The sequence below is a fragment of the Palaemon carinicauda genome, chromosome 23 (genome assembly GCF_036898095.1).
Source record: "Palaemon carinicauda isolate YSFRI2023 chromosome 23, ASM3689809v2, whole genome shotgun sequence".
NCBI lineage: Eukaryota > Metazoa > Arthropoda > Malacostraca > Decapoda > Palaemonidae > Palaemon > Palaemon carinicauda.
Window position 1 is genome coordinate 98,946,170 of NC_090747.1, and position 125,000 is coordinate 99,071,169.

At 38.3% G+C, this 125,000-nt stretch overlaps 7 protein-coding genes across 7 annotated transcripts in view; 5 read left to right on the top strand and 2 right to left on the bottom strand.

Moving 5' to 3' along the window:
* Nucleotides 1-24,840: 24,840 nt before the first annotated feature.
* Nucleotides 24,841-62,351, bottom strand: Acat1 (Acetyl-CoA acetyltransferase 1). Its single transcript, XM_068347290.1, has 12 exons — nt 62,254-62,351; nt 59,840-59,931; nt 52,101-52,197; nt 51,567-51,674; nt 42,539-42,694; nt 42,236-42,350; nt 34,027-34,202; nt 33,391-33,579; nt 32,646-32,803; nt 31,362-31,478; nt 27,256-27,337; nt 24,841-25,064 (listed from the first exon to the last, which is right to left on the bottom strand). Exons 1-12 carry the CDS (start codon nt 62,275-62,277, stop codon nt 24,876-24,878), a joined length of 1,503 nt encoding a protein of 500 aa, XP_068203391.1. The 5' UTR covers nt 62,278-62,351; the 3' UTR covers nt 24,841-24,875.
* A 17,134-nt stretch (nt 62,352-79,485) lies between these two features.
* On the bottom strand, nt 79,486-82,840 carry LOC137617696 (putative uncharacterized protein DDB_G0286901). Its single transcript, XM_068347695.1, has 4 exons — nt 82,835-82,840; nt 82,246-82,323; nt 81,991-82,124; nt 79,486-81,273 (listed from the first exon to the last, which is right to left on the bottom strand). The coding sequence occupies exons 1-4, from the start codon at nt 82,838-82,840 to the stop codon at nt 79,611-79,613; spliced, it is 1,881 nt and encodes a 626-aa protein (XP_068203796.1). The 3' UTR covers nt 79,486-79,610.
* A 3,545-nt stretch (nt 82,841-86,385) lies between these two features.
* On the top strand, nt 86,386-90,417 carry LOC137617697 (putative uncharacterized protein DDB_G0286901). The gene is made up of 4 exons (XM_068347696.1): nt 86,386-86,391; nt 87,948-88,025; nt 88,120-88,259; nt 88,530-90,417. Exons 1-4 carry the CDS (start codon nt 86,386-86,388, stop codon nt 90,283-90,285), a joined length of 1,980 nt encoding a protein of 659 aa, XP_068203797.1. The 3' UTR covers nt 90,286-90,417.
* Nucleotides 90,418-94,974: 4,557 nt separating this feature from the next.
* LOC137617293 (uncharacterized) lies at nt 94,975-98,352 on the top strand. Its single transcript, XM_068347292.1, has 4 exons — nt 94,975-95,055; nt 96,350-96,427; nt 96,542-96,675; nt 96,872-98,352. The coding sequence occupies exons 1-4, from the start codon at nt 95,050-95,052 to the stop codon at nt 98,217-98,219; spliced, it is 1,566 nt and encodes a 521-aa protein (XP_068203393.1). The 5' UTR covers nt 94,975-95,049; the 3' UTR covers nt 98,220-98,352.
* Nucleotides 98,353-103,382: 5,030 nt separating this feature from the next.
* Nucleotides 103,383-106,689, top strand: LOC137617292 (uncharacterized). Its single transcript, XM_068347291.1, has 4 exons — nt 103,383-103,450; nt 104,677-104,754; nt 104,880-105,013; nt 105,211-106,689. The coding sequence occupies exons 1-4, from the start codon at nt 103,445-103,447 to the stop codon at nt 106,556-106,558; spliced, it is 1,566 nt and encodes a 521-aa protein (XP_068203392.1). The 5' UTR covers nt 103,383-103,444; the 3' UTR covers nt 106,559-106,689.
* Nucleotides 106,690-113,881: 7,192 nt separating this feature from the next.
* Nucleotides 113,882-117,063, top strand: LOC137617294 (uncharacterized). Its single transcript, XM_068347293.1, has 4 exons — nt 113,882-113,945; nt 115,106-115,183; nt 115,309-115,442; nt 115,640-117,063. The coding sequence occupies exons 1-4, from the start codon at nt 113,940-113,942 to the stop codon at nt 116,928-116,930; spliced, it is 1,509 nt and encodes a 502-aa protein (XP_068203394.1). The 5' UTR covers nt 113,882-113,939; the 3' UTR covers nt 116,931-117,063.
* A 4,789-nt stretch (nt 117,064-121,852) lies between these two features.
* The window catches only part of LOC137617700 (hornerin-like), a 13,188-nt gene continuing 10,040 nt past the window's right edge, over nt 121,853-125,000 (top strand). The window contains exons 1-4 of the mRNA XM_068347697.1: nt 121,853-121,922; nt 123,098-123,175; nt 123,302-123,435; nt 123,633-124,986. Coding sequence (XP_068203798.1) covers nt 121,917-121,922; nt 123,098-123,175; nt 123,302-123,435; nt 123,633-124,986 — 1,572 coding nt within the window. The 5' untranslated portion in view covers nt 121,853-121,916. The remainder of the gene's footprint in view (nt 121,923-123,097; nt 123,176-123,301; nt 123,436-123,632; nt 124,987-125,000) is intronic.

Consider the following 125,000-nt stretch of genomic DNA (forward strand, 5'->3'; position numbering starts at 1 on the left):
ATTATTATTATTATTATTATTAGCCAAGCTACAACCCTAGTTGGAAAAGCAGGATGCTATAAGTCCTATTATTATTATTATTATTATTATTATTATTATTATTATTATTATTATTATTATCCAAGCTACAACCCTAGTTGGAAAAGCTGGATCCTATAAGTCCTGTTATTATTACTACTACTACTACTACTACTACTACTAGCCAATCTACAACCTTAGTTGGAAAAGCAGAATGCTATAAGTCCTATTATTATTATTATTATTATTATTATTATTATTATTACTTGCTAAACTACTGCAAGGATGCTTTAAGTCCAAGGGCTCAAACAGGGACAAATAGCCCAGTGAGGAAACGAAATAAGAAATTAGAATAGTGTAATATCAATCAAGATAACTCTAACCCAAGTCACTGAAAGATCATGGTACAGATATAATTTTTATTATTAATATTATTTTTATTAGCCAAGTTAAAACCTTGTTTTAAAAGCAGGATGCTATAAGCCCAAGGGCTCCAACAGGGAAAAAATAGCCCAGTGAGAAAAGGGAGTAATGAACTAAATAAACCATATAAGTGATGAGCAATTTGAATAAACTTTTTTGTATATTTACTTGAGTTTATGAGCATATGGAGTTGGTGAGTATTTGAGCAGCGTGAAATCCTATTGAGTTGGTGAGTCATTAAGTAAACCTCTGGATAAATAGACTGAAATTTACTTGTTTACTTACTGCATATATGGACCATGTGAGTGTGTGTGTTTGTGTATGTATGTATATATGTATGTATGTATGTGTATGTGTGTATATATGCACACATACTTAAGAGAGTAAGGCGGTTTCGTAAAGAGCCATATATATATATATATATATATATATATATATATATATATATATATATATATATATATATATATATATATATATATATATATATATATAATGTATGTATATGTGTACAGAGAGAGAGAGAGAGAGAGAGAGAGAGAGAGAGAGAGAGAGAGAGAGAGAGAGAGAGAGAAAGTGGCAAATGTAATTGTTAAATACTTTATTATGCTCATGAGTAATTATATTATATAATTTAATAGGCTTTTAAATATAATACGATGCAACCCATTTTTATACATATTAAATCGCGAGTCCAAATTTATCCAATGCAATATTTCCCGTAGATTTATTTGTAGCATCCTGCTTTTCCAACTAGGGTTGTAGCTTAGCATTTAATAATAATATTAATGATAATAATAATAATAAATATCTCAGCTCCTCCTTGATTTGTTTTGGACATTTCTTTTCATTAGTGATTAATAAATGTGGTTAATTCCACTATCATTATACTCTATGAAGAATCAGGGATGCTGGCCACTTCTCTTTGATTTTCCTCTCAGTTGAAACCATTGTAGATGAAGTATTTAAAGATTGCTAGAATAGCATCCTGGCTAGTGGACTAGCTTCCTGGCTAGTTGACTAGCCTCCTGTCTAGTTGACTAGCTTCCTGGCTAGTTAACAAGCTTCCTGGCTAGTTGACTAGCCTCCTGGCTAGGTGACTAGCCCCCTGGCTAGTTGACCAGCCTTCTGGCTAGTTGACTAGCTTCCTGGCTAGTTGACAAACTTACTGGCTAATTGACCAGCCTTCTGGCTATTGTACTAGCCTCCTGGCTATTGTACTAGCTTCCTGGCTAGTTAACAAGCTTCCTGGCTAGTTGACTAGCCTCCTGGCTAGGTGACTAGCCCCCTGGCTAGTTGACCAGCCTTCTGGCTAGTTGACTAGCTTCCTGGCTAGTTGAAGCCTAGCCTCCTGGCTAGTTGAAGCCTAGCCTCCTGGCTAGTTGACTAGCCTAGCCTCCTGGCTAGTTGAAGCCTAGCCTCCTGGCTAGTTGAAGCCTAGCCTAGCCTCCTGGCTGGTTGACTAGCCTAGCCTCCTGGCTAGTTGATTAGCCTTCTGGCTAGTTAACTAACTTCCTGGCTAGTTCACTAGCTTCCTGGCTAGTTGATCAGCCTCCTGGCTAGTTGACCAGCCTCCTGGCTAGTTGACCAGCCTCCTGGCTAGTTAACTAGCTTCCTGGCTAGTTGACCAGCCTCCTGGCTAGTTAACTAGCTTCCTGGCTAGTTAACTAGCTTCCTGGCTAGTTGACCAGCCTCCTGGCTAGTTGACCAGCCTCCTGGCTAGTTGACTAGCTTCCTGGCTAGTTGACCAGCCTCCTGGCTAGTTGACCAGCCTCCTGGCTAGTTGACCAGCCTCCTGGCTAGTTGACTAGCTTCCTGGCTAGTTGACCAGCCTCCTGGCTAGTTGACCAGCCTCCTGGCTAGTTTACTAGCTTCCTGGATACTTGACTAGCCTCCTAGATAGTGGACCAGCCTCCTGACTAGTTGACTAGCCTCCTGGTTACTTGACTAGCCTCCTGGCTACTTGAATAGCCTCCTGGCTAGTCGACCAGCCTCCTGGCTAGTCAACCAGTCTCCTGGCTAGTCGACCAGCCTCCTGGCTTGTTGACTAGCTGGCTAGTACAGTGGTAACGTGTTCGCCTAGCATCCGCATGGCAACAGATCGATCCCAGCCCTGAAATGTGAGTTGAAGCTGTTTACTGAGGAGGCCATTTTTGTGGTTGGACACCAGAGTAGGGGATTAGGCTTACCTGGCTGACGTTCTGGTGAGCATCTACTCTGATGAAACTGGAACTAAAACTAGACTCCTTTAACCTTTAAAATACAAAATTGTTTTACATTGTGTTTTAAATTTTGCAAAGTTGTTTTTGTGATATGAATTGTACAAAATAGTTTTAAATTGTTATAAATTATACAAAATCGTTTTACATTGTGTTATAAATAATACAAAATCATTCTACATTGTGTTAGGAATTATGCATAATGGTTTTACATCTAATTTTCCCAATTCCCTTAAGGAATAAAAACAATTGTAATTCCCTTATTATAGGAATGAAATCACCTCTCCAAATATTCCCTTTATCTTTTAAAATGCCTCGCAATAAGTATTCTTTGAACTGCAACTCGACCTTTTGTACGCAAAAGCAAATCTCGTGGGATTGCACTAGCATCTCTCCCCTGGTCTTCATATTGACGGAATCCAGTCTCTGAATAATTCATGGAGAAGAAGCATGGCTTGCGGGTTAGGGGTAGAACCCTCAAATGTATAGCTGTTGCATTGCATTGCATTGCATGAAATCAGTCTGCAGTTTATTTCATTGGTGAAAATTTCCTTGACTAATGTTAGTTCACCAAACTTTCGACTGGGCTCCACGAATCTCTTGAAGAGTTGGAAGACCCAGGCCTACATGGCTGAGGACTATGAAGCGTAGTTCACCAAACATTCAACTGGGCTCCTTGAGGCTGTAGAAGAGTTGGGAGACCCAGGCCTACATGGCTGAGGTCTATGAAGCGTAGTTCACCAAACTTTTAACTGGGCTCCACAAGGCACTAGAAGAATTAAAAGACCCAGGCCTACATGGCTGAGGAGTATGAAGCGTAGTTCACCAAACTTTTAACTGGGCTCCTCAAGGCTCTAGAAGAGTAGGAAGACCCCAGCCTACATGGCTGAGGACTATGAATTGTAGTTCACCAAACTTTCAACTGGGCTCCTCGAGGCTCTTGGAGAGTAGGAAGACCCAGGTCTACATGGCTGAGGACTAAAGAGTCTAGTTCACCAAACTTTTAACTGGGCTCCTCGAGGCTCAAAAAGAGTTGGAAGACCCCAGCCCTACATGGCTGAGGACTATGAAGCATAGTTCACCAAACTTTCAGCTGGGCTCCTCGAGGCTCTAGAAGAGTAGGAAGACCCAGGCCTATATGGCTGAGGACTAAGAAACGTGGAGTAGGAGATGATGAATAGAGAAGTATTGAATTAAAATCTCAAAGATAGAGACGGGCGAAATCTAACCGAGGCCCTTTGCGTCAATAGGCGTAGGAGGAGATGATGATGATGATCTACAGGACTAGGGTTTGAGGCCAGTTCAAGCTCGATAGTTTCTTGCAGTGTCTGCAACCTCACCATCCTTGTCAGAGCATGAGTTTGAAGACCCAGGCCTACACGGCTTAGGACTATGAAACGTGGAGTAGGAGATGGTGAATGGAGAAGTATTGATTTAAAAGCTCAAGATAGAGACAGCTGTTGAAAGTATCTGTAACTATTCTCGTGTCTACACGATTCATTGGCTGCACAATGTGTAGCAATTCTTTTAGATATTATGGTTGAAGAAGGATTTTAGTTCAAAATCATTCATAAAATGATGCTGAATGGAGACAGAAAGTTTTGGCTGAAAGAGTTATTGGAATGGAAGGATCACAATATCCATAAAGTTGAAAGGTGTTGTATGCAAGAATTTTTTCCTTTCTCTGAGCTAAAATTATCAGAAAGAGCAAGCCGAGGTAGATTAATAGTGCCAAAAAATATACCAGGTAAACTAAGGAAGGCGCACAGGACATTAATCCACTACGCACCAGCATCGATAATGCAGAGACTATTTAATGTGCTGCCAGCTCATCTAAGAAACATCAGGAGTGAGCGTAGATGTGTTTAAGAATAAGCTCGATAAATACCTAAGATGCATCCCAGACCATCCAAGACTGGGAGATGAAAAATACACCGGAAGATGCATTTAGCAACTCTCTGGTGGATATACGAGGTGCCTCACACTGAGGGACCTGGGGGAACCCAAACATGAAATAAGGCAATAAGGGTATTAAGTATTAACACACTGCTCATGAGTTTTCTGTGTAAGTGCAGTCTATGAAAAAGCTGAGTATTTGATATGCAAAAGTGGTTTGTATTGATAAAATTTATTTATGCTGAACATGAACTGATGTTTTGGGAAACAAATATCAAAATGACAATATAAATTTGACTTCTTTTTATAATAATATAATTAGGTAATGTGAGAGGCTAGAGAAATTTAGCCCTTTGGTTTCATATGTATCGTAAAGAGAATGTATATGATATTGGTACGTTATGTAAAAATAGCTGACAGTATTTTAGTTTTCTTTTTACTTTAATCACTCCATTTTTTCTAAGGCCTTCAAAACAGTTTTTATTTCAATATATATAGGTATGGAGGTATTATATAATGCTTCAAATATGCACCTCAAAACTTTCCCTTTTTATGGTAAGCCCAAATTAGGTAAATTGTTACATTATGCTATTTTTAATTTACATTAAAAACTGCAATTGTATTGCCATTTTTCTAACTCATAGTTATATTAAAAACAGGAATACTGTATTGTTTTTTTTTCCTAACGTTTTCTCTGTATTCGCAGGAGGCTTCTCCCCTCCGCCCCCGCAGTTCCAAGCCCCACAGTACCAACCCTCACAGTTCCAAGCTCCGCAATACCAACAAACGCAGTTCCAAGCTCCTCTCTCTCAACCTTCCTCCATGATGATGCAACAGCAACAGTCACAACCCAGACAAATTATTGCAAATAATATTAATGCTATTAATGCACAAAGATAAGTTTAGCTTAGGTAATTTTGGGGTAGATAACAATTAATGCATCCTTTATTTGTCACTATAAAACTTTTAAGTGGGATGGAGTAAACTGTGGACATATTTTTATCATCGGCAGTAGTTGGAAGGTTTCGCGGAGGCGGAGGAGGTCTGTTTCCTCTCCGCCCCTCCGGACGACACGCGTCTGTAGAGCAAAGACAATACTAATAAGAAGATAGTCATTATTTGTTCCCTGTTGTTGTGACTGTCAGTAAATATAGTTGCTCTGCCCCCATTGTTGGAAGGTTTGATGTTTAAAAGTTCCTCTGATTAAGGAACTCTTTCTGAGAGTCTAGAAATTTCTCAAGTCAAACTTTTAAAAGGTGAATTTTGTTTGGTATGTTTCTTTCTGTCACTTACGTTTCGATTTCTGTCACTTAGGCACTTGAGTTTCAACATTTCTCAAGGACAGACAGGCATTTCAATGTTTATTCTTTCAACTAACAGTAAATTAAAAATTTAAACATGACATCATTGCCATTCGGAAGTCGTGCCGACTACCTAATCCATAGTTTGAGAAATATCAATGTTGCCAGAACCATATAGAGTATCTTGTTAAGTTATTTTGATTGCTCCACGAAATAGGGTCATGAAAGTAATCCATTTTGATATAGCTCTTTGTAGGCAGTGGCTGAGGCTTCATCTTTTAGAAGATATCAGTTTTCCAAAGAGATCAGAAAAATATTTAAACTTCCTCATACCATTTGCCTGCAAAGACTTGCCTAGACTGTTCTAATACTGTATTTAATTTGCCATAAACAAGCATTTCAAACAGGTGACGATTCCCAGTCTGGCACCTTTCCTAATTGACCTTAAACTCTTCCAGTGTTTTTCTTTAGTTCCTGCGCTGTGCCCTTCACGTTAGACCCATCCTAAGTAGTGAAGTCTGCCGTGGTAATTCACAGAGGGAAGGTTTAGGCATGACGACCGGAGAAGGGTCACGGGATTCAAAACTAACGATTGCACCACTGAATTCATAGCAAATTTCAGAATACAGTACTGTTAAATTAGAGTAGTCTATACCTCTACCTGTAGTTAGCATACGACATCCAAAGGTTTTTTTTCTTTTTTGGTTAAGTAAATTATTGATCTTAGAATATCAGAAAGGTGAATGTTATATTATGCTGGTGATTTAATGTATATATCTCAGCAATGGTCATAGGTCAAGGTATGTAAAAAATTCATAATTATATTTATTTTTTTTTCCAAAGTTAACTTTCTAAAATAATGTGGTTTTGCAATGACCTAATCAACATTCATAGTTGAAAAAAACTATGTCCAATATAGATGTTTGTGAGTTATAAGGCAACTTTTTATTTTTTTTATTTTTAAATCACTTTTATAGTGCATCAGATCTCTGCACCACACTTGGCCCTAACTATTAAGTTACCAGTTTGTGTCAAAAGTAGTCTTTTAATTTTAGCGTCTTGTCATTTTGCAGTGTTGCTTTGGCTTTGGAGAGAATAAATACTATAATGTGATGTTCAAGATGGGATTTGAACTTTTAACTTTATTGATTTGGTTCGTGAAAATAATCTCGGAGGAAAGAAATGGATGTAAGTTGAAAATATCCATTCGCTCACAGAACTACAATATTTGTATACCAACCCTAGAAGATGTCTTGGTTTGACTTTGTTGTCAATTGAGATGAATAACTAATTGTTATGTGATAACATGTATTTGAAAGGTCATGGTTATAAAGTTTCTCTCATCCTCAGCAGAATGTTAAATAAGTATTGCACATAATGTTGCATGAATGAGGCGATCTTAAAATCTTTGTAAATTGTAAAATATGGGTTTTTCTCTCATGTTTTTTGGGCGTATAGGGTCAAATTCAATTTGGGTTCAGTAATTAAAGAATAAGTACTGATCAAAGTAAATATATTCCCATATTTAATTCATTTATTTATCATTCTTTAAATGATACAATATTAGATAAACACTTGAAATTTTTTTGTATTGAAAATGTATTTTTCTACTTAAACTTTTTCTTCAAAATTCTTGGTAGTCTAATGATTAACAATTTTGTAAACAAACCATAAATATTTGACCAGGTTATTTTAAGTGTCTTGAGATAATCTAACGTTGGGAAATATTGCGAAGCATAGTTATTCAAAACAGAACAAATTTTAAAGCATTATCAGAAAAAAAACAAACCCAAGTTGGACACCTGGTTTGAGCATAACAGTGTTTCCACATTTTTTAAAATTTCTAATTAACAAATGTTGAGTTTTTTTTTATACTATTCATTTAGAGAAGCTAATTAGTTTGCTTGAAAAAATGCCACAGTGTCAGGTATGTTCATCATGTTTTGCTTTATTAAGGAACATGTCATTGCAGCCCGAATAGAAAAATTAAGTCGATTGATACTTTTTTAAGTCGATTAATAATTGTTCGCTGAAAGGGTAGGTTTAGAGGATTTGTAATGGATTGTAGACTATTTAAACATTAAAAAAATTATATCTTAAAAAGAGTAAAAAAAAAAATTCATAAATTTGTATTGTATAAGATTTTTTATTGGTCATTTATTAAATTAATATTCTGTTTCCTGAGAGATCCAGTGAGAAAAATGACCTACACTAAATTTGTACAGAAATGTGAGTAGTTTAGTGCCCTTTTTTTTCTTATGGCATATTGTAGGAAGGTAGATATGTTTATGAAAAAGTTTACAATTGTTCCAAAGGCTGTGCTATGGTTTAAAACTTTTTATTTTCGAGGAAGTGCATTTAAAATCTGTCGGTTTTAATCTTGTTACTATGTGCCGTGGCAACCTTTACTACATTAAAGTTTTAAAATTGTGAACTATAATCTGCAAGTAAGTACTGTATCTTTAAAAAAACATCTTTTAAAAGGTTATTTTAAGACTGGTAATATTTTGATGAATCCGACTGATTTCTCGAGGCTTAAGAGAAGGCAGATAGTTGAGCTGTGAGGTCGCTGAAAAGTTCCTGGTGTTTTAGAGTAAAAAGTTATCAGTAATTTATGAATTAACTTATTAAATTATTCAACTCTTACAAGTAGTCACAAAATTGACATGTGAACCAGCTAAGAATCCACCATAAGATTGCCTGTATGACTATAGTCAATTTTTTTTAGAGAAGCAGATTTGCACCAACTCGCAGGGGTGCCCTTTTAGCTTGGAAAAGTTTCCTGCTCTCTGATTGGTTAGAATTATCTTGTTCAACCAATCAGCGATCAGGAAACTTTTCCGAGCTAAATGGGCACCGCTGCGAGTCGGTGCAAATCTGCATCACTAAAAAAATATTGACAATAAAAGTTTATTTATGATTATTTGATTCCATGGTTGTCGTCTTGTCTTCTTGTATGTGTACAATAATATTTGACACTTGCTAATTTAATGTTGATAGTAAGCAAACAGTTTTCACGAAATAATGCCCAATACCAGTAGATGTATTCATGTATGTTTTAATTGCCATTTTGTATTGTATTTTGGAGGGAATGACAAGAACTCTAGTTGAAAGAATCGCAAGATTTTCACTTTCATGTTTTTAATGTTGCATCTTATTCCGAAGGCAAAATACTGACGTCAATCCATGAGAGGAGAAAAAGGATATAGGTATTATAGTAATCCCAATATAATCTATTTTTCATTAGGCTGAACATTATATCAAATGTGTTTATAATCTTAACCCTTTTACCCCCAGGCTATTTGGAAATTTCCAACCCTTAACCCCGAGGGGGTTATTTTTTCCCAGCACATTTTGCAGTATATTTTTTTTTAAATTGCTCTAAAAGCCTTAATTTTTGTCATAGAGAGGTCAGGTTGGTCTCATTCTCTTGGAAAATGCCTGAATTTTCTCAAAAAATTATCAAAAATATGAAAAAAAAAATTTTTTATAGCATTTTTTTGCAAGGACGTACCGGTACGTCCATGGGGGTAAAGGGATGGCTTTTGTGAAACGTACCAGTACGTCCTTTGGGGGTACAAGGGTTAATATCTAAACACTAAATTGCACTATTGAAAATAAGTTTAAATTAACTGGATTTTATTTTAACACTTCAGAAGGACTTGCCTTATATCTTGTAATTGAAATGACTAGAAACTCATTTTATTATGTTAGTCATTTGTTAGAAAGTAATGTGAAAGAGGAAATTTATTCATTTAGTTCCCTTTTTTATATTGTGTATTAGTAAACCTCTTAGTGTCTCAAATGTTAATGGGTGGGACTTATTGAATTTCAAGGGGAGAAATGGACATCATTGTGGGGGAATAATTTATTTATTAGCAAACCTATATTCTTCTCTCCTATGTTACTTCTATGAAATACTTTGTTAACAGTAAATAAAACAAAAAATATTTGCCATGAGGAATGAATAGGACTGAACAAGGCTTTTTTTATTTGTACAATACATAGGCATATTTATCACTAAATTATTGTAACACCACACTTCACATATTTTATATTGACAAATTGAATGTGGCTCACTCTATTATGTTGTCATAGTTTCTTTAGGTATGTTGCTGGCGTGCCAACCTTTGAAAGGCAATTTAAACCAGTTATTTATAATCAAATCTATGTTTGACTGTATAATTATACAAAATTTAAACACACATTGTGGAGGGCTGTAAAGAGGTCATTTCTCAAGTCTGTAATGAGAAAATCAAGTGTTACTGTACATTTTTTATTTGATAATTTTTTTCATATCAAGTACTGGAATTTATTCAGTATTTTGAGCACTTGGGGATTTATTCTTTTATTTATTCAAGGTAACAAATATGCTCAAATATCAATATAGTATAAACATACTATATAAATGAAGCAATGAACTGTTTGATTAAGTTAGATCATAAGGAGAAGTCAACAATTTGTTCTCTGTTTATTCCATATTCATCATAGAAAATCTGTCATTTAAATTTGAGAACTAAAAGTACCGTATTACTTATTATTTCTTAAGCTTTTACCCTTAAGAATTGAATACTGTATATGGCCTATGTATTCTGTTTCGATACAGAAGACCCTTAACTTGCAAATATTTGGATACAAACACAAATTAAACTGAAATCATAATCTCGGATATTATATCAACATTTCATAATGAAATACTGTAATGATACATTATTATAATTTAATACAGCAATATGAAATGAGTCCATTTGTTGACTTTTGCCGCTAAAAATCTGTCATGTGAGTTGGTGAGGCCTACTCAAGGCCAAAATTTAAAATTCAATTTACAAAAAGCATCTTGGAACCTATTTATTAGTTTATGAGGAGTTTCTGTAATTGGTAAATTTCAAGGAGTATAGATGAGGCAAAAATGCATTTTTCCCCGACCATTTACAAGTTTCAAAACTGTAGACAAATACAGGGAGCCTCCAGTCTATTTTTTATTATATAAAGTACATTTTTAGGGGTTAAGCACTTGTGAGAAAGTCCTCAACTTCAAACTTAATTGATTCCAAGAAATTGGTCTTAAGTCAAATTGCTTACAACTCCAATTTTTTTTTTAAATTTTGGCCTAACCTGAATCCCATGCCTATGATTTCCTGCTACCAAAGTCGACAAATATTCTGGTTTCATATGAAATAGATATCAGGTTATTACAAATCTTGTTTTTCTTACTGTATTAAATTATGTATTTCTTAGTATTTCTTTATCTTATCTTTATTATGTTCATTTGGATTTGTGTTTGTAAGTCGAACGTTTGAGAGTTGAGGACCTTGTGTATGTGAATCAACTTGTGTTTATTATTGCTTAAAAATTGTACCTTCAGTAGCTACTAAAATTACCCAAATATTTTAATTGTATATGGAAAATATAACAATGTTAACAGTTGACTTTTCCCATGAAATTATTTATGTAATATCTTTGAAAAGCAAAGAGAATGTCATGGTGTTCAAGAATGAACTTTATTGATGGTTTTATTTATGAAAGTAAATAAATTTGATAATTTGGTATTAGATTTTAGGGTTCAAATCAAACAAAAGTTTGAAAAAAAGGGTGACAACATACCAAGGTAACATTTCCTTAACTTTTACTCTATGAAATCGGTAATTTTATTTATAATTTGATATTAATTTTTCATTTTTATAACTTGGTGAAGAGTCTAGATCAATTAAGTCTTCACGCGTTTATTAATCTTATTTGTAAGGTGAAGGTAAAAAACTAATCGTTCGTTGTGGGTAGTTAAGCGGAGGCTGTTATTGTTGGCTTCCTTAAACGTACGTCGGGAGGAGTTGACAGTATTAGAATACGGAGAAGTATTCATCTCACTCGTCTAGAAGTGACGGAGTTAGGATCACTATGTCATTAGTTATCTATATTGAATTTGTAATTATGTACGTAATATATATTGTTGGCAAGGTTGAGATATTGTACAAAAGCAATGCTACAAAATATATACATATTTCACTTAAAAAGAAACTCAGGAGTAAAAAATGTCAATGCTTAGTATGAGGGCCTTAAACTGTTTGTTGTCAGTGCAGAATCAGACATCTACCTCACAGATGATTCTGTTTCAATGCAGGGTTACCTCTGGCTTTTTCTGTCTCAAATACAGTGTCACTTTGATTAGAGTCGAGTTCTAAGCCGCCAGAACGGGCTGGATGCTGAAGCTGTTACGTGAACCACTGTAAGAAATGGCTGGGTTTATGGTATGTTGTCCATACGAATATAAATTTAAGTTTGTCGATTTTATTTATTGCCAAGTTGGTTTCTAGCTTTTAATGTATTTATATCAACAGTACAAGAATCTGTTCTGATTGTCAGTCGCTGAAGTCAGGTTAAGCATTGATTGTTGACAGTTGAAGCTCTCGTATTGCTTGTATCCACCAAAAAAAAAAAAACTCTTGAGGAAGAAATGGAATATCTTCAAATATGCTGCAGTTTATTTTGTGTAAATAGATGTATGATAGGTTAAAATGATAAGAATAGAACTAAATACTAACTTACAATTTTATTTCTCACCAACTACTTCTTTGAAAGTAGTGCGTAAGAAACGTACCCCAGTTAAAGATATTCATTTTCGAATATCATCTGTACATTGTTGACAATTCACACACCTATTTGCACCTGAGATCAGTTCACTTAGACTTACACTAACACGAAGCAATCAGATTCAACTGGGAAAAACTTAAGATAAGTTATTTTTATTGTCCAAATATGTCGTCGAGGGAATCTGCTCTCTCGTGATGTAATAGCCGATTTAGGCAATTCCTTATAGAGAGAATAAAAATATAATTTTGCTCAATATTGAAATAAATTCAACAAATGAATGTAACTACCTAAATTACGATAGCATTCAGCTCTTAAGTGAATGAGCCCCAGGTAATAGGCTTGATTATCCCAATACTTCCACAGCAAAATGGTCATCTTATGAGCTAAATAAGTAAATTTGTAGTTATTGTATGTTTTAGAACGTTGTTCATGACTCATTTCTTCAACTGTGATTGAAGTTAAATGTGACATGTTGTCCAGTATTCCTCCCTGGAAGTGCTCATCTGAGTGGAATATTTGTCAACTGTGTATCATAGATTTCATTTAATTAAACATGATGTAAAATTTAAACTTCTTTTATTTTTCTAACATTTACAGTATACAGAATAAAACATTTCATTGCCTAAAATTTTTTTCAGATGAACCAGCTAGTCGCATAATACATTCATATAATGGATGCCAGTCACACTAAGGAAATGGCCCACACGCTCTTGTATCCATCAAAGCATCACTCAGAGTCTCATTGCTTCCATGCACTACAAATGACAAAGTATAGGAAGATGTGGAGAGAGGACTTAAATATGAAGATGTGGAGAGAGGACTTAAATGTGAAGAGGCGGAGAGAGGATTTAAACAAAGTAGAGAAAGGACTTAAATGCTACGAAGTGGAGAGAGGGAACTTTAACATGAAGAGGTGGAGAGAGGACCTGAACTGGGAGAGGTGGAGAGAGGAATTAAACATGAAGAGGTGGAGACAGGACTTAGGAAGAGAGGGTACTTCAGCGTAAAGAGGTGGAGAGAGTACCTGAACGTGAAGAGGTGGAGAGAGTACCTGAATGTGAAGAGGTGGAGAGAGTACCTGACGTGAAGAGGTGGAGAGAGTACCTGACGTGAAGAGGTGAAGAGAGTACCTGAACGTGAAGAGGTGAAGAGAGGACCTGAGCGTTTAGAGGTGGAGAGAGGACCTGAACGTGAAGAAGTGGTGAGAGGAACTGAACGTTAAGAGGTGGAGAGAGAAAGTGAATGTATAGAAGTGGAAATAGGACTTAAACATCAAGAAATGTAGAGAGAGGAATTAAACGGGAAGAAGTGGAGAGAGGAGCTGAACATGAAGAGGTGGAGAGAGGAGCTGAACGAAGAGGTGGAGAGAGGAGCTGAACACGAAGAGGTGGAGAGAGGAGCTGAACACGAAGAGGTGGAGAGAGGAGCTGAACACGAAGAGGTGGAGAGAGGAGCTGAACACGAAGAGGTGGAGAGAGGAGCTGAACACGAAGAGGTGGAGAGAGGAGCTGAACACGAAGAGGTGGAGAGAGGAGCTGAACACGAAGAGGTGGAGAGAGGAGCTGAACACGAAGAGGTGGAGAGAGGACCTGAACACGAAGAGGTGGAGAGAGGACCTGAACACGAAGAGGTGGAGAGAGGACCTGAACACGAAGAGGTGGAGAGAGGACCTGAACACGAAGAGGTGGAGAGAGGACTTGAAGGTGAAGAGGTGGAGAGAGGACCTTAACGTGAAGAGGTGGATCGAGAGGACCTCAACCTTAAGAGATAGAGAAAGGACCTGAACGTGGAGAGGATCGAGAGGACCTCATTGTGAAGAGAGGATCTGAATGTGAAGAGGTGTAGAGAGAGGACTTGAACGTGAAGAGGTGGAGAGAGAGGACCTCAACTTCAAGTGGCGGAGAGAGAGGACCTGAACGTGAAGAGGTGGAAAGAGAGGACCTCAACTTTAAGAGGGGGAGAGAGGACCTGAACGTGGATAGGTGGAGAGAGAGGACCGAGAGTACCTCAACGTTAAGAGGTGGAGAAAGGACTTAAGAAGAGAGGGGACTTTAACGCTAAGAGGTGGAGAGAGGACCTGAACGTGAAGAATTGGAGAGAGGACCTGAACGTGAAGAATTGGAGAGAGGACCTGAACGTGAAGAGAGGACCTGAACGTGAAGAGAGGACCTGAACGTGAAGAGAGGCCCTGAACGTGAAGAGAGGACCTGAACTGAACGTGAAGAGAGGACCTGAACTGAACATGAAGAGGTGGAGAGAGGACCTGAACATGAAGAGGTGGAGAGAGGACCTGAACATGAAGAGGTGGAGATAGGACCTGAACATGAAGAGGTGGAGATAGGACCTGAACATGAAGAGGTGGAGATAGGACCTGAACATGAAGAGGTGGAGATAGGACCTGAACATGAAGAGGTGGAGATAGGACCTGAACATGAAGAGGTGGAGAGAGGACCTGAACGTGAAGAGGTGGAGAGAGGACCTGAATGTGAAGAGGTGGAGTGAGGGTTACCAATCCTAGCGTTTGCGGCCTCGGACGCTCGCTCTAGGATTATTGCCTCCCCAGGAGGACTTCCCGCTCTTCTTGTCTCTGACAGGAGGGGGCTGCTGTTTAGACACCTTGTCTTAGCTGCCGGGGCCAGTTCCGATGTCCTAGGCTGACGAGGGTGTTGTTGTTGAGGCGCTGGAGGCTTGTAGGGTCTGGATGTAAGCGTCTTTGAAGGAGCGAATCGTGATTCAACTTTCTCCACCTCTCAGCTGTCCGTTCCCCGTCCTTGAGCGTCTTTCCAAGGATGGAAGAGTGTCTGAGCTTGCCGACATCCATGGTTGGGACTTCCGGATACTTGATTCATTCTGTAAAAATGTTGCTTGTTCATGTAAAGCCATTAATCATAAAATTCTTAAGTTATTTCAAGAGGAAGGACAAGTCCAGACACAGAAAGGAGGATCACAAGCACTGAAATCCATCAGAAAGAAGACAACTACAGAAGTCCCTCAGAAAGGAGGAACGCAAGCACAGAAATCCTACGGAAAGGAGGAAAGTTCATTAACACTAAAATCCATCTAAGAAAGAAGACAAGTATAAAAATCCTTCAGGAAGGAGGAACACATACACAGAAATCCTTCAGAAAGGAAGAATGTTTATTAGCACAAAAATCCTTCAGAATGGAGGAACTTTCACAAGTACGTATCCTTCAGAAATAAGGAATATTCAAAAGCACAGAAATCCTTCAGAAAGGAGGAACACACACAAACAAAAATTCCTTCAGAAAGGAGGAACACACAAACAAAAATTCCTTCAGAAAGGAGGAATATTCAAAAGCACAGAAATCCCTTAGAAAGGAAGATCACAAAAACAAAAATTCCTTCAGAAAGGAGGAACACAAGCACAAACCCTTCAGAAAAGATTAAGAAACACAGAAATCCTATTCTTCCAGGTAGGATGCATAAGCCTGTAAATTGGAGCATGAAATATTACCGTCTCCTTTTGCCATGTTGTAAATTAAATATATTGCAGACAAAGGGAGCTGAAAGGAGATGCACCACTCATTAGGCACATAATTGCAAAGACAATGTAGTCTTTAGTATCTTCCAGAAATACAATCCATCCCAACTGTCAGACCAAGATGGCCTCGTCAAAATAAGCATCAATGGATTTGAGTAACAGGGAAGGTGTCATGGCAGTGCCAAGTACTTGCTTGAAGGAAGACAGAATTCCAAATTGAACTGCTAAAGAAAGGTCATGAACCTTGACTTTGAGCTAAGCAAGGTCTTGCAAGATGCGAGTTAGCTCTTGGAGATTACTTGACCAAGACAACAGGAATTCATATTCATTACAGAGAGCTGATAACTTAAAGTGTGCGAGAAAAAACAAATGTATGAACTCATAGTCCTTGGTAAATAAGGTTTCATAACCCTAACAAGACAACAACGCTTCATGTCCTGACAAGAATGCCAGACCGGGAGCAACAAAGAAAGGCATAGTCGATTCACATCTCCAATGATACATCTTAGCATGTAACTCAAAGATAAAGAAAAGACCGACATCAAACTACTCACGCAAGTATGAGTCCTTCCCTGCTATGGTAAAGAGCTTGCCAGCGCTTTGAGGACAACAAGGCTGACAAAAACATCATAAATATCAGATCAAGTTGCGACTTTTGATGAGGGCTCATGAAGAAGTATACTCAAGCTTTGCAACATTAAGGCCAAATCCTAACTACAGTTCTTGAAATAGAGTAGTTTCTGCAAGAGAGACAAAACTAGTTACACAAAAGAAGGTTCAATGTGATGCTTTTTTGGATATAAGATAAGTGGAGTTGAGCTCTTCTCTCTTGATTAGGACAGTTTGATGCGACTAGGTTCTGTAGTAGGTAGGGTATATTAATATTGACTTTCTGAATAAACGAATAATGATAACTTATTGTTCTCTATAATCAATTGTAACTATAAATCTCAAATATGATTTACAAAGTACTATATACAATACATACAAAGTGACTTCCAGGATCCTAGTTTTTAGTACTAAAAATAATAGTCTAAAGTGCACATGGAAATAATTGCTAGCAACATTTCTGTAAGAAATATAGATGGCATAATAAATATTATTGAATTGAACTGAATTTTATGTTTGAGATATTTGATATGTGGGAATGGAGGCCAATGGAAAAAGTGATGACTAAAAATTAACTTACGGCATTGTTAGTTTCAGAAGTAATCTGTCTTATTTAGGCTGATCCAAAAAGAATTACTGTTTCTACCATCTTGATTCAATGTTTCTGCATTATGGAGAACATGAATATTGATCAATATTAGATCACAAACTGCTGCATGTTGATAGATGAATACAACCAAGGTAGTTTAACTTGTTCTATAATCATCAGTGACGTTTCCAGCATCTCGCTATTCATCGTTACAAAATATATGCAGATGGTCCTAATTCCACAGCCAGAATCCAATTCTCACATATGAAATTGGCCATTTGGTGGTCAAATATTTACGCTTCTCTGTATACGTATAAAGATTGAAGCACCATTAACCATTATACCAGATATCAGCATATTCACAATTTCCTTCGAGTTGTTTGTGATGATAATCAACTATGTCATTATGACTACCATCGGAGGAAGTGTTATCTGTTGCTCAAACATCTGATATCAAGACCTGGAAAAGGAAAATAATTTGTGTAAGTGCTAATAATTATATAAATGTCTAAGACATACAGTAGGTCATTTCAAAATGACTGCATCCCAACAACTTGAGTGAATTCATATAACTAAGTGATTACTCATTTGAGTTTATAAAGTGTTAAAATGCACTGTACATATAAAATAGAACAATTACAGTACTGTACTTTGATGTATATAATGCCAAATGGGAAGAATTTTAAAGATGAAAGAGGAGATTGAACTACCAGGTCTCGAAGTTATAATTCAAAGTACTTATACATACACATGATTACCAAAATACTACAGTACTGTATTTGGATTTCTTGCATTTCACAGGTACAATAATGACCTTTTAATAGTAAAATTTGTTATTTCTATACTTAACTAATGTTCATATTACCTTGTTCTATACTGTACTCGACTGATGCTCATATTGCTTGACTTACACTATTGCTACCCCCAAAGACAAAAAGGAATCCTATTTTTTTCCCTTTAAGAAGCCATGCCACTTGTCCACCAAGGAGACATCTGGTGACTAAATGCAATCCATGGTACATATAAAATGATATTTTCATATTAAAATAAATTTTTGAACATACTTACCCGGTGGATATATATACAGTATAGCTAACGTCTCTGACGTCCGGCAGAAAATTCAAAACTCGCAGGCAATCGAAGATTGGGTTGCTAGGTGTACAACTAGCGCCACCACTCGCCAGGATACTGGAACCATTCCTCAAGTCCTCAGGTCTTCTCTGCCCATAGAGTCTCTAGAGGGGCGGAAGGGAGGGAGTTTAATTACATATATCCACCCGGTAAGTATGTTCACAAATTTATTTTAATATGAAAATATCATTTTCAAACATTTAACTTAGCCGGTGGATATATATATATATAGCTGATTGACACCCTTGGTGGAGGGTAAGAGACCAGCAGTAAACATCATAGGAATATAACTCAAGAGTTTTGATAAAAACAAACTTAAGGGTTCGTACCTGATAAGGAAGCTGATTTTTATGATTCTCTGCCTCATTAGTCTGCTATCCTTATGAAGCCCAGTGATCCACTCGGGGCTGAAAGACCTCTAGGAGCTGTCATATCTGGGGTGACCACCCCTATGATAGGACTTCAACCAATACCCTTGATCTGGGCGCTCTCAAGAAACAAGTTTGACCACCCGCTAAAATCAAATGATTGGGGAAGACTGTTCCAGCCTCCACATACAACCAAAAAGACAATAGTTTCAAGAGAAGAAAAAAGGTATTTAGATTAGGGGAATGTAGTGGTAGAACCTTCACCCACTACTGCACTCGCTGCTACGAATGGTCCCAAAGTGTAGCAGTCCTTATAAAGTCTGGACATTCTTTAAATAATGTGAAGCCAACACAGATTTACTCCTCCAGTAGGTTGCGTCCATAATGCTTCGTAGGGATCGATTTTGCTTGAAAGCCACTGAAGTTGCCACAGCTCTGACTTCATGAGTTTTTACTTTCAGCAATCTAAGGTCAGTCTCACCGCAGTGAGCGTGAGCCTCTCTAATTAAGAACCTGACAAAATACGATAAGGCGTTCTTTGACATCGGTAAGGAGGGCTTCTTAACCGAACATCATAAGGCCTCAGACTCGCCTCGTAAATTTTTGGTTCTGTCTGGGTAAAATTTAAGTGCTCTCACAGGGCACAGGACTCTCTCTATCTCGTTACCAACGACATCTGACAGGTTGGGAATCTCAAAAGATTTTGGCCATGGATGGGAAGGTCGCTCATTCTTGGCCAAGAAACCAAGCTGCAAGGAGCATACTGCCTTACTAGTACAGAAGCCGACGTTCTTACTGAAGGCATGAACCTCACTAACTCTCTTCGCAGTTGCTAGACTCACTAGAAAAAGTGTCTTCAGGGTGAGATCTTTAAAAAAGGCTAAGTGCAAAGGTTCAAATTTCTCAGACATAAGAAATTTAAGGACAACATCCAGGTTCCAAGCTGGTGTCACTATCCGATGCTCTTTGGAAGTCTCGAAAGACTTGAGAAGGTCTTGAAGGTCTTTATTGTTCGAAAGGTCTATGTTCCTGTGTCTGAACACTGCAGCTAACATGCTCCTGTAACCTTTAATGGTAGAGGAAGAAAAGTTATGTTCATTCCTAAGGTGCAGCAGGAAGTCAGCGATTTGAGCTATAAAGGTATAGGACAAGGAAATAGAGGTGACTTTGCACCAATCCCTAAATACCTCCCATTTGGACTGGTAGATCCTGATGGTAGAGGATCTCCTTGCTCTGGCAATTGCTCTAGCTGCCTCCTTCGAAAACCCTCAAGCTCTAGAGTCTCTCTCGATAGTCTGAAGGCAGTTAAACGAAGTGCGTGGAGGCTTTGATGGAACCTTTTCGTGTGAGGTTGCTGGAGAAGATCCAACCGCATTGGCAGACTTCTTGGGATGTCCACCATCCATTGATGTACCTCGGTGAACCATTCTCTTGATGGCCAGAGGGGAGCAACCAACGTCAACTTGGTCCCTTTGTGAGAGGCGAACTTCTGTAGGACTTTGTAAAGGATTTTGAAGGGGGGGGGACGCATACACTTCCAGGCGAGACCAGTCCAGCAAGAACGCATCAATGTGGACCGCCTCTGGATTTGGAACTGGAGAGCAGTAAGTTGGAAACCTCTTCGTTATCGAGGTTGCGAACAGGTCTATGGACGGACGTCCCCATATCCGCCATAGTTTCTCGCACAACTCCTGATGAAGAGACCATTCTGTGGGGATGACTTGGGCTCTTCTGCTGAGGCAGTCTGCCATCACATTCCTTTCTCCCTGAATGAACCTTGTAAGTAAGGTGATGTTTCTCTCCTAAGACCAAACTAGAAGTTCCCTTGCAGTTAAGTAAAAGGACTGCGAGTGGGTTCCGCCTTATTTGGAGATGTAGGCTAACGCTGTGGTGTTGTCTGCGTTTACCTGCACTACCTTGTTTCGGATCAGTCTTTCGAAACTTTGCATGGCCAAAAGAACTGCTAGAAGCTCCTTCTGGTTGATGTGAAGCTTTACCTGGTCTTTGGTCCATAGGCCCGAGCACTCTAGTCTGTCTAGTGTTGCTCCCCACCCAGAGTACGAAGCGTCTGAGCACAACACATGGTCTGGGTTCTTGTGTGCAAGAGAGAGGCCTTCCTGAAGTCTGAGATTGACATCCTACCATTTCAGGCAAGTCTTGACCGTTTCTGGAAGTGGAATGGACACTGCTTCTAAGCCCTTCTCCTTGTCCCAATGCTGGTTGAGGTGAAACTGGAGAGGGCGAAGATCGAGTCTTCCTAGGGAAACAAACTGCTCCAGTGATGAGAGTGTTCCCAGCAGACTCATCCACATCCTTACAGAGCAAATGCTCTTTTTCCGATAAAGACGAATCTTTAAGAGAGCTTGCTCTAGTCTTGTGGGCGATGGAAAAGCCGGAAAAACTAGACTCCGTATCTCCATCCCCAAATAGAGAATAGTTTGAGATGGGGTCAGTTGAGACTTCTCCTTGTTTACTAGGAGACCCAAGTCCTTCGCTAGGGCCAAAGTCCATCTGAGATCCTTCAGACAGCGATTGAAGGACGACGCCCTGAGTAACCAGTCGTCTAGGTATAGGGAGGCTCTGGCACCTGTCGAATACAGGAAGCTCGCCACGTTCCGCATGAGCTTCGTAAACACAAGAGGAGCGGTGCTGAGACCGAAGCACAGAGCTCGAAATTGGAACACTTCCTTCCCATACACGAACCTTAGATAGTGTTGGAAGGTCAGATGGATAGGGATATGGAAGTATGCGTCTTGGAGATCTAGTGAGATCATCCAGTCGCCTTCCCTTACTGCTGCAAGAACAGATTTGGAAGTCTCTATAGTGAACTTCGATTTCAGAATGAACGCATTGAGCGCGCTCACATCCAGCACTGGTCTCCAACCTCCTGAGTTCTTTGGAACTAGGAAGAGGCGGTTGCAAAAGCCTGAAGACTGATGGTTTAAAACCTTCTCCACAACCCCCTTCTTTAACAAAAGGGACACCTGTAGGTGCAAAGCTTGTCTTCTTGCTTCCTCTTGGTATCTGGGAGGGCGATCTATCGGCTCTTGGACAAGAGGAGGTTTCTTTACAAAGGAAATTTTGTAACCCTCCTTCAACAAGAGAACAGACCATTGGTCTGCTCCTCTTCTCTCCCAAGCCTGCCAGAAGTTCTTCAATCTGGCCCCTACTGCTGTCTGAAGTTGTGGGCAGTCAGACTCTGCCACAACCTGATCTGGCTCCCCTCCTTTTACCTCGTCTTCCATCAGAGCGAGAGCTGCCTCTGTTGGAGGCTCTACCATGAAAGGGAGGAATAAACCTAGACGCAGGGGTATCCAACTTCGGTTTGTTGCTTGAAAACGACGAAGGCAACACGTTTCGAGCCGTTTTAGAAACCAGATCATGGGTGTCCTTTAAGGCAAGGGATGAAGCTATTTCCTTCACAAGATCTTGGGGAAAAAGCCAACGCGAGAATGGTGCATACAGAAGTTCCGACTTCTGACAAGGAGTAACTCCCGTAGCTAAGAAAGAGCACAATGTTTCTCTATTCTTAAGCACGCCCGCTGTAAAAAGAGCAGCAAGCTCATTGGATCCATCCCTCATGGCTTTGTCCATGCAGGACATAATCTGAACCACTGACTCATTATTAAAAGCAGACACTTTCTTGCTCAAGGCTCCCAATGACCAGTCAAGAAAGTTGAAGACTTCAAAGGCACGGAAGACACCCTTGAGCAGATGGTCAAGTTCCAAGGTAGTCCATAAAACCTTTGAGCGTCTCATGGCCAGACGACGAGGAGAGTCTACCAGGCTTGAGAAGTCCCCCTGGCCAGAGGCAGGAACTCCCAAGCCGAGAACTTCTCCTGTGTCATACCAGACGCTCGAACGAGAAACAAGTTTAGCTGGAGGGAAGGCAAAGGTTGACTTACCAAGACTTTATTTGGACTGCAACAATTCTCCCAGCAAACACAAAGCTCTCTTAGAAGACCGAGAGAGCACCAATTTAGTAAAAGAGGGAGCTGTAGCAGCCATCCCTAAGGTGAATTCTGAAGGAGGAGAGCGTGGAGCAGCAGGAACAAAATGCGAAGGAAAAACTTCCTTAAAAACAGTCATGATCTTTTTAAAATCCAAAGATTGCTGAAAAGATCTAGGTTCCTCTTCTTCTGACAAGATACTCAAAGGTACAGCTGTGCAAAGGGGATCATCCGCTTCCTCCTCAGAAAAAACTTCATCCAGAAGCTCGATGTTTTTGCGAGGTGGTGAATCAACAAGATGTCGGGATGGAATAGCTTGACAGCTTGCATCAACCTGCCGATGGGCAACAGGCAGAGGATGAAGGTCGACGTCACGTCGGGACTGCATCGACTGACATTCAACATCATGTCGAAGCTGACGCTCGGCGTCACGTTTGACAGCATGCTGAATACTAGGGGTCATGTCAGCGTGACGTGAAACTTCACGCTTGGAAGTCTGATGAGAAGAGTCACGCTTATCAGAACCGTGACGCTCCGCAAGCGAGGGTTCCTGTCGATCAGGGGCTGGACAGTAAGACTGCATTAAAGTGGACAGTTTCGACTGCATGTCCTGCAGCATGCTAAAATTAGGATCCATTACACGAGGGTCAGGACGTGACTTCGATAACGTCCGTGCCGCAACGTCAGTGATGACGACGGGAGCAGCAGCACTCACGTCACGTCTGGAACGTCCAGACGAAACTACAGAACCGTGACCCAGTAAAGGAGCCCCCGGAACAATAATACCAGACGTTATAAAGGAACGTTTGGCAGGCGTACCTTCCTCCGATGATGGTAGACGTTCTGGACTGCTCCAATGACTGCAGCCAGGACATTGACTTTGTTCTGAAGGAACCAACTTCCTCTTGAGAGGTCTGGAATCCTGACGCCAGGATTTCTTACTGACGTTAACGTCTTCAGAGGATGAGGAGAACTTAGTCTAACCTTTCCCAAGATAAGGGCGACCGTGACGAGCAACGTCAACCGCAACTCGTGAGGGGACGTCTGTTCGTGGATTAAAACCTTTCGTCGTTTGACATTCCTTCTCCCAGGGGTTGGGGAGCTTGAAAGAGGTCTAGGACTGGGTGAACAGCAAGTACAAACAGACGTACCCTCCGCAACACTGAACACATTTTTCGCACTTTTTTCACTGACACTGGCACTTTTTAACAATTTAACATCGGACATGAGCTGATTCCTATACGTAGCAAGCGATTCGACCTTGGCACCAAGTGCATGAATCGCCTTTATGTCCATCAGTGAAGGCTCGTTAGTGCTATTAGGGGGTTCAGAAACTACCACTACAGGGGAAGGAAAAGGTCCAGGGACATGGGCAGAGGAAAATTCTCGAGAATGAGAAGAGCTTCTTCTGACCCTATCTCTCTCTAACTTAGAGTGTACTTTTCATACTCAAGCCACTCTGTATCAGATAAAATTACACACTCATCAAATCGATCCCCTAACTGACATATTTTACCTTTACATTTGTTACAAATAGAGTAGGGGTCGATGGAAGCCTTTGGAAGGCGGGTATTACAGCCTTTAACACATTTCCTATACACAGGAGAAGGGTCGGCCATTATGGAATATCCAGAGAGAGATCAAACAAGCAAGGATAAAAAACAATCAAATCAAAAAGAGTTTCAAGAAAAGACGTAAGAAAAAGCAACCAAGCGAAAGCCATTAACCAAAAAACAAGTACTTCACCAAAGCTGTAGAAAACGGAAGGGTAGCGCGAGCAAAAAAATTCCAATGTTTACGCCACAGCGGCAGAGAAGAACTGAGGACTTGAGGAATGGTTCCAGTATCCTGACGAGTGGTGGCGCTAGTTGTACACCTAGCTACCCAATCTTCGATTGCCTGCGAGTTTTGAATTTTCTGCCGGATGTCAGAGACATTAGCTATATATATATCCACGGGCTAAGTTAAATGTTTAAAATAATACAATACTGTGCTGTACAATTTCATAAGTATAAAATACAGTACTGTCCTTACAATTTCATAAGTATAAAATACAGTACTGTCCTTACAATTTCATAAGTATAAAATACAGTACTGTCCTTACAATCTCATAAGTATAAAATACAGTACTGTACAAATTTATAAAAACAAAATACTTATTTTGATCAAAAATAAAAAAGTACATGACAAAAAAAAAACAAAAAAAAAAAGGTTTCAGAAGTACAAGTCTCTTGCTTTACTTACAAAAACTCTTTTGGGTATTCTCACAGCATTCTCATGTTCAAGAGCTCTTAAACTCTTCTATTTTCCTCTGCAGCAGGGATAGATCAGCTCTGTGTTTCATGAGGAACTGGCCTTCAAAGTGGAAAACTGGAATTTCATAACCGTACAGACGCAACCACCTCTCATTTTGGGGCTCTGTGATGTTGACCTTCTCCAGAGTGAACTGTCCTTTTAGTGGTTCTAAGACCTGAAAGGGGTGGTGATTATGTAAAACTTCAAGTATACAGTGAATTGATTAATTTTGTAAAGGATACTGTAATAGAAATACACTTATAACATACATATTAATGCGCTCGTAAGAGAAATACACTTTCATAACATACATATTAACCCTTTTAACCCCCAGGTTATTTGGAACTTTCCAACCCTTAACCACCAGGTGTTTTCTTTTTCAAGCAGGTTTTGCAATATATATTTTTTTTAATTGCGCTAACAGCATTAATTTTCGTCATAGAGAGGTCAGGTTGGTCTAATTATTTTGGAAAATGCCTGAAGTTTCTCACAAAATTATAAAAAATATGCAAAAAAATGTAAATAGCAGTTTTTTGCAAGGACGTACCGATACATCCATGGGGGTAAAGGGGTGAGTTTTGTGAAATGTACCAGTACGTCCATTGGGGTAAAAGGGTTAACACACTCGCATCCACACTATCTATCCTAGTCCATAACTGCACAAGTTTGGAGTGTAAACCACCACTCAATTCATACCTGCATTGAACGAGTAAACTGTAAATCGGATGAAGGTAAATGTTAGGACTCTTAAGATAAAATTTGCTCTGCCATAAATAGTTTCCAAAAGCTGTATTTCAAATACCAGGCTCAATAAAAATGTCTAAATGTGGGGGTCCCCTACTAGATTTTGTTATATAGGCTTCTGGTTGAAGACAATTTTTACATGTGCTACATTTGAAATTCAAGGTTATTTTCTTTATTTCCATGTACATGATCACTCCCGAGACCTCACTAAGCACTGTTACTATCATGAAGCTAAAGGATTACATAGCAAATTCATTTTTCTAAATTTGTAAACACAAAAATGTAACGCTAAGCATAAAAGGCAGAGAAAAAACTAACATTCATCTCAGTCCTGATCTTGAAGTGTTAGCAATACGAGATGCTACAGCGTCCTGGTTTTGAATGCTAAAGTAATTACCTATTTATAAAAAACTAAAGGCAAGTCATACATTTTTACCTGCCTTGCTGAAATCCCTACTGAAAATGTTGGGGGAGAAAATCTGAGTTGGTAAAGCCAGTTAGAAGATACAGATATGATTCAAATTGATAAAAACTTGTACTACAATTAATGGTCTTTTTTTATAAAACAAAGTTTTAAAGGGATTAAGGATAATAATCATAATCATCAAATACTTCAGCCAAATACCTTACAGAAATCTGTAAAACTTTAGAACTTTTGGTCTGTGTTCAATATTAACATTGTTACTCATCTTTTATATCAATTATTCATTACTTGTTATGTAGTTTTAGCCAATGAATCCTCTATGGATTTAGTCAGTCATGGAAAGAGAAGATGACAGAATAGGTGAGGCCCTTTGCATCAATAGGAGTATGAGATGATGATGTTATGTAGTTTGCCTATTTCCTTTTTTCTTGTTGGAGCCCTTGGGGTTATACCATCTTGCCTTTCCAACTAGGGTTGTAGCTTAGCTGGTAATAAAGTAATAATACTACTATATTCCTAAAAAAAAAATACTAGGCACTTTCTCTCTAAACTAAGAAGTGCACAATTTTATTCTTGCAATGAACCTACAAGTATTTATTATTATTATTATTATTATTATTATTATTGTTATTGTTATTACTTGCTAAGCTGCAACCCTAGTTGTTAAAGCAGGATGCTATAAGCCCAGGGGCTCAAACAAGGAAAATACAGCAGCCCAGTGAGGAAAAGAAATAAGGAAATAAATAAACTACAAGAGAAGTAATTAACAATTAAATAAAACAGTAACAATAACATAAATCTCATATATAAACTACAAAAACAAGAGGAAAATCAATAAGATAGAATAGTGTCCCCAAGTATACCCTCAAGCAAGAGAACTCTACCCCAAGACAGAGGAAGGCCATGGTACAGAGGCTATGGCACTACCCAAGACTAGAGAGTGTCCTTCTCCTAGAAGACCTGCGGACCATAGGTAAAGTCTCTCTTCTACCCTTGCCAAGAGGAAAGTGGCCACTTAACAATTACAGGGCTGTAGTTAACCCCTTGGGTGAAGAAGAATTGTTTGGTAATCTAAGTGTTGTCAGGTGTATGAGAACAGAGGAGAATATGTAAATAGGCTAAAATTAGGATGAATTCCTTTCACCTCATATATTTCCAATCAGCGATTAGAATACAAATAAAATATGAAACTACCTACCTCAAGTGCAACATCACACAGTGGACATGGATCTTTCGTGAATAGGGTCAGCTTTGGTATACTCGAAGTCTTCTCGTGCTTCCTGTTGTAAATAACTAAACTGAGCACAAACTCAACAGTTTAATGGGTGTAACAGTCATCAAGACAATATAAATTTTTAGCACATATATAAAGTAAAATATACAATGTTCCTGAAGCTTACAAACACCTACATACTTTAGCCATACAGGTTCTTGAACTTCAATGGATATTTTAGTAAGAATGCAAAACTACCAAACTGATTGAAAACAAGAGGGGCACTCAGACCTCCGCCACGGCAGCTTATTTCTTGACCTTGATCTTTTACCTTAACATATATAAATTGGCATGGATTTTCATATACTCAAATATGAACCAAGTTTGAAGTCTCTGTGACAACAATGTCCAAACTTATAGCTGATTCGTGAATTAGACATTTTACTTAACTGTGACCTTCACCTTCCAACATTTTATCATTTCCAGCTTTTTACATAACAGGTAATCCCTGCAAGTTTCATTATTCTACGATTAAAACTGTGGCCAGGAAGCTCTTCACAAACAAACACACAAACAGGGGGTAAAACATAACCTCCTTCCAACTCCATTGGCGGAGGTAAATGTCTAGTAGAAACATTAATTTTTGTCATTTCTTAAGGGTGTCCAAGTCATCCTTCATGACCTTTTCCATAGTCTATTAAGCATTCCCAAGAGTCCATGTCGTCACTTTCACTAAGAGCTATTTGCTATTTCTTCCTTTACATAGTTTGCCCAAACCCCCGTCTTTGGGATATAGATCTATTCTCCAGACTTGGAACACCACATCTTTTCCATTGCATGCAATTCAGAATCACAACATTTTGTAATAAAATTTTTTTCATTATCATCAATTTCTTACATGCATCTGTTTCCAATGTGTACAAAAACATAAGCTTCACACATGGCTTATAATCCTTTTACACTATTTACTGGTGGGTACTTTTCAAAATATCCAGCAGGTACTACCGGTAATCTTTTTCCTTATTGCCTTTTCAAAACCAGTCTCAATAGGTCACCTTGTGCAGTAATAGAAATGTTCTGCTTCCTCCAAGGTCACCTTGTTAACCATTGAAACACACTCCTCTCTCCACTCTTCACCATTGTGTTTCCTACTGGTTTTAGGCTCAAGTTCTTTCTTCCGTTTACATATCTATCATAAAGTAGATTGGGACCATCAAACTACAATTGAGACTTGCATGAAGCACGGCAGGATATTTTCTTAAATGAAATAAAAACGTGGGAGGAAATCATAGTAATGCAGCATGGGTCGAAGTTTATACATGGGGAATATTTAGTATCCAGTGCACTTTCTATGACATCACGTTATACATTTTCTCAATATACCTCACTGTACTTTCACTCAGACCATAGTCACCCCACGGCTGTATAAAACAACCCTTCCTTGCACTTATCAAGTAGCTCTACCTTCAATTCATGAGTCATCACCTTTCTCTGCTGCTGAGACAATGATGAAGCTCTCCTAGGGGCCATGGCAGGGGTTAAGAAAGAGTACTTGGAGTCTGACAGACACTAATGCGAGATTTTTACATAATGATGAATGTAGGATGATTAAAACAGTGAGCCAGAGAAATGATGTACAGAGGGAAGCAGTGTGAAGCCGAGGAGCAAAGAGGCACTGTGGTTAAAATACATCGTGCTGCCAGTAATCCTAACCAAGTGAAGGTATATGAAGAATTGGAACTAGACCTTGTAAATCTACTAATAGGTAGAAATAGCAGAAATTAAAAATCTTACTTGGGGCATAAAAGTACTGTCCAGTTTGCCTCCAAGAAATAGAAAGATATCTCAAAGACCATCACACCGTAGACCGACAGGTTCTTGAAAAGTTTCCCACTTTGTGCTACCACGGCCCAGCTGACACTATCTGGGTAATAAATAGCCTTCTTTGACATACCCAAATGGGAATGAAGTCTTGCTTTCTATGACTGACATGAGGCTTCTGTCTACCGATTTATTACAAACTTCAGGTCTTATTTGAGCTGTTTGCACTGTTATGCCATCATCATTCAACTGACAGCATATGGAATAAGTTGTACCCTTCTAGTGCGCTGATAAGCTTGCAAACACTAATCATCATCATTATATACCGGTTAAGGTAAGGAACCAGGCAAGTTAGACTTGGCGCCTGCAAGAGAAGACTTGCTGGCCTTCTGAGGTTAACAAAGGAACCTAAATAATCAAGAGCTTATAAGGATTATCACTAACAAAAATTAGCTGATTAAGTGTACTATTAAATAATGGTGCTGGCGTATCATATTCGTCATCATCCCCGTTACAAACAACTAGTCTAGTCTTCACTGGATTTCCCCATGAATTGAAATTAAGTTTCAAGTACAGTATTTGAATAAGAAACATACTTTCCCAGAGAGGAACAGTGAGGCAAAAACATTCCTCACAAGTTATTAAAATCACAGCAATGCTAACAAATTCAGAGGAAGACTTAAAACACAATAAAACCTATCACAATCCGGAAGGGGATACGTCTTACGATTACAGAGTCGACGGAAAAACTGAAAAGCAAAGAACACTTGGGGCTTCGCTTCTTACTTGTTTCGACGTTTGCGTTTACTGAAAGGATAGAAAATGGAAAGTTTTTCTAATTCTAAGGGTAAAGTCGATAAGCCCAGTTTCTGGAGAAGTAGTAATATAAACATCAGGGGAGGTTTACAGAAATAGTCTTTTCACAGGGGTTATTCCATGAATAGTCCGGACCTTAAGGGGAGCATAACATAAAAGAAATAATCACAAAAGGAAGATAAAGATATTCAAGTAATTTTCAAATGTACTGGATCATGATCACCTTTGTGCTATTTAGAGGGTTGAAACAACGAAAATAAATTAGCACGGAAAATAAAATTATCTTTAAACTACTGTAATAAGCAGAATACGTAATAGCTAACTATAACTACAAGCAGAATACATCACGGTCAATTTAATGAGCTACCATTTATACCTATAAGCACATGCAAGACTACTTATTTAAGCTACTTTGAACTTATAGTGTCTCAATTTATAACTACTTGAATTATGGTGATCAACCAACTCTATAAGCCAGATATTTAATGTACAAGCAAAGTAATTGAAATAAGTATTACTACAGGCTCTCAAACAACACAGAAATAACAGCACCAGTTAAAATATCTAAGTGATTTAGGACGAATAATGTACTGAAGAGATTCGAAAGATGTACATGATATATCGAAGTACAAAAATTTCAGAATTCTCTAGAAATACTAAGAGTGTACGACTAAATTATGCGTTTCCAATTCTTTCAAATTTTCTAAAACTTTGTACTGCATTCTAGTTTTGTAAATAAAATTAAAGCTATCACAGATAATCTATTAAAAGGAAAAAAAGCTTGATCTAGTTTAGCATTTTATCGAAGAGTAATAAATGTATTATTTTTCAAATTTATAAATGTTAATTTGTATCAAATTTACACCAGATGGAACCACGATGAGAAAATTTTTCAAAGGTCCACAAAGTTTTCTTTTTAAACATCTCAAGGTTAAATAAAGATCTGTTAGAAAAATAATTTATTTTCCAAAAGTGTCAATAAAATCTATTGCCTAAACTAAACAGAGGTTTGAAATACTCCTATGCAAATACCTGATTTGTTACAACCACAGAAAACATGATTATTTTCCTGACACATTAAAGTTCATTCATGTTTGCTGCCTATATTAATTACAATTACAGATCTATATTTTTAACCATGAAGTATCAAAGGATGCAAGTTAGTACTTAACAGTTAATTCAACCTTAAAAATTAACCATGAGGAATCTACTTCAACATTAACACCCAAGATACCACATTAAGTTTTCAATATCGCAATCTACTGCCGGAAATGTCACAGAAGTCCCCTACATTTTCAAACAGATTTGACACAACAAATCACAGTGAAATGACTAATTTAAACATAATACTACAGTACAACCTTCTAACCATTTCTTTAGGTACCTCTGCCTCTCAACATCCCAATTACTGCTCTTGTAATTATGAATAAACAAACTACGTACAGGGAACTTACAACTTTTCAATCATGATGGCCGAAGCACCACCACCTCCATTACAAATCGAAGCCACACCTTTCTCTCCTGGTTTCAAGGCATGGGCTAAGTGCACTACAATTCTTGCTCCTGACATTCTGTAAGGGAAAAATTAGAATAAAACCTCAGTATTTCATGATTTGGATAGTGAAAATAAACCTGAAAATAAAGGAATAATATATAGTTATAGTTCAACACAAAATACCACAGACCTGTGATGGAAGTGTCTAAAACCAAAGTACAGTACTGTATCAAGAAACATTCCTTATACTGTATGCCAATTCTAAAATAATTTATAGGTTGCAAAAATATTAACATTTCCTAGCAGTTCTTAAAGTTCTCATGGCCCGACACTCTGTAAGGGAAAAATAAAACTTCAGTATTTTATGATTTGGAGTGAAAATATACCCAAAAATAAAGGAATAATTTACGGTTATAGTTCAACACAAAAATACCACAGATCTGTGATGGAATAGTGTGTAAAACCAACATACTGTAACATGGAACATTCCTTAATACTGTATGCAAATTCTAAAATAATTTATAGGTTGTAAAAATATTAACATTTCCTAGCAGTTGTTAAAGTTCTCATGTCCCTCTATACCTAGATTTTCTTAGTCTATGCAAACATCTAAAATAAAATTTCCATCACAGTTTGAGCCTCAAAACAACAGCTTAACACTTACAGCCTATTGACTTCATGAATCAAAAAATGTAAAGCTCACCCAACATTAGAACTTCCTTAGTCTCGGATCAATTGTAAAGACCAGACTGTGCTATTTCTACGAAGAATTTGCCTATAATCCGGGCTATTACAAAAAACACACAATCGATTACAAAAGATGCAATTTATGTTGATGACTTCAAACCATAATCAAAGGCGAGACATGTTTTTGTAGCATCTAATAATAGGAATCAATTGCCCCTACCCAATGCTATTTTTTTTTTTTCTTGTAGGAAAACATAAGCAAAATTCTTCTTCACTCAAGGGGTTATTTCCTTTCCTCACTGGGCTATTTCTCCCTGTTGAGACCTTGAGTTTATAGCATCTTGCTTTTCCAACTAGGGTTGTAGCTTAGCTAGTAATAATAACAACAATAATAATAATCCGGTGAGCTGCTATAAGAACCTTTGGGCTTGAAGGAGTTGGAGTTAGACTTATAATATCAACAACACTGCCTTATAAAGTACCTAATGCCAGATGAAGAAAACTTCCAAGATGAATCACCTAAACTTGGGTTACTATATATACATGAAATCCTTACCCGATGGGATGTCCCAACGAAACGGCTCCTCCGTGAATGTTGACTTTTGATGGGTCCAAGTTGCACATCTTGATGTTTGCCAACACCACCACAGAAAAGGCTTCGTTCACTTCCCACATGGCGACATCCTCGGCCCTGACTCCTGTCATCTCCAGCAACTGTAAAAAGTAGTGTGTAAACAAGACTAAAAATGGAAGAAGGTATAAGCATTGCAGTGGACAAACGTTAATTTAAATTCCATTATTTGAAAAATTAAAGATGACAGTTTTATATCATGAAACAGGTGGAATATAAAAGATGACGCATATTTATATCGTGAAATGGCTGGAACCTGAAGAGGAACAAAAATAGTATGCCCCTAATCATGTATCCAACATCAAATATTTTATCAAACATTTGTCAGCTACCTTTGGAGATATCTTATTAATAATTGTATTTACTAACACATTAGTTTAATTGAATTATTACAAATATTCCCCCCCCAAAAAAATTCCATACAGTACGCAACAGAAAAATATAACACAAAGGGTTGTCTGTATATTTCCTATTAGCAAAATTTCTTTTGAAGGCCATGAGCAAATAAATTGTTAAATTTCAGTCCCTAAATAAATTTTAATGAAATAAAAAGTTGCAACGTTCCTTTATCAAATATCGTAATTTTCAACTGACTACTATAACACTGGCACATTATAAGAACAAAATAATGATGGGCAATTTACTTCACGTAAAATAAGGAAGCTCTAACCTTAGGAGTAGCTAGAGCCGGAGCGATAGGGAAGTCAATTGGGTCCGTAGCAGCATCGCAAAAACCAACAACCCGTGCGAGAGGCTTCACGCCGTGCCTTGCGGCTGCCGCAGCTGTCATCAGTACGCATGCCGCTCCTCCGTCATTGAGCGTAGAGGCATTGCCGGCAGTGACGGTTCCTCCCTCTCGCTAAAATATTGGAAGTATAAGGAGAATGCTCAAACCTTTTAGTATGTGCATATAGAATTCTCAAGATAAACAACTTCATTGAAAGGGGTATTAACTTTCTCATCTACCAATTCTGGAGCAGAACAATTTATATTTATCATGATTATAAGGTTAATTATCATACGAATGTTAATAACAACATTATTCTGCATATTCAGAAGATAAATGTACACAATATTTAAGTTGAGAGGGGAATTAATTTTCTAGACATTACCAATTCTAGAGCAAAACTACTGATATTTCATTAGGATTATAAGATAAATTATCATATGAATGTTAATATCAACAATGTACTACTATATACTGTACATAATTGAGAAAGAAAAATGTTAATATCATTCAAGTTGTCTTGGATAGACAAAAATAAAGATATCAAAGTGGGAAATGACTAATTTACCTACGCATTACCTGGAATACTGTGGCGAGCTTTTTGAACTTCTCGAAGTTAACTTTCTTGTACTCCTCATCTTCCGTAATCACGGTGTTTGGTTTTCCCCTCTTCCCGGGAATGGTCACTTCAACAATTTCATCTTTAATCGCGCCGTTTGCCCAGGCTTCTGCAGACCTCTTGTAACTTGACAGACCTAATAGGTAAAAAGAAGAACAGCTCAATAAATGCTATACTGAAAGGAAATCAATGTCTACTAAATTTCATCATCATCACTATCTCCTCCCATGCCTATTGACGCAAAGGGCCTCGGTCTGTCTACTACATTTCATCATCATCTCCTCCCAGTCCTATCGACGTAAAGGGCCTCGGTTAGATTTCGCTAGTCATCTCTATCTTGAGGTTTTAAATCAATACTTCTCCATTCATCATCTATTTCACGTTTCATAGTCGTCAGTCATATAGTCCTGGGTCTTCCAACTCTTCTAGTGCCTTGTGGAGCCAAGTTAAAAGTTTGGTGAACTAAGAATCAACGGAACTTCAAAAGATAAAACTTGTTGCAAATGCTTTCCGATGAAAAGGTCGAAATATGTTATTTTCATTAGTAAAATAAATTTTTGAATATACTTACCCGATAATCATGTAGCTGTCAACTCCGTTGCCCGACAGAATTCTACGGAAGGGATACGCCAGCGATCGCTATACAAGAGGGGGGTGTACTCACAAGCGCCACCTGTGGCCAGGTACTGCAGTACTTCTTGTTGACACCACTTCAATTTTTCCTCGGTCCACTGGTTCTATGGGGAGGAAGGGTGGGTCAATTAAATCATGATTATCGGGTAAGTATATTCAAAAATTTATTTTACTAATGAAAATAACATTTTTCAATATTAAACTTACCCGATAATCATGTAGCTGATTCACACCCAGGGAGGTGGGTGAAAACCAGTGTACATGTATATCAAGAAGCTAAGTATCCCGTATTTCATATTATCAGTTATTCAAAATAACAATGAAATTACAAGTACCTGGTAAGGAAGTCGACTTGAGCCATTACTCTGCCTTAAATAAGTTCGTCTTCCTTACTGAGCGCAGCGTTCCTCTTAGGAGGCTGAACAACTCTAAGGTGCTGAAGTATCAAGGGCTGCAACCCATACTAAAGGACCTCATCACAACCTTTAACCTCGGCGCTTCTCAAGAAAGAATTGACCACCCGCCAAATCAACAAGGATGTGGAAGGCTTCTTAGCCGACCGTACAACCCATAAAAAGTATTCAAGAGAAAGGTTAAAAGGTTATGGGATTATGGGAATGTAGTGGCTGAGCCCTCGCCTACTACTGCATTCGTTGCTACGAATGGTCCCAGGGTGTAGCAGTACTCGTAAAGAGACTGGACATCTTTGAGATAGAATGATGCGAACACTGACTTGCTTCTCCAATAGGTTGCATCCATAACACTCTGCAGAGAATGGCTCTGTTTGAAGGCCACTGAAGTAGCCACAGCTCCCACTTCATGTGTCCTTACCTTCAGCAAAGCAAGGTCTTCTTCCTTCAGATGAGAATGTGCTTCCCTAATCAGAAGCCTGAATAGTAAGAAACTGAGTTCTTAGAACTTGGAAAAGAAGGTTTCTTGATAGCACACCATAAGGCTTCTGATTGTCCTCGTAAAGGTTAAGACCTTTTTAGATAGTACCTAAGAGCTCTAACTGGGCAAAGTACTCTCTCCAGTTCATTCCCCACCAAGTTGGACAGGCTTGGGATCTCGAACGACTTAGGCCAAGGACGTGAAGGAAGCTCGTTTAGCAAAAACCGAGCTGCAAGGAACATGTAGCCGTTTCAGATGTGAAAACAATGATCCTGCTGAAGGCGTGGATCTCACTTACTCTTTTAGCTGTTGTCAAGCACACGAGGAAAAGAGTTTTTAATGTGAGGTCCTAAAAAGAGGCTGATTGGAGAGGTTCAAATCTTGATGACATAAGGAACCTTAGGACCACGTCTAGATTCCAGCCTGGAGTGGACAACCGACGTTCCTTTGAGGTCTCAAAAGACCTAGGGAGGTCCTGTAGATCTTTGTTGGTGGAAAGATCCAAGCCTCTGTGGCGGAAAACCGCTGCCAACATACTTCTGTAACCCTTGATCGTAGGAGCTGAAAGGGATCTTACTTTCCTTAGATATAACAGGAAGTCAGCAATCTGGGTTACAGTGGTACTGGTTGAGGAAACTGCATTGGTCTTGTACCAGCTACGGAAGACTTCCCCTTGAGACTGATAGATTCTGAGAGTGGATGTTCTCCTTGCTTTGGCAATCGCTCTGGCTGCCTCCTTCGAAAAGCCCCTAGCTCTTGAGAGTCTTTCGAAAGTCTGAAGGCAGTCAGACGAAGAGCGTGGAGGTTTGGGTGTACCTTCTTTACGTGAGGTAGACGTAGAAGGTTCACTCCTAGAGGAAGAGTCCTGGGAATGTCGACCAGCCATTGCAGTACCTCTAAGAACCATTCTCTCGCGGGCCAGAGCGGAGCCAACCAACGTCAGCCGTGTCCCTTTGCGAGAGGAGAACTTCTGAAGTACCCTGTTGACAATCTTGAACGGCGGGAATGCATACAGGTCGAGATGGAACCAATCCAGCAGAAAAGCATCCACGTGAACTGCTGCTGGGTCTGGAATCGGAGAACAATACAACAGGAGTCTCTAGGTTATCGAGGTAGCGAACAGATCTATGGTTGGCTGACCCCACAGGGCCCAAAGTCTGCTGCAAACATTCTTGTGAAGGGTCCACTCTGTGGGGATGACCTGACCCTTCCGGCTGAGGTGATCTGCCATGACATTCATACCGCCCTGAATGAACCTCGTTACCAGCGTGAGCTTTCGATCTTTAGACCAGATGAGGAGGTCCCTTGTGATCTAGAACAACTTCACGAAAGAGTCCCTCCCTGCTTGAAGATGTAAGCCAGGGCTGTGGTGTTGTCAGAGTCCACCTCCACCACTTTGTTAAGCTGGAGGGACTTGAAGTTTATCAAGGCCAGAAGAACCGCCAACAACTCCTTGCAATTGATGTGAAGTGTCCTTTGCTCCTGATTCCATGTTCCCGAACATTCCTGTCCGTCCAAAGTCGCACCCCAGCCCGTGTCTGATGCGTCCGAGAGGAGACGGCGGTCGGGTTTCTGAACAGCCAAAGGTAGACTTCCTTGAGAAGAAAGCTGTTCTTACACCACGCGAGAGAAGACCTCCTCTCTTCGGAAACAGGAACTGAGACCGTCTCTAGCGTCATGTCCTTTATCCAGTGAGCAGCTAGATGATACTGAAGGGGGGGAGGTGGAGTCTCCCTAACACGATGAACAGGGCCAGCGATGAAAGTGTCCCTGTTAGACTCATCCACTACCTGACTGAGCATCGGTTCCTTCTCAGCATGCTCTGGATGCATTCTAGGGCTTGGAAGATCCTTGGGGCCGACGGAAAAGCCCGAAAAGCTCGACTCTGAAGATCCATACCCAGGGAGACAATGGTCTGGGATGGGACGAGCTGAGACTCCTCAAAATTGACCAGGAGGCCCAGTTCCTTGGTCAGATCCATAGTCCATCTGAGAATCTCCAGACAGCGACGACTTGTGGGAGCTCTTAAAAGCCAGTCGTCTGACGGAGCCGGACACAAGATCATGGTACTGCTGCACAGTCTGTGAACTGTCAACCATGGGGAAGCGAGGAAGTACAGTGACAACCCGAAGCTGTCTAGACTGTCTGGGTCGTACAGACAACTCCTTATCGGGTTGCTGAGGTTGCCGCACTGCGTCACAACAAGTCACTTCTGCTGGTTGTTGAACGTCTTCCCAGTGACACACTGACTCCGTAAACAAAAAATCCTCTAACAAGGACTAAGCTTGGACTGCATGTCTTGCAACACAGCTCAAGGTCTATGGGAGCAGGTGTGGTAACAGACGGGGTTAGCGACTGAAGTGGAACCATTACCTTCCCTGGAAGCATGTTATGCTTAAATAAAAGTCCATAGGAGGCTACGCAGCTAAAGGCTCCTCTCCAAATGACAGAGTCCTCAAGGGAATATCAGGAGGAGGGAGAAAAGCACTTTCTCATCTACAGGGACCATATCCGAGAAAAGCTAAGTTCTCTCAGTGAGGGTTTCACTGGTGCAAAAGCAGCAGACTAGAAGGCAACGTTATGAAACTGCTTGACAGTCTAGTGAGTTGGCAACAACCAAAGATGTGTGACTGAGAAGCATGCGGTAAGGTATGCAGAGCATGTTGTATGCAGAGCATGCTGTATGCAGAGCATGCTGTATGTAGAGCATGCTGTAAGGTAAGCAGAGCGTGTTGCATGGCGTGTAACATTTCTCAGAAATTCCATGACCAGTGCTAGAGTGAGTAATATCGCATTACTGTCCATTGAAAGTGCACGTGCCGAGGGAATTGATTTAGACTGTTTTGTTGATGAATTTGATAGCCGGCATGATAATCGTAGAATTAAGCTGCACTAAATGTACTATAATCTACTTCACCTCAGGAAAGGGAAACTCGCCCTGTTGGCAACACTGCATTACTTCATGCATGCTTGCATGGGGTTTTAATATCAACATAATATTTACCTTACATTCATAACTCATGATTCATTTTTGTTTTGAAGATATTTTTGCCATATTTTGCGATTTTGTTAAAAATATATTGCAAGGAATACATATATATTTTTATATTAAGTAATACAAATAACCTCCATTATCATAATGTTTGTGTAGGCATACATGTATATGATTACAAATGCAAGTTATGAAAGTAATGAGGTGTTATTATTGTCATTTGTTATTTCCAAGTTGAATGGGAAGAGGCTCAAGTTGAGGAGAAAGTGGCAGATGCATGCGTTGAGGTGGCTGACTCATAGCATGAGGTTGCTGCCTCAAGAGTTGCGCTTGCTGTAAGGGTTGCGGATGCGCAGTAGCAGGTTCCTGAGGAACGAGTTGAGGTTCCTGAGGTGTGAGCTGCGAGAGTTGAGGTAGCGGCTGCGCAGAACGCAGTTCTTGTCTCGCGAGTTGAGGTTCCTGAGGTGCTAGCCTAAGGAGTTGAGGCTCTCGCCTTGAGGAGGGTTGAGGTCGCTGCAGCGAGTGCTGAGGTGGCTGCCTCATTGATGGAAGAGGTTGTCGTACCTCAAGAGATTGTTGCCTCGCTGGTGGAACCGCAAGCGGAAGCGGAGGAAGTAAGGCATAAGATTCCTGCTCCCATTGCTGAGGTTGCCTTAAGGAAGGCGGAGGTTGCTGCACACCGCTGGTAACTGGCAACTCAGTACGCGGTAAGGTATCCTGAGGAACCTCAACATCGTACGCCTGGCAGACTGGACTGCGGTGAGGCGGAGCGATCGCAGGAGGAGGTGTAACCTTCTCAGCCTGACACTCACGCATTAAGACCGCAAACTGTGACTGCATGGACTGCAGCAAAGTCATCTTGGGGTCGGCAGACGCTAAGGTCTGCTGAGGCAAAGCCTTAACAGAAGATGAGGTCTGTTGCGGCATCACCTTACCTCTCTTAGGAGGTGTGCAGTCACCTGATGACTGCGGAGAGTCAGAGCTAACCCAATGACTGCATCCGGGTTGTTGAACTCTAGAGGTCTGGACTTTACGTTTAAGAGGTCTTGAGACCTGAGTCCAGCGTTTTCTCCCCGAAATTTCTTCTGCAGACGAGTAAAATAAGGGCTCAATCGTCTGCGGGTGGGAGTGACGGTCTCTGTAAGACACGCCCGCAACCACCGAGGATACTTCTGTGCGCCGATCAAGGCCTGCCGAACCCTTTTGCCCTTCGACATTGCTTCTCCCCTGGGCTTGGGAGCTTGCAAGAGGTCCCGGACAGGGAGGACGACTGGCACGCACAGAAGTACCCTCACGCACAACACTGACACACTTTGCGCTAATCACTTATCACTTTTGATTTTCTGTTTGCACTTATTTCACTGAACTCGAAACTTTAAGTGGTTTGTACCTGAAACACGCAATTCTATCCTTCCTTAAAAGTTAGTAATTGCGAAAACAGAATTACAATGTAACAGAAAAATCTGATGAAAGATAAATAATTCAGTGGCTGGAAAGAGACTAAACACTAGATCAAATAAACTACGTTTAAAATCTCTCACCGCATAAAGCTTGAGAACAAGAATAAACTCTAGAAACGTTTACCTTCTTCCCCTAAAGAGACTAGGGAGAAGAGCAAAAACGATAACAACGTTACTCGCTTGAACGAAACGTTTATCCAGCTCTCTCTCCCTCCGTCTCTATCTCTCTCTCTCTCTCTCTCTTGACTTAGAACCTGAGAGAAGAGCCCAATCATATATACTCGTTAAAACATATTATTGTTAAAGGAAAAAAACTGAAAGATTTCCCAAATAAAAAGTTCCTTTATTAGAATTAAAACCATTAAGCTAAGAAAGAATGAACAAAACGCTATAAACGGTTTACTCTTACTGCAACGTGACACCGTGAAAATTCTCTCTCTATCGTAACGATAGAGCGCAAGTTGAACGTTCTGAACGTCAACAACTGCAGAGACAAAACAAAACGTTAGTTCAACTTTGAAACAGTACGAGACTATCAAAGAAATTCTTTCAAAAACATTAAAATAGCATAATATGTTAACAGGTAAAACCGAAATGACGGGCTCAATGTTAATTAACTTCGGTACAAGAAAAGACCGCCTACTATTAGGAAAGGTCGAATATATAAAAATTAATTTTAATAAATTTATAAACAAGGAAGTTAATCGAAGAGGCCTATAAAAGGCGGAGAGATATAAAATAAATCTATAACTTTTGTTAAGCAAAATTAAGAAAGAGAGTCTATACTCTCTTAGACACCAACACTTCCGTCTAAGGGAAGGGTCGGCCATTTAAAGGTGAAAGAGAGTTCATACTCTCTTCGTCACCATAATTAATCAAATTAATTCCAAAAGCTAGCTAAGCTAATAATAAAACTTCCTGAATAGCGAAAGCTGAAATCTTAGAGCAATACTTCACCAAAAACCGTGAACAAGACTCCAAAATTATAAGCGTATCCATGAACGTCTTGCCGGAAGCACGACAGAGGAAAAATTGAAGTGGTGTCAACAAGAAGTACTGCAGTACCTGGCCACAGGTGGCGCTTGTGAGTACACCCCCCTCTTGTATAGCGATCGCTGGCGTATCCCTTCCGTAGAATTCTGTCGGGCAACGGAGTTGACAGCTACATGATTATCGGGTAAGTTTAATATTGAAAAGTCTTTTTTCATAATTCATATGTTACTTGTTCATCTCATGTTGTTACTGATTTTAATATATTTCATAATTTCCTATCATTTTTCATTCATAATTTACGGTTATCATTGCTTCTCTATTTCTTTTCTGCACTGAGCTCTTTTCCTTGTTGGAACTCTTAGGCTTCTAGCATTCTACTTCTCCAAATGGGGTTGTAGCTTAGCTAGTGATAATATAATAATAATCTTGCGTCCGCATTTAACCAATAAAATTTATGATAGAGAATTTTGGTTTCAATGTAACAAAGTCCCAAAGAACTTAAGAATAAACAGACGTTCACTTAGTAAACTGTGTAACCACCCCCCCAAAAAAAAACATATTAAATACCTGCAGAATAAATATATAAGCCTTAAAAAGAAGAAACACTGCAAAAGCCCATCTACAATACTCAATGAGCCAGGGTTTGTCCTCCACTTGGTATCTTAACCCTTTTACCCCGAAGCTATTTGGAACTTTCCAACCCTCAACCCTCAGGCGTTTTTATTTCAAGCACATTTTGCCATATATTTTTTTTAAATTGCTCAAACAGCCTTAATTTTCGTCAAAGAGAGGTCAGGTTGGTCTCATTCTTTTGGAAAATGCCTTTAGTTTCTGATAAAGTTATAAAAAATATGCAAAAAATGTATAAAGCAGTTTTTTGCAAGGACATACTGGTATGTCCATGAGGGTAAATGGATGAGTTTTGTGAAACGTACCAGTATGTCGTTTGGGAGTTAAAGGGTTAACACATAAGAAGGGATAAGCCTGTCAATTATGTTGATTAAATTCTCTTTCAAGAGAAGAGACTCAACCCTTTTATACAATTGTGATCAATTCAATGCAGATCACTCAAATTGCCTTTCTAGCCTGCTTGAGATTTTATATAAATCTTAAATGCGTAAGATACAATAGTGACAGGCTGCTCAGTCTTAATCACAGTAATGTAAATAGAGATACAGGGAAAGAATGATAACCCCTTACCATACTCATCTTGTTCCTCTCGGGATATGCTCAATTTCTTGGCAGTGTTTTCGCCGCAGTTACCCATGTGGAATTTGTTGTAAACGTCTGTTAAACCATCAAAGACGATACCATCCTAAGATTTGTAAAAGACAAAATATTGAACAGTAGCTAGTGACAGCAGTTAATGTTCATCAACAAAAAATTAGACTTAATTACACATAATAAAAAGCAGTAAGTACAGATCTATCTGATACACGAGCTACAAATATAATTATAAAATAATAACCAATAACAGGACCCAATACTATCTAAATAGCCTACCATCAGTTGAACGCCGCCATATGGAGAATCGCCACGTTTCATGTAATACGGGACGTTTGACATACTTTCCATTCCACCGGCTACCATCACTTCCTGGGAGCCGCACATAAGGGACTGCGATGCCATCATGATGGACTTCATTCCTGAAGCGCATACCTGAGTTAAAGAGAGGACATTAGATGATGACGATAGGATCATTTGCATAATGTGACATACAAAGATGTTTGAAAAATAAGGATATACCTTATTTAAGGTGTGATTTAGTCCAAAAACCTAAAGCAACAATATAAAGTAATTTATTTCTAAGGTGGAGACAAGTTTTCAAACCCCCTATAACTTTTATGCCGCTTGGACATAATTCCAAGGGAATACATTCCATCAAAATGATGCTGATATCAAGAAAATAATAAAAAAGTAATGTCATCATTCTTGAATTAATATCTATCATTTCCATACTTATCTTTTGAAAAGTATAATGCTATTAGTTCAGAAATGCCAAAATCACCACCTCACAATAAGAATACAAATGACCGAGGGCCAATTTGGTTAAATAACAAAGAATGTTATTCAGATTATTGAAGGCGTGACAAAGTAAGGAAGGTGTTCATTATTATTTTTATTACTTGCTAAGCTACAACCCTAGTTGGAAAAGCAGGATGCTATAAGCCCAAGGGCTCCAACAAGGAAATATACTCCACTGAGGAAAGGAAATAAGGAAATATACCACAAGAAAAGTTTGAGAATAATAACATTAAAATAAATCTATCATATATAGACTATAAAAACTTCAAAATAAAAACAGGAAGAGAAATAAGATAGAGTAGTGTTCAAGTGTACCCTCAAGCCAATAATCTTATCTTTGAAGAGCAAAATGCTTAATTACACACTTCCTAGGTGGAGGGAAGGTATCCAGTTTTCTTTCTCAGCTGGTTGTATGCTATGACAGTGCTACTAAATTGTTAAAATAAACTCATGTTACTATCTTACTACCTGTTCTTCTAACAGAGCGAAAACTTTGTACACAGCCATAACTCCAGACACTTGATGTGCTCGACCTTAAAAATAAATCTCCTCAATAAGTTGGACCCCAAACCAAATTTGATTAGTTCAAGTCAAGAAAATGATCCATGAAGATAACCTTCAGAGGTTTTAGGTTGTTCCACCATTAATTTGGTAGGTCATACCACAAACATGGATTTATATGTACAGTAATTTCATGGATAAAAGCTCTGTTCTCCTAACAGAAGAGGTGAATAATAAGTGCTTATTTGTAACATCCCAAATAAACAGACTGTATCAAAGAAGCCAAAGCACCCAGAAGTCTAATGCACATGTACCTTGTTAAAGGATTTATCTAGTTTTGAAAGCATTAAGAAACTCCCAATATGACTGCCTTCTTTTCTCTATCAGAAAAGCGTAAAAAAGACCTGTAATCTTCATATCAAAAAGCTTGAAATGATATACTCAAAACCAAATAGACAATCTGTCAAGATGTAGAACAGACTTCCGAAGACACACAAGATCCTCAAATGACCTATAGGATTCAAGAGGAGTTTTATGATCCGAGAGGCTCTTCTTTGTAAGAGTACTGTATCACTAACCAGTCATCCATAATAACAGAACCAGACTGGCTAGAAAATGAAGCCAACTGGAAACTGGGACCATCATTCTTGTAAATACTTGAAGGGACCTACTACAACCGAAATAAAGGCAAGTGAATAGGTACATCTTTTGCCTGTGCATAAAAACGAAGGAACAGGTCCCTCAGAGAGGAGTGCACGGCAGCGAGAGAAAAATTTGATAGCTTTTATTTGCATTCCAAGGTTGTGAAGTTCATGCTTCTGATTAAGTACTACATAGTTGATAAGCCATTTCAGAGAATTTGTCCTCCACTAACTAGCGGTGGGGTAGTAAACCCTCGTTAAAATTCTAATGGCTCGTCATTTCAGCTACGCCGAAAGTAATACCCCTATTAAATAGCGTGGTTTGTATGTCAATTACAGAACAATTGTCCTTTGGGATTGATTTGTATAACAAGAGCAAGATTATAATGCCGCAGAGTAACGTCCCAAAGCTAAATCTTTTCTGTTGAAAAGTTGGGGATTTAGTTCTTGCACTACTAGAAAAAAAAGAATTAGACAAATATCCTTTAGGGAGGAGCCCCAATTGAGGGGGCAGGAGGAGTCCCACCAGTACTGTAATAGCATTTTAGTTTTCAGAGGTAAAATTGAGGAATGAAATAATCTCCAAGATTCTTCACTAATTACCAACATGAGTAAGAGTAATCTATGAATAAATACTATGAGATACAAAATAAGCATAAAAAACAAAGATGCTTTTACAAAGCGTTACTCTCCAGAGTAGAGCACACTTAATTATTATACTTGAAAGACAACCATATTAGATATGTTATTTTCATTAGTAAAATAAATTTTTGAATATACTTACCCGGTGATCATATAGCTGTCAGCTCTGCTGCCCGACAGAAAAACCTAAGGAACAAATACGCCAGCGATCGCTATACAGGTGGGGGTGTACATCAACAGCGCCATATGTCGAGTAGGTACTCAAGTACTCCATGTCAACACAGAACCAATTTTCTCCTCGGCCCACTGGGTCTCTATTGGGGAGGAAGGGTGGGTCCTTTAATTTATGATCACCGGGTAAGTATATTCAAAAATTTATTTTACTAATGAAAATAACATTTTTCAATATTAAACTTAGCCGGTGATCATATAGCTGATTCACACCCAGGGGGGTGGGTAGAGACCAGCATATATGTTAACATTAAGAGCTAAGTATTTGTATTTCATTTTAGCAGTTATTCAAAATAACAAACAAAATTAATAAGTACCTGGTAAGGAAGTCGACTTGAACAATTACTCTGCCTTTTAAAGTACGTCTTCCTTACTGAGCCTCGCGATCCTCATAGGATGCTGAGCGACTCCTAGGAGCTGAAGTATGAAGGGTTGCAACCCATACTAAAGGACCTCATCAAAACCTCTAATCTAGGCGCTTCTCAAGAAAAGAATTTGACCACCCGCCAAATCAACCAGGATGCGAAAGGCTTCTTAGCCTTCCGGACAACCCAAAAACAACAATAAAAAACATTTCAAGAGAAAGATTAAAAAGGTTATGGGATTAGGGGAATGTAGTGGTTGAGCCCTCACCAACTACTGCACTCGCTGCTACGAATGGTCCCAGGGTGTAGCAGTTCTCGTAAAGAGACTGGACATCTTTAAGGTAAAATGATGCGAACACTGACTTGCTTCTCCAATAGGTTGCATCCATTACACTCTGCAGAGATCTGTTTTGTTTGAAGGCCACTGAAGTTGCGACAGCTCTAACTTCATGTGTCCTTACCTTCAGCAAAGCATGGTCTTCCTCATTCAGATGGGAGTGAGCTTCTCGAATTAAAAGTCTAATATAATAAGAAACTGCATTCTTCGACATAGGTAAAGAAGGTTTCTTAATAGCGCACCATAAGGCTTCTGACTGTCCTCGTAATGGCTTAGTACGTTTCAAATAGTACTTAAGAGCTCTTACAGGGCATAGTACTCTTTCTTGTTCATTTCCAACCAAATTAGAAAGGCTTGGAATCTCGAACGATTTGGGCCAAGGACGAGAAGGAAGTTCGTTTTTGGCTAAAAAACCAAGCTGTAAGGAACATGTAGCCGTTTCAGATGTAAATCCAATGTTCCTGCTGAAGGCGTGTATCTCACTGACTCTTTTAGCAGTTGCTAAGCAGACGAGGAAAAGAGTCTTCAGAGTGAGATCTTTCAAAGAGGCTGATTGAAGAGGTTCGAACCTTGCTGACATAAGGAACCTTAGTACCACGTCTAAGTTCCAACCTGGTGTGGCCGAACGACGCTCCTTCGTGGTCTCAAAAGACTTAAGGAGGTCTTGTAGATCTTTGTTGTTGGAAAGATCTAAGCCTCTGTGACGGAAGACTGTTGCCAACATGCTTCTGTAACCCTTGATCGTGGGAGCTGAAAGAGATCTTTCCTTCCTAAGGTATAAAAGGAAGTCAGCTATCTGAGTTACAGAGGTACTGGTTGAGGATACTGATCTCGACTTGCACCAGCTTCGGAAGACTTCCCACTTCGACTGGTAGACTTTAAGAGTGGATGTCCTCCTTGCTCTAGCAATCACTCTGGCTGCCTCCTTCGAAAAGCCTCTAGCTCTTGAGAGTCTTTCGATAGTCTGAAGGCAGTCAGACGAAGAGCGTGGAGGCTTGGGTGTACCTTCTTTACATGCGGCTGACGCAGAAGGTCCACTCTTAGAGGAAGTGTTCTGGGAACGTCTACTAGCCATTGCAGTACCTCGGTGAACCATTCTCTCGCGGGCCAGAGGGGAGCAACCAACGTCAACCTTGTCACTTCGTGAGAGGCGAACTTCTGCAGTACTCTGTTGACAATCTTGAACGGGGGGAATGCATACAGGTCTAGATGGGACCAATCCAGAAGAAAGGCATCTATGTGAACTGCTGCTGGGTCCGGGATCGGTGAGCAATAAATTGGGAGCCTCTTGGTCATCGAGGTTGCAAACAGATCTATGGTAGGCTGACCCCACAGGGCCCATAGTCTGTTGCATACATTCTTGTGAAGGGTCCACTCTGTTGGGATGATTTGACCCTTCCGGCTGAGGCGGTCTGCCATGACATTCATGTTGCCTTGAATGAACCTCGTTACTAGGGATATTTTTCGATCTCTTGACCAGGTGAGGAGGTCCCTTGCGATCTCGTATAACGTCATCGAATGAGTCCCTCCTTGCTTGGAGATGTACGCCAGGGCTGTGGTGTTGTCGGAGTTCACCTCCACTACCTTGCCTAGAAGGAGGGACTTGAAGCTTCTCAAGGCCAGATGAACTGCCAGTAGCTCCTTGCAGTTGATGTGCAACGTTCTTTGATCCATATTCCACGTGCCCGAGCATTCCCGACCGTCCAATGTCGCACCCCAGCCCGTGTCTGATGAGTCCGAGAAGAGAAGGTGGTTGGGGGTCTGAACAGCCAGTGGCAGACCCTCCCTGAGGAGAATGTTGTTCTTCCACCAAGTCAGAGCAGACTTCATCTCCTCGGAAATAGGAATCGAGACCGCTTCTAGCGTCTTGTCCTTTCTCCAGTGAACATTCAGGTGAAATTGAAGGGGTCGGAGGTGGAGTCTCCCTAACGCGATGAACTGGTCCAGTGATGAAAGCGTCCCTATCAGACTCATCCACTGTCTGACTGAACATCGGTCCTTCTTCAGCATGTTCTGGATGCATCCTTGGGCTTGACTGATTCTGGGGGCCGACGGAAAAGCCCGAAAAGCTAGACTCTGAATCTCCAATCCTAGGTAGACAATAGTTTGGGATGGGACGAGTTGGGACTTTTCCATATTGACCAGGAGACCCAATTCCTTGGTCAGATCTAGAGTCCAAGTTAGATTCTCCAGACAGCGACGACTTGACGAAGCTCTTAGAAGCCAGTCGTCCAAATAGAGGGAGGCTCTGATGTCTGCTAAATGCAGGAATTTGGCAATATTCCTCATCAGTTTCGTAAAAACAAGAGGTGCCGTACTTAGGCCAAAGCACAGGGCTTGAAACTGGTAAACAACCTTCCTGAAAACGAACCTTAGAAAAGGTTGGGAAGCTGGGTGGATGGGGACGTTAAAGTAAGCGTCTTTTAGGTCTAACGAGACCATCCAGTCCTCCTTCCTGACCGATGCCAGAACAGACTTTGTCGTCTCCAAGGTGAACGTCTGCTTTGTGACAAAGACATTCAGAGCACTGACGTCTAGCACCGGCCTCCACCCTCCTGTCTTCTTGGCCACTAGGAAGAGACGGTTGTAGAAGCCCGGGGATTGATGGTCCCGGACTATGACAACCGCTTCCTTTTGCAATAAGAGAGACACTTCTTGCTGTAAGGCTAGTCTCTTGTCCTCCTCTCTGTACTTGGGAGAGAGGTCGATGGGAGTTGTTGCTAGAGGGGGATTGCGCAAGAATGGAATCCTGTACCCCTCTCTGAGTAACTTCACAGACTGTGCGTCTGCGCCCCTGTTCTCCCAGGCCTGCCAGTAGTTCTTGAGCCTGGCTCCCACTGCTGTCTGAAGAAGGAGGCAGTCAGACTCTGCCTCTAGAAGACTTGGAACCCTTCCTCCTGCTCCCACGTTGACCTTCGGCACGAGCACCTCCTCTGCTGGAGGCTCTGCCACGAAAGGGCGGAATGAACCTTGACGCTGGAGTGTCCATCCTGGGTCTAGGCACGGAGGGAGGGGTGACTTTGCGTGCGGAAGACGCAACCAGATCATGAGTGTCTTTCTGGATCAAGGAGGCGGCAATCTCTTTGATCAACTCTTCAGGGAAGAGACACTTCGAGAGCGGGGCAAACATGAGCTCCGACTTTTGACATGGGGTGACTCCAGCTGACAAGAAGGAGCAAAGGTGATCCCGCTTCTTGAGGACCCCGGACACGAAAGAAGCCGCAAGCTCACTAGAACCATCCCGGATGGCTTTGTCCATGCAGGACATAATGAGCATGGAAGTTTCCTTGTCAGAAGGAGAGGTCTTCCTGCTCAACGCTCCCAAACACCAGTCCAAGAAGTTAAATACTTCGAAAGCTCGAAAGACTCCTTTCATAAGATGGTCCATATCCAAAGGAGTCCAACAAATCTTGGAGCGTCTCATAGCCAGCCTGCAGGGAGAGTCTACAAGACTTGAGAAGTCGCCCTGGGCAGAGGCAGGAACTCCCAAGCCGAGAACTTCTCCCGTGGCATACCAGACGCTAGATCTGGAAGCAAGCTTGACAGGGGGGAACATGAAAGCTGTCTTCCCAAGCTGCTTCTTGGACTGCAACCAATCTCCCAGTACTCTTAAAGCTCTCTTGGACGAGCGAGCGAGTACGAGCTTCGTAAAGGCAGGAGCGGCTGACTGCATGCCTAAAGCGAACTCAGAGGGAGGTGAGCGAGGTGCTGCAGACACAAACTGATCAGGATATAAATCCTTGAACAGCGCAAGCACTTTCCTAAAGTCTAAGGAGGGAGGCGAAGTCTTGGGCTCATCGATGTCCGAGTGTTGGTCGTCAAGATGTGCAGCTTCGTCATCATCAGAGAGTCCATCGTCTGAATGTTGAGGAGGAAGCGGCAAAGGAGTAGGCAAACGCTGGGCGACTGAGTCCGGCAGCACGGGTGCATGCGTGGCTGCACTGGACCCAACATCATGGAAACGTTGGTCAGACTGAGAACTGGCAACCACCAAAGGTGTGTGGGAACACAAGGCGTCTACTCCTGACTGCGGCTGGGTAGCGGGAACCACAGTGGGTTGCGGAGGTTGACGCACAGCGTCAAAACACGGCAGCTTAACTCCACCCTCATGCTGTTGTGGTAACACGCGAACATCCACGGAGGGTTCCGTGCGTCTGTGAACGTCAACATGCGTCTGGCAGGGTCGACTGCGCATGGGTGGAGGTACTCTCACAGCTGCGGTGCGGGAGCAGGTAGCGTCAGCGTCTGCTGGGCGTACCACCATGGCAGGGAGTAGGCTAACGGGTGCAGCGTCAACCTTCTCCGCACGATACTCCTGCATGAACGCAGCTAACTGAGTCTGCATAGACTGGAGCCAAGACCACTTAGGATCAACAGCAGCAGGTGCGGCAACAGACGGTGTTACTGCCTGTTGCGGAACCACTTTGCCTCTCTTAGGAGGTGTGCAGTCGTCGGAAGACTGCGGCGAGTCCGAACTGACCCAGTGGCTACACCTGGGCCGTTGGACTGGCGCGGAAGGGACCTTGCGTTTAAGAGGACGTGAGACCTCGGTCCATCGTTTCTTGCGTGAAACCTCTTCCGCAGACGAGGAATGAACGGGCTCACTCGTCTTCTTGTGGGTGGGACGATCTGGGAAAGATACGTCCGAAACCACGGAGGGAACGTCTGTCCGCTGATTAAAGCCTGTCGAACCCTTTGGTCGTACGACATTGCTTCTCCCCTGGGCTTGGGAGCTTGCAAGAGGTCCCGGACTGGGAGGACGACAGGCACGAACAGACGCACCCTCATGCGTAACACTAACACTTTTCACTGCACTAACCACTTCACTTCCCACTGCACTTTTACCCTTTAACTCCTTGACGTCAGCCATGAGTAGGTTGCGGTCACTCGCCAAAGACTCGACTCTCTCACCCAGAGCCTGAATGGCACGCATATCCGCCATCGAAGGTTGTTGAGTGCTAGAAGGGGGGTCAGGAGCAACCACTACAGGGGAAGGAATAGGTTGTGGGGCATGGGGAGAGGAAAAATCAACTGAGCGAGACGAACTCCTCCTGAATCTATCTCTCTCTAGCCTACGTGCATATTTCAGGAATTCTTGAAAATCGAATTCCGAAAGCCCAACGCATTCCTCACATCGATCTTCCAATTGACAGGATTTACCCCGACAATTGGAACAAATGGTGTGTGGATCGATAGAGGCCTTCGGAAGACGCCTTGAACAGTCCCTAGCGCTACACTTCCTGTACTTGGGGACTTGAGAAGGGTCAGACATCTTGAATTAGTCAAAAGGGGGAATTCAAAATCTATCCAAGTCGTCAACAAATAAACCAAAATTCAATAAAAGAATGCAAGAAAGTATTGAAGATAACCTCTGCACAGCGAAAGCTAATAACCAGAAATGAATACTTCACCAAATAACGTGAAAATCAATCCAGAAAGCAACAGCGTATTTAGTAGGTCTTGCCGGTGGCACGACAGAGAGAAAATTGGTTCTGTGTTGACATGGAGTACTTGAGTACCTACTCGACAGATGGCGCTGTTGATGTACACCCCCACCTGTATAGCGATCGCTGGCGTATTTGTTCCTTAGGTTTTTCTGTCGGGCAGCAGAGCTGACAGCTATATGATCACCGGCTAAGTTTAATATTGAAAAATGATAATCACTCTCAGGATTGCAAATTGAAGGACAGGAAATCTCAGCATCATGATGCTTATTTTGCTCAATAAGAAGAAAAAAAAAAAACTGGTCAAATACAATAACAAACACCTAGTATTACTCCTCGACTTACTTTATTGATTGTTGTGCAAGGTGTTGATTTATCAAGGCCTGCGAAGAGAGTCGCTTGCCTTGTAGGAGCCTGACCAGCGGCTGCTTGGCATACATTTCCCATATAAACCTGTTAAAAAAAAAAAACAATTACCTTGGAATATAAATTCAATTGACACTTGTAAAGAGAGTTAGTCCTTAACTTACAAACTTAATAGGTTTTAGGAAGTTTTTTATAAGTTAAATTGTTTGAAAGTCGAATTTTATAAAATTTTGGCATAGGGTAAGGTTCATTTAACTCACATGTCTATAATTTTCAGCTGCAAAAGTTAACAAATAATCAAGTTTCATATTGCAAATATAGTCTTGCTTCCTTCATTTAATATAATAACTGTTTTATTACATTATTTCATATTGAACTTGTTTAAGGACCTTCTGACATAAAATCCATCAATTAAGAATTTCTATCATTTACAACTTAATAAATAATAACTTGATTATAAACCTCGTACTTAAGAGAATTCAGATTGTTATAAAGTTTGTTTATTTTTCTTACCTCCTGCACGGCAAGAGGATCCACTCCCGCTCGCTCAACGGCAGCTTTGATGGCTATGGACCCCAACTCTGGAGCTCGTAACGATGCCAAAGATGATCTAAGAATAATACCAAAGGGTTAGTGAATACAGTTCCTCAACTTTCAACTTAATAGGTTCTAAGCAGCTGTTTGTAAGGAAAATTTTCTTAAAATGTTATTTTCATTAGTAAAATAAATTTTTGAATATACTTACCCGATAATCATGTAGCTGTCAACTCCGTTGCCCGACAGAAATCTAAGGAGGGATACGCCAGCTATCACAATACTAGAAGGGGGTGTACTAACAGCGCCACCTGTGGCCAGGTACTCAAGTACTTCTTGTTGACACCTCCTCAATTATTCCTCGATCCCACTGGTTCTTTATGGGGAGGAAGGGAGGGTCAATTAAATCATGATTATCGGGTAAGTATATTCAAAAATTTATTTTACTAATGAAAATAACATTTTTCAATATTAAACTTACCCGATAATCATGTAGCTGATTCGCACCCAGGGGGGTGGGTGAAAACCAGTGAACAAGATTAAAGGATAGCCAAGTATCCCCAAATTTCATATAACAGTTATCTCTAATAACAAATGAAATAATAAGTACCTGGTAAGGAAGTCGAATTGAACCGTTACTCTGCCTCTTTTTTAAGTTCGTCTTCCTTACTGAGCGCAGCGTTCCTCTTGGAGGCTGAATCAACCCAAGGTGCTAAAGTATATAGGGTTGCAACCCCTACTAAAGGACCTCTACACAACCTTTAACCTAGGCGCTTCTCAAGAATGAATTGACCACCCGCCAAATCAAAAGGATGCGGAAGGCTTCTTAGCCTACCGTAACAACCATAAAAACAACAAAAAGAATTCAAGAGAAAAGTTAAAAAGGTTATGGGATTAAGGGAATGTAGTGGCTGAGCCCTCACCTACTACTGCACTCGCTGCTACGAATGGTCCCAGGGTGTAGCAGTTCTCGTAAAGAGACTGGACATCTTTCAGATAAAATGATGCAAACACTGACTTGCTCCTCCAATAGGTTGCATCCATTACACTCTGCAGAGAACGGTTTTTATTAAAGGCCATCGAAGTAGCTACGGCTCTTACTTCGTGGGTCCTTACCTTCAGCAATGCAAGGTCTTCCTCCTTTAAGTGAGAATGTGCTTCTCTAATCAGAAGCCTTATATAATACGAAAGCCCATTCTTGGACATGGGTCTCGAGGGTTTCCTGATGGCACACCATAAGGCTTCTGACTGTCCTCGGAGAGGTTTAGACCTCTTGAGATAATATTTGAGAGCTCTGACAGGGCAAAGAACTCTCTCAAGTTCGTTACCTACCATGTTGGAAAGGCTAGGTATCTCGAACGATCTAGGCCAAGGACGTGAAGGAAGTTCGTTCTTTGCTAGGAATCCAAGCTGGAAAGAACATGTAGCAGACTCGGTCGTGAAACCAATGTTCTTGCTGAAGGCATGAACCTCACTGACTCTCTTAGCTGTTGCCAGGCAAACGAGAAAAAGAGTCTTGAGGGTAAGGTCCTTGAATGAAGCTGACTGGAGAGGTTCGAACCTAGATGTCATAAGGAACCTTAAGACTACGTCTAAATTCCAGCCTGGAGTGGAAAGACGACGATCTTTAGACGTCTCAAAAGACTTAAGAATGTCTTGAAGGTCCTTGTTGGAAGACAGGTCCAAACCTCTATGGCGGAGAACTGAGGCCAACATACTCCTATATCCCTTAATCGTAGGAGCTGAAAGGGATCTCTCATTCCTAAGATGAAGCAGGAAGTCAGCTATTTGGGTCACAGAGGTATTGGTAGAGGATATTGAATTGGCTCTACACCAGCTTCGGAAGACCTCCCACTTAGACTGGTAGACCCTACGAGTGGAAACCCTTCTTGCTCTGGCAATAGCCCTGGCTGCCTCCTTCGAAAAGCCTCGAGCTCTAGCGAATCTTTCGACAGTCTGAAGGCAGTCAGTTGAAGAGCGTGGAGGTTTGGATGTAACCTGTCTACGTGAGGTTGACGTAGAAGGTCCACTCTTAGAGGTAGAGTCCTGGGGAAGTCTACTAGCCATTGTAGTACCTCTGTGAACCATTCTCTTGCAGGCCAAAGGGGAGCAACCAGCGTCAGCCGTGTCCCTTCGTGCGAGACGAATTTCTGCAGAACCTTGTTGATTATCTTGAACGGAGGGAATGCGTACAGGTCGAGATGGGACCAGTTCAGTAGAAAAGCATCCACATGAACTGCTGCAGGGTCTGGAACAGGAGAACAAAACAGAGGAAGTCTCTTGGTCATGGAGGTGGCAAACAGATCTATGGTAGGTTGACCCCACAAGGTCCAAAGTCTGTTGCACACACTCTTGTGGAGGGTCCATTCCGTGGGAATGACCTGATTCCTTCTGCTCAGACGATCTGCTGACACGTTCATATTGCCCTGGATGAACCTCGTGACTAGAGAGAGGTTTAGACTTCTTGACCAAATGAGGAGGTCCCTTGCGATCTCGTAAAGGCTCCTCGAATGGGTCCCCCCTTGCTTGGAGATGTAAGCCAAGGCTGTGGTGTTGTCCGAGTTCACCTCCACCACTTTGCCTAGCAGGAGGGACTTGAAGTTCAACAGGGCTAGATGAACTGCCAGCAGTTCCTTGCAGTTGATGTGGAGAGAACGTTGTTCCTCGTTCCACATTCCGGAGCATTCCTTTCCGTCCAAGGTTGCACCCCAGCCCGAGTCCGATGCATCTGAGAAGAGATGAAGATTGGGGGTCTGAATGGCCAAGGATAGACCCTCTCTGAGAAGGAGGTTGTGCTTCCACCACAGGAGAGTGGTCTTCATCTCTTGGTTGATAGGGATAGAGATTGCTTCCAGGGTAGAACTCTTGTCCCAATGAGCTGCAAGGTGGAATTGAAGAGGGCGGAGGTGGAGTCTGCCCAGCTCGACAAACAGGGCTAGGGACGAGAGAGTCCCTGTGAGACTCATCCACTGTCTCACTGAGCAACTGTTCCTCTTCAGCATGCTCATGATGCACTCTAGGGCTTGGCTTATCCTGGGGGCCGATGGAAAAGCCCGAAAACTCTGACTCTGAATTTCCATTCCCAGATACACGATGGATTGTGAGGGAATGAGTTGAGATTTTTCCAAATTGACTAATAGACCCAGGTCTCTGATAAGGTCTAAAGTCCAATGAAGATTCTCCAGACAACGACGACTCGAGGAGGCTCTCAACAGCCAGTCGTCTAGGTAGAGGGAGGCTCTGATGTTTGACAAGTGAAGGAATTTGGCTACATTCCTCATCAGAAGGGTAAAGACCATAGGAGCTGTGCTTAGGCCAAAACACAGGGCTTGGAATTGGTAGACGACCTTTCCGAAAACGAATCTTAGGAAAGGTTGGGAGTCTGGATGAATCGGAACGTGAAAATAAGCATCTTTCAAGTCCAATGAGACCATCCAGTCCTCCTGTCTGACCGCTGCCAAGACCGACTTGGTTGTCTCCATCGTGAACGTCAGCTTGGTGACATACTCGTTGAGAGCGCTGACGTCCAGCACAGGTCTCCAACCTCCTGTCTTCTTGGCCACAAGAAAGAGGCGGTTGTAGAAGCCCGGGGATTGATGGTCCCGGACTACAACCACAGCCTTCTTCTGCACAAGAAGCGACACCTCCTGGTGCAAAGCTAGCCTCTTGTCCTCCTCTTTGTAGTTGGGAGAGAGGTTGATGGGCGAAGTGGTCAGAGGTGGTTGAAGGAAGAATGGAATCCTGTAACCGAACCTCAGCCAACTGACAGACTGTGCGTCTGCACCTCTCATCTCCCAAGCTCGCCAGAAGGTCTTGAGTCTGGCTCCTACTGTCGTCTGGAGAATCGGAGAGTCAGTGTTTTCCTTTGGATGGCTTGGATCCTTTCCTGGACTTGCCTCTGTAAGAGTCTGGACGGGAGCTTCCTCGGCTGGGGGCTCTACCACGAAAGGGCGGTATGAATCTAGTCGCAGGGGTATCAGCCACTGGGGAGCGGTAAGTCTTAGGGGCTGAGGTGGGAGCCTTAGACTTACGAGCCGAAGAAGCTACAAGATCGTGCGTGTCCTTCTGTATCAAAGCAGCCGACAAATCTTTAATGAGCTCTTCGGGAAAAATAAACTTCGAAAGAGGAGCAAACAGAAGTTGTGAACGTTGGCAAGGGGTAATGCTGGCAGAAAGGAAAGAACACAGCTGTTCCCTTTTCTTCAAAACCCCTGATACAAACAAGGAAGCTAGCTCGCCCGATCCATCTCTGATGGCCTTATCCATACAGGACATTAACAGCATGGCAGAATCTTTGTCCGTATGGGAGGTTTTCTTGCTGAGGGCCCCCAGGCACCAGTCGAGAAAATTAAACATTTCAAAAGCTCTAAACACTCCTTTAAGCAAGTGATCCAAGTCCGAGAAGGTCCAACACACTTTTGAGCGTCTCATAGCAGATCTTCGAGGCGAGTCTACCAGACTTGAGAAGTCAGCCTGGGCAGAGGCAGGTATTCCCAAGCCTGGTGCTTCCCCTGTGGCATACCAAACGCTCGCTTTCGAAGTGAGCTTCGTTGGAGGGAACATGAAGGAAGTCTTGCCAAGAAGTTGCTTAGACTGCAGCCATTCCCCTAAGATCCTAAAAGCCCTCTTGGAGGATCTAGCTAGGACAAGCTTGGTATAGGAAGACTGAGCTTGTTGCACTCCCAGCGAAAACTCAGATGGTGGAGAGCGGGGTATAGCTGAGACAAAATGGTCTGGATAAACCTCCCTGAGAAGAACCAAGACCTAGCGAAAATCAAGAGACTGTGGAGAGGGTCTGGATTCGTCCACGTCCGAAGAGGGATCAAGGTGTGCTTCCTCATCATCCGAAATCTCAACCCCAGAATGAGGCGACGGGATCGGAAACGAATGCTGAACCGCAGAGTCAGAACGAGCAGGAACAACAACAGAGGTGGAAGGAAGAGGTGCAGCAAGTTCCTGTTCCTGTGGTATAAGTGGAGCGTGAATAGATCGAGGCTGTGTAGAACAAGGTAAAGTTCCCGCAAGCAGAGATGTCTGAGGAGCAGGATCAGGGTGCACGGGTAGAGCTTGGTGCAGCAGCTGAGCAGACTGACTCACTGGTACAACATCGTACGCCTGGCAGATGGAGCTGCGACTGGGTGCAGCGAGTGCAGGCGGGTGCAGCACAGGCTGAACCGGTGCAGGAGGTTGGTGCACCACCGGTGCAGGCGGGTGCAGCAAAGGCTGAACGGGTGCAGGAGGTTGGTGCACCACCGGTGCAGGCGGGTGCAGCACAGGCTGAACCGGTGCAGGAGGTAGGTGCACCACCGGTGCAGGCGGGTGCAGCACAGGCTGAACGGGTGCAGGAGGTTGGTGCACCACCGGTGCAGGCGGGTGCAGCACAGGCTGAACCGGTGCAGGAGATAGGTGTACCACAGGTGCAGGAGGTACAGCACTCTCAGCACGACACTCACGCATCAGGTCTGAAAGCTGAGCTTGCATGGACTGAAGCATAGACCACTTGGGATCAGCAGAGACAGTAGCAGACTGAGGCAAAGCCATAACAGTGGTTGCACCACCGGTGCAGCTCTGTTGTACCTTACTCCTCTTGGGCGGAGTACACTCGCTAGAAGACTGAGGCGAGTCAGAGCTGAGCCAACGACTGCAACCTGGCTGAGCACTCGAGGGTTGGACTCTGCGTTTAAGCGGTCTAGAGACCTGAGACCAACGTTTCATCCCCGAGGGAAGATCAGCGGACGAGCGGAAGACGGGCTCAATCGTCTGCAAGTGGGAGTGACGGTCTGTGGTAGACACGCCCGCAACCACTGAGGATGATTCTGTGCGCCTAACAAGGCCTGCCGAACCCTTATGCCCTTCGACATTGCTTCTCCCCTGGGCTTGGGAGCTTGCAAGAGGTCCCGGACTGGGAGAACGACTGGCTCGCACAGAAAAATCCCCACGCACCACACTGGCACTAACACTAGTACAAGGCACTGCACCGACACTAGCACTCGTCACAGCACTGGCACTAACTTCACCCACTGCACTCTTGGCCTTCAACTCTTTCACTTCGGCCATCAGAGACTTATGGTCACTTACCACTGACTCTACCTTATCGCCTAAAGCCTGAATAGCACGTAAAACCACTGACATATCAGGCGGAGGGCACACAGTAGGTTCGGGGGTAGCCACTACAGGGGTAGGATCAGGAAGAGGATCATGAGATGAGGAAAATAAAGAAGAGTGAGAAGAACTCCTCCTAGCTCTAATTCTCTCTAACTTAGAAGAATACTTTAAAAGTCGGACAAAATCCAATTCCGAAAGACCGGCGCATTCCTCACATCGATTTTCTAACTGACAGGGTATGTCCCTACAGTCAGAACAAGCGGTGTGAGGATCTACCGAGACCTTCGGAATACGTCTATTGCAAGACCTACAACGTCTATGGGAGGGGGCTTGCGAAATGTCAGACATTTTGTTTTCAAGAGAAGTCAAAGGGAGATCCAAAAAACAAGCAAAAATTCGTTAACCGTTAAACTGAATTAAATAAAAGCTATCTAGCTAATATCAGAAGGTTTCCAGTAATGCGACAGCCGTAAATCAAAGAGAATACATCACCAAATAAGCGAGAATAAACTCGAAGACCATGAGCGTATCCCAGAACGTCTAGCCGGAGGCACGACAGAGGAATAATTGAGGAGGTGTCAACAAGAAGTACTTGAGTACCTGGCCACAGGTGGCGCTGTTAGTACACCCCCTTCTAGTATTGTGATAGCTGGCGTATCCCTCCTTAGATTTCTGTCGGGCAACGGAGTTGACAGCTACATGATTATCGGGTAAGTTTAATATTGAAAATCTTGGCATAGGTTGAGCCTAACCTGAATTTAGCCAATGATTTCCAGCTACAAGAGTCAACAAATAGTCGGGTTTCATATGAAATAGATATCAGGTTACTACAAATTTTGTTTTGCTTACTGTGTTAAATAATATATGGTTTTATTACAGTACAGTATATCTTTATCTTTATTTTCAGTTGGATTTGTATCTTTTAGTTTGGGGCCTTCTGTAGTGAGAGAGAGAGAACTGATATCTCCATAATGATCGTGGCTTTTTACCGATTATAATATACAATAAATCATGTTCTTTTACAAAATGCCAAAACAAAAAAGTATAAATAGAGTTGACTTAAGAAATTGAGAGAAGGCAAGAACTACCTTCCTAAGATGAATGCCAACCTTTCCCTAAAATAACTTACTATTTTCCTCAAAGAGAAAATGCTAACTTTAAACTCTTATACTTCTATTGAAATTTTTTCACATACAGTACAGTACTTTTTGAAAATGCTCCAACTATTGTTTTCAATCAAGTTTTTCGTATGAAATTGCATCAGTTATTTAGCCTAAGATGTAAAAATTACAGCAATTTCTTTTAGATACAGTATGGCATTTTCTATATTACAGTGAGACCAGCATTTTCCTTAAAATTATCTAATTATTCTTTTCAATCTAGTTTTTCGTATGAAATCACATTAACTACTTAGTCTAAGATGTAAAAAATTACAGTTTCTTTTAGATACAGTATAGCCTTTTCTATAATACATGTGGGACATTTTCATTTTAGTACTTGAAATGTATATAATATCAACCTATAGATCACAAAGTCGTCATATCAATACCCTAATAAAACCTAGAATACAGAACTCGTGACAATTTGCTGTGTAACAATTATTCACTTCATACCTGAAAGATCCCATTGGGGTTCGAACTGCACTGGCGATGACAACATCGTTAAGGCCACCAACGCTGTAGTATCGCACAGACTGGCACCCCAGCTGAAATAAATTTACAGTACAGTATATACAATATACAGTAAGGACTTATGGTTAATGAAAGATAATTGTACCTTGGTATATTTTCCAATTAACCAGTGTCAGACTTTGTTAAAAAATTACTTAAGCAGTGGGTGATTCTATATGTGAAATAGGAGAGGAGTTTCAAACGGTTTACATAGGTTTTAATGATGCTGATAAGGAAGTAACACTATATTTCAATGGCGCTAATACGGAGGAACCAAGTTTTTATATCGGCGAACACTTGAGAATTCTAAATATGGAGTTTTTCTGAGTTTTTAATATATTTAGAAATGAATGAATGAATGATTTACATGAAGTTCTCTGGCATCCTGACATCGAAGGTCATATTGAGAAATGATTTCCATCAGAAATTAGTAACTATTAAACTACACAAACATTTAAGTCGAACAATAATGGCATTAAATTTTGGGGAGGTAAAAAAAAATATTAGGTCAACATAACAACAGTAGGTAAGAATGTAAACACAGTAATTTTTCTTTTTATGACTTAAGGCATCCTAAGTCATATTTGAGGTCAGGGCCTTCAGTCGGGTAGACTCCTGAGCCCTATGTTAGTGTAGGATGCAAAACTTTCCTCAGCTCGATGAGTGAAACCAGGTGACATAAGGCACGCTAGGTTACACTAAATCAGGTTAAGACATACCCATGTACTACATTAACTTTCGTATTACAATACATTTCCATTTGCCGCTGAATATAATGAGTTAAATATCCATTATCTATTGGACATGCATTTTTCATTCACCAAAATCCAAAAAGTGTATTTTAAATATCTACAAAATTATAGATTTAAAAGTAATGCCAGAGTCTCACATCAGTGATTCAAGTCCTTGAATCACGGTCAAAATTTAGCTCATTCCATCTCCACCTCGCATTACTAACAATCAAATCACCATCATGTTGAATAGTGAACCGAGTTGTAGAATCTGAGGACTTGCGCCTAGTGTCCGCATACTTTTCTTCATGCAATCAGAGGAGAGAAGATTTGGTGGCGTGATACTTGGTGTTAAGCTTCTGCAGTGTGTTTGGTTATACAGTAAATAAATAGTGAGGCTTATTGATAGCATCCCACATATTACATCAGCCAATGGAAAACGCCTTTTCATCTTTAAACTTCCATTTTGAATTAGGCCTTGGCTATGCCTAATGACGACGAGCAATCCAGGACTCATTCGCAATTTTTTCTCATTTCTAGAAGAGTTGGAAGACCAAAGCCTACATGGCTGAGGACTATAAAACGTGAAGTAAGAGATGATGAATGGAGAAGTATTGATTTAAAAGCACAAGATATTGACGACTGGCGAAATCTAACCGAGGGCATTTGTGTCAATAGGTGTAGAAGACAATGATCTGAAAAAGACATTTTGGAACCCCCGCACTATAGTTGGTGGGTGTGTCCGTCGTTCTAAAAATACCCGACATTTTTCCCAATCTTTAAACGAAAGTATCCAGAAGTCCGTTTCAAAGTAACCTTCTTAAGTGTGCAGATAACTAGGTTATCCGGACTGCCTATGGCATAAAAAAATTTGGTTCAATTTTACATTACCATAATGTTCCCAAAATGGGGGTGTGTATGATAGCGACCACCTGAATTTTTTATCATGTTTAACTTGGAAAACAGCAGTATAAAGGGGGTCGCAGGGGGGCGTTAGCCACCTCGTTAGATAAGTAGGTAAGGACACGGCTTGTAGGTTAGGATAGGGGGGGGGGAAGTTAAGATTAGCTGAAGTCCATTTTTAATCAACACGTGAGAAACTGGCCGCTGATATACAAAGGCTCCCCAAAATGTTTTTAATTGGCAAATTTCAAATAATCATTACTTCAAAATATCATATTACATTTTTTAAGCAGAAAATATTATTTTAATATGAAAATTTACTAAAAATTAAAATCCTTGCAAACTGTGTTTGTCACCAACACTTAAAGCGTATTTATGCGTATGTAAATACGCCCCAAATGAACATTCTTCTACCATAGCTATGGGCTATACGCAAGCTACATACTCAAAACTTAATACCCCGTATATTAAATACATATTGGAACAGCATAATTTAATAGCTAATTACTTAAATTATATAATTATATTCCAAAAATATATTGAAGAATATTATCTGTCGAAGCAACGTCCGAGAAATGCCGGTTTCGCCAGGCAACTCTGGGGTCTAAAACACACCGGATTTAATGAAAATGAATATTTCCTTCGCAAAAATATCACCAAATACTAATATACGATTGATTATACAACTGTCAAGACATGCAGGTGGATATTTCTCATAAATACCTTCGATATAATCCGAGAATTCATGATTGGAGATCAGCTGTGTTGTGCTCCGCCAGAAGATGCTTAATGCAGGGTTGCCAGATATGGGGATTTATCCCCTAGATTTGGAGACTTATCCCTACATTTGGGAATTTATCCTTAGGTTTGGGGATTTTGGATGACTAGTGACGATATTATCTACATGTATCTATGAAGAAGAAACAGAGATGAGTAAACCTTTATATTGTTGCAATTAGTTTATTTACAATTACGGGAAGTATAGCGAGTCATTTCTGTATTAGAAGAAAATATATTTCTGGAAATGGGGATTTTTTATCAAGAGTTTTGGGGAATTTTACACTAACCCACCTGGCAACACTGGCTTAATGGCACCTCAAACGGAACATTACTTGAAGTAATCTGCTAACAATTTATATTATTGTTTTCTTTATTTACATTTATATAAATTAATGGAAAATTAAATAATAAATCTATATATTAATATTTCATGCTAATTTTCTATATATTGATTCATAAATCGACGTATAAAATATATATTTCTTGTCACTGATATAACCCTGAGTTAGAGTTGCCAGTTTAGCCTTTTCCATGCCAAAAAAACCTCAAATTTAGCCTTTTCTAAACAAATGGTTGGCCGTTGGTAATATGAAAAAAGGCGGGTTTTAAATACTATATATTTAGCCTTTTTTCTCCTAATGGGTTGGCCTTTTAAAGCTTCTATTGATTAGAAGTTGGCCTTTTCTCATTTAGAAAACCTGGCAACTCTGCCCTGAGTGTCCGCCATTGTTGTTATTGTCAGAGTTGCCAGTTTAGCTTTTTCATGCCAAAAAAAACCTCAAATTTAGCCTTTTCTAAACAAATGGTTGGCCGTTGGTAATATGAAAAAAGGCAGGTCTTAAATAATATATATTTGGCCTTTTTTCTACTAATGAGTGGCCTTTTAAAGCGTCTATTGATTAGAAGTTAGCCTTTTCTCGTTTAGAAAACCTGGCAACTCTGCCCTGAGTGTCCGCCATTGTTGTTATTGTTAGAGTTGCCAGTTTAGCATTTTTCATGCCAAAAAACCTCAAATTTAGCCTTTTCTAAACAAATGGTTGGCCGTTGGTAATATGAAAAAAGGCGGGCTTTAAATACTATATATTTGGCCTTTTTTCTACTAATGGCTTGGCCTTTTAAAGCTTCTCTTGATTAGAAGTTGGCCTTTTCTCATTTAGAAAACCTGGCAACTCTGCCCTGAATGTCCGCCATTGTTGTTATTGTTAGCAAATATAACTTCAGGTAATGTTTCTTTTGACAAGTAAACATTGGCTTACAAGACCTTGGTCTTTTTTTTTTCTTTTTATATATTCATTAAAGTTACATAACAAACAAACTAAGGCTACATGATTATTCACGATGATTTAGGGGAAAAATCATCGTAAGAATATGCATAATTTCAATCTGAAAGAATATGCCTATTCTTCAATACAAAAGAAATTAGCTAAAATAATCATACAAGAACTGCCCTTCTGAGCCTTGATTATATAATTCGTCTTATTTAATTTTCTGTCATTTTTACCTAGTTTTTAGATTATCTGTGTATAATATACTGCAAATTGTTATTCTTTTTCACCAGCCTCACCATTGCTGTTACAGTTAAATGTAAAACGATATATATATATATATATATATATATATATATATATATATATATATATATATATATATATATATATATATATATATATATATATATATATATATATAAATATACAATACACTCATACACACACACACACACATATATATATATATACATATATATATATATATATATATATGGACAAAGAAGTCAAAGATAGAACAATAGAGAAAAAGATGGGAAGTAATAAATAAAGACGAAAAATGGTGTATAGATACTTCAGGGATAATAATAATAATAATAATAATAATAATAATAATAATAATAATAATAATAATAATAATAATAATAATAATAAAAACTAATTTTAGAGACAATTAAACGTAGAGAAACATTGAAGCATACATTAATATCAATAAAAGATGTAAATGAAGAAATGCTGTTGGACATGAACGCAATCCTGGGTCAATGGAATGAGTATTTTGATATGTTGAAAGTGTAAGATAGGAGACAGTCTGAGCTGAGTGATACAAGACTTGGGAGAGGTAGTGTATGGCTAAGAATACTTGAAGAAGTAACTGTTAAAGATGTATGGAAGGCACTTAAGATGAAGAAAGAAAAGGGAAAAGAAGTTGGTAGGATTACAAGTTAGATGCTGTAATTTGTGTGGCATGAAGTGTGGCTGACACGGATGTGTAAGGTATGTTTTAGCTGAGGATAAAGTCCAAAGAAGTTGGTAGGATTACAAGTTAGATGTTGTAATTTGTGTGGCATGAAGTGTGGCTGACACGGATGTGTAAGGTATGTTTTAGCTGAGGATAAAGTCCCAAAGGAAATAGAGAAATGAATAATGGTTCAGATGTAAATAATATATACCGATAAAGCTAACTGTAAGAATGATAGAGGTGTGGCATAAACTAGTATACCAGGTAAGGTGTACGGTATGATTTTCATTGATTAAACAGGTGAAAAACTTCTGAATGGAATGTGGAATCATTGATAACATATGATAATGTACTGGCTGGTAACAGTAACGAGAAACTGCAGACATTGGTAAGAGATTACCAGTGTTTACGAACGTGTTTTCAAGAAGAAGAATCATTAACAACACGTCAAACACCTACCATACACTGCGGTCTTTATCACTATGTTGCACGTTTGTGCTTCCTAAATAAGAAGGTCCTTTCTTTCTAATGTCTTACACAAAATCTACCAAATTTACTTACTTTCTTTCTCAGAGAGAGAGAGAGAGAGAGAGAGAGAGAGAGAGAGAGATTTCCTTGTTTAATCTTTATTTATTAATTTCCTCTCAGTTATATAATTCCTTGATTTTGTCTACAGAGAGAGAGAGAGAGAGAGAGAGAGAGAGAGAGAGAGAGAGAGGCTTCCTCGTCTTTTCTTCATTCAGCAATTTTCTCTTTCAGTTACATAATTCCCTGATTATGTCTACAGAGAGAGAGAGAGAGAGAGAGAGAGAGAGAGAGACTTCCTCGTTTAATCTTCATTTATTAATTTCCTCTCAGTTACATAATTCCCTGATTATGTCTACAGAGAGAGAGAGAGAGAGAGAGAGAGAGAGAGAGACTTCCTCGTTTAATCTTCATTTATTAATTTCCTCTCAGTTACATAATTCCCTGATTATGTCTACGAGAGAGAGAGAGAGAGAGAGAGAGAGAGAGAGAGAGAGTTAAGGCAGTCTATACTGTTACCCGAACCATGTCTTTGGTTTGGCTTCCTTTCTTAAAACTCGATTTAAGGGAAAGTACCGGATATGTTCATTCAAGTGTGACTTGAATTAGGGTCACTTCGCCTTTCCTTGATAAGAGATTACTGGAGTAGATTTTCGCATTGAGGCTTTTATTGTTGATGTTCAGTCTGCTTTGAATTTAATGACAATAAAAAGTTGTTTACATGTTTCAATTGGATTGCGAGAATGGTGTGAACAGTTGATGGATAAGCAGAGAGAAACCTTGGAATTATTCGTCTGTCTGTCTGTCTCTCTCTCTCTCTCTCTCTCTCTCTCTCTCTCTCTCTCATGATCAAGTCATAACTACAGTTTTCCGAGAACTTGGTCATTCTTTAGTTAACAATAAACTTTACACACATACACACACACACACACACACACATATATATATATACTGTATATATATATATATATATATACATACATAATATATATATATATATACATATGTATATACATTTATGTATATATATATATATATATATATTTATATATATATATATATATATACAACCGCTTCTTATTCACTGCAAGGCAAAGACCTCACAAATATCTTTATTTCATCACCACGTTGACCTCTGCCGATTGGTGATGGTGGGAGACCTTAGCCTGATCGCTCACAGCATAACAACCAAGAATGTGTAGCCCTGACTAGTACAGCTTTGCTGATCATGGGGATAAGCAAACCCTTTCACCACGTTAAGGTATATTAACTCAGTAAAGTCAAACTGAGGATTCATATAAAAATGGCTAATATGAAATCTGGTTAAAAAAAAGCTTAGACTTTAAAGGAGTGCCAAGGATTGTATCAATTTCCTTCACTTCTTCAAAATATAAAGGACCTGTGAGGTCCCTTCTGTAAGTCTTAGAGCGGAGGAAGGGGAAGAGGGGGAGGGAGAGAAAGGGGAGGTGGAGTAGGAGGGGAGAGGGAGGAGGGGGAGGAGGAGGGGGAGGTGGAGTAGGAGGGGAGGGGGAGGGGGGAGGAGGGGGAGAGGGAGGAGGAGGGGGAAGAGGAGGGGGGGGAAGAGGGGGAGGAGGGGAGGGGGAGTGGGAGGAGGGGGAGGAGGACGGGGAGGAGGGGGAGGGGAGAGGAGGGGAGAGGGAGGAGGAGAGGAGGGGGAGGAGGGGGGGAGGAGGGAGGGAGGAGGGGAAAAGGGGAGGGGGAGGATCAACTGATCGACTGTCAACAACTGATTGACTGACAGCAGCTGATCGACTGTCAAAAATTGATTGACTGACAGCAGTTGATTGTGACAACAACTGATTGACTGACAGCAGCTGATCGACTGTCAAAAATTGATTGACTGACAGCAGTTGATTGTGACAACAACTGATTGACTGACAGCAGCTGATTGTGACAACAACTGATTGACTGACAGCAGCTGATCGACTGTCAAAAATTGATTGACTGACAGCAGTTGATTGTGACAACAACTGATTGACTGACAGCAGCTGATTGTGACAACAACTGATTGACTGACAGCAGCTGATCGACTGTCAAAAATTGATTGACTGACAGCAGTTGATTGTGACAACAACTGATTGACTGACAGCAGCTGATCGACTGTCAAAAATTGATTGACTGACAGCAGCTGATCGACTGTCAAAAACCGATTGACTGACAGCAGCTGATTGTGACAACAACTGATTGACTGACAGCAGCTGATTGTGACAACAACTGATTGACTGACAGCAGCTGATTAACTGACAACTGATTGACTGACAGTAGCTTATTGACTGACACCAGCTTTCGCTTCTCTGTCAGCTACCCTTCTCTTTGGATTCAGAACAGAAGCAGACATGGCAATTCTTAAACTTTTTGAACTTACTGATTTATGCAGCTAGATTGTCTAGTTGGAAGAGCAGGATGCTATAAGCCCAAGAGCTCCAACAGGGAAAAATAGCCCAGTGAGGACAGAAAAGAATAATGGGCGTCAGTGTACCCTCAAGCAAGAGAACTCTAACCCAGAAAAGTGGAAGACCATGGTAGCTAAGCTACAACCCTACTTGGAAAACCAGGATGTTATAAGTCCAAGGGCTCCAACAGGGAAAATAGCCAAGTGAGGACAGAAAAGAATAGTGGGCGTCAGTGTACCCTCAAGCAAGAGAACTCTGACCCAGAAAAGTGGAAGACCATGGTAGCTAAGCTACAACCCTACTTGGAAAACCGGGATGTTATAAGCCCAAGAGCTCCAACAGGGAAAAATAGTCCAGTGAGGACAGGAAAGAATAGTGGGCGTCAGTATACCCTCAAGCAAGAGAACTCTGACCCAGAAAAGTGGAAGACCATGGTAGCTAAGCTACAACCCTACTTGGAAAACCAGGATGTTATAAGCCCAAGAGCTCCAACAGGGAAAAATAGTCCAGTGAGGACAGGAAAGAATAGTGGGCGTCAGTGTACCCTCAAGCAAGAGAACTCTGACCCAGAAAAGTGGAAGACCATGGTAGCTAAGCTACAACCCTACTTGGAAAACCAGGATGTTATAAGCTCAAGGACTCAAACATGGAAAAATAGCCCAGTGAGGACAGGAAAGAATAGTGGGCGTCAGTGTACCCTCAAGCAAGAGAACTCTGACCCAGAAAAGTGGAAGGCCATGGTAGCTAAGCTACAACCCTACTTGGAAAACCAGGATGCTATAAGCCCAAGGGCTCCAACAGGGAAAAATAGCCCAGTGAGGACAGGAAAGAATAGTGGGCGTCAGTGTACCCTCAAGCAAGAGAACTCTGACCCAGAAAAGTGGAAGGCCATGGTAGCTAAGCTACAACCCTACTTGGAAAACCAGGATGCTATAAGCCCAAGGACTCAAACAAGGAAAATATCCTAGTGTGAAAAGGAAATAAGGAAACGGATAGAGTAGTGTGTCCGAGTGTACACTCAGGCAAGAGAACTCTAATCCAAGACAGGGCGGTATTCATAAAGAAAAGGATATGCTTATACTTGCAAAATATGAAGGAAATCCTTCTACTTGTATTCATAAACATTTCAAGCAAAAGCTTCTACTTTTAGAGCAAAAGCATATCCTTATAATCACATAAAAGTAAATGGTTATACATAAAAAAGACCCTTTACTTCATATAAAGAGCATATGCTTCGAAAAAGCTGAGTCTGGTCAGTAGCAGACTGCAGTTCGAAGAGAAAGGTTGTTCTGTCCGATTCTCAGCATGATGGCAGATTTTGTGGATGTGAGGCATGTTAAACAATACATGCCCCGTTAACCCACACTTGATCGTGATTTCAAGATGTTATTCCGTTTTGAAGAACAAAATGTACAGTGGCTTGCGGACAGATATCTTGTCCACACCTGGACTCTCTAGGAAATATCAAGGTTAAGCCATAACTTGGTGATATGCATTTTACATTTGCTTTTGCATGTATAAACAGTTGGGAAAATACGAAGGCTGCTGTATTTAGGGATATATGTATGTACAAACAGTATATATGTAAGTATGTATGTATGTATGTATGTATATATATATATATATATATGTGTGTGTGTGTGTGTGTACAGTACATGCAAATATACTGTATTCATATAATATATAAATATAGTCTATATATATATATATATATATATATTATATATATATGTATATGTATATGTATGTATATATTATATATGTATATGTATGTATATATATATGTCTGTGTATATATATGTATATATATACATCGTATAAATATACATATATACACAGAATATTCATATACTGCAAAAGCTTATATACATGCATGTATATACACATACAGTATATAAAATATATATATATATATATATATATATATAGATTCGTACTAGAAATAGATTGTGCTAAATCCCAAACCTGAAATAATTTAGCTGAAATCAACTATTTCAATTCGGTTTGCTTTAAACCCCAATTACCCTTCGCCTTTCGTCCGGATATCTTAAAGTTTCCTTCAAACTGCAAAGATGAGCGTTTAGCGTCTTCAAAACTTTTCAACTCAAATCCATAAATCAAATCACGTAGTTTATTATTATTATTATTATTATTATTATTATTATTATTATTATTATTATTATTGTTATTATTGTTGTTGTTGTTGTTGTTGTTATAAAACAAGAATGAAAGAATTCGGAAGAAAATCTTCTCGGATTTCCAAATGGCTTCAGAAAAATAGCCATAGACTTAGCATGGAATTCTGAATGCCTCCAGAACGGAATCTCAGAGAGAGAGAGAGAGAGAGAGAGAGAGAGAGAGAGAGAGAGAGAGAACTTTCCCGAATTTCCAAAAGTCTTCAAAGGACATAGCCGTATACTTAACATGGATTTCTGAATGACTCCAGAACTGAAATTTCCAGGAGCAGTCTTGAACAACTCCTCCCCGAACTTCAAATGACTTCTGAAGACCTGATCATTTTTTCAAACGTAGCCTGCAACACCTCACCTGATCTGTATGTAGCTGGCGAAATCTAACCAAGGAATTGCGCGTCAATAGGAGTAAGAGGAAATGAGTTGGTGACTGGGAGAAGGATTTCACTTAACTCACAGAGATCGCGTTCTGGCGGAATAGGAAGCCCGGTAAGAATTATGTGTTACGTCTTCGGAACACCATCAACTACAGATGGTTTTGGTTGCTGCCGAAGTTGTCGATCATTCGTTTTATATCGTCCGACCTATAGAAAGACACGGGATCTTCCGTTGGCAGCTGAGCTTTGAAGATCATAATGTATGCGCCTTGAAGGATCCTTTGCTTGGGCCTTTGCGACGATGTCTTATTAAAGGAGACTCTTGGAAAAAGTACAAGGATTTGTATCGGTGAAAAAACGGATTGCGGGGAATGAGGATGGAGACAGAATGGTTCAACTAAACGGTGAGTGACGTGTAGTTCTTCAACAGGATTGTCCCAAAATTCGCCATTGAAGTAAGAACATATCCAGACGACATTGGTAAATATATCATGTTGCTCGTCATTTACTTTGGCATGATAGTGTATGCGGAGAAATCGATAGTATTCATCTCTTTACTCATTGCCCAGATAGGTAAAGAATAAATGCCTTCGATTTCCCTGAGGAATCTGACGAAGTGAGGACTCGTGGCACTGAAATCTCTTTTGAAATCTAGAAGGTAACTGACGAACTAATGAAAAGAGACAATGCAATCTCGAAAGAAACAGATAATCTAAAGAAAGAAGATCTTGAAAACTAGAAGACAGGAGAGAACAGAGAAGAGGAGCCTCTAATGCCAAAGGTAAGACACCTAAAAATAGAGAGCCTCTAATGCTTGAAGTAAGGTACCTCAAAATATAGATCGAAGACCCTCTAATGATAAAAGTATGGAACCTAAAAATATATGTCAAAGAACTTCTAATGCTAGAAGTGTGGGAGCTAAATAGAGAGGTCAAAGAACTTCTAATGCTAGAAGTGTGGGAGATAAAGAGAGAGGTCAAAGAACTTCTAATGCTTGAGGTGTGGGAGCTAAAAAGAGGTCAAAGAACTTCTAATGCTAGAGGTGTGGGAGCTAAAAAGAGGTCAAAGAACTTCTAATGCTAGAGGTGTGGGAGCTAAAAAGAGGTCAAAGAACTTCTAATGCTAGAGGTGTGGGAGCTAAAAAGAGGTCAAAGAACTTCTAATACTAGAGGTGTGAGAGCTAAAAAGAGGTCTGGATATCAATCTAAACATCTAGTAGGAATTCTTGACGGGTTGGGTACACTAGTAGAAAATAATCAGTCTTTCAGCGCTTTGCAATTCCGCCAATCGTACCCAGAAGCTAAATTCTTAATTGAACCTATTTGCAATCCGTTTTAAGTAATGCAATTGAATCGAAATAAACATATCAAAGCCCACGAAAGAAAAATATGAATAGATCAGTAATTTGAAACCCCCAGGCAGTTTAATGAAGCGACAGGCGACAGGTCTTCGCGAACCCGTTTTTGGGGTCTGGCGAGAAAGGGGCCGAATTAGCGCATAATACTTGAATGGATTGGCTAGATAGTCTCACACTTTCGCTATTTCTCGCCACATGCATTTGTTGCGACGTGTTTTTTTAAATAAATCTCTCGTTGGTGATATATTGGGCTGTTGTATTTTGATTTTTTAAACTGATAGAAGTTAGTATGATTTATTTAGAAGTTTTCAATGATGTTTACATACATACATACATACATACACACACACAAAGGCCTCAAACATCTTCATTCATATCTGGGGTTTGGACAATTTTCATTACCACGCAGGCTACTGTGGATTGGTGATGGTGGGAGATTATAGTCTGATCGCTCACAGCAAACCTATTTAGTATGGGTGGTTCTGACGGAGAGAGAGAGAGAGAGAGAGAGAGAGAGAGAGAGAGACCAATATATATATATATATATAGTGGGTGGCCATGATGAGAGAGAGAGAGAGAGAGAGAGAGAGAGATATGTATATATACAGTAAATATACAAATCTTCTATATATATATATATATATATACCTATCTATCTATTTATCTATCTATCTATCTATCTATCTATCTATCTATCTATCTATATATATATATATATATATATCTTTAGCTTTACAGTGACAATCGCATATACTGACTGTGCAATTTCAGAAGTTAAGAGTTCATGGTGGCTATTACAAAAAAAAAAAAATAAATAAAAAGACAATTCTATAGATAATTCTATTGGTTTGATATCCATATATATAAATTATTTATTGTAATTTTATAGATATCAAAATTTCCTAAATGTTTAATAAATTCAATAAAAATTCCAGTTTTAAATTCTGAGTCAAAATGTTATACGAACAAACACCTAAAAAGGGAGAGGAATTGATTGATTATGAATTATGTGGCGTTTCACTAACCTGGGTCACTGGCGTTGAAAGGGGGGGGGGGGGGTAGGGGGAGGGGTGGGCTTAACTGCAGATTCTTATTTTTTTACTTTCTCCTGTTATTTGATCTGTTCGGTTCCCTTGAAAAAAATAGTTTTATATTTCATCCACTTCCCGTGAAAGGCTTTTTGTAGATACAGGAGACAGATAACAAAAGGCAACAACAACAACCACTACAGCAACAACAATAACAATAACAATAACAAAAACACAACAATAACAACAATAACAACAACGACGACAACAACAACGACAACAACAACAACAACAACACCAACAACAACAATAAAAACAACAAAAACAACAACAACGACAACAACAACAACAACAACACCAACAACAACAATAAAAACAACAAAAACAACGACAACAGCAACAACAAAACAACAACAAAAACAACAGCAGCAACAAAAACAACAAAAACAAAAAAAAAACTACAACAGCAACAACAAAAACAACAACAAAAACAACAACAACAAAACAAAAAAACCATAAAAACAACAACAGCAAAAACAACAACAATAACAACAACAGCAACAAAAACCACAAAAACAGCAATAATAACAGACGTATCTAGGCCACTGCAGAACAGTGGCCTCTGACTTGTCAATTTATGTCTGGGGGTTTGGCCAGTTTTCATCACCACAATGTCCAGTGTTGTAAGGTGATGGTGAAGGGATTTTAGTCTGATCGCTCACAGCAAACCAACCTAGTATGAGTGGCCCTGACTAGTACAGCTTTGCTGATCATGGTGATACGCAAACCCTTTCATCACGTTAGGGTGTCCCCATTCAAAAAGGAATTTATATATATATATATATATATATATATACACAGTATATATATACATATATATACGTATATATATTTATATATACATATACTGTATATACAGTATATATATGCATATATATATATATATATATATACTGTATATATATGGAGATATATATATATATATATATATAAATAAATATATATATACATATATATATATATATATATATACATATTGTTACTAGCTAGACTATAACACTAGTTACATTTTTCCCCTTTGTGAAGCAGCAAACCAACCCATTCCAAAAGCCCTGGTACCAAATTCCAGCTCGGTCGAGTCTTGGGAGATATTTGGGATCGAACGCAATCAAAGAAATTAGCAGCCTGAGAGATGAAAGTTTTACAGCACGGAACCTAGTTCACAATTATCCACAACGTAGGATGTAGGCCTCGCAGCCGCATGCTTATGTGCCCAATAAAAGCTGGTAATAAATATTTATAAAACTCGTTTGGAAACGATAGTGTCTTCGTGTCATTTTGGTGCAATTTTTACGAGAACTTTCTTTCGCGAAAACAGATCAAATTTCGCGGTCTCAACGCGATGTTTAACGTGTAATACAAGACACAAGTTTAATGGCTAAGGAAGAAGAAGAAGAAGAAGTAGAGAGAGAGAGAGAGAGAGAGAGAGAGAGAGAGAGAGAGATGAAGTAATTAATTTCACAAATTTACAAAACTTGGAATGTGAGTATAAATGTGTAATAACCAAGCGCGCACACACACATACACAACACACACACACACACACACACACATATATATATATATATATATATAGAGGCCTATATATACATCATATATATATATATATAAATATATATATATATATATATATAGAGGCCTATATATACATCATATATATATATATAATATATATATATATATATATATATGATAATTTTGTAACTGAGTTGCTAAGTCACTGAAACCTCAATTTCTTGAACCCAAGTTCGATTCCTCGGCCGACCAGAAGCTATTATCTTTGAGTTGATTCCCCCTTGGGTCTCTGATCCCGAGGTAGAGAGAATCCAGATATTAGGAGTATAATATATGGTTTATATGTATATATATCTATATATACATATTTCAATAACACATATGACTTTCTTTAAGAACATGAAGGCATTAGTAGGCTTAATTTTAAGCAAAGAATTCACCATGCCTCTATAATGTTATATGAGCGCCCCTTTAGATATTCAAAAAAGAAAAATAAAGTAATAAAGAAAGGAGGCATTAGTAGGCCTACATTTAAGCACATAATTCACCCAGTCTCTATAATTTTCTATATGAATTCCCCTTTAGATATTAAAAAAAAAAAAAAAATCAATATAGACCCATACCAGACAAGAAACCTCGTGTAATGAGTAGTCGTGTGAAAAAAAAAATTACTTTCACCTAAAAAAAAACCTTCAGACAAGATTAAATTTCATATCAATATGTTTAGCAGTGACCTTCCGATTTCTATTCCAAAAGAACAAGATTATTTCATGTTTTGTCACACTCAATATTGTCGTTCACATCTATAGAATTGAAGGCGAAAACTGATTATGTAAGGCCGTGACCTACACTGTTAAAAAACCCTAAGATTTTAATCAGAAACTCTCCAAAAAATATACTGTTCTCATCCGTATTTCAGTAAAATACAGGCGACCGTAATTTTTACCCTACTTTGTTATCATCTTTTACGGTTTGGTGAATGTAATATCACTCCTTTACGTTAATATATCCGTTTTTAAAACGGCAAATGCCTGGCAACATTTATTCCAGGATTTTTACCGTTTTTTATGGCAAATTTTTAACAGATTAGATCTTTTGTTTGATTTATAGGATGTGGGACATATCTGTTTTGTCACTGTTACTGTTTTTAGAATGATATATTGTTAATTTGTTCTCATCATTTATTTATTTCCTTATTTCCTTTCCTCACTGGGCTATTTTCCCCTGTTGGAGCCCTTGGGCTTATAGCATCTTGCTTTTCCAACTAGGGTTGTAGCTTGGCTAGTAATAATAATAATAATAATAATAATAATGCCAGGTCTTGATAGGCCATTCAGAGCTGAAGTGTAACTGTGGGGAACACCCAACAGTTACATTGTGAAGGAAAAGTTAAGAAGCTGGTCAGCTAGATTGGAGAAAGTAAGGGGGGGGGGGGGGGGCAGGTCAAGCAGGAAAGAAAGTAATAGGGGACAGGTCAAGAAGAGAAATTAAGTGGGAACAGGTCAAATAGAAGAGAAAGTAAGTGGGTACAGGTCAAGAAGAGGAAGCGGGAACAGGTCCAATAGAAAGGAAAGTGGGAACAGGTTAAATAGAAAAAAAAAAGTGGGAACAGGTTAAATAGAAAAAAAAAGTGGGAACAGGCCAAGAAGAAGAGAAAGTAAGTGGGAACAGGGCAAATAGAATAGAAACTAAGTGGGAACAGGTCATAAAGAGAAAGTGGGAACAGGTCCAATAGAAAAGAAAGTGGAAACAGGTTAAATATAAACAAAAGAAAGTGGGAACAGGCCAAGAAGAAGAGAAAGTAAGTGGGAACAGAGCAAATAGAATAGAAACTAAGTGGGGACAGGTCAAGAAGAAGAGAAATTAAGTGGGAACAGGTTAAATAGAAAAAGAAGTAAGAGGGAACAGGTTAAATAGAAACAAAAGAAAGTGGGAACAGGCCAAGAAGAAGAGAAAGTAAGTGGGAACAGGGCAAATAGAATAGAAACTAAGTGGGGACAGGTCAAGAAGAAGAGAAATTAAGTGGGAACAGGTTAAATAGAAAAGAAAGTAAGTGAGAACAGGTCAAGTAAAAGAGACATTAAGTGGGAATAGATCAAATAAAAAAGAAAGTGAGAACAGGTCAAGAAGAAGAGAAGTCAAGTGGGAACAGGTTAAATAGAAAAGAAAGTAAAGGGAACAGGTTAAATAGAAAAGAAAGTAAAGGGAACAGGTTAAATAGAAAAGAAAGTGGGAACAGGTCAAGTAAGAAAGAAAATAAGTGGGGTCAGGCCAAAGAGAAATGAAAGAAAGTGGGGATAGGTCAAATAAGAGAGAAAGTAAGTGGGAATAGGTTAAAGAGAAAAGAACAGGTCTAATAGAAAAGAACAAGTCAAATAGAAACGAAAGAAAGTGGGAACAGGTCAATTAAGAAAGTAAGTGGGAACAGATCAAAGAGAAACGAAAGAAAGCGGAAACAGGTCAAGTAAGAAGAAAGTGGGGTCAGGTCAAATAGAAAAGAAAATGGAAACAGGTCAAGTAAGTAAAAGTAAGTGGGAACTGGTCAAATAGAAAAGAAAGTGGAAACAGGTCAAGTAAGTAAAAGTAAGTGGGAACAGGTCAAATGGAAAAGAAAGTGGAAACAGGTCAAGTAAGAACGAAAGTGAGTGGGAACAGGTCAAATAGAAAAGAAAGAAAGTGGGAACAGGTCAAGTAAGAACGAAAGTGAGTGGGAAAAGGTCAAATAGAAAAGAAAGAAAGTGAGAACAGGTCAAGTAAGAGAGAAAGTAAGTAGGAACAGGTCAAATAGAATAGATACTAAGTGGGAACAGGTCAAGTAAGAGAGAAAGTAAGTGGGAACAGGTCAAATGGAAAAGAAAGTAATTAAGCATACAAATGTATGCACTCACCCTATAAATACTGCTCAAAACATTAAACTTAAATCTGATTTACATAATTCACGAATTTCATAAAGAACTGAACATTATCAGTGACAAGCATTGAGTTATTTAGTTCTTAATAAACCACTGCAATATTGTTACTAGCTAAGCTACAACCCTACTTAGAAAAGCAGGATGCTATAAGCCCAAGAGCTCCAACAGGGAAAATAGCCCAGTGAGGAAAGGAAATAAGGAAATAAATAATCTACAGGATAGGTAATTAACAATTGAAATAAAATATTTCAAGAACAATACCATTAAAATAGACCTTTCATATATAAAAAACTTAAAAAAACAAGAGGAAGATAAATATGATAGTACAGTGTGCTCCAGTGTACCCTCAAGCAAGAGAACTCCACCCCAAGACAGTGGAAGGCCATGGTACAAAAGCCATGGCACTACTCAAGACTAGAGAACAATGGTTATATTTTGGAGTGTCCTTATCCTAGAAGATCTGCTTACCATAGTTAAAGAGTCTCTTCTACCCTTACCAAGAGGAAAGTGGCCACTGAACAATTACAGTGCAGTTGTTGACCTCTTGAGTGAAGAGTTCTTTCAAATTTGGACAAGTCTAAAAGAAGAATGTAATGCCCCAGTTTTACTTTTTGGGAGGTGAATGTCCTGAGACAGCTGGACCAGAATTAATTCATTGATTTGATTAAGGGGGAAACTGAATAGCTAAAAAAAGAGGTCTGTATAAATATAGAAAAATCCTAACCACAAACTCATAATGTATAAGTGAAAAGAAAAAGTCTGGAGGGCAGTGGATCATATGTCATCAGGTATATCATGTTGGACTGAGGTTTGAGAAGTTGCTGGGTGCTACTTTTACCGACTACCAAAAGCAGCAACAGCAACAAGAACAATAACAACATAGAACAATGGAAATAAAAGAACAATAACAATATAAAACAATGCAATGAAAATGATGGTAGTCAACTAAAGAGTTAAATTTTATATCCATATTGAAGTTTTGCATTTTTAGTCGGCCACAAAATTTCAGCATTTTTTGGCAGACAAGAACAATAACAACATAGAAAAATGAAAACAAGAAAAATAAAAACATAAAAATACAATAAAAATGATAGTTGTCAACTGGAGTTAAAGCTGATATCCATATTGAAGTTTTACATTTTTAGTCGGTCGAAAAATTCAGAATTTTTTGGCAGATTTGCTGAATTTTTTTCTATAATTATTAAAATATACGTAAAATTAGTTCACCAAACTTTCAAATGGGCCCCACAATACACGAGAAGAGTTGGAAGACCCAGGTCTACGTGGCTGAGGACTAAGAAGCGTGAAGTGGGAGATGAGGAGTGGAGAAGTATTGAATTAAAAGCTCAAGATAGAGACGACTGGCGAAATCTAACCGAAGCCCTTTGCGTCAACAGGCGTAGGAGGAGATGATGATATATATAAGAATAACAAAAAAAGTAGTTTCTAGTTTATTGCAGAACAAAGGCCTCAGACATGTCCCTATTCATGTTTGAGGTTTGGTCAGTCTTAATCACCACGCTGACCGCTGTGGTTTAGTGATGGTGGAAGACTTTTGTCTGAACGCTCACACCGATACACAAACCCTTTCACCACGTTAAGGTATCCCCACTCTGAAAGGGTATTTATATATATATATATATATATATATATATATATATATATATATATATATATATATATATATATATATATATATATGAGTAGCTGTTAAAGGTTTATCATAAGAAAAGAACAGCGGATAAAACGGATTTTGAGCGAAGCGAAAAATCTATTTTTGGGTGAGATAGCCATGTCGTCCTGATAGAAGGTTCCTTCAGTAGCTTCCTAAGGGTATATATGACTTAAGTTAAATTCTCTGGGAATATCACAGTAGTCATATACTGTATACCCTTAGGAAGCTACTGAAGGAACCTTCCATCAGGACGACATGGTCTGAGCCCAAAAAAAAACGTTATGTTCTTGAAAAGTAGTATGTAGAAGGCGTAGGGTGAGGAAGTGGTTTCGACAACCTGCTGATGAGTGTTTTGGGTAGGTGTAAGTTTCTGTTAATACTTTGGAAGTTTTCAGCACATGGGGGTTCATCTGCAATTAATTAGTTGAAGTAGTACAAGTAGGGCAGTGATCATAAATATCTGTACACATGGGCTAGTTTGGCCAACCTATTTAGCATGTGGTTTGCCTATTCTCTATCCCGGATTCATTTCCGAGGTTTCATGAATTTACTCTGAAAAATTTAAAGCGAAAAATTCCTACTCATTCTTTCTCTTTCAGGTTTCTGTGAGTTAACGCTAGTTATTATTATCTTATCCTTTGCTTTTCTTCCCCACCGTTATCTTTACATTAAGGGGTCGGTTGCCTGATGCACCCTCTCCAATGCCTTCTATCAAAGGCATCCTCTTCCACCAAACCTCTTCTCTCCATATCATCATTCACCTTATCTCGCCATCTAATTCTTTGCCTCCCTCTTGAGGTTCTCCACCTATCATATCCATTCATGTTACATAAACAAGTTTATTTACATCACTGCTATCTAATTAAACTTGTGGGTTAATGAGAAATATAAGAAAGATCGCTCTTTATTCAACATCAAGGTATAAATACATATACATCGTAGTTAGATCTTAAGAAATATCCTTGTTAAAAACCAATGAGATCACAGTGAAAGTAAGATACACAGACTAGAGTGACCTAATTGAACTGTCTGTCAAACTGGTTAGCGTTGTCACCCCTGGTTACTACGACAGCAACATATTTTTCATCGCTGCCATTGGAAAATTCAGAGGCGTCGAGAGAAGAATCAAAATTACCAGCAGAGGATCCTGTAGAGCTAACAGAGACTCCAGCATCAAAACGGTTGGAATCTACTTGAGTGAATTCAGAGCCACGTCTGCCAGAAACATTAGCGGAGAAGCCTTCTTGAAGCTCTGAGTTGTCATCAAGACCTTGATTCTGGAAGCTTCTCAAGGCTGTTGAGTCTTGGTTCAGGAATCTCTGTTCATTTCTCAGATCTTGGTTTTGGAAATTCCTAGAACTGCTGAACTTCCTGTTCTGATCGCTCTGGAAACCTCTAGCTGCGGAGTTTTGGAAATTGCGTTCAACGAAACCTTGGTTCTGAGATCTCTGGAAATTGTTGGAGACTTGACGCTGGGAGTCCTGGTTTCTATCTAAGTCTTGAGACTGGGAATTCTGGTCGTTACCAAATTCCTGATTTTGGAAGCTTTGTCTGCTATTAAATAATTCTTGGGAAGCTGGGTTTCTATTACGTCCACCGTTGTTCAGTCTTTGAGAATTGCGGAATTCTTGGTCCTGGGAATCCTGGTTAGTGCGGAATTCTTCGCTCTGGAGATTGGGGGAACCTCTTACCCTTTCAAAGGACTGTCCTTGAAAATCTTGGTCTTGGCTAAAGCCTTCATTTCTTGAGGAAAGGAATCCCTCGAATTCGTTGTTGCGGGAATCCTGATTCTGGAAGTTCTGAGAGCCACTGAAGCTCTGTTGTCTTTGAGCATTTTGTTCCTGGTTGAATGATTCATCTTGGAAATTCTGACCTGAATCAAATCTCTGGCTTTGGAAACCCTGAGAGCTACTGGTTCTCTGGTTCTGGGAATTTTGGATCCTAGCAAGTCCTAGGTTCTGGGTGTTTCGGCTTCGGCTTCGGCCTTCATTTTGTAACTGAGAGGTACTGAATTCAATGGGACCTGTGATCTTGGAATTTTGGTTTTTGCTGAATTCTTGATTCTGGAAGTTATTGAAGTCCTGATTTTGGTACTCCTGTTCCCTGTTGAAAGATTGACCTTGGAATGATTGATCTCTGCCCAATACTTGATCCTGGAAGTTTTGTGTGTTGCTCAGTCTTTGGGTATTTTGGTTTCTGTTGGAATTCTGACTTTGAAAATTTTGAGAGTTATCAAAACCTTGGTTTTGGAAGTTAATCTCACTGTTGAATGATTGTCTTTGAGAATCCTTGTCTTGACTGAGTTCTGCATCCTGGAAGTTTTGAGGCCTTCTGAATCCCTGGTTTTGGAAGATACGGTCACTGTTGAATCCTTGGCTTCGGGAATCCTGGAAACGTCTAAGCTCTTGGTTTTGGAAATCCTGAGTGCCCCTCAAGCCCTGGTCCAGATTCTGTAGAGAGTTCAAGCCTAGATTTTGGAAATTCTGCGAACTAAGAAATCCCGGATTTCTAGACTGGAGACTGCTCTGTAACTGTTGGGTCCTCTGGCTGCTGAAAGCCAGTCTCTGCTGTTCTGATTCTTCTCTGCTGTTCCTGTAATAAGTGTCAACCTCATCCCCAGGCTCCTCACTAACAACTGCGCGGTAGCCAGAAACGCTATCGGCAGTGTATCGTGTCACTCTGTGAAATGGTAAACATAACCTAAATCAGTCATTCACATTTTAATGAAGCTTACTGTTTATATATCTATAACAAGAATGGAAGGCGTAGTAAAGAATTCAGAGGTGATAGAAGCGTCACGACTAAGATATTGTGAGCACGTGTTGAGGTTGAATGATGGAGAGGGATTGAGATGGGCTTGGGAGGTACCTGTTAGGGGGAGAAGATCGAGAGGGAGGTAGCGAATTGGATGACGAGATAAGGTGAAGGACGATATGGAGAGAAGAGATTTGGGGGAAGAGGATGCCTTTGGTGGAAGGCATTGGATTGGGTGCATCAGGCAACTGACCCATCAATGTAGGGATAACAATGGCGGGAAAGACTATATCTATTTCATCTAGAATACAATTTCTTGTTTCAGACAAGGGTAATATTTTGATAGAGTCACACCCAGCCACTCCTGCTGCTTGCCAGTACATAGGAGCTTGATTTTTTCTTTTTTTTCACGAGCAAAGCAAGCACACGGTGGAGCAAAAACCATCAGGGACTCTATCAAAATATTACCGAAATCTAATGGTTTTTGCTCCACCGTGCGCTTGCTTCGCTCGCAAAAAAAAAGAAAAACATCAAGCTCCTATGTACTGGCAAGCGGTAATGGCTGGGTGGAACTCTACCCAAATATTACCCAGACAAAATCTAATTTATGAAGAAAGTTACAGCTATTATGGGTTCTATTACCTATAGAGTCCATTGGGTTGGAGCCACCTGTACTCTCCCTCAATGGCGCCTGATGGAGTAACTTTCACCTTGTGTTCTTTGTTGTCGCCCGTGTCGCCGGAATTGACGCCGTAGGCGTAGCTGTAAGGCGTCGGCTGGAAATTGATGGGTGGACAATAATTTAGCTGTACAATCTTTATACTGAGTTCACTCTCATATCTACTGATATCATCAGAGTTGTAAACACTACTTCATAATAGTTTTAATCTTAATTACCTGCTCTTCTTCAGAGTTAAATTGGGGAGCAGCTGCTGTGAGGGCAGCTAGACCAAATAACAGAACAAGATTTTTGATCTGTGAAAGAGATGCAGAGTTAAGAAAGCAATTCCTGATATACAGAAGTTTTTTTGCAATGAGCTCACTTGAGCATCATGTAATCTAAAAATCTAATTCAGTTGATTTTATTTACATGAATTGGTATTGTCTTTCAGTTTATGTTTAGAATATACGATGTAAAGAAGATCTGAACTTATTTAAGCTATAATTTCTGTTATCAATTCTTCAAAATCTACTAGATTCAGTTACTAGAGGACATATCAGCACAAATTTTCTAGTATTATATGTTTTAGAATCGTCATAATCATAATTTTAATATTTGAATCACTAAACGCCATGAGAATATAATTATTATACTTAAATAATTAAGAAAAAAATAATTAAAAATAATAGCAAAAATAAAATAATTCAAAATTCTGTGAGAACAAGATTCTAAATCAGAATCAATGTGAACTCTGAACCTAAGCCAGAGCCAGAAACGAACAAGTGATCCAAAATGTAAACAAACCACAAAATCTTCCCTCTTTACCTCCATGGTGAATGTCACTGGGACTCAGGATCTAACTGATGCCTTCCGCAGTCAGCCAGGTTCTTTTTATACGAAACTCGAAGGCAGGAAGAGACTTTCTCAAATTCTCAGTGGCTCTTAAAAAGTCCTTGAGATATGGGGTTCCGAAGAACCGTAGGATAGGTATTAATAGGATGACACTTAAAAGGATAAACAGGTTTGTTTTATGGGTTAGGGACGTCTCATTCATTAAGACTTGATTAACTACTTGATTGGGAGTAATTCAATCAGTATAGGAAATATTTATTTTAATGTTGCTCTTAAATATTTTATTGTTTTCGTTTCCTTTCCTCACTGAGGTATTTTCCCTGTTGGAGCCCCTGGGCTTATAGCATCCTGCTTTTCCAACTAGGGTTGTAGCTTAATAAGGGACTCAGCAACCCAGAAAGGGAAAATAGCTCAGTGAGAAAAGGAAACAAGGAAAAATAAAATATTTTAAGAAGAGCAACAACATTAAAATAAATATTCCCCATATAAACTATAAAAATTATAACAAAACAAGAAAGACAGAAATTAGATAGAATAGCGTGCCCGAGTGTACCCTCAAGCAAGAGAACTCTAACCCAAGACAGTGGAAGACCATGGTAAAGAGGCTAATAATAATAACTAAAATGTCAGAAAGATATCATTTAACATTACGTAAATGTCTTTGTCTAAACAACATTACGTTGTTAATTAGCTAGATATTTAAGTAATGTTGAATTATATCTTTCTAACATTTTAATTATTATTACTATTATTATTATTATTATTATTATTATTAAATACTAAACTACAACCCTAGTTGGAAAAGCAGAATGCTATAAGCCCAGGGGCCCCAACAGGGAAAATAGCCTAGTGAGGAAAGGAAATAAGGAAAAATAAAATATTTTAAGAATAGTAACAACATCAAAATAATTATTTTCTATATAAACTATAAAAACTTTAACAAAACAATAGGAAAAGAATCTAGATAGAACAGTGTGCCCGAGTGTACCCTCAAGCAAGAGAACTCTCTTGCTTGAGGGTACACTCGGGCACGCTATTCTACCTAATTTCTCTCTTTCTTGTTTTGTTATAATTTTTATAGTTTATATAGGAAATATTTATTTTAATGTTGTTGCTATTCTTAAAATATTTCATTTTTCCTTGTTTCCTTTCCTCACTGAGCTATTTTCCCTGCTGTGACCCCTGGGCTTATAGCATCCTGCATTTCCAACCAGGGTTGTAGCTTAGCAAGTAATAATAATAATAATAATAATAATAATAATAATAATAATAATAATAATAATAATAATAATATTATTATTATTATTATTATTTGTTAAGCTACAACCCTAGTTGGAAAAGCAGGATGCTATAAGCCCAGGGGCTCCAACAGGGAAAATAGCTCAGTGAGGAAAGGAAACGAAAAAAATAAAATATTTTAAGAGCAACATTAAAATAAATATCTCCTATAAAATCTATAAAAACTTTAACAAAACAAGAGGAAGAGAATTAAGATAGAATAGTGTGCCCGAGTGTACCCTCAAGCAAGAGAACTCTAACCCGAGACAGTGGAAGACCATGGTACAGAGGCTATGGCACTACCCAAAATTAGAGAATAATGGTTTGATTTTGGAGATAATACTAATTGTAATTTAACTCATTAATTATGTAATGTTCAATGATATCTTTCTAACATTTTAGTTTTTAATACTAATTGTAATTTATCTAATCAGACACATAATGTTTAATGCCAATGCCATTCTTGAAGGTTTGACATCATCTATGTTACTGCTTTTAATCTTAATAATCTTTATTATCGTTTTGAAATTGATAACATCTTTGTTACATTTCTAAGTTTGATAACAAATATGTTACTGGCTTAATTTTAGTAACACATTTGTTATTGTTTTTAGTTTAATTACATTATATTAATGTTTCTTTTATATTAGTAATATATGAAAAATGAAGAAATTATTAGTGCTTCAAAGAAACATCAGATTTACATAAAAAAACTCTCTACTATCATTACTTTTTTCACAATTGATTTTCATACTATTACTATTACTTGCTAAGCCCCAACCCTAGTTGGAAAAGCAGGATGCTATAAACCCAAGGGCTCCAACAGGGAAAATAACTCAATGAGGAAAGGAAAAAAGGAAAATTCAATATTATAGAAGAGTAAAAACTATAAATATCTCCTATATAATCTACAAGAACTTAACAAAACAAGAGAAAGAGAAATGAGATAGGAGAGTGTGCCCGAGTGTACCCTCAAGTAAGAGAACTCTAACCCAAGACAGTGGAAGACCATGGTACAGAGGCTATGGCACTACCCATGACTAGAGAGCAATGGTTTGATTTTGGAGTGTTCTTCTCCCAGAAGAGCTGCTTACCATAGCTAAAGTCTCTTCTACCCTTACCAAGAGGAAAGTGGCAACTGAACAATTACAGTGCAGTAACCCCTTGAGTAAAGAAGAATTATTTGGTAATCTGTGTTGACAGGTGTATGAGGACAGAGGAGAGTATGTAAAGAATAGGCCAGACTATTCGGTGTATTATTATTATTATTATTATTATTATTATTATTATTATTATTATTATTATTATTATTATTATTGCTAGCCAAGCTACAACCTTAGTTGGAAAAGCAAGATGCTATAAGCCCAAGCGCTCCAATAGGGAAAAATAGCCCAGTGAGGAAAGGAAATAAGGAAATAAATAAACGATGAGAGCAAATTAACAATAAATCATTCTAAAAACAGTTACAACGTCAAAACAGATATGTCATATATAAACTATAAAAAGATTCATGTAGGCAAAGGGAAAATGGAAGTATGTGCCTCATCCCACTGAACAATGGATAAAAGACCTGACTCGTTGTTATTATTCCAACTATGACCAGACTATGGAATGATCTTCTTAATCAGGCGATTGAATCTGTGGAACTTCAAAAGATCAAACTTCCGGTGAATGTTTTTATGTTGAATAGATTGACATGAATATATTTTTTATAATATTTATAATAAAGATGTATTTTAATGTTGTCACTCTTTTTAAAATATTTTGTTTTAATTGTTCATTACTTGTCTTGTAGTTTACTTTTTTTTATTTCCTTTCCTCACTGGGCTATTTTTCCCTGTTGGAGACCTTGGGCTTATAGCATCCTGCTCTTCCAAAACTAGGGTTGTAGCTTAGCTAGTAGTAGTAGTAGTAGTAGTAGTAGTAGTAATAACAACTACAACAACAACAACAACAATAATAATAATAATAATAATAATAATAATAATAAAAATAATAATAATAATAATAATAACTAAGCAATACTAAAGCAAAAAAAAATTTCCCAATTGCCTTTCAGCTTTTCAAAAGCTAAGTTACAACCCAGAACTGGTCGAGTTGGTAACCTCACTCCGGCAGGAAGGATTCTGAAGTCAGCGCCCTCTCAAGGGCGTCTAGAAAGCACATCTAGGGACATTAAGTCCTATAAAAGAGGTTTGTAGACTGCAGGATACATCAGTGTCTTCTCAGGTTGATCGACGAACACAATGGAGGTAAATAAAAGTGAAATATTTAATTCTGAAATAATTTTGGGTTTATATTTGTTTTTGTAAAGTGGGAGCCCATAAGGAAGGTTGATAAAAAAAAATTATATATTATTTATAAATATAAGGGTTTAAAATAGTTAACAGTGAAGGAAAGGATGAAGTAGAAGTTTCTTAAATAAAATAGAGAGTTTAAAATACGTAACAGTGAAAGAAAGGATGAAGTAGGAGGGACTATTCCACCTAGGAGAGTATCTAGTTACTTTTTTATTGGCTCGAATGAAGTACTTTGATTTAATTACTAATTGACTTCTAACATAAATAAGCTAAATAAATAAAGAGAGAAATTAAATGATAAACTCATCGCATAATTAAATTTTTTTGCTTTAAATTCAATTCAGGATTGAGTAATGGCATATAACAGCACACAAAAGATTCTACTGTTAGACGAAGGTGCAAATTAACTTAACTAAAAATAAAAGTTAAATGACGTCGTCATAAACATTAACAATCAGATAACATTATGAAATTAACAAGCAGGAATTATATCACCCTTGAAGTAAACTTTTAGACACAAAACAAATCGATACCTCACAGTTAAACTAGACAAAACAACTAGATCTGAATAGACAATAGGAGTCTTATCATTGGTAGGATCTGGGGGGGGGGCCTTTAGGAATCTATCAATGGCAGGAGCTGGGGAATCTTTAGGATTCTATCATTGGCATGGCATGAGGAATCATTAGGAATCTATTGTTGACAGGACCTGAGGAGTCTTTAGGAATCTGTCACTGGGAGAACATGAGGAGTCTTTAGGAACATATAATTGGCATGGTTTGAGGGGTTTTCAGGGATCTATCATTGGCAGGACTCAAGGGGCGTTTAGGAATCTATCATTGGCAGGACCTGAGGGGTCTTCAGGAACCCACCATTAGCATAATCTGATGAGTCTTTAAAATCCTATTATTGGCAAGATCTAGGAAGCCTTTAGGAATCTATCATTGGGAGGACCTGAGGAACCAAAACGAATCTATTAGTAGCAGGACCTGAGGAGCTATTAGGAATCAATCACTGGCTCTTCCTTGGGGAGCTTTAAGGGATCTATCATTCGCAAGAACTGAGAGGTCTTTAGAAATCTATCATTGGGAGAACATAAGGAACCCTTAGGATCACATCATCCGCAGGACATGAGTGGCATTTAGGATTCAATCACTGGAAAGAACTGGGGCCCTTTATGAATTTATCATTGGCAGGAATTGGGAGCCTTTACGAATCTATTACTTGCAGAACCTGACCAGTCATTAGAATTATATTTAATTTTCATACATTTATGAAAATCCCTAAAATAGTAATCAGATTTCTAAAAAAAATATAACAAAGCGACTTGATGAACCTAAATATTGTACTAGAATGTCTGTTCAAATTCTCATATTCATATTCCAAATTCATTTGTGAAACCATGATATCAAATATCCGATGAAGACATTTGAACTTTGAGTAGTTCTCTGAATACTGATATAAAATGAGAATATATTTCTATATTTTAAAAGCGATCTCTTTCACAGACCAACAAGATGATTTTCTTGCTTAGTGTTGTTGCTGTGGCTGTAGCGTCTCCACAGTTTGACACCAATAACCAACAGGTAAGTCATCAACGTGGCGTTTTTATGCAACCGTATTATACTTATAACAAATTCTAGGAGTGTATTTACTTAAAAGTTTTAATTTTTCTTCTCTTTTCAGCCCATACCATATAGCTTCGCTTATGGTGTGAATGCTGGAAACACAGGTGATCGTAAAGAGCACAAGGAAACTGTTTCACCGTCTGGTGTAACTGAAGGCGAATACAGGTGGCTCCAACCAAATGGGCTGTACAGGTACAGTAGAAGTATTATATATATATTTTAGATAAGTAATATTTATCGAAATTAATGCATGGGTTTGGTGAAATCAAACGCTTGCTTGGAAATAGAATATGAAACCGAGTTATCATAAATCGACCAAATTTCGGGAATAGTTGTACAGAGAAAAAGGCCTTACCCATTACACAGGTTGAAACACTAAAATAATGATTTATAATCAACCTGAATATCATTTGTCACTCTGAAAATGAAAAGACTAAAACCATTACTTTTATTCATTTATAGGGTGACTCGGTATACTGTTGACGATACATCTGGATACAAGGCAATTGTAAGTGAAGAACCTAGAGAGGACGTTGCGACATATTACACAAACAGCTTACAAGGATCTGGCTCTTCACAGGACAGCCTTAGTAACTTTGGAAGTCAGCAGTCTCTTGATAGCTTGCAGAATGGAAACCAGGGACTTGGAAGCTTCCAAAATGAAAACCAGAGACTTGGAAGCTTCCAGAATGGAAACCAGAGACTTGGAAGCTTCCAGAATGGAAACCAGAGACTTGGAAGTTTCCAGAATGAAAATCAGAGACTTGGAAGCTTCCAGAATGAAAACCAGAGACTTGGAAGCTTCCAAGGTACTGCCGGCACTTCTGGAAATGCACAGTCACTTACTAGCTTCCAGGATGGGAGCCAGAGGTCTGTGAGCGCCCATGGTGGTTTTAAAAGTCAAGGAAATCAACAGTCATTTACTGACTTCCAGGATGGGAACCAGGGATCTGTGAGCTCCCAAGGTGGTTTTGAAAGTCAAGGAAATCAACAGTCATTTGCTGACTTCCAGGATGGGAACCAGGGATCGGTGAGCTCCCAAGGTGGTTTTGAAAGTCAAGCAAATCAACAGACATTAGCTGGCTTCCAAGAGGGAAACCAACGATCTGTTAGCTCCCGAAGTGGTTTTAAAAGTCAAGGAAATCAACAGCCTTCAACGAGCTTCCAGGATGGGACCAAGAGATTTGTAAATTCCCAAGACGTTTTTAACAGTCAAGGAAATCAGCAGTCTTCAAACAACTTCCAGCCAGACAACCAAAGGTTTGGAAACCAAAGAAATTCTGCATACCAAGGATTTGTCGGTTCACAGAACCAAGTCCAGAACCTGAATCAAGGCCTTGTTAATCTCCAAAAACTAGCTTTGAATAATCCTCAGAGCATTAGAAATCAAGACTTGAAGAGCCCTCAGAATTTCCAAACCCAAGGTGTTCGTAGCTCCCAAGGATTCCAGAACACAGACATCAACAACCTCAAGAGTCCTCAAAATCCTAGACTTGGCAATTTGCAGAGCTTCCAAAGTCAAGGAGTTAATACAGAACAGAATTTACAAGGCCAATCATTCAACGGTGCTCAGCCATTCCAAAACAAAGTACTAGATGACCAACAGAACTTCCTCCAGAATCAAGAAACTAGAAGTTTTCAAAACAGTCAAAATTCTGATTTAAACAAAAATATCAATTCCCAGAACCCTGTATCTAGTTCTGAAGTCCAAGCTTTTCAAGGAAGCCAAAATCTAGGGGCTACTGGCTCTCAAAACGTCCAGAGACCAAGTTTTATCAGTCGGCAGAATATCCAAAACCGAGACTTAGGTAGAAACCAAAATGCTTTGAGCACTGGCTCTACCCTTTCTCGAGGGCTCCTTAACCAAGCTTCTGGAAGAGAGTCATCACTTGTTAATGGACAAACCATCCTAAACCAAGGTGCCGATGCCGTTCAGACTTTCCAAAATCGAGACTTCGCCGGATCTCAAAGTTTCCGCAATCAAGGATTTGTGGGTAATGTCCAATCCATTGGAGAAATCCCTGTCAGTGGGGTATCATCTAGAGGAATAATTGACAAATTCTCCCCCGCTGTCCTTGAATCTGGATCCGGATTTAGTCAGTTCTCATCCAGAGTCCCTTCTGATCCAGATAGATCTGGTTTTGATCTTAACGGATTTGATAACCCGCAGAGCATTTCTGTAGTGTTAGCCGGTAATAACCGTAAATTCGGAAACTGAATGAACTTTCTCTAGTCCTGTGTTCAGCAACCACTTCCATTTTGATCAATTAGTTTTAATTAATCTAGAATACCAGCTAAGGGAAGCATTCATTATTTCCTAGCCTGACAATGAATAAAATTCGACACACCACTATGACTTTTATTTTGATGTTCCTCTTCAAGTACTTTATATGGTTTCAGAAATAAATCTCAATGTTATATACCAATGAATTCCAATTAGTAGGAAGCTGTTAGTCAATATAGTGATGTAGCAAAAACTGCATGATGAATGATGGTAACAGACATAACAAGGTGACTAATATTAGACATATCTTTTTAAATTAGATGCCAGAAGGTGCAGCAAAGTATTGTATTCTGATTTTTTTTAGATGTAGAGGATGTGTTTACAGTACAAACCCGAGATGGATTGAACAATATACAATAATTCAATATTTTCAATGAAGATGAAGTGATTTATAAGGGAAGGAAAGAGAGTGTTGTAATTGTGTAAAAGACCATTACAAGAATATTCCAAATACGGGTTAAGTTATGCATTGTACTATTGCCATATCTCCTCTGTTTTTCTAAATATGAAGACAAACATTACCAGAGAGTAAAGATTCATAGTAATAGATCCTTTAATCTTCACTATCTTAATCCAGATTCAGTAGGGAGACACTCACAGAAGGAAGAGAAGTCAGAAGACCTACTTTGAGTTATTACAACTTTGTAAAATGACATCTTCGTTAAAGCAAAATAAGAATTAGCCAAAGATCAAAGTTCCAGAAGACAGAATGCCAGAGAGAGCTCTGGTGTGGGTGAAGAGAAGTGGATGGGGTGTAGCAAAAAAAATCTTACAAGCAAACCACGAACAGCGAAACTCGATTGAACAATTAATTCATCCATTCTATACTCTATGATCGGTGTTTTACAGTACCTTTAAGCTCGAACTATCCAGTCTAGAGAAAATTACTTTAAGGGGTAGCTAGTGTACACAGGATTTGAGTAAATTTTGGTAAAATTGGTCCTTTATTTTTTACTTGCCTTCTCAGTGGTTTAATTTTGAACGGTTACACACGAACCCACACACATGTACACATACTCACACATACATATATACACACACACACACACACACACACACACATATATATATATATATATATATATATATATATATATATATATATATATATATATATAAGTATATATATATCTAAAACAGGAAAAGGATCCCTAGAAGGGAAAGAATTGAAGGGGAATCTTGGAAAGACAGAGCTAACGATAAAAGTAGAGAAGGAGGTGAAGAAGTAAACATTCAAGTGAAAGATGGCCCAGCGCTAAAACAGAACAATGAGCTTAACTACTTGGGATCAATAATGACAGAGGAGGGAAGTACCCAGAAAGCAGTGAGACAGGGTGAAAGGAGAGTGGAGAAAACGGAAAGGTAACTGGAATCATTTTAGTCAAGAAGGTGCCATTATGACTTTAAAATTTCTAAATTAAGATCTATAAAATAGTTATGAGGCCTGAACTAGCATATGAAACTTGGGCATGAGGGATGGTTGGATGGAACCGAGATGAGGATGGTCAGATGGATTGCTGGAATATCGCTACTATAGTCACCGCAAAGATTCCGGGCAAAATAAGCCCCGCCCCCTGATGATGTCATAGCCAATCATGTTGTCTCCCCTACAGATTTCAAACAATACTAATTTATAATAATTCTATGGGAATGTGTTGTGACCACTGTTAACGAGGGAGGCGGCATGATTGGCTATGATGTTCTCAGATTTAAGAATATGGGGTATAAATAATGTTATCTATAAATCTAAGGAAGCTTGTCTGAGATACTACGGCCATTTAATAAGAATGGAAATAATTAGAAGACTGATATTGCTGACAAAGCGATAGCTTTTCTATGTCAAAGGGAAGAAGAGTTTGCAATTTACGAGGGAATAATAGAAAAATGAGAACCTTTGTCATAGCTCTCCTTAAATGAGCTACAACCCTCGTTGGAAAAGCAGGATGCTATATTCCCAAGGGCTCCAACAGGGAAAAATAACCCGGTGAGGAGAGGAAATAAGGAAATAAATAAACTACAAGAGAAGTAATGAACAATATAAAATATCTTATGAATAGTAAAAATATTAATATCTTCCATACACAAACTTTAAAAAGTAAAAAAAAACAAGAGGAAGAGAAAGAAGAGAGAAAGTGTGCCTGAGTGTGCGCACAAGTAAGAGAACTCTAATCCAAGACAGTGGAAGACCATGGTACAGAGGCTATAGCTCTACCTTAGACTAGAGAACAATGGTTTGATTTTGGAATGTCCGTCTCCTAGAAGAGCTGCTTACCATAGCTAAAGAGCCTCTTCTACCATTACCAAGAGGAAAGTACAATGAGATAGAATAATTTCAATTACTATTTTTTCATCCTCAATTTTTGGGGTACACAGGAATCTATATAAATGGCCAAGGGGTACAAAAGAACAAAAATATTAGGCAAAAAGGTTGGGAACCCATAATTTAGGGTATTCCTTCATATCAACTGAATTTGGAAGCAATGGATTCCACTGTGACTCTTCAAACTCTCAAATCTTGATGGGAGGTACATGACAAATCTATGTTCTGTGACATGGGAGTTGTGATATCATAGGAAGAGGAGTATTAACCCTTCTACCCCCAATGGACGTACTGGTACGTTTCACAAAACTCATCCCTTAACCCCAATGGACGTACTGGTACGTTTCACAAAACTCATCCCTTAACCCCCATGGACGTACTGGTACGTTTCACAAAACTCATCCCTTTACCCTCATGGACGTACTGGTACGTTTCACAAAACTTATCCCTTAACCGCCATGGACGTACCGGTACGTCCTTGCAAAAAACTGCTATTTGCATTTTTTTTTGCATATTTTTGATAACTTTATGAGAAACTTCAGGCATTTTCCGTTCCAAATAGCATTGGGGGTAAAAGGGTTATTAAGGAAAGTACATCTACCATCTTACTGGTAAGTGACATGAGACTTCTCATAGGAAATAAATTAAAAAAAAAAAAAACGTATTATGGAACATAACGGAAATTATAAAATAAATTCCCAAGATCAATGTAGTGATTATAAAACTCAGCTGAATTGAATTAAAATTTTTTAAAATGTATGATCGAACATAAATTATTATAATTTTAAAGGTAATCTATTGTGAAATTTTATCATATTAGAAAATTAAAAAGGCATTTTGGAAGCGAATCTTCCTCAAAAATTGACAAGATCAATGCAGTGATCATTAATTAAAATGAATTAATAAAAAACGAATATTATATTTTCGAACACAAAAATTATTATAATTTCAAATGTATTGTACTGAGTGATTTTATTATATCAGGAAATTAAGAATGTATTTTGGAAACGAATATCCCTCAAAATATTGGTGTTTATGTAATAAAGACATATGTCCTTTATGTATTATTTCAATAAAAGCTCGCCACGCCAATATTCAGATAGTCTTATCATAGCAGATGTATTGATGTCTAAAGTATTTTCTAATGGGTAAAGTGCATTATGCTACAAAAAATGATTAACTATTATATAATTCAATTCAGTTAAATCAGTATTTAATTTGCCATTAAGGGTTCTCTGAATTAGATGAAAAAAACAGGTTAAATTTAAATATTTGTAGTTATAATATTATAAAAAATAAGGCTACAGACAAAAGGATTAATTATTATATACTTCAATCTAGTTAAATCAGTATTTAATTTGCCATTATGGGTTCTCTGAATTAGATGAAAAACAGGTTAAATTTAAATAATTGTAGTTATAAAAGTATCTATAGTATAGCACAAATAACATATTCATAATGAACATATTTGTTATAACCGATACATAGTCCCATTCCACATACTGTGCACATACTTTAGGACCATTCGGTATGTGTATGTGTGTGTGTACATAAACAAATAAAGACAGTAAATACACCAGATTAGGAAAAGATAAAGAAATCTTTTATTATTTTGTACATGAATGTATAGAAAAAAATGTTTATAAGCACAGTAAAGATAATAAAAAACAGAAAAAAAGACAAATGCTATTCTATTTGTCTTGCATTTTATCTGATATCTCTCTCTCTCTCTCTCTCTCTCTCTCTCTCTCTCTCTCTCTCTCTCTCTCTCTCTCTCTCTCACACTAGCCTCATGTTTTACTGAAGTTTCTCCGATAATAATAAAATAACAACAACAACAACAACAACAACAACAATAATGATAATAATAATAATATTAATGATAATAATAATAACAACGACAACCACAAAATATTAAATAATAATAATAATAATAATAACAACGACAACCACAAAATATTAAATAATAATAATAATAATAATAATAATAACAGCAACATAAATAATTATAATGATTATAGCGACAATAAAAATAACAATAACAAAAACAACAACAACACCAACAACAATAATAATAATAATAATAACAACAACAATAACAACAAAAACAATAATAATAATAATAAAAAATAAATAAATAAATAATAATAATAATAACTCAATCCTATTTTTCTCCCTTTCTAAATGACTGACAGCTGATCCCATATCACAGTAACAGCCCAAGACAGGTCGAGTCAGTAATACCACTCCGGCGGGAGAGATTTCGAAGGCACAGAACACTTTCAAGGACGTCTCGAAAGTCCTGCAGGACCTATAAAAAGGATTTCATCCACTGGAAAGTCACCAGTGGCTTCTCAGGTCTGACTGCTAAGTACATCATGAAGGTAAAAAATTGGATTTTTTAAGTTTTTTGGTCAATTAATGAATGTTAGAAATGATTTTCTTTAAAAGGTGTTTGATTTTTTAGTATTTTTTTTTATATAAATAGTAATTTATTTCATTATTTATTTTTAGTGAATTTGATAATATAAATAGTTTTCGATCAGTTTATTTATTTTTTATAAATAGTGATCTATATTTATTATTTTTTTTTTTGTGAATGGGATATTTTTTTTTCAAAGTTTCCGATCAATTCAACTATCTTTTTATTTATTTATTTTTTTTTTTGTATAAATAGTAATTTATTTCATTATTTATTTTTAGTGAACTTGATATAAATAGTTTCGATCAGTCTATTTTTTATAAATAGTGATCTATATTTATTATTTTTTGTGAATGGGATATTTTTTTCATCATGAAGGTAAAAAATTGGTATTTTTTTCAATAGAGTTTTTAGTCAGTTAATGAAGGTTAGAAATGATTTTCTTTAAAAAGTGTTTGATTTGTTAGTTTTTTTTTTATAAATAGTAATTTATTTCATTTTTTATTTTTAGTGAATTTGAAATATATAAAGTTTTCGATCAGTCTATTTTTTACAAATAGTGATCTATATTTATTATTTTTTTGTGAATGGGATATTTTCTTTTAAAATTTTCGATCAATTCGATTATCTTTTTTTTATATATATATAAATGGTGATCTATATTTTTTGTTTGTGAATGTGATAATTTTTCAAAAGCTTTCTGATCAATTAGTCTTGTTTTTGTATAGTGATAATTTTAATAGTTTTAGTGAATGCGATAAGAAATTGTAAATGTTTTCGATCAATTATTATTCTTTTTGATAAAGTGATTCATTTCTTATGTATTAGGGAATATGAACACACAAAAAAGGATTTTATCATTATGTTTATTTTTTGAGGCATTGGAAGATTTTGAGAGTTTAAATTAAAAATAGATATTACGAAATTTTCATTTTTTTGATCAATTATTTTTCTTATATAAAGTCTGCTATTTCTTTTTGTTTTTAGTGAATACGGATTCACAATGATGAATTTTCAGTTTCATATATTCATTTTGAGGCATTGAATTTTTTTGAGAAATTATATGGTAAAGCAGGATGCTATAAGCCCAAGGGCTCCAACAGGGGAAAATTACCCAGTGGAGAAAGGGAATAAGGAAATAAATAAACAACAAAAGAAGTAATGAACAAAATAGAATATTTTAACGGTAACGACATTAAAAGGTGAAGGTTTATGAACAAAGCACAACTATAATATTCGATTCTTTGCTTTCGCAGACCAACATGCTGATCTTGTTCTTTGGCATTGTTGCCTGGGCGGCTGCTGCGCCTCAGTTCAATTCCGATAACCAACAGGTAATATTTACTTAATATTATTCACTAAAAACATTTATATCTGTTATTGATTTAAAAAATGTTCTGTATGGATATAGTGATACCGTATTAAAATGTTTTACCCGCTTTTCTCAGCCCATGCCGTATAGCTTCGCCTACGGTGTGAATGATGGAAGCACTGGTGATCGCAAAGAGCACAAAGAAACTGTATCTCCCTCTGGTGTGACTGAAGGCGAATACAGGTGGCTCCAGCCAAATGGATTGTACAGGTATAGTAGAGTACATGTTGTAAATCTTGCTTTGATACACCTCCTTCTCATGAATGACCATTTTAGAATTAGTGAAGAGTCAACAGAACTACTACTACTAACTTCAGACTTCATAGAATCCCTTGAGTAAATGAAAGTGAGTTAACCTTTTCTACTAATCAAAATACTAAAAGATTGATTTTCCTTTGACCTGCAGGGTGACTCGCTATACCGTCGATAGTACGTCAGGCTACCGTGCAGTCGTTAGCGAAGAACCCGGAGAGGAGGTAGGGACCTATTACAGAAACAGCCTCGAGGAATCTGAATCATCTCAAGGCAGCCTCAGTAACTTTGGAAATCAGCAATCATTTAGTAGCTTCCAGGCTGGGAACCAGAAATTTGGGGATTTCCAAGGTGCAACTACTTCTCAAGGAAACCAACAGTCATTCAACACTTTCCAAGCTGCCAACCAGAGATTCGATAACTCCCGAGACAGATTCACCAGTCAAGGAAATCAACAGTCGCTTAACAACTTCCAAGCTGGAAATCAGAGATTCGATAACTCCCGCGATAGATTCACCAGTCAAAGAAATCAACAGTCTTTTAACAGCCTCCAAGATGGAAACCAGAGATTTGGAAGCACTGGCAGTTCTGTATCTCAAGGATTCAGCGGTTCATTGAATCAAAATCAAGGCTTCGGTGCATCACAGAACCAGAATCAAGGAATAACCATCTCTCAAACACAAAGACTCAGTGATTCCCAGAGTTTCCAAAATCAGCCATTCACTGGCATCCAAACTTCCCAGAATGCAGGATTCAGTACCTCCCAGAATGCAGGAATTAGCTCCCAGAATCAGAGATTTAATGCTGGATTAAACAGGGAACAGACATTCCAAAGTCAGTCATTCAACAATGCACAAGGTTCCCAAAATAGAGGACAGGCTGGAACACAGGAATTCCAGGTTCAAGGGTTCACTCAGAATATCCAGAACCCTAGCTCAAACACAAATTTCAATTCACAAACTCAAGTATCTTTTGGATCTCAAAACAACCAAGGTCAAGGTTTCAGTAGCCGACCAAGTCTTCAAGGCCAAAATGTAAGGTTTAGCGATTCTCAAAACTTCCAGAGCCAAAACCTTAACAATCTTCAAGGTTTCCAAAATCAAGACTTCAACAGGAATCAAAACTCCCAAACCACTGGATCCTTCTCTTCTCAAAACTTCCTCAATCAAGACTCCAATAGAGATTCATCATTCGCCACCGGACAGAATTTCCAAACGCAAGCGTTTAATGATGGACAATCTTTCCAAAATCAAGATTTCACCCAGTCTCAAGTATTCCAAGGGCAAAGCTTTGGAGACAACAATCAATCTGTAGGAGGAATCACTAGCGGTGGGTTGACATCTGGATCTAACTTTAACCAATTTTCATCTGGGGCAGTTTCCAATTTGAATAACTTTGGGTCTGAATCTAACAGATTTGGCAACTCAAGGTTCCAAAGTAACATCAATGAAAAGGGTATTGCAGTAGTGTTAGCTAGAAATGTTGATGTACTCAATAACTAATTCAACTCCGGTAACATACGTACCATGAGGACAGTTTCAACGTGATCTCTTAAATTTAATATATTGGATATTCCAGATAAAGGAAGTACTTGTTACTTGCTAATTTGGTAACGAATAAAATTATACACTACTATGATTTGTTTTATATCTAATACTCCTGTGATGATATTTCTTAGATAAAAGTGGAATGAAATCTTGGTAAATTCCGCTTAAATAATGGGTTTAAGTAAATTATCATTATAAGTATTACTGCATTTTCAATGTGTATCTATATGAGAGAAGTTACTAACTTAAAAACAAGTTTCCAGACAGCAGATTGCATAATTATTCTAAAGAGTTAATATCAAATATTCACTAAACTACTCTACCTAAATATAATGGCCAATTTAAGACCAAAAGCAAGACAATAAATGTGGAATTCACTTGTTCTATACTAATCTTAGAGTTAAAATATTGGATTACAGGAAATAAACTTTAAATCTCATAGTTTCTACCAATTCTCCTCACAGAAAAAAATCAAACTTTGTAAGATAAAACAATAAAAAATAATAGAACATCTGTTAGTGATACTTATCCATTATACTTGTTTTTAATGTGATTATTCAAAAAGGAAAATAACTGGGTTTGTTCTCATGTTCTTCTGTTATCTGATGCTCATACCTTCACAACAATACTTGAGATTTTGAAAGACTGAGACACTGAGCTAATATCTCTTCTATTGTGTGATATTGAGGGGCTACAGCTATCTCAGTAAGCATCTCCAGATTAATACAGAAATACAAGTTCTTGTACGGAGTCTTCTTTCCCAACGTTATCCCTACATTAAGAGGTCCGTTTCCTGATGCGCCCTCGCCAATGCCTTACATCAACGGCATCCTCTTCCACCAAACCTCTTCTCTCCATTTCATCCTTGTACGAAGTATTGGTCTCATATTTCAAGAAGTTATTTACAGATTTTTCTTGACAGAACACAGTCAAAACCATACCATCTAATGACTAACCTGGGTCTGCACAATAAAAAATCAAGCTACAAAGCAATGTGACCTGTGTGATGAAATGTATTTTTCACAGATAAGTAAAAGTAAAGGATTTGCTAAGATATTCTAACTAAAAACACAAGCATGGCAAAATGAAAATGTGAAGGATGCCAGAGAACTTCAAATCAATCAATAAATCAATGAAAATGTGATTGAGCTGGAAAAGATGCATGAACACTATAGGAAGATACATAGCTATAGGGAAGTTCTTAACACTATGTAGCAAACAGGAAGGAGCATTCTTTAGGAATCAATGGCTACTTAATGGAAACTGTGGATGGTATCTAGTGATATCTGGGAATAAAAAAAAAATACTGACCAAAAAGTGAGGAATGCAAATTAATTCTTAAGCCTCGATCACAAACCAACATGCGTTCTGTGAATTTGTTCAGTTTATATGTTTTTAGATTGTGATGATCATAGGGTTTGAAAAAAATTTGCATCCTAGACTTGCAACTGCACTAAGGAGGGAGGCCAAAAGGTTGACATGTGAGGGACATGGGAGACGAGAATTGTTTTTGTCGTGCTATGAAATAATGGAGACGTACAGCGTTCCTACAAGTCGTACTTCTTAAGTGAGATGGAACTGCATCACACGCAGAGCAAATGGAATTACACTATACACATTTTATGAGACACGAGAAAGTACAGAGAAAGCACGTCATAAACATGTTAAGACTTCCAGGACCCTCGATTTGAACGTGCTGTCAACGCAATGTAGTGCACTTAGGGATCGACGATATATATGTGTATGTATGTATATATATATATATATATATATATATATATATATATATACATATATATATAAATATATATATAAAAAAATAAACTCAAAAACTTATCATCTATTAGTTGCTACTCTTGCTTTCCAAACTTCCAAAACATCAGTATAGTTGGTGACCGATCAAGTTTTATGTGTGTTAATTTACTCCTTTTCCTTATTCAAAAGAAAGTATTTTGAGCACCAAAGATTCTTTTATTTACCCATAAGTAAGACAGATCAACCAAATTTCTTTAACAGGTCTTAATCACTTTATCCTTAAAAAGCAACAAATTTTCTGAAAGGTGAATAATTTTCACTCTGAACTGAAACTCTTCCTTTCACATCATACATCTACATGCAATCCCCAGGAACCAGATGATAATAGTGACCTGTATAGACGTGCCCTGATCAAGATTACTAGCTAGTACAGTAGTAACACATCCACCTAGCATTCATATGTCAGCAGATTAATCCCAGCTGTTTACTGGGGAGGATTCTGCTATGATTGGACACCACAGTGGGAGCCTAGGGGTTTATGCTTGCCCGGCTAATGTTCTGGTGGGCATCTCTTCAGATGATACTTGAACTGAAATAAGATGCCTTTACTTTTACTGTGTTAAAATGAAAGAAGACATTCCAGTGTAATCTAGTGACCTTTATGGATGTGTTCAGATAAGCTCATCTTGCTATTAATGATAAGAAAATACTATCCAGTATAAACTTGAATTTTCAACTTGTTCTTTCACATTCAAACTATATTATTACTGCCTTATCATTAGACGTAGTCCAATTAGCTTATATAAAATAGCCCAAATGAATTTAAAGGACTCCATTAAGTCGCAAGTAGCTGATTTTGAATTTTGGTAGCGTAAGGCTCTTTAAGTAGCGCAATTTGGCAACCCTAGTGTTGGAGATAGAACCGTAGTACTTCCAATGTGCTCGATTAAACCCATGCACCACATGCACGGCCACCTTGTACGAGAAGCATATGGGACATAGCTCCAGAGTCCAGAATGTGTACCTCCAATGCACATTTTGTTGCGACAGTTTTCTTCTCAAAGTCTCCCCCAAACATGCCTGACAAATCAGCTGCAGTCACCTTGCATCGAGGTTACAGGTCACTTGCATTTACTAAGTTGTGGACCATTTCATACAATTTGTTGTTCACGGTCAATAGCCGCGTACAGCGTTACGTTACGAGCACTTTGCTAGCTCCAAAAATGACAAAGAGCACTTGTGTCCCCATTACATCACAGGGTGCTTTTGGGCCGTAGACCAAGAGCTGGTTGTTTCACGGCCAGTTATGAGCAAGGCTTTTGGAATATGCTAAGTACCATGTTTGATATAATTGTCGAAAAAAGAGCCTGCCAAGGAGTCAGATTTGTTCTGTGGGCAATGGAAGGAAGTCAATTGCTGTCGAATTTACTGCTTTACACTGCTTTATTGTCTATTCCTTGCTTAACGAGCAGATTAAAAGGAACCAAGCAAAATAACATTGCAGAAAACAAACCCTATTATCATTATTATTATTATTATTATTATTATTATTATTATTATTATTATTATTACTAGCCAAGTTACAACCCTAATTAGAAAAGCAAGATGCTATAAGCCCAAGGGCTCCAACAGGGAAAAATAGCCCATTGAGGAGGGGAAACAAGGAAATAAGTAAACGATAAAAGAAGTAATGAAAAAATAAAACAGAATATTTAAGAAAAAACATTAACATTAAAACACATAATTCATATACAGACTATAAAAAGACTTATGTCAGTCTGTTTAACATAAAAAACATGCTGCAAGTTTGAACTTTTGAAGTTCTACTGATTCAATTACCCGATTAGGAAGATCATTCCAAACTTAGTCACAGCTGGAACAAAACTTCTAGAATACTGTGTAGTATTGAGCCTCATGATAGAGAAGGGAATACTATTAGAATTAACTGCATGCCTAGTGTTACAAACAGGATGGAACTGTCTAGGAAAATCTGAATGTAAAGGATAGTCAGAATTATAAAAAATCTTATGCAACATGCATAATGAACTAATTGAACGATGGTGCCAAAAAGTCAAATTTCTACAAAAAATAACAATATAACAATTGGCCTCTTATCACGATACTATTGAATAAAAAAGAAAACTCTACATCAAACTCAACCACTTAACCAAGTAGGAATTGCGACTAAAAGAATAATCCCTAATGTCAGCCAACTACTTGGCAAGATGGGCTTTAACACTGGAGCCAGCACCGCTATAAAAATGGCATATCACAAGACGTTGGTTCTCTTAAGTTTTCTTCCACTTGAAACAGACATATCTATTGACAAAGAGGAAGCCAAGATAGACATTGTATACGTGTCAGTAGGATAATGAGTTTACAACAATATCCTTCGAACAACTTCAACGATTTCAACGACAAAAACTTCGACGAAGACGACTTCGACGACGATGACTTTGAGATCTTGTGACTGAATCTGCCTTGCCCCAATCGTAATTGTAAGTTGGTACATTATGTGATAGAATGATGTCCAGTTCAAATGGATGACAAGCATGAAAAATAATTACAGAAATTGGATAACCTGCTTATAAAAACACAGGCATTACACAGTAAGAGGCAGATACACAATTCTGAGGATCCTGTAGGTACAAATTCATACCTCTATACTCTGGTCAAGTCAGAATATAGTGTGTAAACCACTGTCATTAATTACTGTAAAAAATATCAGCCAGAAAGCTGCAATGATCAGACCAAGTTCCCTGATAAATTTGCTTGGTGCCAAAAATGTACACTATCACAGAAACCTTAGACTTGTATGCATTTATACATCATAAATATCATGGAAACCAACTGTCTAAAGGTAGTTGACATGTACTCAAATCACCAGTTTTTAACCTATAAATAGAAAATCTATGCCAGCAATGGAATTAAAAATTACTTTCTTGGAAAAGAATGTACTGAAAACAACGCATGACCACAATACATTTACGAATAAATCAACTTGAAAAAAGCACCAGTGTAATCCTTTACATTGTGTTTTCTACTCTCTCTCCCTCTCCCTCCCTCTCTCTCTCTCTCTCTCTCTCTCTCTCTCTCTCTCTCTCTCTCTCTCTCTCTCTCTCTCTCTCTCTCTTTGTCTATTGTTCTTTCTGGAGTATATCAGTTAATAATACTAATAAAAATAACGTAAAAACGACCACAAATCAACAAACGTTTCTTCCCCCTTTCTAAATGACTGACAACTGATCCTCTATCCCAGTAACAGTTCAAGACAGGTCGAGTCAGTAATACCACTCCGGCGGGAGAGATTTCGAAGGCACAGAAAACTTTCAAGGACGTCTGAAAAGTCCTGCAACTCCTATAAAAAGGACTTCATCCACTGGAAAGTCACCAGTGGCTTCTCAGGTCTGACGGCAAAGTACATCATGAAGGTAAAAAAAGATTCTTTTAATTTTTGATCAGTTAGTTAGCTTTTTATAAATCTTTGCAATCTTTTTTTATTTTGAAGTGAAAGGTTTGGAGAAAGTTAAATTGTAATACGTTGTTACATAGGAAAGAGATTTATTGTTTTTTTTTTATAGATTTGCACAACATTAATCCTATAATTAAATCTTAAATATTTCAGAGTATAAAATAAAAGACATTACTTGACCATACATCATCTGGTGAATATATATAAACAGAAAGATAAAGCTAAAATAATAACATTGAATATTTATATTGAAAGAGCAGTATCTATCATAGAATATTTCACTCAAGCAATCTTAGATCTAGAAGACCATTTCATGAAATCCTACTGCTGACTGACAGGCATTAAAACAAACTAGGGTGCACAAACAAACAAATAGTAATCTTTCAGTAATTATGATTTAACCTTCTCAATTTATGACTGACTTTATTAAAACAACAACAGCAAACATAATAGGATTATTTATATTAACCTTTTCAATCCTAACCTGAAATAAAAATTACCACCCAAGCACCCAGCCCATATTCTTCATGTATGATTGAGCTCAAAATATATTAGTAGGGACCATCTAAAACGTTTATTATATTACTAGTGTATGCGATCCATCAAAAATGACTGCTAAATATCTAGATAGATATGCACACACAGATTCAACACTTCCCACCCCTACCCCTTTGCTAGCTACAACCCCTCCTCTCACCTGGTATGACTACTCTCTCTTTCCCCTGCCTGAGGGATGGGGGGGGGGGGCAAGTAGTTATACGTCTGGCAATGCCGGTGAGCGTGACCACAAAGAAGTGTGTGTATATATATATATATATATATATATATATATATATATATATATATATATATATATATATATATATATATCTATATATATATATTATATATATACATATATATATATATATATGTATGTAGATATATATATATATATATATATATATATATATATATATATATATATATATATATATATATACATATATAGACACACTTGCTCTTTATTATATAGAGGAGATCAAAGACTGAATTCCTCTTCGTTGATTCATAAGTGACATATTTTGTAAAGAATTAAAGAGAGAGAAAGTTATACTTAACCATTGGATCTGAAATAAGTCATATACGAGATAAAGGGTTAATGACAAAGCACAACTATAATGTTCGACTTCTTTGCTTTCGCAGACCAACATGCTGATCTTGTTCTTTGGCCTTGTTGCCTGGGCGGCTGCTGCGCCTCAGTTCGATTCCGATAACCAACAGGTAATAATCACATAATAACGTGTACGATACTACATTCATATCTGTTATTAATTTAACAAATGTATGGCCATATTCTGGATGAAGATGGTGATAACATATTAATTTGTTACATCCGATTTCCTCAGCCCATGCCGTACAGCTTTGCCTACGGTGTGAATGATGGAAGCACTGGTGATCGCAAAGAGCACAAAGAAACTGTTTCACCCTCTGGTGTGACTGAAGGCGAATACAGGTGGCTCCAGCCAAATGGATTGTACAGGTATAGTAGAGTACATGTGGTAAATATTATTTTGAAAATATCCCCTCCTCATGAATGACCATTTTAGAATTAGTGAAGAATTAACAGAACTACTACTACTAACTTCAGATGTCTTAGAATCCCTTGAGTAAATGAAAGTGGGTTAACCTTTTCTACTAATCAAAATACTAAAAGAATGATTTTCCTTTGACCTGCAGGGTGACTCGCTATACCGTCGATAGTACGTCAGGCTACCGTGCAGTCGTTAGCGAAGAACCCGGAGAGGAGGTAGGGACCTATTACAGAAACAGCCTCGAGGGATCTGAATCTTCTCAAGGCAGCTTCAGTAACTTTGGAAATCAGCAATCATTTAGTAGCTTCCAGGCTGGGAACCAGAAATTTGGGGATTTCCAAGGTGCAACCACTTCTCAAGGAAACCAACAGTCATTTAACACTTTCCAAGCTGCCAACCAGAGATTCGATAACTCCCAAGATAGATTTAGTAGTCAAGGAAATCAACAATCGCTTAACAACTTCCAAGCTGGAAATCAGAGATTCGATAACTCCCGCGATAGATTCACCAGTCAAGGAAATCAACAGTCTTTTAACAACCTCCAAGATGGAAACCAGAGATTTGGAAGCACTGGCAGTTCTGTATCTCAAGGATTCAGCGGTTCATTGAATCAAAACCAAGGCTTCCGTGCATCACAGAACCAGAATCAAGGAATAACCATCTCTCAAACACAAAGACTCAGTGGTTCACAGAATTTCCAAAATCAGCCATTCACTGGAATCCAAACTTCCAAGAATGCAGGATTCAGTAGCTCCCAGAATGGAGGATTTAGCTCCCAGAATCAGGGATTTAATACTGGATTAAACAGGGAACAGACATTCCAGAGTCAGTCATTCAATAATGCACAGGGTTCCCAAAATAGAGGACAAGCTGGAACACAGGAATTCCAGGTTCAAGGGTTCACTCAGAATATCCAAAGCCCTAGCTCAAACACAAACTTCAATTCACAAACTCAAGTATCATTTGGATCACAAAACAACCAGGGCCAAGGTTTCAGTAGCCGACCAAGTCTCCAAAGCCAAAATATAAGGTTTAGCAATTCTGAAAACTTCCAGAACCAAAACCTTAACAATCTTCAAGGTTTCCAAAACCAAGACTTCAACAGGAATCAAAACTCCCAAACCACAGGATCCTTCTCTTCTCAAAACTTCCTCAATCAAGACTCCAACAGAGATTCATCATTCGCCACCGGACAGAATTTCCAAACGCAAGCTTTTAATGACGGACAGTCTTTCCAAAATCAAGATTTCACCCAGTCCCAAGTATTCCAAGGGCAAAGCTTTGGAGACAACAATCAATCTGTTGGAGGAATCATTAGCGGTGGGTTGACATCTGGATCTAACTTTAGCCAGTTTTCGTCTGGGGCAGTTTCCAATTTGAATAACTTTGGTTCTGAATCTAACAGATTTGGCAACTCAAGGTTCCAAAGTAACATCAATGAAAAGGGTATTGCTGTAGTGTTAGCTAGAAATGTTGATGTACTCAACAACTGATTAAACTCCAGTAACATATGTACCATGAAGCCAGTTTCAACGTGATCTCTTAAATCTAATATATTGGATATTCCAGATAAAGGAAGTACTTGTTACTTGCTTATTTGGTAACGAATAAAATTATACACTACTATGATTTGTTTTATATCTAATACTCCTGTGAAGATATTTCCTAGATAAAAGTGGAATGAAATCTTGGTAAATTCCACTTAAATAATGGGTTTAAGTAAATTATCATTATAAGTATTACTGCATTTTCAATGTGTATCTATATGAGAGAAGCTACTGACTTCAAAACAAGTTTCCAGACAGCAGATTTCATAATTATTCTAAAGAATTAATGTCAGATATTTAACAAACTATTCTATCTATATAATGGCCAATTTAAGACCAGCAGCAAGACTATGACTGTGGAATTCACTTGTTCTATACTAATCTAAGTGTAAAATATTGGATTGCAAGAAATAAGCTTTAAATCTCATTGTTTCTACCAATTCTCCTCACAGAAAAAATCAAGCTTTGTAAGATAAAACAATTAAAAATAATAGAACATCTGTTAGTGATACTTATCCATTATACTTGTTTTTAATGTGATTATTCAAAATGGAAAATAACTGGGTTTGTTCTCATGTTCTTCTGTTATCTGATGCTCATACCTTCACAACAGTACTTGAGATTTTGAAAGACTGAGACACTGAGGTAACATCTCTTCTATTATGTGATATTAAGGGGCCACACCTATCTTAACAAGCATCTCCAGATTAATACAGAATTACAAGTTCTTGTACGGAGTCTTCTCCTTCCCCACCATTATCCCTATAATAAGAGGTTCGTTACCTGATGCTCTCTCTCCAATGCCTTCTATCAAAGGCATCCTGTTCCACCAAACCTCTTCTCTCCATTTCATCCTTGTACGAAGTATTGCTCTCATATTTCAAGAAGTTATTTACAGAATTTTCTTGACAGAACACAGTCAAAACCTTACCATATAATGACTAACCTGGGTCTGCACAATAAAAAAATCAAGCTACAAAGCCAGTAATGGATTTGCCAAGATATTCTAACTAAAAACACAAGCATGGATTAAAAACTTTGAGGCAAAAGGAAAATGTGAAGGATGCCAGAGAACTTCAAATCAATCAATCAATGAAAATGTGATTGTGCTAGAAAAAGATACATGAACACTATATGAATATACATAGCAATAGGGAAGTTCTTAATACTAAGAAGCAAACAGGAAGGAGCATTCTTTAGGAATCACAGGTGACTTAATGGACCTTGTGGATGATATCTAGTGATATCTGGGGATAAAATAACTACTGACCAAAAGTGTGGAATACAAATAAATTCTTAAGCCTTGGTCACAAACCAACATGCGTTCTGTGAATTTGTTCAGTTTATATGTTTTTAGATTGTGATGATCATAGGGTTTGAAAAAAATTTGCATCCTAGACTTGCAACTGCACTAAGAAGGGAGGCCAAAAGGTTGACACGTGAGGGACATGGAAGACGAGAATTGTTTTTGTCGTGCTATGAAATTTTGGAGACGTACAGCGTTCCTACAAGTCGTACTTCCTAAGTGAGATGGAACTGCATCACACGCAGAGGAAATGGAATTACACTGTACACATTTTAAGAGACATGAGAAAGTACAGAGAAAGCGCGTACTAAACATGTTGACTTACAGGACCCTCAATTTGCACATGCTGTAATCGCAATGTAGTGCACTTAGGGATCGACGATATATATGTATGTATATATATATATATATATATATATATATATATATATATAAATAAACTCAAAAACTTATCATCTATTAGTTGCTACTCTTGCTTTCCAAACTTCCAAAACATCAGTATAGTTGTTGACCGATCAATTTCTATTTGTGTTAATTTACTCCCTTTTCTTATTCAAAAGAAAGCATTTTGAGCACCAAAGATTCTTTTATTTACCCATAAGTAAGACAGATCAACCAGATTTCTTTAACAGGTCTTGATCACTTTACCCTTAAAAAGCAACAAATTTTCTCACCGGTGAATAATTTTCACACTGAACTGAAACTCTTCCTTTCACATCATACATCTACATGCAATCCCCAGGAACCAGATGATAATAGTGACCTGTATAGATGTGCCCTGACCAAGACTACTAGCTAGTACAGTAGTAACACATTCGCCTAGCATTCATATGTCAGCAGATCAATCCCAGCTGTTTACTGGGGAGGATTCTGCTATGATTGGACACCACAGTGGGAGCCTAGGGGTTTATGCTTGCCCGGTGAACCTTCTGGTGCGCATCTTTTCAGATGATATTTGAACTGAAATAAGATGCCTTTACTTTTACTGTGTTAAAGTGAAAGAAGACATTCCAGTGTAATCTAGTGAAATGTATGGATGTGGTCAGATAAGTTATTCTTGCTATTAATGATAAGAAAATACTATCCCGTATAAACTTGAATTTTTCACTTGTTCTTTCACATTCGAATTATATTATCATTACTGGCTTAGCCTTAGAAGTAGTCCAAATTTCCTATATAGAATAGCCCAAATGAAATTTAAAAGACTCCATAAAGTCGCAAGTAGCTGATTTTGAATTTTGCTAGCGTAAGGCTATTCAAAGTAGCGCAATTTTGCAACCCTAGCGTTGGAGCTAGAACAAGTAGTATGTCCACAGTGTGTTCGATTAAACCTTGTACGAGACGCATATGAGACATGCCTGACAAAGCAGCTGCAGTCACCTTGCATCGAGGTTACAGGCCACTTGCATTTTCTAAGTTTTGGACCACTTCATGGAAATTGTTGCTCATGGTCAATAGTCACGTACAGCGTTACGTTATGAGCACTTTGCTAGCTCTAAAAATAACAAGGAGCACTTGTGTCTCCTGCACATCACAGGGTGCTTCTGGGCCATAGACCAAGAACTGGTTGATTCACAGCCAGTTATGAGCAAGGCTATTGGAATATGCTAAGTACCATGTTTGATATAATTGTCGAAAAAATAGCCTGCCAAGGAGTCAGATTTGTTCTGTGGGCAATGGAAGGAAGTCAATCGCTGTCGAATTTACTGCTTTACACTAGTCTAAGAGCTTTGTTGTCTATTCCTTGCGTTACGAGCAGATTAAAAGGAACCAAGCAAAATAACATTGCAAAAAGCATAACCTGTTATTGTTATTATTATTATTATTATTATTATTATTATTATTATTATTATTATTATTATTACTATTATTATTATTATTACTAGCCAAGTTACAACCCTAGTTAGAAAAGCAAGATGCTATAAGCCTAAGGGCTACAACAGGGAAAAATAGCCCAGTGAGGAGAGGAAACAAGGAAATAAGTAAACGATAAAAGTAATGAAAAATTAAAACAGAATATTTAAGGAAAAAACATTAACAAAATTAAAACAGATAATTCATATACAGACTATAAACAGACTTATGTCAGCCTGTTTAACATAAAACATTTGCTTCAAGTTAGAACTTTTGAAGTTCTACTGATTCAAATATCCGACAATGAAGATCATTCCACAACTTGGTCACAGCTGGAATAAAACTTCTACAATACACTGTGTAGTATTGAGCCTCATGATGGAGAAGGCCCGACTATTAGAATTAACTGCAAGCCTAGTATTATTACGAACAGGATGGAACTGTCCAGGAAAATCTGAATGTAAAGGATAGTCAGAATTATGGAAAATCTTATGCAACATGCATAATGAACTAATGGAACGATGGTGCCAAAAAGTTAAAATTCTACAAAAATAATATAACAATTGACCTTTTATCACGATACTATTGAATAAAAAGGAAAACTCTACATCAAACTCACTCTCTTGACCAAGTGAAATTGCTAAAAGAATAACCCCAATATCAGCCAACTACTTGGCAAGATGGGCTTTAACACTGGAGCCAGCACTGCTATAAAAGTGGCATATCACAGTCGTTAGAGATTAGCAAAATTGGTGCTTCAAATTTTCTTCCCGTTGGTACAGACATATATATTGACAAAGAGGAAGCCAAGATAGACATTGTAAATATACGTGTCAGTAGGATATCGAGTTTACAACAATATCCTTTGAACAACGTCAACGATTTCAACGACAAAAATTTCGAAGCCGACGACTTTGACAAAGATGACTTTGATATCTTGAGACTGAATCTGCCTTGCCCCAATCATAATTGTAAGTTGGTACATTATGTGATAATATGATGTCCAGTTCAAATGGGTGACGAGCATGAAAAATATTTACAGAGACTGGATACATTGCCTGTAACAACAGACATTCAACGGTAAGAAGCTGATACATAACTCAGACGAGCATGTAAAATATTTACAAAAACTGGATGAATTGCCTGTAATGACACAGACATTCAACGGTAAGAAGCTGATACATAACTCAGACGAGCATGTAAAATATTTACAAAAACTGGATGAATTGCCTGTAATGACACAGACATTCAACGGTAAGAAGCTGATACATAACTCAGACGAGCATGTAAAATATTTACAAAAACTGGATGAATTGCCTGTAATGACACAGACATTCAACGGTAAGAAGCTGATACATAACTCAGACGAGCATGTAAAATATTTACAAAAACTGGATGAATTGCCTGTAATGACACAGACATTCAACGGTAAGAAGCTGATACATAACTCAGACGAGCATGTAAAATATTTACAAAAACTGGATGAATTGCCTGTAATGACACAGACATTCAACGGTAAGAAGCTGATACATAACTCAGACGAGCATGTAAAATATTTACAAAAACTGGATGAATTGCCTGTAATGACACAGACATTCAACGGTAAGAAGCTGATACATAACTCAGACGAGCATGTAAAATATTTACAAAAACTGGATGAATTGCCTGTAATGACACAGACATTCAACGGTAAGAAGCTGATACATAACTCAGACGAGCATGTAAAATATTTACAAAAACTGGATGAATTGCCTGTAATGACACAGACATTCAACGGTAAGAAGCTGATACATAACTCAGACGAGCATGTAAAATATTTACAAAAACTGGATGAATTGCCTGTAATGACACAGACATTCAACGGTAAGAAGCTGATACATAACTCAGACGAGCATGTAAAATATTTACAAAAACTGGATGAATTGCCTGTAATGACACAGACATTCAACGGTAAGAAGCTGATACATAACTCAGACGAGCATGTAAAATATTTACAAAAACTGGATGAATTGCCTGTAATGACACAGACATTCAACGGTAAGAAGCTGATACATAACTCAGACGAGCATGTAAAATATTTACAAAAACTGGATGAATTGCCTGTAATGACACAGACATTCAACGGTAAGAAGCTGATACATAACTCAGACGAGCATGTAAAATATTTACAAAAACTGGATGAATTGCCTGTAATGACACAGACATTCAACGGTAAGAAGCTGATACATAACTCAGACGAGCATGTAAAATATTTACAAAAACTGGATGAATTGCCTGTAATGACACAGACATTCAACGGTAAGAAGCTGATACATAACTCAGACGAGCATGTAAAATATTTACAAAAACTGGATGAATTGCCTGTAATGACACAGACATTCAACGGTAAGAAGCTGATACATAACTCAGACGAGCATGTAAAATATTTACAAAAACTGGATGAATTGCCTGTAATGACACAGACATTCAACGGTAAGAAGCTGATACATAACTCAGACGAGCATGTAAAATATTTACAAAAACTGGATGAATTGCCTGTAATGACACAGACATTCAACGGTAAGAAGCTGATACATAACTCAGACGAGCATGTAAAATATTTACAAAAACTGGATGAATTGCCTGTAATGACACAGACATTCAACGGTAAGAAGCTGATACATAACTCAGACGAGCATGTAAAATATTTACAAAAACTGGATGAATTGCCTGTAATGACACAGACATTCAACGGTAAGAAGCTGATACATAACTCAGACGAGCATGTAAAATATTTACAAAAACTGGATGAATTGCCTGTAATGACACAGACATTCAACGGTAAGAAGCTGATACATAACTCAGACGAGCATGTAAAATATTTACAGAAACTGGATGAATTGCCTGTAATGACACAGACATTCAACGGTAAGAAGCTGATACATAACTCAGACGAGCATGTAAAATATTTACAGAAACTGGATGAATTGCCTGTAATGACACAGACATTCAACGGTAAGAAGCTGATACATAACTCAGACGAGCATGTAAAATATTTACAAAAACTGGATGAATTGCCTGTAATGACACAGACATTCAACGGTAAGAAGCTGATACATAACTCAGACGAGCATGTAAAATATTTACAGAAACTGGATGAATTGCCTGTAATGACACAGACATTCAACGGTAAGAAGCTGATACATAACTCAGACGAGCATGTAAAATATTTACAGAAACTGGATGAATTGCCTGTAATGACACAGACATTCAACGGTAAGAAGCTGATACATAACTCAGACGAGCATGTAAAATATTTACAGAAACTGGATGAATTGCCTGTAATGACACAGACATTCAACGGTAAGAAGCTGATACATAACTCAGACGAGCATGTAAAATATTTACAGAAACTGGATGAATTGCCTGTAATGACACAGACATTCAACGGTAAGAAGCTGATACATAATTCCGAGGATCCTGTAAATACAAATTCATACCTCTATACTCTGGTCAAGCCAGAATACAATGTGTAAACCACTATCATTCATTACTATATAAAATATCAGCCAGAAAGCTGCAATGATCGACCAAGTTCCATGATAAATTTGTTAAGTGTCAACAATGGACAATATCACAGAAACCTTAGACTTGTATGCATTTATGGAAAGCAACTGTCTAAAGGTAGTTGACATGTACTCAAATCACCAGTTTTTAACCTATAAATAGAAAATTTATGCCAGCAATGGAATTAAAAATTACTTTCTTGGAAAAGAATGTACTGAAAAAAGCCCTTGACCATAATACATTTACTAATAAATCAACTTGAAAAAACACCAATGTAATCCTTTACTTCGTGTTTTCTTATCTCTCTCTCTCTCTCTCTCTCTCCCTTGGTCTATTGTATTTCTGGAGTGTGTCTGATAATAATTCTTGTGAAAAAAATGAAATAAAAACGACCACAAATCAACAAACGTTTCTTCCCCTTTTCTAAATGACTGACAACTGATCTTCTATCCCAGTAACAGTTCAAGACAGGTCGAGTCAGTAATACCACTCCGACGGGAGAGATTTCGAAGGCACAGAAAACTTTCAAGGACGTCTGGAAAGTCCTACAGGACCTATAAAAAGGATATCATCCACTAGAAAGTCACCAGTTGCTTCTCAGGTCTGACGGCAAAGTACATCATGAAGGTAAAAAAAGATTCTTTTAACATTTTTTGATCAGTTTTTTTTTTTCATAAATTTTTGCAATCTTTTTTTTTTGAAGTGAAAGGTTTGGAGAAAGTTAAATTGTAATAAGTTGTTACATAGGAAAGAGATTTACTGTTTTTTTTTATAAATTTGCACAACATTAAGACCTATAACTGGATCTTAAATATTTTAGAGTATAAAATAAAAGACATTACTCGACCATGAATAAAAGAAAGATAAAGCTAAAATAAAAGCACTGAATATCTATGTTGAAAGTGCAGTATCTATCATATAATATTTCACTCAAGCAATCTTGGATCTAGAAGACCATTTCATGAAATTCTGTTGCTGACTGACAGGCATTAAAACAAACTAGAGTGCACAAACATAAAAATAATAAGGATCTTTCAGTAATCTCTATGACTTAACCTTCTCAATTTATGACTGACTACACTAAAACAACAACAGCAAACATAAAGGGATTTTTTACATAAACCTTTTCAATCCTAACCTGAAATAAACAATTATCACCCAATCACCCGGCCCATATTCTTCATGTTTGATTGAGCTCAAAATATATTAGTAGGGAACATCTAAAACGTTTATTACCTTACTAGTGTATGTAACCCGTCAAAACTGACTGCTAAATATCTAGATAGATATGCACACACAGATTCAACCCTTCCCATCCCCTCCCCCTTTCCTAGCTACAACCCCTCTCACCTGGTATGACTGCTCTCTCTCTTCCTTACCTGAGAAACGGGGAAAGGCTAAGTAGTTATACGTCTGGCAATGGCGGTGAGCGTGACCAGATAGAAGTATGTGTGTATATATATATATATATATATATATATATATATATATATATTATATATATATACTGTGTATATATATATATATATATATATATATATATATATATATATATATATATATATATATATATATATATACATACATATAGCCAGACACTTGCTCTTTATTATATAGAGCAGATCAAAAACAGAATTCCTTTTTGTTGATATATAAGTAACATATTTTATAAATTATTAAAGAGAGAGAAAATTACAATAAACCATTGGATGTAAAATATGTCATATACGAGATAAAGGGCTAATGACAAAGCACAATTATAATGTTCGACTTGTTTGCTTTCGCAGACCAACATGCTGATCTTGTTCTTTGGCCTTGTTGCCTGGGCGGCTGCTGCGCCTCAGTTCGATTCCGATAACCAACAGGTAATATTTGCTTAATATTATTCACTAAACAACATTCATATCTGTTATTGATTTAAAAAATGTATGGCCCTATTCTGAATGGATATAGTGATACCGTATTAAATTGTTTTATCCGATTTCCTCAGCCCATGCCGTATAGCTTCGCCTACGGTGTGAATGATGGAAGCACTGGTGATCGCAAAGAGCACAAAGAAACTGTTTCACCCTCTGGTGTGACTGAAGGCGAATACAGGTGGCTCCAGCCAAATGGATTGTACAGGTATAGTAGAATACATGTGATATATATTGCTTTGAAAATATCACCTCCTCATGAATGACCATTTTAAAATTAGCGAATAGTTAACAGAACTACTACTACTAACTTCAGAAGTCTTAGAATCCATTGAGTAAATGAAAGTGGGTTAACCTTTTCTACTAATCAAAATACTAAAAGAATGATTTTCCTTTGACCTGCAGGGTGACTCGCTATACCGTCGATAGTACGTCAGGCTACCGTGCAGTCGTTAGCGAAGAACCCGGAGAGGAGGTAGGGACCTATTACAGAAACAGCCTCGAGGGATCTGAATCCTCTCAAGGAAGCTTCAGTAACTTTGGAAATCAGCAATCATTTAGTAGCTTCCAGGCTGGGAACCAGAAATTTGGGGATTTCCAAGGTGCAACCATTTCTCAAGGAAACCAACAGTCATTCAACAATTTCCAAGCTGCCAACCAGAGATTCGATAACTCCCGAGATAGATTTAGTAGTCAAGGAAATCAACAGTCTTTTAACAGCCTCCAAGATAGAAACCAGAGATTTGGAAGCACTGTCAGTACTGTTTCACAAGGGTTCAGCGGTTCACTGAATCAAAACCAAGGCTTCGGTGCATCACAGAACCAGAATCAAGGACTAACCATCTCTCAAACACAAAGGCTTAGTGATTCCCAGAGTTTCCAAAATCAGCCATTCACTGGCATCCAAAACTCCCAGAATGCAGGATTTAGCTCCCAGAATGCAGGATTTAGCTCCCAGAATCAAGGATTTAGTGGCTCCCAGAATCAGAGATTTAATACTGGATTAAACAGGGATCAGACATTCCAAAGTCAGTCATTCAACAATGCACAGGGTTCCCAAAATAGAGGACAAGCTGGAACACAGGAATTCCAGGTTCAAGAGTTCACTCAGAATATCCAAAACCCTAGCTCAAACACAAATTTCAATTCACAAACTCAAGTATCTTTTGGATCTCAAAACAACCAAGGTCAAGGTTTCAGTAGCCGACCAAGTCTTCAAAGCCAAAATATAAGGTTTAGCGATTCTCAAAACTTCCAGAGCCAAAACCTTAACAATCTTCAAGGTTTCCAAAATCAAGACTTCAACAGGAATCAAAACTCCCAAACCACAGGATCCTTCTCTTCTCAAAACTTCCTCAATCAGGACTCCAACAGAGATTCATCATTTGCAACCGGACAGAATTTCCAAACGCAAACGTTTAATGATGGACAATCTTTCCAAAATCAAGATTTTACCCAGTCCCAAGTATTCCAAGGGCAAAGCTTTGGAGACAACAGTCAATCTGTAGGAGGAATCATTAGTGGTGGGTTGACATCTGGATCTAACTTTAACCAGTTTTCATCTGGGGCAGTTTCCAATTTGAATAACTTTGGGTCTGAATCTAACAGATTTGACAACTCAAGGTTCCAAAGTAACATCAATGAAAAGGGTATTGCTGTAGTGTTAGCTAGAAATGTTGATGTACTCAACAACTAATTAAACTCCAGTAACATACGTACCTTGAAGCCAGTTTCAACGTGATCTCTTAAATTTAATATATTGGATATTCCGGATAAAGGAAGTACTTGTTACTTGCTAATTTGGTAACGAATAAAATTATACACTACTATGATTTCTTTTATATCTAATACTCCTGTGAAGATATTTCCTAGATAAAAGTGGAATGAAATCTTGGTAGTTTTTACTTCAATAATGGGTTTAAATAAATTATCATTATTAGTATTATCTATCTGAGAGAAGCTACTGATTTAAAAACAAGTTTCCCAACAGCAGATTGCACAATCATTCCAAAGAGTTAATGTCAAATATTTCACAAACTACTCTACCTATATATAATGGCCAAATTAAGACCAGCAGCAAGACAATGACTGTGGAATTCACTTGTTCTATAATAATTTAACAGTAAAATACATTGATTGCAAGAAATCCTTTAAATCTCATAGTTTCTACCAATCCTCCTCACAGAAAAAAAAATCAAGGTTTATAAGATGAAACAATAAAAAATAATAGAACATCTGTTAGTGATACTTAATCCATTATACTTGTTTTTAATGTGATTATTCAAAAAGGAAAATAACTGGGTTTGTTCTCATGCTCTTCTGTTATCTGGTGCTCATACCTTCACAACAATACTTGAGATTTTGAAAGAATGAGACACTGAGCTAATATCTCTTCTATTGTGTGATATTGAGGGGCTACAGCTATCTCAGTTAGCATCTCCAGATTAATACAGAATTACAAGTTCTTGTACGGAGTCTTCTTCTTCCCCACCATTATCCCTATAATAAGGGGTTCGTTACCTGATGCTCCCTCTCCAATGCCTTCTATCAAAGGCATCCTCTTGCACAAAACGTCTTCTCTCCATATCATCCTTGTACGAAGTATTGTTCTCATATTTCAAGAAGTTATTTACAGAATTTTCTTGAAAAAGACTAACCTGGGTCTGCACAATGAAAGATTAGAATTACATAAAGACAATGTATCTTGTGCGATGGAATGTATTTCCTAGAGACATAAAGATGTAAAGGATTCTAACTAACGACACAAGCATGGATTAAAAACCTCATGTAAAAAGAAAATGGGATCGTACTACATAAGAGGTGTGAACACTATAGGAAGATATGTACCTACTGGGAAGTTCTTAATGCTTTGAAGTAAACAGAGAGGAGCATTCTTTAGGAATCACAGGTTACTTAATGGAAATTGTGTGATATCTAGTGAAATCTGGTGATATAATAACTACTGACCAAAAGTGTGGAATACAAATAAATTCTTAAGCATCAGTCCCAAACAAAAATGTGGTCTGTGAATTCATATGATTTCTATGGTTTTGGACCGTGATGATCATTGGGTTTGAAAAAAATTGGCATCCTAGACCTGCATCTGCAGTAAGGAGTGAGGCCAAAAGGTTGACATGTGTGAGACACAGGAGAAGGGAGTTGTTTTTGCCGTCCCAAGAGATTTTGGAGATGTGCAATCGTACTTCAAAAGTGAGTCAGAACTCATCACATGTAGAGCAAAAAGAATTATGGCATACGAATTTTAAGACATGAGAAAGTAGAGAAAAAGCACATAAAAAAAACCAGGTAAGACATGCGGGGCACTCGTTTTGCACATGCTGTCAACACGATGTGATATACTTTGGGATCGATGGCATATATATATGTATATATATATATATATATATATATATATATATATATATATATACACATATATATATATATATATATATATATATATATATATATATATATATATATATATATACACAAATAAACTTAAAACCTATCATCTATCAGTTTTTTACCTCACGCTTACCAGACTTATAAAACATCAGTATAATTGACGACTGATAATTTTTCGTGTTAACTTACTCCCTTTTAATATTCAAAAGAAAATATTTTCTTGATCATCAAAGAATCTTTTATTTACCAAAAATAAAGCAACTCAACCAAATTTCTTTAATAATTCATGCTAAGTTTATCTTTAAAAATCAACAAATTTTCTGGCAGTTGAATAATTTTCACGCTGAATTAAAACATATCCCTTTTGCATCTTAATCTCCAAGAACTTAATGGCATAAGAAACCTGTATGGGCGTGTACTGGTCAAGAATATTGGCTAGAACATTAGTAACTCATCCGCCTAGCATTCGCATGGCAGCAGATCAATCCCATCTGGGGACTGCTTACTGGGAGGTTACTGCTGTGGCTGGGCACCACAGTGGGGGTTTTGTGAAAAAAGACAACTTTACCTTTATGTGTTAAAATAAAGGAAGACATTCCAGTGCAATCTGGTGACTGGTGTGGATGTATTCAGATAAGTTTAATTTGCTATAAATGACAAGAAAAAAACTTGAATAGTCAACTTGTTCTTCCACATTCAAATTATATTATCATTATTGGCTTAACCTTGGGAGGATGAAGAGAAGTTGTCCAATTAGCCTATATGAAAAAAAAGAGCCCAAATGAAATCTAAATAAGTCTATAAAGCCGTAAGTAAGTAATTTTGAATTTTGGTAGCTGTTCAAAATAGCCCAAAGTAGCCCAATCTGGCAACCCTGGCGTTGGGGTCAGAACGCACCGTACTTACTCTGTGTTCGATTAAAACCATGATCCATATGCATGGCCACCTTGTACGAGACACATGGGGAACATAACTCCAGAGTCCAGAGTGTGTATCTTCACCATGCATTGTGTTTTAACAGTTTTCTTCTTATAGTCTCCCCCAGACATGCATGACAAGGCAGCTGTAGTCACCTTGATTCGAGGTTACGGGCCAATTGAATTTTCTGACTTTTGGACCATTTCATAGAATTTGTTACTCATGGTCAACAGTCGCGTACAGCGTTACGTTACGAGCACTTTGCTAGCTCCAAAATTGACAAGGAGCACTTGTGTCCCCATTACATCACAGGGTGCTTTTGGGCCGTAGACCAAGAACTGGTTGGTTTACAGCCGGTTATGAGCAAGGCTTTTGGAATATGCTAAGTACCATGTTGGATATAATTGTCGAAAAGTAGCCTGCCAAGGAGTCAGATTTGTTCTGTGGGCAATGGAAGGAAGTCAATCGCTGTCGAATTTACTGCTTTACACTGCTTTGTTGTCTATTCCTTGCTTAACAAGCAGATTAAAAGGAACCAAGCAAAATAACATTGAAAAAAGCAAAACCTATTATTATTATTATTATTATTATTATCATGATTATTATCATTACTAGCCAAGTTATAACCCTAGTTAGAAAAGCAATATGCTATAAGCCCAAGGGCTCCAACAGGGAAAAATAGCCCCGTGAGGAAAGGAAATAAGGAAATAAGTAAAAGGTAAAAGAAGTAATGAGAAAATAAAACAGAATATTTAAGAAAAAAACATTAACATTAAAACAGATAATCCATATACAGACTATAAAAAGACTTATGTCAGCCTGTTTAACATAAAACATTTGCTTCAAGTTTGAACTTTTGAAGTTCTACTGATTCAACTATCCGATAAGGAAGATCATTCTCACAACTTAGTCATAGCTGGAACAAAACTTCTAGAATACTATGTAGTATTGAGCCTCACGATGGAGAAGGCCTGACTATTACGAACAGGATGGAACTGTCCAGGAAAATCTGAATCATGAAAAATCTCATACAACATGCATAATTAACTAATTAAACGATGGTGCCAAAAAGTTTAAATGCTACAAAAAAATAACAATATAACAAATTTTTTTATCACGATACTATTGAATAAAAAGGAAAACTCTACATCAAACTCAACAAACTAACCAAGTAGGAATTGCGACTAAAAGAATAATCCCTAATGTCAGCCAACTACTTGGCAAGATGGGCATTAATACTGGAGTCAGCGCTGCTATAAAAGTGGCATATCACATGATGTTAGAGTTTAGCAAAGATGGTGCTTCAAGTTATCTTCCCGTTGGTACAGACATATCTATTGACAAAGAGGAAGCCAAGATAAACATTGAAAATATACGTGTCAGTAGGATAATGAGTTTACAACAATATCCTTCGAACTATGTCAACGACTTCAACGACAAAAACTTCGAAGACGACGACTTCAACAACGATGACTTTGAGATCTTGTGACTGAATCTGCCTTGTCCCAATCATAATTGTAAGTTGGTACATTATGTGATAGAATGATGTCCAGTTCAAATGGATGACAAGCATGAAAAATATTTACAGAAAATGGATACATTGCCTGTAACAACACAGACATTTAATGGTAAGAAGCTGATACACATTTCCGAGGATCCTGTAGGTACAAATTCATACCTCTATACTCTGGTCAAGCCAGAATACAATGTGTAAACCACTGTCGTTCATTACGATAGAGAATATCAGCCAGAAGCTGCAATGATCGACCAAGTTCCATGATAAATTTGTTAAGTTCCAAAAATGTACACTATCACAGAAACCTTAGACTTGTATGCATTTATACATCATAAATGTCATGGAAAGCAACTGTCTAAAGGTAGTTGACATGTACTCAAATCACCAGTATTTACCCTATAAGTACAAAATCTATGCCAGCAATGGAATTAAAAATTACTTTCTTGGAAAAGAATGTACTGAAAAAAGCCCTTGACCATAATACATTTACTAATAAATCAACTTGAAAAAAACACCAGTGTAATCCTTTACTTCATGTCTTCTTCTCTCTCTCTCTATTGTTTTCTGGAGTGTATCTGTTAATAATATTAATAAAAATAACGTAAAAACGACCACAAATCAACAAACGTTTCTTCCCCCTTTCTAAATGACTGACAACTGATCCTCTATCCCAGTAACAGTTCAAGACAGGTCGAGTCAGTAATACCACTCCAGCGGGAGAGATTTCGAAGGCACAGAAAACTTTCAAGGACGTCTGGAAAGTCCCGCAGGACCTATAAAAAGGACTTCATCCACTGGAAAGTCACCAGTGGCTTCTCAGGTCTGACTGCTAAGTACATCATGAAGGTAAAAAAGATTCTTTTAACATTTTTTGATCAGTTAGTTTTTTTTTCATAAATTTTTGCAATTTTTTTTTTATTTTGAAGTGAAAGGTTTGGAGAAAGTTAAATTGTAGTAAGTTGTTACATAGAAAAGAGATTTACTGTTTTTTTATAGATTTGCACAACTTTAATCCTATAACTGGATCTTAAATATTTTAGAGTATAAAATAAAAGACATTACTTGACCATACATCATCTGGTGAATATACATAAACAGAAAGATAAAGCTAAAATAAAAGCACTGAATATTTATATCAAAAGTGCAATATCTATCATAGAATATTTCACTCAAGCAATCTTAGATCTAGAAGACCATTTCATGAAATTCTACTGCTGACTGACAGGCATTAAAACAAACTAGGGTGCACAAACAAACAAATAATAATCTTTCAGTAATCTCTATGACTTAACCTTCTCAATTTATGACTGACTACACTAAAACAACAACAGCAAACATAAAGGGATTTTTTACATAAACCTTTTCAATCCTAACCTGAAATAAAAATTACCACCCAAGCACCAGGCCCATATTCTTCATGTTTGATTGAGCTCAAAATATATTAGTAGGGAGCATCTAAAGCGTTTAATATATTACTAGTGTATGCAACCCATCAAAAATGATTGCTAAATATCTAGAGACATGCAGACATACATATTCAACCCTTCCCATCCCCTCCCCCTTTCCTAGCAACCCCTCCTCTCACCTGGTATGACAACTCCCTCTCTCCCCTACCCGAGGGACATGGAGAGGCCAAGTAGTTATACGTCTGGCAATGCCGGTGAACGTGACCAGAAAGAAGTGTATGTGTGTATATATATATATATGTATATATATATATATATATATATATATATATATATATATATCTATATATATATATATATATATATATATATATATATATATATATATATATATATATATATATATATATATATATACAGCCAGACAATTACTCTTTATTATATAATGGAGGTCGAGACTGAATTCCTCTTCGTTGATTCATAAGTGACATATTATGTAAATAATTAAAGAGAGAGAAAGTTACGATAAACCATTGGATATAAAATAAGGCATATGGGAGATAAAGGGCTAATGACAAAGCACAACTATAATGTTCGACTTCTTTGCTTTCGCAGACCAACATGCTGATCTTGTTCTTTGGCCTTGTTGCCTGGGCGGCTGCTGCGCCTCAGTTCGATTCCGATAACCAGCAGGTAATAATCACATAATAACGTGTACGATACTACATTCATATCTGTTATTGATTTTAAAAAATGTATGGCCATATTTTGAATGGATATAGTGATACCGTATTAAAATGTTTCATCCGCTTTTCTCAGCCCATGCCGTATAGCTTCGCCTACGGTGTGAATGATGGAAGCACTGGTGATCGCAAAGAGCACAAAGAAACTGTTTCACCCTCTGGTGTGACTGAAGGCGAATACAGGTGGCTCCAGCCAAATGGATTGTACAGGTATAGTAGAGTACATGTGATATATATTGCTTTGAAGATAACCCCTCATCATGAATGACCATTTTAGAATTAGTGAATAGTTAACAGAACTACTACTACTAACTTCACAAGTCTTAGAATCTATTGAGTAAATGAAAGTTGGTTAACCTTTTCTACTAATCAAAATACTAAAAGAATGATTTTCCATTGACCTACAGAGTGACTCGCTATACCGTCGATAGTACGTCAGGTTACCGTGCAGTCGTTAGCGAAGAACCCGGAGAGGAGGTAGGGACCTATTACAGAAACAGCCTCGAAGAATCTGAATCCTCTCAAGGCAGCTTTAATAACTTTGGAAATCAGCAATCATTTAGTAGCTTCCAGGCTGGGAACCAGAAATTTGGGGATTTCCAAGGTGCAACCACTTCTCAAGGAAACCAACGGTCATTTAACACTTTCCAAGCTGCCAACCAGAGATTCGATAACTCCCGAGACAGATTCACCAGTCAAGGAAATCAACAGTCGCTTAACAACTTCCAAGCTGGAAACCAGAGATTCGATAACTCCCGCGATAGATTCTCCAGTCAAGGAAATCAACAGTCTTTTAACAACCTCCAAGATGGAAACCAGAGATTTGGAAGCACTGTCAGTTCTGTATCTCAAGGATTCAGCGGCTCATTGAATCAAAACCAAGGCTTCGGTGCATCACAGAACCAGAATCAAGGAATAACCATCTCTCAAACACAAAGACTCAGTGGTTCACAGAATTTCCAAAATCAGCCATTCACTGGCATCCAAAGCTCCCAGAATGCAGGATTCAGTACCTCCCAGAATGCAGGATTTAGCTCCCAGAATCAAGGATTTAGCTCCCAGAATCGGGGATTTAATACTGGATTAAACAGGGAACAGACATTCCAAAGTCAGTCATTCAATAATGCACAGGGTTCCCAAAATAGAGGACAAGCTGGAACACAGGAATTCCAGGTTCAAGAGTTCACTCAGAATATCCAGAACCCTAGCTCAAACACAAATTTCAATTCACAAACTCAAGTATCTTTTGGATCACAAAACAACCAAGGTCAAGGTTTCAGTAGCCGACCAAGTCTTCAAAGCCAAAATGTAAGGTTTAGCGATTCTCAAAACTTCCAGAGCCAAAACCTTAACAATCTTCAAGGTTTCCAAAACCAAGACTTCAACAGGAATCAAAACTCCCAAACCACAGGATCCTTCTCTTCTCAAAACTTCCTCAATCAAGACTCCAATAGAGATTCATCATTCGCCACTGGACAGAGTTTCCAAACGCAAGCTTTCAATGATGGACAGTCTTTCCAAAATCAAGATTTCACCCAGTCCCAAGTATTCCAAGGGCAAAGCTTTGGAGACAACAATCAATTTGTAGGAGGAATCACTAGCGACGGTTTGACATCTGGATCTAACTTTAACCAGTTTTCGTCTGGGGCAGTTTCCAGTTTGAATAACTTTGGTTCTGAATCTAACAGATTTGACAACTCAAGGTTCCAAGGTAACACAAATGAAAAGAGTATTGCTGTTGTATTAGCTAGTAATGTTGATGTAATCAATAACTA

Excerpts from the sequence above, each read along its gene's own strand:
- LOC137617696 (XM_068347695.1), bottom strand. Across the intron at positions 82,125-82,245 it reads TTAACTCTGAAGAAGAGCAG|CCGACGCCTTACAGCTACGC; the intron begins GTAATTAAGATT and ends ATCAATTTCCAG. Across the intron at positions 81,274-81,990 it reads CAACCCAATGGACTCTATAG|AGTGACACGATACACTGCCG; the intron begins GTAATAGAACCC and ends ACCATTTCACAG.
- Acat1 (XM_068347290.1), bottom strand. The coding sequence starts at position 62,277 with ATGAATTCTCGGATTATATCGAAG. Across the intron at positions 59,932-62,253 it reads ATTCTCGGATTATATCGAAG|CTGGGGTGCCAGTCTGTGCG; the intron begins GTATTTATGAGA and ends AATTTATTTCAG. Across the intron at positions 31,479-32,645 it reads TCGTTGGGACATCCCATCGG|AATGTCAGGAGCAAGAATTG; the intron begins GTAAGGATTTCA and ends TTTCCCTTACAG.
- LOC137617293 (XM_068347292.1), top strand. Across the intron at positions 96,428-96,541 it reads TCAATTCCGATAACCAACAG|CCCATGCCGTATAGCTTCGC; the intron begins GTAATATTTACT and ends CGCTTTTCTCAG. Across the intron at positions 96,676-96,871 it reads CAGCCAAATGGATTGTACAG|GGTGACTCGCTATACCGTCG; the intron begins GTATAGTAGAGT and ends TTTGACCTGCAG.
- LOC137617294 (XM_068347293.1), top strand. Across the intron at positions 115,184-115,308 it reads TCGATTCCGATAACCAACAG|CCCATGCCGTATAGCTTCGC; the intron begins GTAATATTTGCT and ends CGATTTCCTCAG. Across the intron at positions 115,443-115,639 it reads CAGCCAAATGGATTGTACAG|GGTGACTCGCTATACCGTCG; the intron begins GTATAGTAGAAT and ends TTTGACCTGCAG.
- LOC137617697 (XM_068347696.1), top strand. Across the intron at positions 88,026-88,119 it reads TTGACACCAATAACCAACAG|TTTCAGCCCATACCATATAG; the intron begins GTAAGTCATCAA and ends TTTTTCTTCTCT. Across the intron at positions 88,260-88,529 it reads CAACCAAATGGGCTGTACAG|GGTGACTCGGTATACTGTTG; the intron begins GTACAGTAGAAG and ends ATTCATTTATAG.
- LOC137617292 (XM_068347291.1), top strand. Across the intron at positions 104,755-104,879 it reads TCGATTCCGATAACCAACAG|CCCATGCCGTACAGCTTTGC; the intron begins GTAATAATCACA and ends CGATTTCCTCAG. Across the intron at positions 105,014-105,210 it reads CAGCCAAATGGATTGTACAG|GGTGACTCGCTATACCGTCG; the intron begins GTATAGTAGAGT and ends TTTGACCTGCAG.